General features: G+C 39.4%; 10 protein-coding genes, 1 long non-coding RNA gene and 1 pseudogene across 18 annotated transcripts; 5 read left to right on the top strand and 7 right to left on the bottom strand.

Annotated features, from left to right (window-relative positions):
* Nucleotides 1-9,367: 9,367 nt before the first annotated feature.
* On the bottom strand, nt 9,368-11,240 carry LOC115753838 (probable pectate lyase 5). Its single transcript, XM_030692661.2, has 4 exons — nt 11,019-11,240; nt 10,196-10,939; nt 9,958-10,096; nt 9,368-9,841 (listed from the first exon to the last, which is right to left on the bottom strand). Exons 1-4 carry the CDS (start codon nt 11,132-11,134, stop codon nt 9,620-9,622), a joined length of 1,221 nt encoding a protein of 406 aa, XP_030548521.1. The 5' UTR covers nt 11,135-11,240; the 3' UTR covers nt 9,368-9,619.
* A 24,191-nt stretch (nt 11,241-35,431) lies between these two features.
* LOC115753803 lies at nt 35,432-40,575 on the top strand. Of its 2 annotated transcripts, none has more exons than XM_048281921.1 (6): nt 35,432-35,788; nt 35,890-36,005; nt 36,459-37,273; nt 37,839-37,971; nt 39,816-40,144; nt 40,217-40,575. In XM_048281921.1, the coding sequence occupies exons 1-6, from the start codon at nt 35,473-35,475 to the stop codon at nt 40,338-40,340; spliced, it is 1,833 nt and encodes a 610-aa protein (XP_048137878.1). In that variant the 5' UTR covers nt 35,432-35,472; the 3' UTR covers nt 40,341-40,575. The 2 variants fall into 2 exon arrangements, with proteins under 2 accessions (XP_048137878.1, XP_030548478.1); XM_030692618.2 differs by having other exon boundaries at nt 35,434-35,788; nt 35,899-36,005.
* Nucleotides 40,576-44,029: 3,454 nt separating this feature from the next.
* Nucleotides 44,030-45,653, bottom strand: LOC115753804 (UDP-glycosyltransferase 91A1-like). The gene has a single exon (XM_030692619.2). The coding sequence runs from the start codon at nt 45,560-45,562 to the stop codon at nt 44,135-44,137; it is 1,428 nt and encodes a 475-aa protein (XP_030548479.1). The 5' UTR covers nt 45,563-45,653; the 3' UTR covers nt 44,030-44,134.
* An 18,632-nt stretch (nt 45,654-64,285) lies between these two features.
* LOC115753818 lies at nt 64,286-65,726 on the bottom strand (annotated as a pseudogene).
* A 3,001-nt stretch (nt 65,727-68,727) lies between these two features.
* Nucleotides 68,728-77,022, bottom strand: LOC115753813 (pentatricopeptide repeat-containing protein At5g65560). Of its 5 annotated transcripts, XM_030692630.2 has the most exons (6): nt 73,824-77,022; nt 73,657-73,734; nt 71,444-71,492; nt 70,673-70,806; nt 69,494-69,575; nt 68,728-69,343 (listed from the first exon to the last, which is right to left on the bottom strand). In XM_030692630.2, the coding sequence occupies exon 1, from the start codon at nt 76,817-76,819 to the stop codon at nt 74,060-74,062; it is 2,760 nt and encodes a 919-aa protein (XP_030548490.1). In that variant the 5' UTR covers nt 76,820-77,022; the 3' UTR covers nt 68,728-69,343; nt 69,494-69,575; nt 70,673-70,806; nt 71,444-71,492; nt 73,657-73,734; nt 73,824-74,059. The 5 variants fall into 5 exon arrangements, with proteins under 5 accessions (XP_030548490.1, XP_030548493.1, XP_048135584.1 ...); XM_030692633.2 differs by adding an exon at nt 72,305-72,433 and having other exon boundaries at nt 68,728-70,806; XM_048279627.1 differs by having other exon boundaries at nt 69,494-70,806.
* Nucleotides 77,023-78,045: 1,023 nt separating this feature from the next.
* LOC115753807 (pentatricopeptide repeat-containing protein At5g65570) lies at nt 78,046-80,693 on the top strand. Its single transcript, XM_030692623.2, has one exon. It carries the CDS (start codon nt 78,073-78,075, stop codon nt 80,284-80,286), a length of 2,214 nt encoding a protein of 737 aa, XP_030548483.1. The 5' UTR covers nt 78,046-78,072; the 3' UTR covers nt 80,287-80,693.
* A 95-nt stretch (nt 80,694-80,788) lies between these two features.
* Nucleotides 80,789-87,891, bottom strand: LOC115753808 (probable glycosyltransferase At5g03795). 3 transcript variants are annotated; one of them, XM_030692625.2, is made up of 6 exons: nt 87,223-87,891; nt 85,961-86,247; nt 85,001-85,233; nt 83,523-83,680; nt 82,421-82,526; nt 80,789-81,171 (listed from the first exon to the last, which is right to left on the bottom strand). In XM_030692625.2, the coding sequence occupies exons 1-5, from the start codon at nt 87,694-87,696 to the stop codon at nt 82,425-82,427; spliced, it is 1,254 nt and encodes a 417-aa protein (XP_030548485.1). In that variant the 5' UTR covers nt 87,697-87,891; the 3' UTR covers nt 80,789-81,171; nt 82,421-82,424. The 3 variants fall into 3 exon arrangements, with proteins under 3 accessions (XP_030548485.1, XP_030548486.1, XP_030548484.1); XM_030692626.2 differs by having other exon boundaries at nt 80,789-81,077; XM_030692624.2 differs by lacking the exon at nt 80,789-81,171 and having other exon boundaries at nt 82,263-82,526.
* Nucleotides 87,892-98,061: 10,170 nt separating this feature from the next.
* On the bottom strand, nt 98,062-102,082 carry LOC115753835. Its single transcript, XM_030692657.2, has 3 exons — nt 101,894-102,082; nt 98,909-99,240; nt 98,062-98,562 (listed from the first exon to the last, which is right to left on the bottom strand). The coding sequence occupies exons 2-3, from the start codon at nt 99,236-99,238 to the stop codon at nt 98,062-98,064; spliced, it is 831 nt and encodes a 276-aa protein (XP_030548517.1). The 5' UTR covers nt 99,239-99,240; nt 101,894-102,082.
* A 3,885-nt stretch (nt 102,083-105,967) lies between these two features.
* On the bottom strand, nt 105,968-108,705 carry LOC115753834 (uncharacterized tRNA/rRNA methyltransferase slr1673). Its single transcript, XM_030692656.2, has 4 exons — nt 108,312-108,705; nt 107,503-107,797; nt 106,897-106,947; nt 105,968-106,407 (listed from the first exon to the last, which is right to left on the bottom strand). Exons 1-4 carry the CDS (start codon nt 108,614-108,616, stop codon nt 105,994-105,996), a joined length of 1,065 nt encoding a protein of 354 aa, XP_030548516.1. The 5' UTR covers nt 108,617-108,705; the 3' UTR covers nt 105,968-105,993.
* Nucleotides 108,706-112,428: 3,723 nt separating this feature from the next.
* LOC125312851 lies at nt 112,429-112,878 on the top strand. Its single transcript, XR_007196897.1, has 2 exons — nt 112,429-112,507; nt 112,744-112,878. It is a non-coding gene; the product is annotated as an uncharacterized LOC125312851 (long non-coding RNA).
* A 13,006-nt stretch (nt 112,879-125,884) lies between these two features.
* LOC115753814 (MADS-box transcription factor 27-like) lies at nt 125,885-131,111 on the top strand. The gene is made up of 7 exons (XM_030692635.1): nt 125,885-126,130; nt 129,136-129,214; nt 129,624-129,685; nt 130,354-130,453; nt 130,551-130,592; nt 130,685-130,768; nt 130,852-131,111. Exons 1-7 carry the CDS (start codon nt 125,949-125,951, stop codon nt 130,948-130,950), a joined length of 648 nt encoding a protein of 215 aa, XP_030548495.1. The 5' UTR covers nt 125,885-125,948; the 3' UTR covers nt 130,951-131,111.
* Nucleotides 131,112-142,204: 11,093 nt separating this feature from the next.
* On the top strand, nt 142,205-144,157 carry LOC115753819 (L-type lectin-domain containing receptor kinase IX.1-like). Its single transcript, XM_030692641.1, has one exon. It carries the CDS (start codon nt 142,205-142,207, stop codon nt 144,155-144,157), a length of 1,953 nt encoding a protein of 650 aa, XP_030548501.1.
* The last annotated feature ends 22 nt before the right edge of the window (nt 144,158-144,179 follow it).

Raw genomic sequence — 144,179 nt, 5'->3', positions numbered from 1 at the left:
GATTGACACATAATAAATATATTTGCAAAAGTACACTTACTCGAAGTATGGCTCCACTTACGGACGGTTCAGCAAAATATATGTATGCGCCGCTCGCCATTCTTCGTCGGTTAAATTACGAAACTTACATGCGCCACTTGGTCTACCAAGATAATTGAAAATAGAGAACGATTTGCAATTGGGATCAATGGGCCCTTCATCATTTCTTCCTGCTTTCCGCCTCTTGCACCGCACGTGCGGCTCAAAATAATATGATGCAAATGTTGTCACTTCTTCCACAATATATGCATTACAAATTGAAGCTTCAACACATGCCTTGTTCTTCACTTTTTTCTTCAAATGATATAAAAACCTAGTTGCAATGGGAAAAAGTTTATCAGAACATAATAAGTGATAAAGTAATTTCAAATTTATTAAAAATATATTTTACCTCTCAAATGGATACATCCATCGAAATTGGACGGGACCTGCAACTTTGGCCTCATAAGGCAAGTGAACTAAGAGATGCTCCATTGAATCAAAGAACGATGGAGGAAATATTCTTTCTAAGTTGCAAAGAATGATTGGAATATCTCTCTCCAACTTCTCCATGTGTGATGCTTTTAACACTGTCGAGCAAATATCATGAAGAAAATTACTTAACTCCGTGATGGCGCCCCATACAAAATTTGGTAGAAGTTCCTTGAAAGCTATTGGAAGTAGTCTTTCCATAAATATGTGGCAATCATGGCTCTTCAAACCTGTTACCTTGCATTCATTCAAATCAACACATCTCTCGAGGTTCGAAGCGTATCCATCCGGAAATCGTATGGATTTCAACCATTGACAAACAACCCGTCTCTGCTCCCTGTTCAATGTGTAAACCGCTTTTGGTTTTGGTCCCCTGCTGCTTGCATCCACATCTAGTGCTGACCGATCACAAATAACTCTCATATCTTTTCTTGCATTCAAGTTGTCTTTCGTTTTTCCAGTGACATCCATCACGGTATTTATGACATTCTCGAAAACATTCTTCTCTATGTGCATGAGGTCAAGATTATGACGAACAACATGGGTCTTCCAATATGGTAGATCCCAAAATATACTGCGCTTAGTCCACTTATGTGTGCTTCCATACGCAATAGTTGTGCCATGGGGGTTTTCAACAACGGTTGGAAAGTCATGAACTCGCTCCCAAATTTGATCACCGGTCAACCTCAATGGTGGGGGTGTTCTTTCAATCTTATTCTTGATAAACTCTTTCTTATTCCTTCGAAATGTATGATTTATGGGCAAAAATTGTGCATGATGATCAAAATAGCTGGCCTTTTTACCGTGTTTTAATCTGAATGACTTTGATCTCTCCATACAAATCGGACATCCTAAAATACCAGCTGTACTCCATCCAGATAACATCCCATAAGCTGGAAAGTCATTTATCGTCCAAAGAAGTGCAGCCTTCATTACAAATGTTTGATCGGTAGAAACATCATACGTAAGAATACCTTCATCCCATAGCTGTCGTAACTCCGCAATCAATGGTTGCATATAAACATCTATCAACTTTTTCGGATTTTGCGGGCCAGGCACGATCAATGTCAAAAACATGTAAGGTGTCTTCATGCACATACCAGGTGGAAGATTGTACGGAGTTAAGATAACTGGCCAACATGAATAACTTTTTCCCGATTTTCCAAATGGGGCAAATCCATCGGCACAAAGACCTAACCTGATATTTCGAGGCTCCATCGCAAATTCGGGGTATGTTTTATCAAACTGTTTCCATGCCTCTGCATCCGAAGGATGACACATCAGACCCTCCTCTGTTTCATGATTTGCATGCCAAGTCATGTGTTCAAAGATGGCTTCGGACGCATAAAGCCTTTGCAATCTGGGGATTAAAGGCGGATAAAACAATTGCTTGTATGGTCTACGCTTCTTATTACGACCCTCCCTCCCGCTAATCTTGTACCTCTGTTGGCCACAAAATTTGCAAGATTCGACATTTTCATCGTTTCTCCAATATAACATACAACCCCTACTACATACATCAATCCTTACAACTGGAAGACCTAAGTTATCCACTAGCTTCTTCATGTCGTAAAAATCACTTGGCATGATGTTATCGCGAGGCATTGCTTCCCGCATTACGTCAACAAAAGAGTTGAAGCAATTCTCGGACACATTATGCTCTGCCTTGATGTTTAACAATCTTGCGATCCTTGATAACTTAGAGTGGTTATCACAACCTGCTCATAAAGGTTCATCTGCTGCTTTCAACACTTCCCAGAACTGATTAGATGTAAAAGTTTCGTTGGGCACATTCTCATCAAAACCTGTTACTCCCGCTTCTTCCAATTGTGATGCATAGTTAGTACCTATTTGTTCAAATGTAGGAGCAAAACTAGTACTCGCATGGTTCGATTCTGACACGAAATTTTGACCAGCTACATCAATCACCATCCTCCGATATGGGTTCAATTGGTTATAGTAGCTACATTCTTCCCTAACCGAGAATTGATCACTTCTTTGATATTCTTCATCGAGTATAAATGGTTCACCATGGCAAGTCCAATTATAATAGTTCGGAGTGAACCCAAATCTACAAAGATGTTCTCTAACTTTGTCACACACATGAAATTTACTATTACTGCACTTTTTACACGGACATCTTAACTTATTTCCATCCATGAACTCAAATTTACTACTAGCAAATTCCAAAAACTGTTCCAACCCAGTACAAAACTCATCACTCAATCCTCGTCGCCCAGGTAAATTCTTATTATACATCCAAGCCCTGTCTCTTTGCATTGTGTCTGTATAAATATTAAAAAATCTCATCAAATATTAAAAATATCACATCTACAATTTAATATTCTTAATTAAAACCATAAAATCGTGAAAATTAAAATTCTATCCGTGACGCAATAATTACTTCGAAGTTGGAAAAAAAATATACCATCCGAAGAAGACTTACCCAAGTATTTCACTGAAATATTTATAGTACAAGATGATCAATTTGATAAGAATTGCAATGTTCACTTGGATTGCTAGTCCTTGAAATGGACATGTACCTTAAAAAAAATTACATAAGATTCATGAAGCTTATGGCAATTGATAGAAGAAAATGGTGAAATAGGCGGATGTAATTTATTCTACTTAGCGACGAAAGTGGAATTTCGTCGCTAATTAGCGACGAAAAAAAATGCATTCGTCGCTAATTAGCGACGAAAAAAAATGCATTCGTCGCTAATTAGCGACGAAAGTCCTTTTTATAGTCGCTAATTAGCGACGAATGTATTTTTTTCGTCGCTAATTAGCGACGAAATTATAATTTTCATCGCTAATTAGCGACGAAATTATAATTTTCATCGCTAATTAGCGACGAATGTCTTGTTTTCGTCGCTAATTACACCGCATCCTCCCCAACCACCGACGAAATTCACCGCAACCCTATATGAACAATCCAACGGAATAATGGCACAAATATTGTCGCTAATTGTGCATTACTACAATTTTTACACGAGATAGCATAACTTATTTTGATTCACGAGCTCAACTTTACTTTCAAATTGAAAAAAAAAAGTTACATTGTCAATAAGACTTACCCAAGTATCTGATTGTATTTTTTGTAGGAGAAAGTGATCAATTTGATAAAAATTGCAAGGTTCACCTGGATTGCGAGACTTTCAAGTGGACATGTACCTGAAAAAAGGAAAATTAGTTAAGATTCATGTAGCTTATGGCAATTGGTAGAAGAAAATAGTGAAATAAAAACAAAATTAATTCTACGATTACCATAAGGCACAAATAAAAATAGAAGGGAGAGAAGACGGAACGCAAAACAGAAGGAAGAAGAGAGAAGAGAGTGGGCAAAAGAGGAGTGCAGAGAGAGAAGGTAATGTCGTATTAAAGGGTGAACTTTTACTCAGCCACGAATTTCGCGACGAAAATATGTGGTGCCGATGCAATTTGAAATTGGAGTACGAAAACTGTCGGTGGCTTTAGCGACGAAACCGGTCGTCCGTCGCACATTACCGACGAACAACAATTTTCATCGCTAATGTTAAAGAAGACAATTAGCGACGAAGTAACCCGTTCGTCGCTAATTTAGCAACGAATATATTATTCGTCGCTAAATTAGCGACGGAAACACTTCTTTGTCGCTAATTTAAATTTTTTTTATTAATAGTGCTAATTTTGCGACGCAAATAACACTTCGTCGCTAACATTTAAGAAAATATTTTGCGACGAAAACATATATTCGTCGCAAATTAGCGACCAAACGTAGAATTGCGTCGCTAATTGGCGACGAATAATATTTTCGTCGCAAAGTAATAGCGACGAATAATATTTTTGTCGCAAAATGATAACGACGAATAATATTTTCATGGCCGTTTTCGTTGCTAATATGCGACGACATTTTTTTGTGGCTATTTTCGTTGCAATTTAGCGACGAAATTGGTTTCGTGGCTAATTTCGTTGCAATTTACCGACGAAATTTTTTTCGTGGCTAATTTCGTTGCAAATTAGCGACGAACAATGTTTCGTGACTAATTTCGTCTCAAATTAGCGACGACTTTTTGTGTAGTCGCTAAATGTGTCGCTAATGAGCGACGACTGGTTGCGTCGCTAATTCGATCGCAAATAGCGACGAATATGTATTTTGTCGCTATATTCGTCGCAAATAGTTCGTGGCTAAATCCGTGTTTTTTTGTAGTGTTGGTTGTCAATGAGAGCTTGAAAACACCGAGAGTGTTTGAGTAACTCGAGCGTGGTTGTAATTTTCATTATATCGTTTGATCTCTAGTGGAATTGTATGCTACTCCCCCACGATATAGGTCCCACCGATCGAACAATGTAGAGTCCACATCTGATCTATTTCTTCATTTTTTTTTATTATTCGATCTCTACCACAATAATCAGTATCAAAGCTAGTTTTTTTAAGTTGAAGCGAATCAATGGTTGCGTAAGAAGGAAAAGTAACGATTGACAGATTTGATGTGAATAATTTTGGGTTTTGGAATATGCTGATTAAGCATTATCTATATTAGCAGAATTTGCAGCTACCTCTACCTGGGGATAAATCAAATTCAATAAAGGTGTTTGATTGAAATTTGTTGTATAGACATGCGTTAGGTGTTGTTCGATCGACGCTGTCTCGCAACATCGCATTTAACATCATGGAAGAGAAAACCACCGTGGGACCGACGATTGCCCTATTGAACATTTACGAGAAGCCCTATGTAATCCACAAGGTCTACTTGATACGACATTTATTCCACTTAAATAGGGGCGAAGTTATGTTGATTATTGAGCATATTAATGGATTCAATATGGTAGTTAGCCAACTGAGTTTAGTTGAGATTGACTTCATTAATGATTTACATGTTTGGATCCTACTAGTCTTATTACATGATAGTTGGGAAATTACTATTCCTATTGTTAGTAATTTATCTAGGTCAAAAAGCTTGACATTTGATGAGGTTCATAGTTTGATTTTAAGTGATGACATCTATAGGAGAGAATATGGTGAACCTATGTCTACTGCTTTAATAGGTGAAGATAAAGGATGATCTAATACTTGTATTAGTCGAAGTAGTGCAGATGTGAACAAACAAAGTCAATCTAGGACTAGTGGAGTTGTTTGTTGGAGTTGCGATAAGAGGAGTCATCTGTGAAGGGATTACCTTGAGCTGAAGAACGAGAATGGTAATAAAGAAACTAGAGCTGAGTCTATAAATGATGTTGTAGCTGTAGCGGACTGTAATTCGGATAGTGCTCATTATGTTTCGTATGTTACCAAGGATTTGCCGTTTGAAGGATGGGATTAAGTTGTTAATTTCGTGCTACATCAAACAAGAAGTGCTTTACTACTTATCAATGCACAAAAAATGGTAAAGTGTAGTTGGAAAACAATAGTGTGGATTTTGGTGATGTCAAAATCAAAATGCATGATTGTATCTTGATGACATTGACGAGGTGAGGCATGTTCCACAATAGAAGAAGAACTTGATTTCCTAAAGTATCCCACATGTGTTCATATACTTCAGAAGGTGGAGTTCTAAAAGTTGTTTGAGTTGTCTTGGTAATAATGAAAGAAATTAAGCACAGTAGCTTGTAAACTTCACAGTTAGACATCGACATATTTTCCCATAGAGATGTTGAATGCATTCGTTTGCGAGTATAAATTGTCGGACACATTGGTAATAGAAGCTTGAAGGTTTTAAGTGAAAGAAATTTGCTGTGTGATTATGTGGTTGAAGAAATGAATGTATACAAGTGTTGTGACTTGGACAAACAACGGGGAATGCAGTTCAATACAATTACCAGAGAAACCACAAAAATTGCAGAGTAATTCACTTAGATGTTTGCAGGTTGTCGCGATTTTCTTTGAGAAAGAGTGACATATTTATGCTAAAAGTTGTATATGACTACTTGAGAGGAATCTAGGTGTTTGTATGGTAGTACATGTTTGATGTTATTGTTAGGATTAGACAATTAAGCACTTTGATCGGAAAAGAGACTGCTAAAATGGTCAAGTATATACGGACTAACAATAGCATGGGGTTTTTCTCCGAGTTGTTAAATAAATTCTTCATGAACAAATGGATAGTAAGACATCACACTAATGCTAGTAAACCACAACAAGTTCCAACGTTAATGAACAAAAATTACTAGGAACACACATGAAATACTCTACAGTGTTGGTGTGGCTAGGAAATTCTTGACGGATGTGATTAGTATGTCGAGCTACTTGGTGAATAGATGGTCATACTGCGCTTAGATGTCAAAACTCTTGAGAAAGCTTGGTTGGGTCATGTTGTTGATCAATATCATTATTAAAATATTTGTTTGCTTGTGTTATGTTTGAGTGAGTGAGTGACAGTAAACTTGATGAAAGGGTAAGAAAGTGTATATATCTAGGCTATGCATAAGATGAGCGGGGCTATTGGTTTTGGTACTTGGAATTCAATTCACCTATTGCTAGCAAAAGTTGCATTTGACGAATCTTTAATATTTCTTGGTAAAAGTGTTATTGATAGTGTGTACATGGTCTTGAACAGTGTTCAACTTGAGATGAAGTTGCCTTCAGAAATTAGGTGAGGTAGTGGGTGCTAGCGTGATAATCGACACAGACGGTGCTTGTTGCGAGATGAATCCTATAGAGCCAACAATTGTTGTAGCTACTAAATTTGATAAGGTGCTAGTTCGATAACCCGATAGATATGGATGCAACGATGATTTTGTTTGATAATCCGACGAGACCAGGAGTGGCAGCACTGGGCGATGGAGGCGTCGCTGGTGTGGGGATCGTGGTTGGCTTGACAGCTATGCACAGTGGATGGTTGAATGTGCAAATGGACCCAGGGCAAAAATGGGAAAGAAGAAAAGGGGAAAGAAAAGGAAGAAACAACACCCGATCCGAGTCATCTAATTTACTTGTTACTAATGTTTTCAAAATAAGTTTAACTTTAGAGAACTCTAAGATGGTCAATCCATCTGTAAGTTTCGAAAAAAAAAAAATCCATCTATAAGTTAACACCCTTTCTCTTCTCAAGAGTGGAGTGGGGCAGGAAGGATCCTAGGGCCAGTGTGGAGAAAAGACAAGAACATCTTGAATTGTACAATAGCTGGTGTTCTTGTCTTTCAATAATGAAATGCATTGGGATCACGATAATTATTTAAAAAGTTCTATATTTATTGTATAACGGTCAATTTAGTCAATAGGTTTAAACAAAGGCCTCATCATCTAAATGGTTCCAAAAGTTCTTCTCTTTTTATTGTGTGTAAGGGACAATTGTCGTATACCTGAGCACTCATTTTCGCGGTACGAATTAGACATAGATCACTTATTTAGAACAGATACATAGCACAGACATCTTGAATTTGGATTGGGGGTAAAAGAAATTATCCAACTTTTTTTTTGGCGGAACCTCAATTTAAGTAAATAAAAGTACCAAAAAAATCATAAACTTATTACATTAATACCAATTTAGTCCTAAACCTTTTAATTGAATTAATTCAGTCCTAACGTGAAGAGGGCATTGCGCCCTCACCCAAAGCCGGTCAGGGCCGTGACTCTCTTGTCGGCCCATAGCAAAAAAAGAAAGAAAGAAAAGAGGAAAAAAGAAGAAGCAAAAAACCTATGATTTTTCAAAAAAATATAAAATTATTATTAAAAATATCTAAGCCAGTGCTAATGACTGGCGTCTAATTCAGCAATTTTCGCCTCTTGATCCATGTTATCTGATACAACCAACTCTGCACATTACCAAGAAAACCGACAGTCCATTTTCCTAGACAGAAAAGAAGATTTCCACTGTCTGCCGACGCTGCATTTGCTGTTTATGGATAAGACGAGTGGTGGTGGTAGGAGGTGGAATGGCGGCCATTCAATGGCTAAAATCTGTGCTTGTCGGAGACAAGAGGAGGTTGAATAAATGGAAGCAGAGAGAGCAAGCATTGCCCTCTGTCGTATGGAATGGACGAGCATGTTACTTCAATAATGGTACTCGCAAAAGATCCAAAGAAAAAACAAATTTGGTCTCGTTTGATCACATTATTCCATCACTGATCAGTCAAGGTACTCCATTGGCCTTTAACACCATCCTGTCCTGCCATCAATATGCTACAAAATCATCAGCTTTTCTCATGTTTTAAAACGAGGTAAAAGTCAGGAAAATTCAGAAAAAAAAAATGGGTTGGGAGAATTGTCCAAAAAATTTTAAATTTATTCTCTTTTTGTCAGTTCAATTCTAAATCTTTTTCACATTTTGCCAGTTGAGTCCATCCGATCAATTTTGGCTAGAATTCACCGGCGTGGGCTCCATTTATCCTACGCCTTCATGGCATTTCCAATTAAGTCCTTCTATTAATTACATTTTTTGAAAGTTTTAGAACTTGATTGCACTGTCGCGACAAGTTTTGGGACTTAATTGCACTTTTTAAAAGTTTTATGACTCGATTTCACTTTCGAACAAGTTTTAAGACTTGATTGTATTTTTTGAAAGATTTGACACTCAAAGACATTTTTGTGACAAGTTTTAAGGTTTTAAATGCACTTATTAAAAAAAAGCAAAAAAAAAAAATCAGAACAATAATAAGAAATTTTTTAAAAAATTATTGAAAATTATCCACGCCAGTCTTGACCGTGCTACATAAAACGGCTGGCGACCACATTAGCACTATCCGGCCAACATTGGCTGCATGGACTCGGTTCACAAAGAGTAAAAAGATTCAGGTTAAATGATAAAATTGAAAAGTTTAAGATTAAATTGATGAAATGCAATAGATTTCTCCCCTAAAATGTCCCGTCAACTTTCAAGTTTTAGAGATTGGCTGTGAGAGCCTTCTCAGTTGGGCACACTTCATGCCTCTTGTCATATGAAGAGGATTCAAATCTCTTTCTTATTGAAACGAGCCGGTCTGAGCGAGGAAATTGTTCGGGTCCGATAGGCTGATTTGATTGATTGGAATGCGCCCATTTGATCTACTAAACATTCTCCCACTAATGTTCACGATATGTTCAGTGTGTCTGGTGCATTTAGTCTTGAATATGCAACCTGAATTCCCTCCACATAAGAGAAAACATAGGTCCGGTCTAGAGTAATCACCGGTCCCTCTATGGATTGACTGATCAACAACGCTTTCCCTTCTTGCAGCCGAGCGCGCCCGCGCTCGCCGTGATGGGGCCCACCCGAGACGACGGCCTCGCGCCGAGGCTCGAGGCTCTCGCGTAGCTCGACGACGCGCCGGCTCCCGAGGGCGTGAAGAAAGCCCCGTTCATCATCAGATCCCCCTCGGACCTCCAGTTCCAGTGCTTCCACTCGCTCTGCGGCGCATCCTCGTGCTTAGTCACCTGAAAAGGAAGCCCAACTCGATAAGCTCTTAACCGCGTCGATTCACATGGAATTACAACCTTTTTAACTGTTAATGTTGTCCTTGAAAAGAAACGAGAAAGGGCAAACGTCTCACCTCCTTGTTAAAGACGTCGTTCGGAGCAACGAACCTGTTGCCCTGGCTATTGATTGTGGGTGCCGCACTGCCACCAATTGCGTACATTTCCCAGTGGGTATAATCATTGTTCACCACATGGAAATACCCATGTCTACATCTGCAAAAATTTACAAAAAAAAGAAAATATATATTAATAAAATGAATAAATTCGAGTTACTAATTCAGAAAAAAAATGATTAATAGATGAATAATTGACCTGGGCATCCTTTGGACAAGCCCCTCCCCAAAGTGGTTGAAAGCAATGGTCACTTGCATGTTCTTGTCGTGGGTGGAAGTGTCGCTGTGCCCTAAGAGCATCACCTTGTTGTGGTGAGTGAAGTAGTTGTTGGAGAGTGTGATGGCCGTGGATCCATGGATGGCGTCGATCAGCCCGTCGTGGCAATTGGAGAGGGAGCAGTGGTCCACCCAGATGTGGCTCCCTCCGAACACGGACACCCCGTCGCCGTCCGACACGGTCCTCCACCCGTAGTGATCGGGCGAGTCCCTCACGTACGCGTTCCCTCCCGGCTTGCAGTCGTGTATGTTGATGCCGTGGATGATGATGTTGGTCACGTACTGCATGGTGATGCATGGCCCGCCCGCGAGGTGCACGCTCGCGCCCCGGCCGTCAATGGTCTTGAACGAGTTCACGATCAGCTCTTCTTTTAGCCTTATCACCATGTCCCGGGCGAACACGATCCACAGGGGCTCGTCCTGGATCACAGCGTGCCTCAGCGTACCGGGCTTGGGGTCCATGGGGTCGTCGCCGCCTGGGTCCGTGACCATGTAGATCTTGCCGTCCCGGCCCCCGATGGCATGCTTGCCGAACCCGATGGCGCAGTCAGCAAGCCGCCGCCGGTTGTTCTCCCAGTCGGGGTCGCAACGCCAGCAGTCGTCGATCGGGTTGCCCGTCCCGCAGGAAAGGAAGCCGAGGTTCCGTCTCGATGCGTTGAGGATGCTCCTGTGGAATTAACATAAGAGAGCATATGGAGAACAAATCAAATTGCGATGACAAAGGTCAATTTTGGGGGAGTACTTACTCATTCACTTCTTGTACAACTAGCTCAGGATCCTGAACCGGGGATGGAGAAGAGAATGCACGAAGAGCCAGAACAGCGTGCATTAGGAGAAGTGGAAAGCATGGATGAATTGCCATAACTCCTATCGCCAGTCCTGGCTAGGGGGATGAGTGATGACTTGTTGCCAGGAATGCAAAGATGAGGTTTGATGGATTTATAAAAGGAAAGGAAACAAGGTATGCAAAAAGTGCTTTACTGGGGCATCGTGTTTGGGCTCCAAATTGTCGAATGATTTCTTAATTGAAGGCCCCAATACTCTCTCTCTCTCTCTCTCTCTCTCTATTTAATTACGATAGAGAATTATCCAAAAAGTCCTACACATATTGTGCGGAGGTCAATTCAGTTCTAAGCCTTTTAATTATGCTAATTTAGTCCCATATCTTTTGACGACTTGCCAATTTAGTTATAAAACTTTTCACAATTTGTCAATCTTGTCCTTTCGGTCAATTATTCAAATAATAGGTCTAGGACTAAATTCACAATACTTCAAACGGTTTACGAATGAATTGACATAATTGAAAGGTTTCGGGCCGAATTGACAGATCGTCGAAATTGTTTAGGACTAAACTGACACAATTGAAAAATTTGGGATTGAATTGATAGCCGTACGATAATTTAGGGCTTTTTAGACAATTATGCCCTCTAATCACCTAATTTTTTGGGAAAAGAACAAGGGTTTGTTTAGGGAAGACCAAGATGTACCAACCCTAGCAACAAGGGTGATGTAATAGGGAGAGCTTATAGTCATTAGGGCTGAAGGCGAAACATGTTTGTTCCATCCTAAGCACACCGTCCTCGCACGCTTAGCTTCCCACCGACAGTTTTCTAAACGATGCTCTGTGTTGCTTGCTTTCTCCATCATCCGCAGCAACATCATGCACGCATTCATTCTTGCCTCCCATTCCATGATATGAACGACTCGTCTTGTATTGGACCCTTGCGAGCACATGTTGGCACTTGAATAATTCTCAAGCTGGCACACACCAATGCCCTCGTTTGCTGCTAGTGAGACAGCAAACATCAACTACATCGACTATAGACAACCTATGCTACGATATAGTTACAATTGCTTGCATTTTGAGGTGGAAAAATTGTCCAAAAAGTTCTAAAACCCAATGCATCTTTGCCAATTCTATCCTACACTTTTTAATTTATGCCAATTGAATCCCAAAAAATTTCACGTTTTTGCCAATTGAGCCCATCCGACCAAATTCAGCCCGAAATCGTTATTGTGGATGCCGGCAATCCTATATGGTATGGCCGGCGCTAACTTGGAGAATTTTTTTACAGTACTTTAACACTTTTTGAACTTTTATATATATTTTATTAGTTTTTTCCATTTTTCTTTTGCATTTATTTTTCTTCTCTTTTTTTAATTGTAGCCAGTGATGAAAAAATTGAAGGAAAAATAAAAAAATTTAAAAAAACTAAAAAAATGCGATAAAAAAAAAATATTGTCGGGACTTGAAGCTGCGGAAAATTGAATATTCAGACCGTTTTCCCTATCTTCTCTGAAGTATGATTATGCTCTTTTAATTTTAACAAGAATATCCATCAAAAATTTTATTTTTATTGCTTTTATGAAGGTTAGGAAAATCATGTGTAAATAGAAAATATAAGAGAAAAAGCTCGAACATATTGGAAAGTCTGTACCATCCCATCAAGCTTCCGATGAGGCATGTCAGCTCATGTGACCCTTTGCTTCGTACTCTCCACTTAGGTCCAATTTCAGATTCCTTGTGTCGAATTGGATGAATCTTACGCCGTGAAATCTATTTTTTTTCCCTATCCCTCTAATTTTAACATTTCTATAAGCGACTAACTTTTTACGTATGCACTACCATTTACTCCGATCCGATTTGGTAATCAAAATCTTATTAGACGTGCAAGTTAAAACATATTTAAGCTCTTTATAGGTGATGCGAGGAAAATTTATTTACGTGAGATTTGAGTGAACTTATAATATCGATTATATTATCTAAATTGATATGATAGTAAACGGGAAATTTTTTTTTTTTAATCCTTGGCTGGTGGGTTTTCTTTAGGCTTTGGTGGTGAATTTCTCATGTTCCGAAGTCCTTTATTCTTGGCGGATGGCTTATGACTAGGTGGGGAACTTCATCTATCCAAAGTCTTTTGTCCTTGGCCGATGGTGTTCCTTTGGTGGTAAACTTCACCTGTCACGAACTTTATCCTTGGCTGGCGCCGTTTTTTTTATGCCTTAGTGGTGATCATTATCTGAAAAAAAAAAGAAAAAAGAAAAATCACAATCGTCACTTAAAATACATTCCCCATCACGCACACGCATCGCATCTTACATCTTTCAGTGAGAAAGCAACGATTTCGAAAATATATCCACGTTGATAAACCGAATTGGACTTTAAAGGCAGAACTCAAGATAAAACGGAGGTTTTGTGGGTGAAAAATGAGGCATATCCCTGGTATTTTCCCAACTAAAAATTTGTTTCTTCCTCCTCCTTTCTTGTGAAAACTGTTCTCCCCCCTTCCGCTAACGTAGCGACTTTCCGGTTCGAGCCAAAACCATGACAAGGACCGGTGTCGGTGGGTCAGTAGAGAGGGTCTTCGAAACTGGTTTTACTGTTAGAAACCGTTATCCTCAACGGACTTCCCATCCACGCATTATTCCTTGTGGGGGACTCTCCGACCGCATGGAGGATCAACACCAGCCTTCATCTTGCCAATGATACAGGCAGCTGTGTAGCCCAGCCCCAATCCATAACGGAGTTAAGTTAACGAGTGCCTCGGAACCTGCCGACACAACTGTCATTTGTTGTGTTGCTTCTCAAACGATTGCCAGCCGAATTTATGATGCTTTAGCAATAAAAGAGACACTACAAATCAATTCATTTAGCTTTAATGAGGTAAAATGTTCCGATTTTAAGTTAATTTGTAAACAAATTTGTCATATTCGAATACAAAATAGACATTATCACATTACTTTGTGATTAATCATATGAAAAGATCTCAGATATTTTTGCTATTAAGGGCGCACATGATAATGATTTTAGAGCAGAAATCCGTCCCGTAACGCAACTTTATTTTTCTACTTCTAGAGCATTTGTTTGCTCCAGAAGTAATTTTTGAACCACTTGCAGAAGTAAAAAAAAAAAAAAATTATTTACTTCTCTCGAAAAGAAAAAAAATTAATTTTTGATCGGAAGTTAATTTTTAGAGCACAAGTGTTGCCATGTGCGTCTTGACTTTTTTTCGAAGATGGAAATCAATCGATCAGTACAATAGATGTACGCACAGTTATGCATTTATGAGAAGCATGTGACTGGGCATTCGCATGGGACACTGCAATTATTAATGTCACTCTTTGTCAATGGGATAAGAAAACGCTAGCCCCAAAAAATTTGATGTTAGTGCGAAATTAGAGTTTTTTTCAAATTTCCATATTGCTGTTTTTATATTGGTTTTTCTATTGTATAATCTTAAATATTTATTTTGTACAATAGCTTGATGTTTGTTAATCCACTTGTCGACTTAGTATCCCTTATTAACAGATACCGTGCGAAGTAGATGTTCGTTATCGAGGATACATCGAGTCCAATATGGTAAAGCTTGTAATGATTCGAGCTGTCCTTATTCTTACCACAACTTTTCATTGGCGTACTCGACAAACTTAGATAATTGTCTAAAAATTCCTAAATCTATTGTGGAACGGTCAATTTCAGTCCTAAATCTTTTAGTTAAACCTGTTTAGTCATAAACCTTTTGATGATTTGTCTATTTAGTTATAAACCTATCAATTGTGTCTCTTAAGTCCTAAACCTTTTTAAAGATTTGTCAATTTAATTATAAACCTTTTATTTGGATAGTTAACTATAATGACCACATTGGCAAATTTTCAAAAAAGTTTAGGATGAAATTGGGAAATCATCAAAATGTTTAGGACTGTAAAATAATTCTAGGATCCTCAAGAGAGATGGAGAGAGAATCAAGAAAGACTACATCTTTACTCAATTGGCTTGATATTACACTTTATTAGAGAAGGGTATTCACACCCGAATAATATACATAGGAAAGGAAATAAGCCAATCTAACCAGGAAATTATCTATATTAGAAAATCATGAAATATCAAATAACATCCTTAATATCTAAAAATATCTCTAAGAATATTCTATCATAGAAAAATCTCTAATAGCCATAAATATACTTCAATACTCCCCTCAAGCTAGAGTATCCAGCTTGCATTTGATAAGTGCAACTTTCATCCAAAGTGCAAGCGCTGTGTAAGCCGGACCTTACACTAAACAAGAGATGTTAACACATCAAACCCAATTCAAGATAATGATAAGTGTGTAAGCCGGATCTTACATGACAACTTAAATGTAATTCACATCGTCACCGAATTTAACAAGCACTGAAGAAACACATAATCAGAAAGTTGATACATCTTCTTCATACAACATTGATAGAATCGTGTGGAAACCGAACTTGAATTGCGGCAAAACTAAATTGCATCACCCCACGGCGCCATCTTTGGCTGCTCAATAAAAGTGTGCTCGACTCCGATGCTCATAGCTATGTGAATACTTGATGACATCACCCACGGCGCTCATCTTGGTTGCTCGATGAAGGTGTGCTCGACTCCCGTGCTCATAGCTTCCTAGATATTTGACAACAACTTTGCTTGTCGATAATGCTCGCAATTAAAAGAGAGTATCACAATGAATAACGTCCATGGCAACATTGTTGAGTGTTGACAAAATCGGAAAGTTATTAAAAATAAGATGACTAAAGACGACATAAAGGAAGAAAAGGCTAGTGCTTAATTTGATCCCTTCTCTCTTGGTGATTCTGATACCCTAGTATTTATACTCAAACAATATGCATAGGAAAGGAAATAAGCCAATCTAACTAGGAAATTATCTATATTAGAAAATCACGAAATATCAAATAATATCCCTAATATCTAAAAATATTTCTAAGAATATTATCTCATAGGGAAATCTCTAATATCCATAAATATACTTCAATAAGGACTAAATTGGCACAATTAAAATATTATTACTAAATTGATAAATCGTCAAATGATTTAAGACTAAATCGGCACAATTGATAAAACGTTTAGGGCTGAATTGGCCTCCACACAATAAGTTTATGACTTTTTGGACAATTTTCCCAACTAACTTGATCTTAAATATCAAAAGTGGATCTCTACGTAGATATCTCGATCAAGAAATTCATATGCAACAACCTTTTGTGACGGTTCTCCCGGTTGCTCCTCGGCCTTGTGAAAGTCTTGGTTCGCTTGTTGGCATAGGTTTTGCTGTGCCATGGCATAGGATAATGTCAACTCTACTCCTACGGGTACCGTGGTGGAGCGGCAATGACGGGCAGGGATATGAAGCTTCTATGATAACTCTCGAGAGAGTCACAAATGCTGATTGTCCCTTCTCATTCTTTCACACACATATAAAAGAAGGATGCAATGGCTCATCTCTTGTCTAAATGGTGAAATTATTCGAATCGCTCTTCGAGGTTTTAAATATCAAATATGATTGTTGCATAGTAGAAAGACCGTACCATAATAGATGTTGATATGTTGATAATTTCGGGCTTGGGGGTGCTCAATTGGTAGAAAGACCATACCATAATGATCTTAATTAGTCCTTAAATATTCTCCAACTACTCTTTAGCACCTACCCTTTAATTATTAGTCTTGTGATTACAAATGTTCATATTATCGTACCTAAACAATAGTTATAATATATATACTTTTCATTTAGCCTAGGGTTCACGCGCGCATCGTTTACGCATGGATTTCAAATCCTCTCGACGGCGGACCACGCGGCATCGTTCACCCGCCATGGAAATGGAGATTCAGGCCAACTCTGGTGGCGGAAAGGGCTGATTTTTTGACACAACCTTCCTCTCCATCTCTTCTTTCATCCCTCAAAATTTGGTGAAGTTTGGTGGAGTATTCTGGGAGCTCTGGCTCCCGAAAGTTGCGGCTTCTCTAGTGATTCCGGATCCGGCATCCGGGTGGTTTAAGACAGTTTTCGGCCAGCTCCGATCGTGGAAAAGGATGTAACTCCAGCACAACAGTCCTCTTATCCTTCTTTATCTCCCCTCAAAGTATAGTGACCGGACGTGGAGTAATCTGACCGGTAGCGCCCCTGGAAGTTTTGATTTTCCGGTGTGGTCTTCACGGTCTTACTAGTGGTCCGAGGCGGTTTCCGGCCACTCCGGCCGGTGCCTTGACATAAGCTTCGGTCTTGTAAGTCGCCTACCTCCCCTTTACATCCTCTAGGAATGGTTTCTTCATTCGTTCAAGGAATAGACCCGTAGAGCGCATCCACGTACCAAGCTCTAGTTACGGTGCAGCACTCGTCCCTTGACTTGTACTTCTGTGGTGGCTCGAGATTGCTAAGGGGCCCTCGGTCACGCTTATAAAGCCACTTCCATTGCTATTTTGACTGGTGGGTGGAGTTTTTTGGTGGCTGGTAGCTCGGTAGTTGGGGTTTAATGGCTTCTACGGTGAGCCCAACTCCTCCTTTGCTTGACCCGCCTATTTGTATGGCTTCATTGGATGACGTGATTCCTTCCTCTATTCTTGCTTCCCAGCCTAGAGTAGATGTTCTTGGTTTGGATAGTGGACACAATGTTGGAAAATCTAATGGCATAGCTAAAGGCAAATCGATAGTGGTTGGGGTATCTGTTGCTGCTGGTATACAGGCCGTTGAATCTCGTTCGGGGCTTGATGCTAGACTCGTGTGTGGTGTCGCTAAGAGTGGAGATACCGAGCAAGTGGCTGCCAATGTGGCCATGGCTAAGAGGAATGTTGGCCTTATAATGGGGACCGAGCACAATGGACAATGAAGGATAGACCGAGACCCCCGAAGTAGTCGAAGTCGAGGTAGATCCCTTAGATGTACATCTCGACCTCACCAAGACCAGGGTAGTGCCTTAGTGGCTTAGAAGAGCTCAATAGTGGGCGGAACCTCCTGGTCTATGGCTGACATTGTCAAGGGCAAGGGTAGAACTACCGGTCGACCGAATGGCTAACCTGGATAGGGCGATCGCCAACATGGGCCAAGGTGGCCAAAGTGATGACCAAAGGATATAATCTTTTTTATGTTCCGCCGTTGATGGAGGATGGGGAACCTATAGTTGACATTACTCCGGACATTACCGCACATGAAAATCCTTTTCTACAGGAGTGCATAGTCGGATGCTTCCTCCGAAGGAAGGTTTACTTCAAACTAACGGAGGAAATTATCAAGAAGACTTGGGGTACTCATGTAGTTGATGTCTGGCTCCATGAAAGTGGCTTTTATTTCATCCATATTCTAGATGAAAATTTTAGAAGGAAAGTCCTTGAGCTGGGACCTATTTCCATCCTAAATAGTACTATGTTGCTTCAATCATGGAATCCTAAATTGAAACTTAAGAAGGGAATTTATGAAGCTCTCCCGATTTGGGTACGATTGAAGGATGTACCGCTCTCTCTTTGGTCCTCGTCGGGTATTAGTTGCATCGCTAGTATGATTGGGAAACCCCTCTATGTGGACTAACACACGGAACAAATGAAACGACTTTCCTTTACTAGAGTTTGTGTCGAGATTCAGGCTTCTCAGCCTCGTCCCGAAGTGATCAAGATGAGATGGGATGGAGAACTATCCGAGATAGGAGTGGAGTATGAATGGTAGCCCCTAGCTTGCTCTTTCTGCTTTGTCTTTGGCCATAAGCGGGGTTCACGCGGCCTTCCCTTGTGCGTTCCGGGAAGCATTGCTCCACAATGCTCTGGAACCTCGTCCCCAACAACAACTTGCAGAAGATTGACAACAAGTTAGGAGGAAGAATGAATAGCGGAAGAAAGCAACAGAACACCATGAAGCCACGCCTGTTCAGCCCCATTCTGTCCGAGGAATGCCCACCTCCGCCGTACATGTGGTTTTACGGGATCATCCTACACCTATAGGACCTCGTAACCCACCCTACAGCTCTCTACGTTGCTGCTCGCCCTTTGCATTCACAGCCCCTTGAACCTCTCCAAGCGGGTGTACAACAACTTTCTCTCTCGGATTGTTCTCTCGGGGCAATTTCTGTTTTGTCTCCGGGTTCAGAAAATGAGGGACACTCAGTGAGTAACATTGGCAGCGACACCGAGGATGACATTTCCTCCCCATCCCTTCCTATCACTAGATCACGAGCCACAGTTTGTGCTATCCCTAGTGGCCTAGAGCAGCCACAACTCCAGCAGAATGTTACGGCTCTAGAACCGATCATTAGGGAAGACAACAACCCCTCCTCTTCCAAGACGGGCAACCCAAAGCCCGGGAAGAAGAAGGGCCGGAAGAAATGATGGTAATCTCCTTCCACTCCTCTTTTGTACATATGTTTTTTGGTATTTGGAATATCAGGGGTCTAGTTGACCCCCTATGGTAAAAGGATATTCGATCTCTTATTCGTACAAATCATCTCTCTCTTATTGGTATCTTAGAGACGAAAGTCAAAGGCCCCCTCCTTTGATATGATCTCCGGTACTCTTTGTTCCGGTTAGCGATGGCTAGCCAATTATGACCACCGACCACTTAGGCAGATATGGATCGGTTGAGATCCCCATGTGATTGAACTACTTATGCTGTCAGTCTCTTCTAAGTTGATCCATACACAAGTGCGGTTGATTGATATGAAGAAAACTCGTATGCTTTCGATTGTCTACAGTGGCCATACTTTTAGTTCCGTGTAGAACCTTTGGACTGACCTTGTCCGCCTAAGTGCTTCTCAGGAACCGTGGTTGGTGGTCGGGGATTTCAACGCCATCAAAGACCACTCGGATAGATGGGGCAGCCCCAACACTTAGATACCGGCCTTTGATGAGTTTGATGAGTGCCTCGATCGGGCGGGGTTGGACGATTTAAGGTATGTGGGTCATAGATTCACTTGGTCTACATCCTTAGGTACTTTGCGTAAATAACGCAAAATTGATCGGGTGCTCGTCAATGAACACCGGAGTCACTCCCTCTCCTACTCGTAAGCTACATTCCACGCCTCGGGGATCTCTGATCATGCTCCTTTGGTGGTTAGGATTGCGGTTCCCCCCTTCTCATGGAAGCCATTCAAGTTCTATGACTATTGGACGACCCATCCCAACTTTAAAGACATCGTGAAGCAAGTTTGGGACACCCCAGTTTGAGGCACTCCTATATATGTGGTCTGCTGCAGACTTAAGCTCCTAAAAGCATGGCTCAAGCAAATGAACAGAAACACATTCTTGGATATCTCCCATCGGATTGAACAAGCCCGATTGGCCCTCACCTCGATTTAGGATGATCTTCAGCTTGATCCCATGAATCGGGAGTTGGTTGACAGTGAGATGGAACACATACGCATCTTCTCAACACTTCCGCTACGGCGGGAATCCTTCTACCGACGAAATTCAAGAATTAGATGGTTAAAGGAGAGCGACACGAATACTCGATATTTCCACCATTTTGTCAACAAAAGGCATCTCCAAAACCGAATCTTCTCTGTTATGGACTCATCCGGAGCGGCTATCACCGAACTTCTATAGATTCGGGATCACATTGTCAACCATTTTCGTGAATTGCTGAATGGGGATCCTCCGGCTTCTCGGCCATCTATTTTTGACATCCGGGGCTATCTGCACCGCACCCTTGATGATGATCAAATACTCTCTCTATCCCCAACCCATTGCAGATGAGGAAGTCCGCAACACCTTCTTCTCCCTTGCTAAAGGTAAGGCTCTTGGCCCCGACGGTTTCAATGTTGAGTTCTTTACCTTGTCTTGGGATATCGTTGGCCCTTGGGTTATCTTAGCTATCTAAGAGTTCTTTCAGACGGGGAGCCTCCTTAAGGAGATTAATGCAACCATACTTTCTTTGGTGCCGAAGACCCCTAATGACTCGGTTATGCAAGACTTCCGCCCGATTGCTTGTTGCAATACACTCTATAAATGCATCACCAAGATCCTCTCCAACCGGGTAATGACTCTCTTACCATCCATAATCTCACCCTCCCAAACAGCTTTTGTTAGGGGAAGGCGGATCAATGATAACATTATGCTTGCCCGGGAGTTGTTCACGGATTTTCATCATGAGCCCTAACTTCCCAAATGCACTGTAAAGGTTGATTTTTGCAAGGCTTATAATACGGTAGACTGGGGATTCCTTTGCATGGTTTTATAAGCCTTTCGGTTACGGGACTTCATGGTCAACCTGATTATGGAGTGTATTTCCACGCCCAAGTTCTTTATTGCCTTAAATGGGGAATTGCATGGTTTTTTCTCGAGCTCTAGAGGCATTCGTCGGGGTGACCCATGTCTCCATTCCTATTCACTTTGGTTATGGAAGTCCTTTCTGGCATCCTCCACGCCAAGACTTCTCTTCCGGGCTTCAACTACTTCTGGAGATGTAAGGCCACTCGACTCTCTCACCCGTTGTTTGCAGATAATGTGCTACTTTTTGCAAAAGGGAACCTTCAGGCTGTTAAGCTACTTAAGGAGGGGCTTCACCTTTTCTCTACCCGGTCGGGCCTTACACCGAATCCTCGGAAGAGTGACATCTTCTTCTCAAGAAGCTCTACTATGGTCAGAAACCGGATCCGCCAGTGCTTGAATTTCCGGGAAGGTACTCTCCCCTTCCGTTACCTTGGAGTTCCTATTATTTCTTCCCGTATCCACAAGGCTGATTGTGACTTCTTAGTAAGTGCGATTACTGCTAGAACTCGCTCTTGGTCTCAAAGATTCCTATCTTACACGGGACGGCTGCAGCTTATCAAATCTATATTACACTCTATACATGCGTACTAGGCTACAGTATTTACCCTACCTAGGTCGGTCTTGAACAAGATTGAGCTTATTCTTCAACAATTCCTTTGGAAAGGACATGACCTTGGCATTGGGGGTGCTAAGGTTGCCTGGTGTGACATATGTCTTCCTAAGGATGAGGGTGGATTAGGTATTCGTAGACCGGCGGATTGTAATAAGGCGATGACTCTAAAGCATATTTGGATTCTTTTCTCCGATAAGAAATCCCTTTGGTGCAAGTGGATTCACTCTACCTTTTTAAAGAACACCAAGTTCTGGGTGGCCACTAGACCCACCTTCCGCTCTTGGACTTGGAAGAAAATCTTAGAGCTACGGTCGGAGTTTCATATACATTTCGGGTGAAGGATTGGCAATGGACACTTGACGTCATTTTGGTTTGACAATTGGCATGAGAGATGCCTGCTTTACAAACTCTTCACTGCTCGAGACATCTACCACTCCAGGATTCCTTGTGGGATAATAGTTAGGGAGTTCTTCTTTTTTGATTGGCCCTCCTCTAGCATTCTCCATACACTTATGTCCTGGATGGAATCGGCACCCCACTTCGTGGAAGGAAAGGAAGACATAGTTACTTGGATTGGACACTCATCCGGGGACTTTTCTATTGTCTCGGCATGGGACACCATCAGGCTAGAAGGGAGTAAGGAGCAGTGGTACTCTTTTATATGGGATTTCACCTTTGTGCCGTGCCATGCCTTCCCTTTTTGGCTAGCTTTCCTCAACCAGCTCCCTACACAAGTCCTCCTATTACACTACCGTAGAATCCAGGATCGTTTTTGTGCCTTTTGTCATCGTCGACCGGATTCGGTGAATCACCTCTTCTTTGGTTGTGAGGTCACCGGCCACCTAGCTTCTACTTGGGCGTCCAAGTGCAATCTCACTTGGAGAAATCGTCCATGGAGGGATTTTATCTGTTGGGCACAAATTCATATTGACAAATGTTCTTTCTCTAGTTGAATTGCCGGGTACTCGCTTGGTGCTTTATGCCACATCCTTTGGATTGAAATGAACAATATTTTATTTCGTGGTAAGAACCTCTTCGTGCCCTCTATTGTCATGCATCTTACAAAGATGATTAAGGACAAAGCCTTGTCGCTTAGCCCTGTTTGGGACACTCCCCGCAAATGATTACTTCAAAGAAATTGGGGCCTCTCCCCCGCCATCTTTGAAGCACCCCATGGCCATGTGTAGCTGATGCCTTAGCTCGTTGATGCTGTCGTGGTTGATTTTTCTGCTGGCTTTGTTGTTGTCTGCTGCTTCTTTATTCGTGCTATGGTTGGTGATAACCGATTCATGGCCAATCTCCCGCTGCTATCCCGCTTCCACTGCTGCATTGGGTGTTGCTTTCTAGGCTGCTGCACTCGGGACGCCGAGGTTCCTCATTGGTCTACTTCCACTTCAAACACCGCGAGAATTGGTTGCTTTTTTGTCTCTGTTAGTTCTAGCTTGACGGTATTCTTTGCTCGTGCTGTTTGGTCCCTTACTCCCATTGAAAATGATCTACTTGTTGCTGCATTGCTACATAGTCATAGTGGGTCTCATCGCTGGTTTACCCGTCCTTCTTCTTACACTTGTTATTTGCAGCATCCTTTTTGCTACTGTGTAGGGAGAGTTTTATCTTTTTGGTCGCTCCACCCCTTCCCCGCTATTACCTTGGTTACTTAGCCTTGTTCTTTTAGTCGTTGTTTTGACCATTTTGTTAGGCTTCTCTTTAAGATTCGTTGCCTATTTTGTTGCTTGTAGAGATCTCTTTCCGCCGTTTTGGCCGGTGGCTGGGTGCACATAGCTCATTATTGTATCTTGCAACCGGTACACCATTGAACCATTTATGGCATACAAAAATGCCATCTTGGGTTCATGGTTTTTGTGTCCGGTTCTACTCTTGTCCCTAGTGCTTTGGAAAGTTAATACATACTTACTTTACCAAAAAAAAAAAAAAACAATGGTTATAATGCAATTATCCAATTATTAAATGGCAACTAGAATATTACAATGAAATAGTAATTAGATAATACTACATTCAATAGTAAAAACTAGAAATATTATGATCATCAACATAGTATTACAATCATAAATTATCTCATTATAATAATTGAAGAATTACATATTATTCTACTTAATAAACACAAGATTTTTATACTCTTAATAATCATTTTCTTTTGTTATTTGAGTATATAGATCACTACTGAGAATTAAAATATAATAATTATCTATAAATTGTAATATCCTTTCATTAATGTTTTCAAAAAGTAATAATAAGGGAAATCGGGTTTCGAATATCTATCGTCAACAGATATTATGAGAGTTCTAAATCCTAACTTATTCTCTATGATATAATGGTAAAGTCTAGAAATAACTATTTCATTATGCAAACCAAACTAAATCATAGTTATTTCAACTTTATACGTACTCTATTCTATTCCCATTAAAAAAACTATTCCAATCCCGCCTTATTCAAATTTTTCGCGATGCAAATGTACCATTGGAGTAAGAAATCACAACACCCTAAACTCACATGATCAAGGTACACGTTATTTTGAACGGGATGCTTTCAATACACAGTAAAAAACTTTCATATTAGAAGTCATGAAAGTAGTTGAAATTAAAAATTAGAGAAATTTTGTATATTTACATGGAAAGCCTATTTATAGGCTTTATTAGAGGGCTATTTAAGAAAATAACATAAAGACAATGTCAAATATAATCAATAAAGGATATGCAATATCAAAGGAGATATATGTATAATCTTGACGGATGTGCGGAATAAACAAAATATCTTAATATTGCTAACATCCCCCTCAAATGCAAGGTGAGTTGAATCAACTTGAGTTTGAAAATCAATTTGAACAATGCCCCGATACCATCAAAGGAAGCGAAAACAAACCTAAATCTAGAAGCAAGTATGCTAATCCCATATGGCCTATCTGCAGGCGACTCTAAGGGATCCGCCTTTTAGCTTCTAAATTCATTCTTGAAGCTCAACCCTTAACGTTTAAGATATTTCTGATCCACAGGTTCCACAAATGCATTCTCGGGGGAAGGATTCCAGGTGAATTTTACGACATCCGGTTGGTCGGTGTAATTGTGCAAGTGTGGGAAGAATGCATCAAAGTGGCAAGTGGAGAGCATACTTAACCAAATCGTATGACTAAATTAACAAAAAGAATCTGACTCTTGAAATGCTGCTTGAAAAGAAGAAGAGAGATTTAGTGTTTCATGGTTTGGAATCACACTGATATTTCTGCAGGCAAGCTTTGAACAAGCAAGCCCTGTCTGACATTTTATATGAGGGGGCCTTTTATAGGCGATGACAATACAAACACTTTGGATTCTCAATAATTGAGATCCGTTGACACAAGTGAGTGGTTGTAACCACGATAATAACAAACAACTCTGACAAACATTTTAACAACTACTGACGACTTTTGACAACTACGACAATAATTAACAACTATTTCAACCACTTTGACCATAGATGGTTAATTATTTCAACACACATTTTTAACAAGTTGAGGAGGTCGACACGACAAATTATCATGAGGGATAATAATTCGCATCATCGCTATATGAGCTGTCTGGGCCGTTTTTCCGTCACTTGAATGCTCTCAATAATTGAGCTTCTTCGTATTCGATATCGATCAGTCGGCTTCTGGGTCATGTGGAATACCGCTGGTGCTGGATGGGATGTCTCTCGAACTGGATGTGATATCTCGACCGGGTATGACCGGTTGTAGCAGGTCATATGGGTCTTGTGATAGTGGTCCATCCCATGGATCTTACGAATCTTGTAAATCCACATTCATAGAGGAATCTGGTTGGTTCCTTTGGAATTCTTCAAGAGCTTGAAAGGTGCTGGGATGTGTGCTGGGTCTATCCCATGAACAACTGGTTGAGTATGGCCGGACTTCTAGAGGAATGACTTTGTTTGATTAGCGCAAAATCCTTTGAAGTTCCTTATATTTATAAGGAAGTTCCGTGATTGTTCTTGGAAAAGTCCGATAAATCCGGGCTTTCCGCTCGGGGAGATCCGGTTTGAAAGTTGTAGTGCCAACTTGGGCTGCATCTGTTTGTCCGTCTCCTTAGGTCCCGTAAAAGACCAAGGGCTATGGAAAATTACCACCGTGTGTCTTTCCGGTTACGATCTTCCAACTCTGCGTTGCATCTTGAACAGATTGTTCCATGCTTGGAGTGGCTGGAACCATGTGAGGATGTCCATCAAGTATCTCCGATCATGAGTTTTGTAATCTCCAAAAAGGGCTTGGGATAAAACCTTAATGATTTTATCTGTTGAAAATTCGATAGCAACATGATACGGATTAAACATATACCAAAACATCTACTTGAGTTCTTTTGGAAATGTTTCATCCGGAGACCAACAAAGAGGTTGAATGAATGGATATTCATAATTCAATCCGGGTTTCAACATTAAACCACCATGACCTAGAAAAATGTGGTAATGATAATGCCAAAGTTGATGATGAAGGTTCGTAGAGAAATAATTCTACTGGATCGGAGAAGGGACATCGGGAGGGTATTGGTGTGAGGGCCATCGATGTTCTCTCATATTAACTGTACGAAAAGTACCGTCCGAGACCTGTTTTCGAATGTACATGTTAATAGAGAAAGTTGGTTCTTTGGGTATGGAGAAAAAGTCTGCAAGAATATTTTTCTTTCCCGAAATGTGTTTGGCATCGAAGGAGTATTTTGAAAACCATTCGGACCATCTCAAAAGTTGAGGGTGAGGAATTTGCTTTTGTTTGAACTTCAACATCCGAGGGAAGGAAGACATATCGATTTCCATAAGAAAATGGTGACCGATGAGATGGAATTCGAATTTTTTGAAGCCATTTTTGATTGCTAAGATTTCTTTGAAAGTGGAATGATAATGCATTTACATATTCATGAATCGACCACTTTTGTAAGCACAGATTTTTCGCTTACCATCAAGTTCTTCCATAAGGATTGCTGTCTAGTATTTGTCACTAGCGTCGGTTGCAAAATTCTTTTGCCTCGTGGACGGAATTTGCGAAGGAGGTAGATTCCGGAGGATGTCTTTGAGATATTTGACTGCCTTTGTCTGTTTTGGTCCTCACGATGGTGCCTTTTTCTTCAACTTTTTTGGAGAGGATGCAATACCTTTGAAACTTTTGGCAAAAAGTCTCTTAGGTAGTTTACAATTCCAAGGAAGGCTTGTACCTGATTGATCGTGAGATCACTGTTTGGGAATTTTTGCAAGTCTTCCGCAACATGGGGTCCCGAGTGATAAGTTCCTTCTTTGAGGTGCATGCCAAGAAATTCTATTTCCTTCCGGGCTATGATCATTTTTTTTCCCGTGAAAGCATGATGCCATATTTCTTGATAATCTTAGCGAACCGAGTGAGGAGCTTGCAATGGGCTTTTTCATCAACCGAATAAAGGAGGATATCATCGATGTAGATCTGGGCATTTAGTAATATGGGCTGAAAGATTCTGCACATGGCTTTTTGAAAAAGTGAGGGGGCCATTTAAAGTCCAAAAGGAAGGACTTTCCACTGGTAATGTTGGTTTGGAATGCAGAATCCAGTTTTTGGCCTATCTTCTAGTTGAATCAATTGTCGCCTCGTTTTTGAAAAAGATTCCGTACATGAAATTCCACCTCGTTTCTACGTCCAACGAGAAATTCTCTACTTCCTTTCTTGTGTTGTATATAGGACCTTCAAACTTGTCGCCTTTCGACCCAAAAAAAAAAAAAAAACTCTTGTTGCCCGAGTCGAATGGATCCGATGTATTGGACTCACCTACATATAATGACTACAAATTCGTAAAGCTGATGGAGACCGTCTTACATGCATGGATGATTAATGTAGGACCACATGCATCGTACACGAAAAAAAGAAAAATCCATTGTAAACAGACTTTACCTGTTGGACTAGATTTTTCATGCAACATACGCAATCTCTAAGGTGACGCTAAAGATTTTATCAAACATGCCAAGGTCATTGTCAACTCCCATTATTCTGACATCCACGTTTCAAGAATCATGCTAATACTAACTTCTTAAACATTGGAGTTTGATGATGTAATTACACTTCTAATTGACCCAATGGCTTGTGATAACATAGGTTGAATGGTCTGTTGATGTTGTCTTGAATTTCAAATGAAGTCAAGGAACGCTTGGAGATATGTCAAGATATTTCAAAAGATTTGGGGATAATCACCTAAGATTTATTAGTTAGTTTCTTAAACCGATAAGATCTTTAGGGATATCAATCTGATGATCTTTTTATTCAACATTGTACCCTGTATCTCTTTACGCTTAGAAACAAGAAATCGTCTCTCTCTCTCTCGTGGACGTAGGCAGATTTTCGCCGAACCACACAAACATCCGGATTCTCGATTATTCTTTTTGTTTTCCCCTTCATTTTCATCTTATCTAGTTAGAGAGCTTTTCCGCACAACAATTGATATAAGAGCACTCCATATTCTTCATTCATGTATTACAACTTTTGATTAGATGGCTGAAAAAGGTTCTATTGCTTGATTCGATATCAAACGATTCACCGGGAAGAATAATTTTACACTATGACGGGAAGGATGAAGGCTCTGTTGATTCAATAGGGTTTATCAAAGGTTTTTCTGGGAAGTTCGAACAAACCGGCCACCATCACCGATGATAACCGGGCTGACATGGAGGAGAGGGCATACGGTGCGATTCGATTGAACCTATCGGATGAGGCCCTTTACTATGTGGCAGAAATCGATTTACGAACAAGTTGTTCTTGAAGAAGAGATTGTATTCACTTCAGATGAGTGAAGAAAGAGATCTGTTGGAACATCTAAACGTGTTCAATCAAATGATCAATGAACTTACAAACTTAGAGGTAAAGTTCGAGAATGAAGACATAGCGCTTCTACTATTGGCGTCGTTGTCGGATTCATTTGACCACTTGGTGACTATGCTCCTTTATGACAAGGAAATCCTAGAGATCGAAGAGGTGATTCCCGCTTTAGTTTCAAATGATACACAAAAAGGACAAGTAGTTCAAAATCTTCGAGAGAGGAATTGTGATGACATAGGATCATCCCCGTACTTAATAACTCGTTCTAATTCATTTAACAAATGCTTTGTGTGATGGAAATTTCCTTACATATCTTGTGTTCGTGGATAAGGAGCAACCGGAACATCGGGATATGAACTTCTTCATTGGAGTCTAATAACCCTTTTTATGTATTAGATGACATCAATAAAAAAAAATTACATATTTCCCTCACGGAATCTCATCTGGTCGAGATTATGGGGAAAAGGACAAAGGGTCGACTCATAATCTCATGACCCACCAACTAGCATATTACCCAAGCTGAAACTACATGGTAGCTCACTCTTGTGCAGGCGACTATCCTTCTTGGAAATCCAGGAGTCCGTCAAAGTCCTGGATGGGTCCGACTAGCCCGTCATTGTCATTTAGAAACCAATCTGCAAATTGCATCATGACTTGTTCTACTCTGCCCACGTTAAGCCATAAAATAGACTTTATTCTAGTAAATACAAAATTAGAACCAACACACTCTAAGTCCCTTTCTTGAATGTTCATTCCAAGAACCATGCCGATACGCGAGACCGACCGAGCCATGCTTAATTCCCTAAAAAATAAAGGGATGAGCACACAACCTAGTAGGAAAAGCATTAGTTCCGAGATAGAGTAGAAGTTATACTACTTAATGTCGTAAACCACAAAGTTACCCCGTGATCAATTAATCAAATTCATCAAGCATGACATTACTTATAATATCAAGTACGCACTTCATATATTCCATAGGCTTTTCTTTTTCACTTTCGAGTCTTAATTCCCCGGACCTTTCATTTCTCATTGCAATCTTGTTTAACATCAATCATCACACTAGGTATTAGTCAATACATGCAATATGCATTTTTTTTCTTTTCACTTTCATGGGCATCCTTTTTCTTGAGATTATATCAAGACTTCCGGTGCCGGGCAATGTCGGCACTTTATGTGTTCGATAGCACATGAGTTCAATCACTTGATAATGATAAATGACGTCTACACCATTGCCTCAAGTAAACTTTTGGCAAATGATGGAACTTGCTTTTCCGTTGTCACAAGCAACGGCCACATGAAAAATACATCGTCTACCCCTAAGCCCCTACCCCGTAAGTTCTTAAGCTAACGGAGGTGCATTAATGTCTTTTAATGGCAATCACATACTTGTACATGCATGTTCTCTTCATTATCTTTGATTAGGATTATCATGCCATCCATGCATTCCGAGAAAATTTCTATACCGCAGGCAATAAATACTTACACACACAAGAATATCGTGATTTCTTAACCTATCTTTAGCAAGTTTTATACACACGTTCCGACATGCATTTCGTCTCATTAATAAAGAATAACCATGAATTTGCTTTAATCAAGCATTAAACTAACATCCTTATGTTAAAGCTAGTAATCCCCCTACCATTTTAATGTAGAAACCACCCGAGAACACACGAAGATGAGTGAGATTGTAGCCGAATAAGAGAGAACACTTGAGAAATTGGGAGATGGGCGTGAGAGCTAGAGGGCATGAGGGAGAAGGAGAGAGAGACATGAGAGCTAAAGAGAAACAAGAAAAGAAGGAGGGAATGGGCTATGGAAAATTGAAGAGAACTCACCCCTATTTATAGTGATTTTCTAGCTTGGTCCCCAAGTTTGCTAATGTGAAATGCATTTAATTCATTTTGACATTTTCCTAATTTCTTTTTCAAGTTTCATTAATGAGTTTACTTCTCATTGGTCCACCTGTTTAAGCTAGTCATCTTAGGTCTTAGAGTAGCCATTTATTCTCATTTGATTGGTCAACTTATTTAAGCTAGTTATCTTAGGTTTTAGAGTAGCAACTTATCCTTATTCGATTGGTCTACTTGTATAGTTAATATTGATCCTTTTCTCTATATTTAATGCTTGATAATGATATTGATCTTCTCCTAACATTTAATGCTTTTAAAATGACACTAATCTTGTCCTTATCTAATTGACTTTGCATGGACTTGAACATTAACTTATCAATTGACTTTTGCATTGAATTATATTTTAACCAATGACTTTTGACTACTAAGTATCGGGACGGAGACGAAACCTCGACAAAGCAATCAGGCGGCCGACGCCCGCCAAGTGGACGACCCATACCAAACCGCCCACCACTACGCCCGCTAGGCATATGCCCTAGTGCCGCCATGCTAGGTTTAGGGGGTCAACGATTCTCGCTTCGGCTCGTCTCGTCCCGTCCTTGCTCATTATTTAGACAATCTTGTAATGTTTTCTAAATTTCAATGGTTAGTCAATAATCTTTTTCATATATATGATCTATTAACCACTAAAATCGTGGATGTCACGGGGACTCTTTGGGAAGTTGAAAAGCAAGAAAGGAAGAGGAAGATCAATGGATCGAGGATCAAGCCATAGGGTTGATCAAAATCCAATGGAAGGTTTAAAGGAAGATGCTACAGGTGTAACGAGGAAGGGCATACCAAGAGATTCTATCCAAATCAGAACAAGGAAAAAAAAAAAAGAGCTTGGATGAAGCAAGTGTAGCCGATAGCATTGAGACCAATGATGGAGACATCTTATCCATATAGTTGGGGATGGACACCTTCGAAGGTTCATGGATCTTGGACTCCGGATGCACTTATCATATGTATCCTCATCGAGAAGCCTTCGGTGAGTACAAGGCATATGATGGTGGTTTAGTTCTCATGGGGAATGACACTTTGTGCAAGACTGCGGGAGTTGGAACAAGAAAAATCGGGATGTTTGATGGCATGATCAGAACCCTAGCGAATGTGCGTCACGTACCAGGTCTAAGGAAGAATCTGATTTCATTAGGAGCACTTGAAACTAATGGGTGCAGGTACTCGGCTCAAGGCGAAGTCTTGAAGTGATAAAGGAAGCTCTGGTTGTTCTACGGGAATAGAGGCATGGGAACCCATATCGACTTATAGGAACCACAGTGCAAGGTGGAGCATCTATGTCTATGGATGCTAGCATGAAGATAGATAACACCTATTTATGGTATATGCATCTTGGACATATGGGGGAAAGATGATTGATGGAGCTTCACAATAGGAATGCATTCCAAGATATGAAAACATGCAAATTAGATTTCCGCAAGGGTGTGCTTGAGTATGTGCACACAGATGTATGGAGTCATTCACCAAAAAAGTCAAAAGGCAGGAAGTAATACTTCATGACATTCATTAATGACTTCTCTTAGAAAGTTTGGATCTACTTTATGCAACACAAAAGTGAGGTCTTTGATAAGTTCAAAGAATGGAAAGCCTACGTTGATACTTCAATGGAGAAGAAGCTTAAGTGCTTGAGATTAGAAAATGGAGGAGAGTACAAATCGACATAGTTCATGGAGTTTTGTAAGAATGAAGGGATTAGATGTCACTTCACAGCTTTGAAAACGCTCCAACAAAATGGCATAGCGAAAATGATGAATCGGATATTATTAGAGAGAGCTTGGAGCATGAGGATTCATGTGCAATTGAGCAAGAAATTTTCGACGTAAGCCATCCGTATTGCATGTTATCTTGTGAATCGGTCTCTATCAACCGCAATTGAATGCAAAATTCCCAAATATGTATGAACTGGTAAAACTGTCAATTATTCTAATTTAAGAATATTCAGTTGTCCCGCTTTTGTACATGTGCAGAGTTCGAAATGCTTGAAGTTGGATCCAAAGTAAAAAACGATGTATATTTCTCGGTTACGAGAAAGGAGTAAAAGGCTACAAATTATGGGATCTAAGTAAGAAGAAAGTTTTGATACGTAGGGATGTTGTGTTTGATGAATCTGCAATGTTGAAGTCAAATTACGTGCCACACGCAACTATTGAAGAGGAAAGTGATAAATCCATCGTTAATGTGGAACTTGAAGCTAGAGAATCTGCAGAGAATAGCAAGTCATCCGACGAAGCTCTGGAAGTTAAATAAACGGTTGAAGTTCCTCGTACTATTGCGATAGGTCGAGGAAAGCGCATTCTCAAAGCACCAGAAAGGTACGGTTTTGAAGACATGGTTGCTTGAGATCTTATCGTAAGATCCAGTGATCCAAGCTCCTACCGTGAAGCTTTGAAAAGTGATCACAAAGAAAAGTGGATGACTGTTGTGATGAAGGAGATGGAGTTGTTACAAAAGAATAAGACGTGGAAACTTGTGAAGAAGCCTAAGGATCGAAAAGTCATTAACTGCAGATGGGTTCTTGGAAGAAAGGAAGCAACAACGGACAAAGAGCAAGAGAGATACAAAGCCCGACTTGTTGCTAAGGGCTATGCATAGAAGGAGGGGATCGATTACGATGAAATATTTGCCCTGGTTGGGAAACATACGTCAATTTGTGTTTTATTAGCTATGGTGGCCATGTATGACTTAGAGCTTGAGTAGCTAGATGTGAAGATGGCATTCCTTCATGGTGACTTGGAGGAGAAAATTTACATAGAGCAGCTTGAAGGCTTCAAGGTGGAAGGGAAAGAGAATCATGTTTGTTTACTAAAGAGATCACTTTACGGTTTGAAGCAATCTCCGAGGCAATGGAATAAAAGGTTTGATTCTTTTATGCATCGTATTGGCTACATGAGAGGTATGCATGATTCTTGTGTCTACTGCAGAGTTTTGGATGATAAGTTGCTTATTCATTTGTTGCTCTATGTTGATGATATGTGATTGCTGCAAGAAAAATGAGAGACATTATTTCACTAAAGTTTCAGTTAAGTAACGAGTTTGAAATGAAGGATATTAGTGCTGCAAAAAGGATCCTTGGCATGGAAATCTTTCGAGATAGATGTGCAAGTAAGCTTTGGGTAAATCAGAAGAAAGTGTGTTCAGAAGGTCTTGGAGCGGTTCAACATGGGAAAAGCTAAACCGGCTTGTACACCTTTAGCAAATCACTTCAGATTATCCGAGAAACAATGCGCTAGTTCACATGAGAAGGTTGTAAAGATGTTTCAAGTACCCTATGCCAGCGCAATAGGGAGCCTCATGTATGCTATGGTTTGTAGCATACTGGATTTGGCTTATGCGGTGAGTCTCTTCAGCCGATACATGAGCAATCCGGGTAAGGAGCATTGGGAAGTTGTTAAGTGGATCTTTTGTTATTTGGCTAGAACTACCAAAATGGTTTTGATGTTCAGTTCAAAGGGAGAATTGATTGATTTAACAGGTTATGTCAACTCGGACTTCGTTATTGATTTGGACAAGCGAATGTCCATCACAGGATACATTTTTGCTCTTGGAGGTGGAGCTATTTCGTGGAGGGCAATGCTTCGGTCTCATGTAGCATTGTCTACAACCGAAGTTGAGTATATAGCAGCAATTGAGGCTATGAAGGAGAGAGTATGGCTGACCGGTTTAGTCACCGAGTTGGGTTTAAAATACGAAAGTGCTACACTATATTGTGATATGCAAAGTTTAATATGTCTTGTGAAGAATCAAGTGTTTCATTCCAGAACGAAACACATTGAAGTTCGGTACCATAAGATTCGAGAATTTGTGGAGAATGGTAGCATTGCTTTGAAGAAAATCCATACTAAAGATAATCCCACGGATATGCTCACGAAGACGGTTTCTAAGAAGAAGTTCAAGTCCCGCAGGGACTTGATTTCTCTCACGCATCATTGAAGTTGATGGAGGCCGCATTGGTCTAGGTGCGGGCATACCTTTGCGAAGGTACGGTGGAGATTGAGATATATTTATTTTCTTGGTTCGAGTAGAGGCTTGTGGTTTATTCAAGCCAAAGGTGGAGATTTACCGATGTTGTCTTGAATTTCAAATGAAGTCAATGAAGGCTTGGAGATATGTCAAGATATTTCAAAAGATTTGAGGGATAATCATTAAAGATATATTAGTTAGTTTCTTAAATTGATAAGATCTTTAGGGATGTCAATCCGATGATATTTTTATTCAGCATTGTATGTTGTATCTCTTTATGCTCAGGAATAAGAAATCATCTATCTCCCGTGGACGTAGGCGGATTTTCGCCGCACCACGTAAACATCTATGTTGTTGATTATTCTTTTTTTTTTTCTTTCCTTTTCATCTCATCTAGTTAGAGAGCTCTTCTGCACAATATGATCTTCTCAATGAAGCCATCGCCACAGTTGTTCGAAAGTTTTGTTCGAGGGTTACTTATTGGGATAATGTCTTAGCGAGAACTAACTTGCGATATTATATTATTATTATTATTATTATTATTATTATTAACTTGGGATATTCGCCCGAGCATTTCCTTCCAATCGTCCACCATTATGATATTTTAACAGCGGAATTAGATCGTTGTAACGAGAAAGGGGAAAAAATGGGGATTGACGTACGATTTTACAGAGCAATAGCGTTGGGCCATTGGGCCTCCACAGAATAAATCGGGCCTGAGCCGTTTGGAGCCTATGGGCCTGGCTTGTGCCAGAGCACGAACCCAGGACCCGAGCCCATTGGGCAAGTCCGGGCGGCTGGGCTAGGAGCCGGTTCCTGCAACACGACGTCTTCCATTGTCCTCCGATTCCGATCCGACTCCTCTTCTTCCTCACTTTGAAGGGAGGGAAAAGGGGGGGAAAGGATGGCGCTCTTGGGGGACGACGGTCGCGGCTACGAGCTCGCGAGGAGGCTGGAGAGCTTGGGCGTGTGGCGGACATGGCTTGGCGACTCCGGCTACTTGAGCTTTGCCCCCTTCCTTTCCTCCCCTTCCTCCTGGGAGTCCTTCATGCGAGCCGACGACTCCAAGCCTAGGGCTCAGCTCCACCTCCAGCTCAGGGCTCGCGCCCTCCTGTTCGACAAGGCCAGCGTCTCCCTCTTCCTCCGTTCCCCTTCCCCCGTAGCCGCCGCGAAAGCCTCTTCTTCTTCCTCCGTCGCCGTCTCGAAGCTCAATCCCACTTGTGTGTCTCCGTGATTCTACTCCTCTCGATCGAAGTTCCTTTTTTTTTTTGTTGATTTGGACGTTCACCTTCTCCTTCTCTTCATTTTTGGCGAATTGGAAATGTCGTAGATTTGCAGTTGCACGGCGATGATTTGTACTTCCCGCTCGACAGTGCTTCGCAGGATGGCGCTCCTCAACGAGAAGGTCTTAATGCGCCCAGTTCGACGTCATCGAAGGTATCGTAGTCTAATCTCATCGATCATTTGGTTTAAGCAAAGATTTGATTTTGCTAGAGTTATCATCTTTGTGAATTTGGAGTATTCCGTTGTATTCCACTGAAGTTGAGTTGGATTGAAGTCCCCGCAGTGTGATAGGGTTGTGGGGTTGCTTGTCCATAGTTAATCCTCGAAAGGCGCGGAACACTTTGATAGTTTGATTCTATTACATTCCTTTAAATTCTTCTGCGAGGATTAATTACTTTTCCATATTCTAGAAGAATTGTTGGATTTGGCTTTGGCTGATTTACTCTTGGAAGGTGTATTCTGAGGCATAGTATTTCCTTTGTTTTCAACGTGAATGGTGCCATGAAAAGCTTGAGCATTGAGCAAGTTGCTTTGCATTGGTCCTTCTGTCGACATCTTTGGATTGGACCTTGGATAAACCATAAACTGCCACTTGCTGTATGACAGAGTATGCAGTCTCAATCTAAAGCAACTTTTGGTGCTGGCCCAAGATACAGTGATCCAGAAGTAGATGCTCCATCCCAGAGATCGAGGAAGGAAGACTTGCCAGAGACATGGTATGATCAGTTTATTGAGAAGCACAGAGCCAGTAAACCATATAGATTATCCAGTGGGGGTCTAGGATTAAACAAGCGCACACCTGAAGATATGTTTAGTTATCTCAAACTTTTGGAGAAATATAAGAGAAAGCGTGTTGTCTACAAGGATGATCAAGCTGGATTTTTAAATCCCACTCATCCTGTCAGCATAAATGCGGGTCCTGTTCAAGATGTTGGAATTGATGATGACACGTCTTTTCTACCAGAGGTGATGTTCGTGTGTAATTGTGTACCTGATAGTGCATTGCCAGTATCATATAGGTTAGAAGACAAGAGTAAAGTGGAGTTTCGCGGCGTTCTTGATTCATTGCCTCAAGTTGTAACCAGGAGCCCAGTTATGATCGAGAGACTTGGCATAAGGCCTGAGTACCTAAGCTCTGAGCAGGGAGGAAGTTTGTATCGAGGGAAAAATGGTTTTGAAGGCAGTGGGAAACATCTCGGTCAAGAACAAGCATTACTTGTTTCTCAGAAAGTCGTCGCACGCATGTTGACTAGTTTGGGTTTTGAAGGTGCCACAGAACTTCCAATGGAAGTGTTAGCTCAGTTACTGGGTTCTCATATCTGTAAGCTTGGCCAAAACTTGAAAGTCCTTGCAGATAGTTACAGGAAGCAATATTCGGCCATTGAACTGCTTAAAATGTTTCTTCAAGTATCTGGTTTCAGGTAAGCTGAAGATATCCTCAATAGAGCATAATGAAGTACGTAATTCTGAAGTCTTGCTTTTATTTTATTTATTTTTGGGTTCATCGCCTGCCGACCCCAACTAGTTTGGAATTAAGGTGATGTTGATGTTGTTGTTCTTATTTGTTCCACCATCTACTCTTTCGCCTCGTTTAAATTTCTGAAGAAGGTATTTTTTTTTTTCGTAAGTTAGAATTTTAATTTTTCTCTCTTTTAAGCCTAAATTTTGCTTAGTGAAGTCTCGAGCACTATGGCTGAAAATGATTCTCCTCCTTGTTTCATTTTTGTTGTCATGAATTAGAAACACTAGCATGGTTGAACCAGAACTTACTAGTTCAACTTTGTTGACTGTCATTAAGAATTCAGAACTTACTGGGTTGGCAAATGGAAAGCATGCTTGTGACAAGCTTTATTGAATTGCCAAAGAAATTCAATGTTAGTAGAAGTAATGGCCTTTAGGCAGTAATTGTGATTGGAGGATTTACGTTGGCCATAGTAGTTTTTCTTGTTATTCTATTTATGTTTAATTTTCTGACTTCCTTACCAGTAATTTGGGGACCTTAGCTGAGCTTGTCAAGGATGGTCCTAAGAACTTTTCTCAGCAAAGTCAGCAACAAGTACCAGAAATGCAGCCCTTTTTGCATTCACAGCAGCAGACCCCCCTTAGACTTCCACAGCAAGTATGTATTTTGATATTTTCTGTATGTATGGCTTGACAAATTCCTTTGGTCAATGCTAAGTACTTGTTGGGAAATTATATTTTCTGCTCTGCTATACCTGCAGCTGCCCATTGCACCTTCACATTTTAGAAATTACATTTTGCATCCTCAATTTAGAGGATACTACTTATGTCATTGGATTGATAAAATAATATACAATTCCCTTGAAATAAATTTCTCTTGGCATCTTTAATAACGAATTAGTGACACCCGACGTCGTACCCGACCGAAGAGTGATTGCGTGTCCATCTCCTCTGCCTAAAATAGCATGTCTGCCATTTTGGAGTTGCAACCTCAAGTATGAATGTTAGTAGATAAGGTGGTGTTATGTCCGGAGATGGTTTCCTCGACTCAATAAAATTGATTGAAAAGAAAATGCTACCTAGCGAGAGAATTTTTATAGCTGAAGGTATGGAAAAAAATTATAGTCAACCTTGAGAATTACCAAATGGATGATTAGAATGGTTCTGATATTGACTATAGGGTGTCCTCAGGAACTTAAGTGAATAACTATCTCGAAGAAGAGGTTCTCAGGGATCTCGAAAGATGAAAAGTATATAATTTTTGAGAATTTGGGTATTTTCAAACTTGTAGTCATATCCGTGGACTTTAATGATTTGGGATTCACTATGTGACGATTTCTTTTATGATGTGGCTTATTCTTAGGTTGCACGAGGAATGTTGCCACATATCCTTACATGCTGCTCTTACAGCTTTATTATATGTTGTTGCCAAATTGTGCGGATAGTTTCTTTCAAACGTACTTTAAATTGCTTGACAATTATTTCTTAAACAAAATTAATTAGTCAACGGGATTAATATGCCATATGTACCGCCACTGGTCATTCTACAAAACTTGGGTACTTGAAGGCAGTGATTGCAAAAAATTAAAAAAAAAAGATTTGCAAGAGCAGAAATTTCAATGAAGTATTAGGAAAACAAAAAAAGATGATTCAGAAACTAAATTACAGCAAGGCGTGCTCTTCATGCGCTTCCCATTTGAGTATTGAATCTCATCTTTCATTAGAGTTATAATGGCATTCTTGTGAATCGATCATTGACTAAGGTAATGTTTGGATTCTTTTGTTTCTTGGTTAACTTGTTTTTGGTTTATTTATAGCGGTTTTAAGTAATAATGATGTTTGGCTATGACAGCAAAAGAATACACGCCACAGAGCATTATACAAATTTTGACATTCACACTTACCAATTGACATTGATTTAGATCCTTCGAGGCGTTTTTTCAGCAATTGCCTTATTAGTTCATGATTGCAAGGAAGGACTTGATCCCTTTTTTAATTTTATATGTAGTTGTGTTGAACAAATTGACTTTGGGAGGCTGAAGAAAATGTGAGTATAGAACTATGTATACTAGACATATTGAATGAGATGTTTAACAAATGATGCATTAGATAACGCATTATTATCCGATGCAAATTGCTTAATGTCACATACCTAAATATTATGTTGAGGAAGCCTTAGACTCCTCAAATTCAAGTGGAATTGATATGTCTTTGATCATGTGCAATAGGATAAGTTAAGACTTCAATTTGGCAGTTATATGTTGCCTGCCCGCCAAATTTTAGAATTAGTCATAGGAAGTATTTTCCTGTCAGTAAAAGCAACGTCTTGTTGTATACTTTGAAAATAGTTGATTAATCTGGTTTTTGTTTTCATTATAACTTCTCAATATGGTTCTAAAAGGAGTTTGGCCAAATGATTATTGAAAAGCATTTATCATCTAATTCTTTTACTTAGTGAAGGATGACACAACATTGTAAGAATAATTTCAAATGAATCTGCAGATGCCAAGACAGATGAATCCACAGATGCAACAGATGATGAATTCCCACAATCTCTCATTTCAGCAATTGGAGTTTTTACGAAGACGGCAGGCTTCTAATGCTCGTCCCATGATGGACTTTGACAAGAGCAGGCCCATGGTCCAAGTGAAAATCGAAAACCCATCAGATCTACCAATTGATGGTAATGCATTCAGTGCTGTCAATATGAGACACCCACAGATGCAGCAGTTCCGACAGCAGCATATTGCGGCAATGTCCAATCTCCATCCTCAAAACAATAATCAGTTCAGACCAATGTCTACTCTTCAAATGCCCCAAATGCAGACTCAGTAAGGAAACTATTGTCTATTCCATGTTCATTGGGTCGTGCTCAAACTCTTAACTGTTTCATTTACCTGTAGGAATGTAGGTATGGTTAGAGCTCAACCTCTGAAGGTTGAAGGTTTCCAGGAGTTGATGGGTGGTGATTCTACTATGAAGCATGATTCAGATGAAAATAAGCTTACCTCTCCATCCAGTAAATAGATTTGCACATCAAGTTGCTTTCATACTGTTCTGTGCAATCGTTTGAGCCATTTGTTTAGGTAATAAATGAATCTTTTTTTTTTCTTTCACTAGATATGATGTATGTGCTTAAATATAGGTGTAGTAGATGTCCATGTGGTTGATGTTGGTAGTCATTCAATTGTTATCTGGTAGTCTCCTGGGTACAGAAGATATTGTTTATAGTATGCTGTTGGTTGTTAGTAACTTAGACAAATCGCTGCAAACGGAGATAAATTGATCCTGATGCATAACGGATTTAGGGTTGCTGATTGCAAGCATGATATCTCCATCAGACTGGGTGTTTTGGCTCTGCATCTCGTGCCGATATCTTATTATCAGGAATTTGTAAAAGAACAAAACAGGAAAAAGAAAAGGAACAGTTATCCAGATATCATGTGGACATCTTTTCTAGTGAAGTTTTCATCAGCTTATCAAGGAAATGGGATTTGTTCAAGGGTTAATACCACATAAAATCCCAAACTAATACGCTTATGACAAATTTATCCAAAATTATTTTTTTAACAATAAAAAACTTCAAATTGGTACATTTGTGACAATTTTATCTCAAATTAGTATCTCTTGACAAATTTATCTTCCGTTAGTTTTCATTAATTTTAATTGTTAAAGTGCTAAGTTGTATGACACATGGTAATTGACGGTTGTATCGTTTTAGGATTTTTATCCTCTTTTTGTCACATATGTATTATTTTGGAATTTTTCATGTTATTAATCCAACTTAAAGAAGGGCAAATTTGTTATAGGTATGCCAGTTTGGAGTTTTTCGTGGTCTAAAAAATTAGTTTAGAATAAATTTATTACAAGTATACCAATTTAGGATTTTTGGTGGTCAAAAAAATAGTTTGAGATAAATTTATCACAACCGTACAAGTTTGGGATTTTCCGTGGTCAAAAAATTAATTTGGGGTAAATTTGTCATAGGTATATTAGTTTGAGGGTTTTTCATGCTATTAAACCTTTGTTCAATCTCCATCTGCCTGGAGTCAAAATAATGCCTGCTTTGCATGTTTATGTTTTTATTCAGAAGTCCTGGTGTTGAGCTTTCGTTGATTCTTTTGCTTTCCCCATTATTGTGTGTAAACACACTGAATTGGGTTCATCTCTAAATTTGGGTAAATTTCACTAGTCTTGTTCTTCACGAGGATAATGCATCTATTGTTATTAGGGTCAATACCATGAAAAATCCTAAACTGGTATACATGTGACAAATTTATCCTAAACTAATTTTTTTTACCACGAAAAACTCAAAACCGGTACACCCGTGACAAATTTATCTCAAACTATTTTTTTAACCACTAAAAATTCTAAACTGGTATATCCGTGATAAATTTACCCTAAACTAATTCTTTTGACCAAGAAATATTCCAAACTGGTATACTCGTGACAAATTTACCTTCCGTTAAATTGATTTAATATCACGAAAAATCTCAAATTGATAAACATGTAACAAAAAGATGGTCAAAACTCCATACTGGTATACCCGTCAACCGTCACGTGTTACCAAATCAGCAATTTGATAGTTAAATTTAACGAAAATTAACGGAGGGTAAATTTATTACATGTGTACCAGTTTAGGGTAAATTTGTTACTGGTGTACCAGTTTAAGGTTTTTTGTGGTAAAAAAAAATAATTTGAGATAAATTTGTCACAAATATATCGGTTTGAGATTTTTTATGGTATGGACCCTTGTTATTACTTAAGATTGGTTCTTTCCTTCTTGGCGTGGAAAGAATGTAGCAGAGGAGGGGCAACAAAATCAATTGGTATTTCCTGTTATGTACTTCTCATGAGTTCCACATATTTCATCATGGTATGTCGTGCTTGCGCAATTAGTTTTGTCATGGAAAAACTCCCTCATTTTGGTAATGTCTACTAAAGTCCGTTGGAAAAGTCTCATTCGCGGTATAAACATGATTCTTGATGCATTTTAATTAAGCTTGCTACGTGTGCGGCTTGAATTAAGTTGTTCCAGAACATATAGCAACCCAACCTTGGATCAACTGATCTGGCCACATGATAGGCCCTGGATGTCGTGTTGTGGTCGACCCATTTCGTTGCTCTGGCTGACCAAACTTCGTACAAGGAAATCAAGACGAGAGCGCTGCTATGTTTGTTAGTGTCGTATTTCTGCAGGACGTGTGCATATTGTTGGTCACTTCCGCACTTCAGTTTAGTCATTGTGTTTTATTTTTTTTGGCTGCTTGACAGACGCCATGCATGAGCATGCTACAATGTTTACATCACTGAACGGAGAAAGAATAATGTAGAACAGATTTGTATGTGTTCCATGAATTCACAGAGCAGATTTTGTTTTATTTGAAGTCTCATGCTGGTAGATCAAACATTGTTCACAAAATTTCATTGTTCTAAATTTGGTTGTTGCCGTCCTCAGGTTTTCATTAATGAATCAGAGTAGATGAAAACATGTCAGCCCATTGAAAATATTACTTCCTGAGAAAAGGAATTCATGACTTGACACCTCAATGAAGAGAGTCCCTCTTTTTCAACAGTACTGTCTTCGCGTGTGATTCTTCATTAGTGTACTGAAATGAAGACATTTTATTATTAATATCTTGGAACACACGTTAACAAGACAGCCGCAGACAAATTTGGCGAGTGCTAAAGCTATTGAAAATTCGACAACCTGTGCTTTATAGCCTTGTACAGTTAAATCATCACAGTTGAGGAAAACCCATTAGCCTATTGAAACGTTATTAACAAAACGTAGGTCCTTGAGGTTTTGGGTGTCATCCAGTGCTAAGGTAAGTTGAGGACGTCAATTTAACTTCTAAACGAAGAGAACCCTTGATGAAGGATCGTTTCGAGATGATTAAGCCTTTTTCAACACTAAATGCAAACTTACTTGAAGGTTAAACCCATCAATGTTGACAGAATTTTAAGGTTGACTTTGTTTAGATGTTTCAAAGGGATTTTGTGCTTCAATATGGTCAGATAATACATGATTGGAAAGCCCTATGAGCATACATGCCTTCAAATGTATCGGGTTTCATGCTATTTGAAGTCTTCTAAAGAATCATGTCCCAGATACTCAAATACTGGACCAGAATAATGTGTCTTATTCCTAGAGTCAAGTATAGTCGAGAGTCAATTTTCTGAGTTATGTTTAGTCGGAGGATTAACAGCCTTGTCTTGGAGGATTAAATCATAGGAGTTTTGGTATGTCTGTACTTGAAGGTTTGTTCCAAGTTGAGTCTGTAAGGTGTCCTCGTGGTTAAGTGAGTGTTCTAGTAATATATTGGAATAGAACTTTTCGATTACACTATAACCTTAACTCTATGCCTCTTTAGTGAACTCCTTTTTAAAAGTGTTAGGTTATATGCATTGTATCTCGAGATGGTCAATCTCAATAGATGGTGACATTTCTGTTGTTGTGTTTGTGTGGACTTTCAAATTTCCGACTCCTCCGGTATCCAAAGTCTTCATTAGAAGAAGGTATTTCTTGTAGTGAGAAAATCACGTGGTATTGATACGTGGAGAAGCATGTCAATTAGAAGTGAGAGATTTCAAAATTTAAAGATGTAGCTTTTTGGAGTGCATAACACGCGATTATTGATAAATTATTATTCGTCCAATGATCGATTGATATACAGAAATTATTTTCTCTCAACGTAATGAAAGAACACATCTAGTTTCACGTCCAAAGCAAACCACCTTTGTCTTGCCACACACCGAATAACTTAGCAGAAGAACTAGACATGCCTAACAACACTTAAGCCACGTCATAACTTCTTGCCTTAGATTGTAGTCCCCTTCGATTTTAGGTGTTTCACAGGCCTATGTTCCTTCAAATAGTTCAGAAGGTCGTTGGTGTAACGTTCTTGGATGCCTTGGTCCCCAACAATAGGCCTCATCCCCTTGGATTTCTCTCGGTAAACCCTACCTTCCTCTTCCACCATCACCAGCCTCAGCGACTCGGCCACGGACTGCCTCGTGACCGACCCGTCGGACTCGTTTCTTGGTATCGGATACCCGATTTGTCTCTCCTCCAAGATCCTTGCGTTCAGTCCTTGATCTGCCACGAATGTGAAAAGTATCAGGGCTCTCCCGAAGCTTAGCGCCTCCACCGCTGAGTTCCACCCGCCATGAGTCAAGAACCCGCCTACCGAGTCGTGCGCGAGTATCTTCAGTTGAGGCACCCAGCTGTCCCAAACCACGCCGCGCCCTTTGACTCGCTCTTCAAAACCGTCCGGCAACATGATTGACTCTGTGTCGGCCGAGCCGAGGCGAGTCTTGAGTACCCAGAAGAATGGTAGCCCCGAAAGCTCCAGCCCTTGGGCAATTTCGGTCAGTTCGGTTTGGCTCGGTTTGGACTCGCTCCCAAATGCCACATACACTACGCTACCTTTCTTCTGTGCATCGAGCCATTCCTTGATCGACCGCCAAGTGTCGGTTTCGCCTCGCGCCTCAGGATCGCCTGGGGCAAGTTGCCCTACGGGGAAAACTGGTTTGGTGTGGATATCCTTGAGGAGGCTCAGCCATTCGGGTTCGACCTCATAACTGCTTCTAAGTGCTATCACGTCACAACATTCTTGGCATGCCCCCATGCGATACAAGTCTGTGACGCCTGACGCATTGCCCGTGACCACATCGAAAATCCTCTTGATCTCAAAGAGGCGGAAAGCGACCTTTGTCGGGAACGGAACCCACTTGGGGCTCCTGGTGAAGTCTTCCGGGGTTTTCCGGTAGTCTGCCCCCTTTGAAGCCCATGTTGGCCCAACGAAGCCCAAGCCGGCACCGATCATGATAGTGAAGAGGACGCTCCCTATGCCGAGCCTAGCAGCGATTGGTCCGGCCCAATACGGAGCGAAATCGTACATGATCCAATCGGGATCCGAGGACTCGAGGAACCGGGCCACGGGTTCTTGGAGCATGTCGAAAGCCTTCTTGAGGTACTGGATCTTGTCGTAAGGCAGGTCGCTGGTGGCTTCGGCACCCTCCGGCAAGTGTTCGACGGGCGGTAAGGGGAGCTTCACCAAGCTGATGAGTGGGGCGAGTTCTGGAGGGGGTTTTGGGAGGCGATCTATGTTTCTCGGGGCCGACAGGAACGATATCCGGTGACCCTTTGCGGCCATCAACTTGGCTAGCTCCATGTATGGCGTCATGTGGCCAAAGGCCAGCCAGGGAAGCATCGCTATGTGGAGATTGTCATGTGTATCGGCCATTGGTGCTTGACAACAAAATCTGGGAGTGCATAAGACCGTAAAGTTACAGAAATAAATAGAGCAGGGGTCGAGAAAGTTTCATCACCTATGACATCCGGGCTCTTTTTTTTTGGTTAGATCTTCTTACGGATAAACATTATCTTAGAATCCCATGCAGCCAGTGTTCGCCAAATGGTCTGGTCCCCTCAACCACTGTTCAAAGAGAACTCTCTTCACCAATTAAGAATTCATCTTTACTACTTGGATTAATATCACAAGAAATCTCAAACTGAAACAAATGTGACAAGTTTATCACAAACTAATTTTCCACCCACCAAAAATCTCAAATTAGTACACATGTGATAAATTTACCCTCTGTTGGTTCTATTAAACTTTATCGTCAAATTCCCGAGTTGGATGACACGGAATAGTTTGTGATTGTACCAATTTGAAATTCTTACCCTCCGCAGTTTGATGTTTTTCGTGGTATTAATCCAATTTAACAAAAAATAATGGATTAAAAATTTGTGTATACCAGTTTTAGAGTTTTTTTTGTGATGAAAAAATTAAATCGAAATAAAATTTGTCATATATGTAACAGCGTAGGATTTTTCGTAATATTAACCCTGTCTTGTAGCAATAATCTTGTATTCATCCTGCCATAAAATTCCAAGATGTGATTGGTTGTTGATCTGTCGTCTGTCCATGAAAAGATTCATGCAGAAGATTGACTGTTAGTTGACCTGCTTTTTTTTTTTTATGCGCGGGGTATATTGAGGGGCAGCCTGCAAGGCGTATGGATCACCTGCCTTAGGCAGGTGACATACCCCCATCGCCACCCTCCATAATACTTTCCCCATTTTTTATCCCTCATATAAAAAGGGGATGGAGGGTGGGGATCCAATATATCGCCTGCCATTAAGGCAGGGGATCCCGATCATGTCTACCGCATCGATTATCTTGACAAGCTCGCTCCGTTTTATGCGAATCTAGCACTAATAGAAAGTTAGATTTAATGAGATTCGCCTGAGAATTCATATTGTTCGATAAAAATTTACGAAAGTCAGTGCATGGAAGAATGGTGATGGATGCCTACTATATTTTTTTCCGCATCCGTGGATTATTCTTAGTTATGACGAGCCCTTTATATGTAGAGTTATAAATGGACATCATGATTCACGAGTGAGGTTTGTAACGCGAGTTTTATGTCTGATGGACCAAGTAAGTTCATAGGATAATCAATACCATCTATAGAGAGCTCTCTACCTATTCATTATTCATTTGATAGCAACCAGACATAAACAAAGGGTAGCTCAGAAACTTGAGGATACAAGCTTTGCTGATTTCCACACATTCATGAAAATTAACAGAAGGAAAAGACAAGAACGTAAAGCAAGACGTGGATCCATGTCTTTCTTTATTCTTGGAGATCAGCAATACACGCCCCCATAAGAAGTAAGCGTGAACCATGCATCCACCGTATCTTTCTACGTCTTTCTGTTTTTGGGAGTTTCTAATAGGTCCAAAGCAAAAGGAAGAGGATGCGTGAAAGTTTTCCAAAAGTTTTGAGTTTATTGCATTTTTACAGTTCCGCCACAATCTTTTTTAATTGTGCCAATTCAGTTATAATCCTTTTCATGTTTTACCAATTGAGTCTATCTGGCCAGTTTTAATTATAATTGAGAAGTGATCATTAATCTGCTTCTATAGCTAGTTCTAATAACATTTGCTACAGACAAGACACCTCACAAAGGCAGCTATTGATAGTCTTGTGATAGTAGAGAATTTCTTTAACAGAACAGATTGCAAAATTTCAAGAAACTCCCACATTTCTAAGGACACATTTTGTCACTTCATAGAAACACTATAGTTTGAATCCGATCCGAATATCGTTCACCCACTTGGATCAAGTAAAAATCCATCACCCGCTTGGATCGGGAAAAAAAAAACATTAGAGACTCGGAAAATTCAATCTTATACAGGTAAGAAATCAAGCCTGAATTGATCTTCTGTGTCGGAGGCGAACTTGGAATGACTTAGCGTAGATCAGAACATAAGATGCCACTCTTTTAGCAGCCTCAAGACAATTAACTCATGTATGTTCTACAGCGAAACTTAGTGTCATGAGAGACTATGACTGAGATTGAGTTAGGTGTAGATATAAACCAATTAAAGCTCAAGATAGTGAAGCCGCACTCATTCATTATGAGTCTGTTAGTTTCTGGTACTAGTATTACTTCTTTTGGTTGATTTCTTGGGCATACATGAACCAGCATCCAAGCCCACTTATAGGCTTCGGTTAGATTTTCCTTCTTGTTTTTATCCTTGGCCACAATCTTCAACTACCAACCATTAATCTAGAAGCTTGTAGATTCTAGGGTTTTCCAGGAAAAATGGATCAGAACTTCAACAAAGTGAAAGTGCGTCATAGTCTTAACACTTAATTTATCAAACTACCATGGGAGTTAGCTAATTCAACAGTCATTCATGATAAACCTGTTAGTCATCGCACGGTCCTCTTATCAAGAAACCTTGAGGAACCTAGGAGCTTAATCTTTATATAGCCACAAAGTCACCATTTGTTCTAGCTTAAGAAAAGTACTTTTTACCGAGGATCTATTTGTTTCACGGAAAATGAATGAGTCGGAGAACATTTCCTTAGAAATAATAGCTTGTATAGCTTAAAATAATTAGTCAATGAATTTTTTTCCTTATCAACAACAAGTTATATCTAACATTTTCGTGAACGATAAAAATGTGTTCGTTTATTCATTTTTGTAGGTGATAATGAGCGATGGTTCTTAGGAATTTTTTTTTTCCAAATTACGCATTTTTCGCGAAACAAACGGAGCATTTCATGTACGTTTTTTGTGTCCATGTCAATAATAATGAGGTGTAGTACTTGCTAGTTCGACTAATGCATCTATTTCTCAATGAAAACTTTAGCTTCATCATCGTTGTCAGCAAATCTAGTGCATGAACACATGAAGGAAAAATATGCAGCTATGTGGAAAAGAGGAAGTGACAACCCAATCCAAGAGCGATGTATATAATCTGCGACCAACAAGTTATTAAGGAATGGCGAATTAATTAAGAAAATGTGAAAGCAGAACATCTTGCAACCCCAGATAATGTATAAACTTAAAGCTGAAGTTGTTATAAGTTCAAGCTCAAGAGCGGTTAAGAAAAAAAACGAAAGAAAGCTATGCTGTTGGTATCCTCGTACTCTTGTTCATACAGAACTTCACCAACACGACTCAGCGAATCATAAATTTGGAGAATCATTTGCAGAAAGAACGATTCCGCATTCATCCTAATAGGACATAAAGAACACCAACATAATTTTGTAGCAAAAAGTCCTAAACCTATTGTTTGCTGGACAATTTAGTTTTAAACTTTTTAATTGTGCCAATATAGTCCTACATCTTTTGGTAACTTGCCAATTTAGTCCTAAACCTTTCAATAGTACTAATTCAATCCTAAATCTTCTAATGATTTGCCAATTTAGTCCCCAACATTTTAACAATTTTCTAATTTAGTCCTTCTAGCCAATTTTGGCTATAATTACTGACGGGTCTAATCAGCACCACTTGTCCTACGTGGCATATTGCTCATGTTGACTATTTTTGCATTGTTTTAATTATATGAGTTTCTTTGTTCTTCTATTTTCTTTTATTTTTATTTTTTCGCTCCACGATAGGGAACGTTGGCCTCGGGCGAGAGTCGCCCTTGCCTAGCCTAGCGAGGGTCACCCTCTCTTAGGCGGGAGAGGGCCCCTCGTGTGATTTGGCTTGCCAGCCTAGGCACAGGCGTCCGTTGCCCAAGGCCATCGACCTTTGCTAGCTCTCTTAAGCGACATACTCGGAGGTGAACTACCAAGGAAAAACTAATGGAGTACTAAGCATGGTGCTTAGCACAGGCTCATCCAAGCTCTACCAATCATGACTTGATACTCCAATCATGCATTTAAACTTATTTGCCGACATTTTCCGAAGGTGAACCACCAATGTTTGCAGCTTAATCTGGTTGACTACTTGGGAATACATGGGAAAAAGTACCGAAAAAGTTCCAAACCTATAGCATTGGTACTAATTCAGTCCTCAACCTTTCAATTGGATCAATTTAATTCTAATCCTTTTTTGCATTGATACCAATCCAATCCATCCAGCCAATTTTGATCAGTGGAAGTCGACGATGCTACATAGGACGGCCGACGCTAATATGGATATTTTTTAATAATTTTTTTTTTCTGAAACTTGGAGATTGGTAGGCGAGAGTCGCAAGAAACCCTCGTCGCCCACTGGATGAGGGTCAGCCAACCCTCGACAACCATCCTATGTGGCATTGTCAACGTTCATGTTAGCGATTTTCAGTTAAAATTAACCTAAATATGTTTCTTCAATTATATTGTTTTCTTTGTCTTATATGTTCAATGCCCCGTGATTACTAACGGCGGATGTGGGTGAGATGACGATGCTGGATCTAAGGCCTGTAAAACAAGCAAACCGATGGAGGCGTGAAGTGGGGGATGATGCATGCAGTGCTTCTTCTCCTTCTCCCCGGTGGTCAACCTTACATCTCTTCATTTGCTGGGGGGGAGACTTGAGTTGAAGCGTGGAGAGAAGATAGAACTTGGGCATGGCTGCGCGAGGCACTTGCGATCGTGAAACCCCATCGTTTTGTTCCGTGTCGCGTAGGCCACTTTAGGAACACTAGACCAGTTGCCAAAAGCGAGTGAAACCATGAGGTAGAGACTCGAGACAACTAGAACTCCTTCCTCCCCTAGTACTTCGGGAGGGACTCGTATGGGTCCGTGGAAGCACGATGTTCTCTCACCCGTGTTCGACCAACCGCACGAATCCCCCAGTTTCTATCTTTGAGGCCTACCCCAGATGTGTGCGAAGTTCAAAATCGGTATGTGTCCGAACGGCGAGAACTGCAATTTCGTGTATGGCGTTGAAGATATGTGTCCAGCTCCGCCCAGTCACAAGACCTTGTCGGCATCCGAGACCAGGATAATAAATCCTCCAGGAATTGGGAGGATGACAAGAAAGTTATGCATAGGATGAAGCTATGCAAGAAGTTCTATAGTTGGGAGAAGTATCCTTATGGGGATAGATGCAACTCTCTTCATGAGGACCCGACTAAGTTCAGAGATGATTTGGGGAGATAACAGGTGAAAGTCTTTTTTCAGTGAGAGAAGTCACTTTGCTCATGGACTAGCAGGTATATGATCTTGATTAGATTTGTTTACATCTTTAACCTTCAGAAGTTCCATCTGTTTTGTCCAACTTCACTGATGCAGGGCGTACAAAGTACATGAATAGTGAATTGATTTATCTTAGATGTTGCATCAACAGATAATATTTTTTAAGTTATGCAATATTTGTTTTAGGGCATTGGTGATTACCTGTATTCAGGGGACCCATTTTGTAATTGGGCAATGACTCGACAGGATTGATACTCTTCAAAAGCATAGAAAGTAAAAAAAAACAAACGAAGTGGTGAACCATAATGTGGGACAAACTGACAGTTATGGGAAGTGATCATGTTTACATTTCTTCGATACTGTGGTGCCTAAAGTAGAGAGTAAAGTGCGTTCCACAGTGTAGCACTCTTGCTTTATGGCTTTTAGCATTTTTTGACTTTTGTTTTGCATAATTCAATCTCGGGGGTCGAACCAAATTATCACAGGTTTGCTGGCTTGAAGAACCTCTCTTCGAGTTATGTCGGTTTCTCGGCTTAGGATTTGTGTCCTTTAGTCGTGTCTGAAGCTTGAGAAATTGGATCTTATTAGTCCAGTCACTGCAATGTCAGAGGCACAGGACACAGTTGAGGTCAATAGCGTTACATTGAAGCGCTTTTACATTGAGACTGAGAAGTATTTAATTTCCATGTTTAAAATGAAAATTTGGGTGGAGTAGATACTATTTTGAAAATTAGAGTTAAAAACATAGTGGAGATTACTCTTTGAGACAAAGTGACTACCTTAAAAAATAGTTAAATAAATTTAAATATTTTCAAAAAATAAGTACTCCATTTGATACTAACATGAAATTAAATTATAACACTGGTAAAGTAGCAGCGCAATTTGAGTATGCAAGTGCTATAAGGCCTTTAATGTATACAATGCATTGTACTAGACTTGATATTGCTTTTTCAATGTGTAACTTGAGTAGATACACTAGTAGTCCAAGTATAGAACATTGGAATGTTGTCACCAGAATTTTTGGTTATCAAAAGAGAATTAAAAATTTGGGATTGTTCTATAATAATTATCCGGCTGTATTACACCAATGCTAGTTGGATTACAAGTGTGGAGGAATAAACATTTCACTTTTGGATGGATCTTCAGATTAGGTGGATGTGTTGTTTCTTGGGCAAGCAAGAAATAATCATGCATAACTCACTCAACCTTGGAATGTGAATTCATTGCTTTAGAAATTTGTTGTTGGATATCAAATTATGGCCTAATCCTATGCCTCTTATTTTTGTTCATTGTGACAGTCAGGCTACTTTAGCAAGAGCTTATAGTAGCACTTATAATGGAAATTCTAGACATATCGCTTTAAGACATGAGTATGTGAAACAATTGATTTAGGATGGTACCATAACAATTGTTTACGTAAGATCAAGCAAGAATTTGGCCGATCCCTTAACAAAGGCTCTACTAAGAGAAGTGATAAAGATGACCTCAAAAGAAATGGAGCTAAAATCCTTTGCTTCAAATTGCCAGCATTAGTAACCTGACGTAATACTAGCATATCATTAGCTATAAAGTTTAATTGGTAAAAACAAGTTGTTGAAAGTGATTGTTTGATAATGACATTAGCTCGAACATGAGAAGTCAATATCGTATATTACGTTTTAGAGGCTGAATTATATTCTTAATGATGTATAACACATAAATGTAATGTGTTTAGTAGCAACAGAAACACATGGTAAATACTTGACCTATATGAGCTTAGAAGTAGTGCCACTTTTTATAAAAATTAGGGTTGCTTTCTAGAGGGCTCATGAAACAGGTACAAGCACAATGCCATAATAGTATTGAGTAAATATGAACTTCTCCGTGAAACAAGAGATTCATATATGTGCGATATATCCGGTTTTATTATATAAAGTAGCAAATTTAAAGCCAACAGCTATTTCTCACTTTTATAGAATTTTGAGATGCTTGTACTAAATGAAGGTTTAACTTGAAAGAGACCTTCATGTATGTATATTAATCTCATGGATTGTGGCTGCATTTCTTGGGAAACTTTATTTTGTAATTTTATTTTACAGATAAAGTGGAGGATTGTTGGTAGTTTCTTTGTAAAAAAAAAAAAATTGGTGTCTTCTCTCACTTTGTGATTACTTTTTTAGCAGTTGTTTCGGGAGATGCAACTCTTAAAGGTCATGTCTGTTCAGAAATGAAAAGTTATGTACTTCTCAAAATAATGTGTATGTTCACAAAGATTTTCACTATTAGATATTCACGTTTTTGTCAATATTTACATTTTCTTCTTTTATTTATTTATTTATTTATTTATTGCTTCTTTCCAAACAAGAAATACAACCATTGTTCTTCAATTTTTTCCATTGAGTGATCCTGGAGAAATATGAGAATAGCTATCTGCTATTCTCACCGATACTTTGTTGTATCCTAGAGGATATTTGCCGAAAACCATTATCAACATTGCGGGACAAATAAATCCTTAAAAAGAGTGCTATCACGTCTCAAAGTTTGATTATGTTGTTTATCCCATTTGGCCATATTTTCCAACAGATGTCTCACTTGTTTGAGAGAGGCGTGCGAATGTTAGCCGAGAAAGAGTAATTTGTTCTACATTTGTTTGTGTTCCCCGAAATCATAGAGGGTATTTTGTTTTAATTGAACTGGTATTGTTCTAATTTTTGGTTGTTTAGCATCCTCGATGTCAGCATTAATGAATTATATTAGATACTCGATACTGGCCTATAATAATGTATTTTGTTCCTAGAGTCAAGAGTCGATATTCTTCTTCATGTTTAGTCCGAGGATTAACAGTCTTGTCTTGAACAATTAAATTCAGTAGTTTTGAAATTTTTCTGTACTTGAATGGTTGTTCCAAGTTGAGTCTATAAGGCGTCCTCACGGGGTAAGTGAGTGTTTTAGTGATATATTGGAATAGAATTCTTAGATTAGACTATAACCTTAAGCCTATGCCTCTTGAGTGAACTCCTTTTTAAAAGTGCTACGTAATATGCATTATATTTTGAGGTGGTCAATCTCAATAGCTGGTGATCATTTTCGTTATCATGATTGTGTTGACTTTCAAATTTTTGACTCCTCCGATATCCAAAGTCCTCATTAGAAGAAGGAATTTCTTGTGGTGAGAAGATCATATGGCATTGATATGTGGAGAAGCAAGTCAATCAGAAGTGAGATATTTCAAAATTTCAAGGCATAGCTTTTTGGAATGCATAACACACGGTTATTGATAAATTATTCTTCATCCATTGAGCGATCAATATACATAAATTACTTTCTCTCAAGGTAATGAAATAAGACATCCAGTTTCACATCCAAAGCAAAACACCTTTTTCTTGCCAAATGTTGTAACAAATGCGAAAAGCAAACACAGAACACAAGGATTTACGTGGTTCGATCAAGGTGATCTACGTTCACGGGCGAGGCAAAACAAGATTCCACTATAATCAAAGAGAGTACAGATTACGGAAGTCGATCTTATCGACCGAACAAAAGCACACGGCTTACGAGTCTCTCATATAAGGAAAATCCTCGAAACCAAACAAAAAAACCCTAGCCCCAAGATAAATAGAGCCCAACTCTCCGTGTTCCGATTTGTTCAATCTAGTCCACTTCATTAATTAATGGCCCATGTCATCGCTTAACGGTTTGAACAAATGGAAGGACTAGATCGAACATTTACTAGTAATTCGGGGACTAGATTGAACAAATCGGAAGTCCAGGGACGAAATTGAACATTTAGTCAAAGTTTAGGGACTATTTGTGTCAATTTTTTTTTTTACACAACGTGAATTATTCTTAGTTATGACGATTCCTTTATATATATAGAGTCATACATGGACATCATGAATCACGCGTGAGTGAGGTGTGTAACAAGAGTTTTGGGTCGATGAACCAACTAAGTTCATAAGATAATCATTATCATCTATTGAGAGCTCTCTACCTATTGATTGTCCATTTGAGAGCAACTAGACATAAGAAAAGGGCTTCCGCTCCGTCACTCCCCTGCAACCATCCCCACTGCCATTGAAGCGACACCATGAACAGTTTCACTCACTCCCAATTACTCCTTCAACACTCGTCGACCCTCCACGTCCCTTCGATATTCTTGAGCCCTTCTTCTCTGGCGAGGCCTCTCGAAGCTCCGATGAGACAAGGCCGATGGATTTAGGTGGAGCGAGTGCCAGCGAGCCAACGAGAAGGGGAGGAGGACGTGTAGGGAAGTGAGAGTGATCGCGCGCGAGTGGTGTTATCGGTGGATCCGTGGGCTCCGACCGTCGATTCGGACAACATCATGTTTTAGCTATTCAGGTTTTCCGTACCTCGGTTCTCGTATTTCGATCATGTTGAGGCCTCTACCGGCGATGATTCGGATCTTAGGTTTTGGAGGGTGCGCCCGAAGGTTGAAGAGCTTGGGTTTGGTATCGTTTGAACACTAGATTGATAATACAAAACCGACTACCGTGATATTGCTCATGATTTGGTAATGGAAGAAATTGGCTATTTTCTCGATCGATTTTAACATTTTCACCTTTTGCATACCAATTATACCATATCCCCCGAGGACCAAAATTCGGTACCAAAAAAGCAACAAGACATACAACAATTAGAAAGAAAGAGAGTTAGAAGTGGAGATGAAGACTCAATTTGGCACCCGAAGTTGAAACCCCGTGGCAAAAGTGGCATTGATGAACGAGAAGGAACAGAATGAACAAAGGGGCTTTGACCATCCTAGCGCTAAGGAGTAGAAGCAGATCATTTCTGATTTGAATCCTCGATTCTTCTCTCTAGTTGGTTGTGTTATCTACGAGTTTGAATTCATGTTGGAAAGAGAGAAATGGTGATCATGTTGTTCCTAAAGCTGGTTGTTTTTTTTTTTTTTTCGTGGGAGTTCGAATTCAAGCTATGTTGTAGGAAAGAAGTTTGTTTTTTACTGAAGCGGATGAGTTCAAGAAGGGGCATTGAGCTGTGCGTAGTTGGCGATAGAGGGTGTAATTAAGCAAGTTTAGCCAAGTCATGTTTGCTTTTGCTATAGCTACATTGCAGCGTGTAGTTGGCAGTAGAGGGTGCAATCAAGCAAGTTTAGCCAAGTCATGTTTGATTGTTGCTACAGTTGCGTAAGGCTGCAAAGGGAAAGAAAACATAATAGTGGAGCCTAACATATGTACAAATAGTGCTGAATAATATCCTGGGAATGAATTGTTAGTTTGTTTTTGTGCATTGTTTGATCCAATTGTATGCAACCATGGACCTCAATTGTCTTGGAATAGAAAGCAATTCAGTGTTATTATGTGCTTTCTGGAGCATCGAAAACAAAATCAGCCACACTGGAAGTTTTCCTTTCTCTGTATTGAAACCTTAGTATATCAAACACTCCCTCGGTATCAAACTATTCTTGTTGGACCACCATCCGTTTAAACCTTTATTGACACACATTTTACTAAAGTAGCAATGGAACGCAACAAAATTTTACCAACGAGTTTTGTGCAAGCCATCTTAAACACTTCAACACCAACAAATTAGTCGAAAATAATGTCAACTGCTTTTCTTTTCAAATGTTGAATGTACTAAAAAAACAAAAAGCTCTTGCCAGGATGCTTGTACTCTTAACAGCATCATTGCGCAGAATGCTTATGCTCTTAACAAAATTTGTGCTCTTAACATCATCATTTCCCCATCTTAAACACTTCCAAAACTACAAAGAAATGAACTCCATCTCTTATCTTAATTTCAGGAGTACAATATCAACAAAAAGTGCTAGAACTAATCCTATTTCCAACTCTTCAAACATCTACTTCTGGTCAATTTTCGTTTTTCTTGGAGATCCTGTTGATCCAACACTTCCAATATCGTTCAAATGCTCCACGGCTTGTTTCCGTTCGTCTTGCTTCTTTTTCATAATATTTTCCTTTTGCCGCTAGACAAAATAAAATCATCAATCAGTCAAATGTCAAATGTCAAATCTTTACATAACAAAAAGTTTACTACCATAAAGCTATACCTCTAGTCTCATTGCGGTGATAATTTTGCGAGATGCTCTCTCCACCTTCTTAGCGTTAACCACATCATGGTTGGTATTTTTTCGTAGAGAAATGGCTTGACTACCTCCCAGTCCAGACTATAAGAACAACAATAAACAATACTCAAGTTGAAATGTCACTTATAATTATTCTACTACATAGTCCGATGTTAAGAGTACCTTTTGACCAATGTTATGATGGATCTCTATGACAAGTGGGTTCGCTTCTCTCTGTTCGACTTTCTCTTCATCATGTTCATTAAGAAAATGAAGTAAAAAATATTGACACAGGAGACCAAAGACACTGAATAAATAAACCTTACATTTTCCTTTTGTTTCGATGGACAATTTCTTGAGTTATGACCTCTCTTGAAGCACAAATGGCATGTTATTTTTGTGCCTTTTCTTGACACTTTGAATCCATTTTTAGATTCTCCTTCCTCTCTTATCCTTTTGTGTTTAGACCTACCAGCATAACCCAAGGAGTTGGTGCCACCAAAGATTCTCTATCACTGGAAGGCCAAAGGTTATCACCATTCATTGCTTCCAAGTAGTGACTATATGTCTTTAAATAGATATCCTTCTTGTACCAGTGAGCGACAAAAGTTTCTATCTCCTCCCCTTTGAATAGAATAACACAAATTGCATGAGGGCATGGAATCCCACTCAAGTCCCACGCCCTGCAAGAACATGAGTTGTTTTGTATGTCCACTACAAATTTATCGCTCCTATGGTGCACTTCAAATCCATCTTTTCCATTCCAAAGCACATGACAAAAGGCACTTTCTTTTTTATTGCCTTCTATTTTCTCTAATATCCTTGGCGAGATGTCTCTTTTCCATCTTTGACATGCATATCTTTTCTCACGCGTTCTTGTCACCATCTTCTCTCTAATATCCTCAAGCATAGATATGATAGACATATGTCCGGCTTCAAGTATCGATCCATTAAATGCTTCTGACAAGTTATTGTCCACAATATCCGACTTGTATATTGTTTTAAAGTAATCCTTGCACCAATATTTTGGAGCAATCCTCATCAAGTTAGCCTTTCTAGTCTTGCTCATCTTACTCAATTCCTCGAGCTGCTTTTCAAATTGTGGGACCGTAGTTGACTTGGCACACATCCAGAATTGCTTGCAACAGTCGTTTCCCCCATTCTTCTTGCGCCAGTTTGCATAGATATGTTTTGCACATCGTTGGTGCTCAACCGATGACATCTCTACCTCCAGTACTTGCACAAGCCCCTACAACATAATACATGATATCATCATTTATACAATGCGATACCAACACAGCACACATGAAAAAATACAAAATGAAGGAGTGGTATAACATTACCTTTTGCTGATCTGAGATCACCGTGTATCCCACACTGTCCTTTGTGCCAAGATCACACTTCAAAATCTTTACAAACCAGCCCCATGAATCCTTATTCTCGACCTCAACAACGGCCCATCCGATGGGGTACATTTGATTATTTGCATCCCTACCAACAACAGTTAATAACTTACCCTTCAACATTCCTTTTAAGAAACACACATCCAACCCTATCAAAGGTCCGCAACCTTCAAGGAATCCCTTTCTCACAGCATCAAAGCAAACATAAAATTGTTGAAAGATGGGTCTTGAATTTGATGAATCCTAAATCCACGTAAATGCTCTGCAAAGAAATCTTGATTCTTACTTTTAAGAGAGATTGTGGGGCTTCCCCCTCCTTCTCCTCCTTCTTATCTTGTTGTAAGGTTTTTGGGACCAACTGCAGATTGAGAGAGTCAATCGTTTGAAACAGAGAAGAAAAATATTTGGCCTTTATTTTCCCTTTTTAGTTGGTTACCCCAGTTTAAGTTCTCTTAATGATAATTTTCACGTGGATTTTTTCTCTGAATTTGAAATAAATATCTTATGTGGATATTCCACATGTCTTTTTTTTTTTTTTAACTTAAAGGATCAAAAGCCACATCAGCAAATGCTGCTAACTTTAACTAATGGAAGGATGAAGTTGAACATTGTTTAATAGTTTAGGGACTAGATCAAACATTTACCAAGAATTCGGGGACTAGATTGAACAAATCGAAAGTCCAGGGACAAAATTGAACATTGAGTGAAAGTTCGGGGACTATTTGTGTTATTTTCTCTTAATTAACTAAACATTGCTAATTATCTGCTTTGAATGAATGCATGTTTTAATGCTTGAACACATAAATTTGGCACTCCAATATGACGATGGATGGTGATGTCTATGGAGATGGCGGCCCATTGGGGCTTGACAACGGTGATCAACCGATGTCCAATCCGGTCCTATTTGTTGTACACCCGATCATGTCTCGGGTTTGATATTTGGGTTGTAACTTATATCGATTGGCCTGTATGTTTACCTTCCAATCAGTAGATAGCTGTTTTAATTATTTGAGTGTTTATATACAGCTCTGCATTTTGATAAATTGCTTGTTCCTTGCTTTTCTAGAGTTAGGTTATTAATTAAGCTAGCAATTGCGTGAAAATGACAGAAAAACATTATGCATGATCATCTAGCATTGGTTAGATACCTTTGGGCTTTAAATAACCTGCAGAATGTGTGGTCACATTAGGAAATATCAACTGGTTAGATACTAAAAGGACGCTAATTAGCTAATTAGCATAAACAAGTCCCCGAACCTAAATACTCTAGTTGCGTAGAAATCGAAATAACACCCCCACGTCTCGATTATTTTCTAGCCGACCCCAAGAGGCTAGTGGAGACTTCTAGTAATGATTTAAGCTGCTAATCATGAAAAAGAAATCTAGCGTCATGCGAGGTAGGACTTGGGAGAGCCTACGCCTAGGCCGATAGGTAGTATCTCTAAACCCTCAAGAGGGGCAAAAGTTAGGCCATGACAAGTCTATCCAGCTAATTTTAGCTGGAAATCAATGACATGGACTCCGACTGTGCTACATGGCGTAACCGACATTGACATGGATAATTTTAAATAATGTTTTAACATTTCCTCGAAGTTTATATATTTAGTTCTTTTTTTTTATTTTTTTTTTCCTTTTTTCCACTTCCAGTCTCAAGCTAGGGCCGCCCTCATTAGCTTTGGGTGAGGGGTACTTGGGCTTGGGTTGGCAAGGGCCACCCTTGCCCACAACCCGCAATGGCTGCCCTCGTCCGAAATGGTGAGAGTGGCCCTCGCCAACTTAGATCCCAATGTCCCTTGCCCGAAGTTAGAGGGAAAAAAGGAAAAAAAGAAACAAAAAGAAAAGAACAAAAAAATAGAAAAAGTAAGGAAAGAAAAAAGAAGAAAAAAAAAAGAGGAAAAACAGAGAACCAAAAAAAATTCAACAAAATGTTAAAATATTATTAAAAATTATTCACGTTAGCGCTAGATATGCCACATAGGATGGCTAGCATCTATGTTAGCGATTTCCGACAAAAATAGGCCAGGTGTACTCAATTGATAAAATATAAAAACGTTCAAAACTCAATTGACATAATTAAAAAATGTAAAACTGAATTGGCAAAGCACAATAGATTTAGAACTTTTCAGGCAACTTTCCCAAGGATGCTTACTCCACACCGACCATCATGACAAGGTTAAGCTAGACTAGTTAAGCCAGTTAAATAAAGAAGTGGTCATTAATATGCTTTTGTAGCCAGTCCTAATGGCATTTGCTATAGACAAGATACCTCACAAAAGCAGCTCTTGATAGTAGTGTGAAAGTAGAATTTTCTTAACAGAACAAATTGTAAATTTCAAGAGACTCCCAAATTTCTAAAGACACATTTTGTCACTTCTACATAAACACGATAGATCGAATCCGATCCGAACATCACTCACCCACTTGGATCAAGAAACAATCCATCACCCGCCCGGATTGCAAAAAAGGAAAAAAGAAAAGGTTGGAGACTCGGAAAATTCAATCTTATACAGGCATGAATCAGGCATGAATTGATCCACTGCAATCAGAGCCTATGCATGTATTCTGGACAGATCAGCTAGACTGTGATTGAGATTGAGTTAGCTGTAGATATAAGCCAATTAACGCACAAGGTAGTAAAGCTGCATTCATTCGTTACAAATCTGTTAGTTTCTGGTGCTAGTATTACGTTTCTTGGTTGGTTTCTTGGGCATACATGAACGAGCATCCAAGCCTACTTATAGGCTTCGGTAAGATTTTTCTTCTTGGTTTTATCCTTGGCTAGTCTTCAACCACCACCCATTAGTCTAGAAGCTTGTAGAGTCTAGGGTATTCCAGGAAATATGGATCAAAACTTCAACAAAGCCAAAGTGCATCATAGTCTAACACTTATAGGGAGTTAGTTAATTCAACAGTCATTCATGATAAACCTGTTAGTCATCGGACATTCCTCTTATCAATAAACCTTAAGGAACCTAGGAGCTTAATCTTGATATATCAACGAAGTTACCATTTGTCCTACCTTAAGAAAATTACTTTTTTTACTTAGGCTTCGTTCTCTTTCGTGGAAAATGATGTGTTTTTGAAAAATATTTTTGAAAAAATTATTTTTTAGAAAAATGATAATATTTTCTAGTGTTCGACTGAAATCTGAAAATGATTTGAGAAATATTTTTCGCTGTTCGGTTTGGAAAATCGGACTTGATTTTCCTTCATGCACTCCTTTTTATAAATATTATTCCCATTTTTATTTTTTATTTTTTAAAATTCTAATTTTTATTTTTTTCTCTCTTAAATTTGTTTTCATTTTCCCCTCTTCTACCGGTTGCTGACAAGCAAGCTCGAGCCTAGCCACAGACTAGTGAGGCTTGAGTTCGTCGAACGAGGCCTCGCCCGAGGTTGGCGACCGACCGAAGAAGAAGAGAAAAGAAAATAATTTAAAAGAGAAAAAATAATATAAAAATTGTATCCATAAAAAATAAAAAAATGAAAAGAAAATGAAAAAATAATTAAAAGAAAAGCAAATGTGAAAGAGATGAGGAAGGAAAGATGAAGGAAAATATTTTTGAAAATATTTTCCAAACTTTTGAATATGTTTTTTTTTTCATGAAACAAAAACTTTTTTCATTGACTCATTTATTTTCCATGAATCAAACGTTGGAAGATTCAAAAAATATTTTCCTAGAAGTTATTTCCGCGAAAAGAACCGAGCCTTAGGCTCTGTTTGTTTCACGGAGGAAAATGAATGTTTTGAAGAATATTTTCTTAGAAATAATCGCTTGTATCGCTTAAAATAATTAGTTAATAGATATGTTTTCATTATTAATAATGATTTATGTTTAAATATTTTCGTCAACAATAAAAATATTTTTCATTGATTCATTCTCGTAATCAATATATGCGATCGTTTTTAAGAAAATATTTTCTAAATCATTCATTTTAGAAAATTCAGGTCCTTTTTCTGTGTCCATGTTGATAATAATGAGGTGTAGTACTTGCTAATTCGACTAATGCATCTATTTCTCCATGAAAAATTTAGCTTCACCGTCGTTGTAAGCAAATCCAGTGAAGAAACACATGAAGGAAAAATGTGTAGTCATGTGGCAAACAGGGAGTGACAACATAATCCAAGAGTTATGTATACAATCTGCGATTGAAAGTTATTAAGGAATTGCAGATTGACTAAGAAAATGTGAAAGCAGCAGTACATCTTGCAACCCCAGATAATATATAAAACCTAAAACTGAAGTTGTAAAAAGTGGAAGCTCAAGAAAAATTGAAATATTTCGACCAAAAAAAAAAAAAAGAAAAGAAAGGTTGAAATACAAAAGAAAGCGACGCTTGATTGTGTTTGGCAGTGGAGGCCGAGGACTCGGAGATTTTCAAAATTTTGCTGGCTGCTCCGTTGGAATTTGATCCATCAAGGATTCAGGGCATGTCCCCTGCTTATGCCACGGTTCCGGATATGTGATTATCGTGTCTTGGAAAGCACTGATCCAAGTCCTAGGATAAAAAAAAACTCGGGCTATGTCTGCATGAGAAAACATTTTACCATGAGTCATGTTGGTCACGGTTCTCATCGCCTTTAATCTACACAATCCTTCCACCCCCTTCCCCTCCCTCCTGGGCCTCCCCTCTCCCAAGAGCCCCGCTGGTCGCTCCGACCTCAAATCTGCCTCTGGCACGCCGTCTCCCTCCCGAGCCCCGCCGGTCACAGCAACGTCTGAGTCTAGTCCTCTCCTCCTCTCTTTGTGGTGCATCCTTCTCCTCTCTTTCCTCGGAGGATCCCTTAGCTTGCGATTTTGTGCTGGATCTCTTGCTTCGTTGCTGATTCTGTTGGAGCTCATTGAGTCTTGAGCTGTTTCTACTATAGTGTTTATGCATTGACGTTTCTTAAGCCTCGAATGCTTCTATTTGTCATTCCGTAGCACAAGCTGTTTTTGCTAAAGTGTTTCTCTTGATATTTGCTCCGATCTGGCAATATCGAGAGGGAAATATTGTAGCTATTTTGTTTTCGAAGATTAGATGAACTGGTGGGCGCTTTTGAGCGATTTTTTTTTTTTTTTTGGGTTAAATGGCGTGTTCGATCAAATTCTTGTCTTGCTTTTTAGCTGCATGTGTTGCTTTTGGTGTTTTGGTTATGGTTAGGTGTTGTTCTAGTTCGGACTAGAGCGATTTCAAGAGATAGTTCTTTGAAAGTATGAATCAATTTGTTCAGCTATTTTGCTTCATGCAAAACTTCCTAGCCCTATTGTTTTGTTATGTAGATCTATTCAAGCTCTCTTTTTTGCAAAAGGTCTGAATTCAGTTATCTTGAGCTGTTGATCGGCCTAGATGATTTTAAAGTTGAAAGGTCTGATTTATTATGAAAGAGAGGCTACTTCACAAGTAGATCTATTTTCAAAGCAGTGCAGGGAAGAATTTGCCAATTTCAGCTCAAGATCCTCATTTGAGAACGCTAAAAGGTGCACCAAATACTCGCTAGATTGCAAGACGGCGGCCCTTGCTACCCCAAGCACGGACATCCCTTGCCCGAGGCCAACGACCTGCGCCAGCTATCTGACGCGACCATCCCGGCAGTGAATTACCCTGGAAAGCTAATGGAGTACTAAGCATGGTGTTTAGCAGGGGCTCTCTCAAACCCTGGCAATTGTAACTTGATACTCGATTCAATCATGCATCCAAGCCTATCTATTGACCTTTTTGAAGGTGAACCACCAATGCTTGTAGCTTAATCTGGTTTACTTCTTGTGAATACATGAACGAGCATCCAAGCCTATTTAAAAGCTCCGGTTCGATTTTCGTTCTTGTTTGTATCCTTGGCCACAGTGTCTGTTCCTCGAAAAGTAATTCTGCTGCTCAAGAAACAATTTGGCAAAGAATATCCAAAGTCCGAATTAGAAGAAAGTATTGTGTGTAGAAGCCACGTCACATGACATTTTGAAGAAAAGTCAATCAGAAGTGAGATATTTCAGCAATATTCTCCTTAAAATTCTCTTACGAAAGAACACATTTAGTTTCACATACGAGGCAAACATTGAATAACAAAGCAGAAGCACAAGATATGCACGCCTAAAAATGCTTAAACCACGTCATACCTTCTTGGCTAACGTGGAAATCCCACCTGATTTTCGGTGCTTCACAGGCCTGTTTTCCTTTAAATAGTTCAAAAGGTCGTTTATATAACGTTCTTGGAGATCCTTGTCCCCAAAAGATAGGCCTCATCTCCTTCGCTTTCTCTCGGTAAACCCTACCCTCCTCTTCCACCATCACCAGCCTCAGTGACTTGGCCACAGACTGCCTCGTGACCGACCTGTCGGACTCGGTTCTTGGTATCGAATACCCGACCTGTCTCTCTTCCAAGAGCCTCGCGTTTGGTCCTTGACCCGCCCAGAATGAGAAAAGTATCAAGGCTCTCCCGAAGCTTAGTGCCTCCACCACTGAACTCCACCCGACATGAGTCAAGAACCCGCCCACCGAGTCATGCGCGAGTATCTTGAGCTGAGGCACCCAGCTCTCGCAAACCATGCCACGCCCTTCAACTCCCTCCTTAAAACCGTCTGGCAACACAATCGACTCCGTGTTGGGTATGTTGAGCTGAGGCTTGAGCACCCAGAAGCGCGGTAACCCCGAAAGCTCTAGCCTTAGGGCGATCTCGGTCAGTTCGGTTTGGCTTGGCCCGGCCTTGCTCCCGAATGCCACGTACACCACAGTACCTTTCTTTTGTACATCGAGCCATTCCTTGATTGACCGCCGCATATCGGTTTCGCCTCGCATCTCGGGATCGCTCAGGGGATGTAGTCCAACAGGGAAGACTGGTTTGCCATGGATATCCTTGAGGACACTTAGCCATTCCAGTTCGAGCTCATAGCTGCTTCTAAGAGTTATTATGTCACAGCTTTCCTGGCCTGCCCCGAAATGGTAAGTGTCCGAGACGCCCGAGGAATTGCTGGTCACCCCACTAAAGATCTTGTTGCTCTCAAAGTGGCGGAATGCGACCTTAGTAGGGAAAGGAACCCACTTGGGGCGACAGGTGAAATCTCTGGAGTTTTCCGGTAGTCATCCCCTTTAAAGACTCTGATGGCCCAAGGAAACTCAAGCAGGCAGCATTGAAAATAACGAAGAAAACGCTCCTTATGCCCAGTCTAGAAGCGATTTGGCCAGCCCAATACGGAGCGAAATTGTATATGATCCAATCGGGATCCGAAGATTCAAGGAGTCGGGCCACGGGCTCTTGGAGCATGTCGTAAGCCTTCTTGAGGTACGGGACCCTGTCGTAAGGCAGGTCGCCGGTGGCTTCGGCGCTCTCCGGCAAGTGTTCGACGGCTGGTAAGGGAGCTTCACGAAGCTAATGAGAGGAGCGAGGTGCGGAGGGGGCTTCGGGAGGCGATCTATGTTTCTCGGGGACGACAGGAACGATAGCCAGTGGCCCTTCCCGGCCATCCACTTGGCTAACTCCATGTACGGCATAATGTGGCCATAGGCCAACCACGGAAGCATCACTATGTGGAGATTATCATGTGTATCGGCCATTGTCTGTAGAGGGGCTGGACACGTTCGGACACGCGGTCAACAGAACGGACACGCGAAGGTGGCGAAGAGAGGACGCCAACAGAGAGGTGAAGATGCAAACAGACTCGACAGCAGAGATAGTGAGAAGAGATCCAAAATAAGGGTTGGGGCTTTCTCATTTTGACTCTTTTGCCCCTACAAAAATTATAATTGGCAGGTGGTTGGTAGTAAGATCGATTCCTGTGCTCTGGATTTGATAGATGAGGATTGTTTTTTTTTTCTTTTTCAAATCATTTTAGGGCTCTTTTTATTTATTTATTTATTTGTAGAATTATATCATGTATATATAAAAAATATATATTTAATATATAACGTGTCTCAGCCTGTTGAAATTCTTCATTTTTTGAGAAATCACGTGTCGGTGTGTCGTGCTGTTTCATGTCCCTTGTCCCTTGTCGTGTCGGTGCTACATAGTATAAGACTATAGAAGTCGTATAAATAGGGCACCAGTCATGCAAACTTTTCTCGTAATCGCTAGTCCGGTTGCACTCGTCACAAGACTTAACCCAACACCTTACGACACGAGTTAACGACAACCGAATTATTCTTTAAGGTTTTCGTCAATCTGAGTTTGTCTTCGTGTCGATAGAAGTTGGTGAAATTATTTTAGCATTTGCGAGATGATTCGCTGAGGCTTTTGGTCTTTTGTTTTTTGGTTTGGTCGAATGATTCGTGGAGGTTGGAAGGTCCTTTTTTGCCTATGTCTTCTTATGGAGAACATCATATGTAATCTGTTGTTTCGCCCGTCCATTGAAATAGTGCTTTACAACGATTGAGTTGGCGTTCCGTTTGTTAAAAAAAACGAAAAAAAAAAAAAAACATGGTTGACATCATAATTTTTGTGGTGATTAGTAAATTCCAAACCATGTTGGTAAACTTGTTTAGTTGATATTTAGTTAACGCAAAATGTTAGCAACTTACGAGCGTCAACTCCAAGAGTAGACCATCAGCTCTTTTCGTAATTTATAACTCAGTTAAAAAAAAAAAATTAGAGGTGAAAATAGTAAATTACCAGTGAACTCAGTAACTTATCAACGTAGATCCAATTTTAAGATAGTAAGTCACCAGTAGAGTAAGGAATGTACGAACTTCAAATTAAATGTAAATAATATGTTTATGTCGAAATTACCTCTCAAAATGAAAAATCACAAGTTTGTAAATAACCCACGGATACAGAAACTTGTCGTTTTCTTAAAAGGTAAAAACAAGCAAAGATAGTAACTCACCACTGAAAAAAGTAACTAGCCGACTTAGGTCCATTTTATTATAATAAGTTGCCAATAATTTAAGAAATTTACAAACTCCAACTTATCTTAGAAGATGAGTAAATTGATACTAAATTTGAAGGTTTATGACTAAATTGATTAAATTTGAAAGTTTAGAATTGATTTAGCCGTCATGCAATAAGTATAACACTTTTTAAATAAATATCCCGGTGCAAGGATCATAAGAATGCCTTCGATGAGAATATCCGGTCCAAAGCACAAGATCTAGACTTTAACCTAACCGAGGTAAATATATTGATAGACCAGCACTTGTTGGAGCGGGGCAAGCTGGCATACCCGGCATTAGACTTCGGTTTGGCGCTCGAGAAGAAATGAACTAGAAAAATGTCGAGAGAGAGCCAAATTTTTCTCTCAAACCCCTTATATAGTCACAGCACAAGACGTCCAATGGGTTTTTGGCTTGGTTTGTAAACTCATTTCCGCTTGGATCACTCCCAAATCAGTCTAGATCAAGCCAGCCTCTCTTCCTCACGTTCCCCTTCCTTGATTGCAGCTGGAGATGGCGAAATGTCAGCTGAGAATAGCCAGGTTCTCCGGAGACAAGTCGCGGCAGTCGGCATTTGGCAGGCCTTTTGTTTTCATGTTCCAACTAGTTTAGTCATCTTAATCAACTCCAATCAAACCCAAAGCACTCCGGCAACTGCAGCTCTCCTTCACGTTTTGTCTTCACATTTCCAGCTGAAGATCAGCAGACATTGTCCTTGGTTTCTTCTTGTTCCCGCTGGCTCCGGCTGGAGATTTTGGACCGGTTTGGTCCTCCAATTTGGTTCGAATCTAACTCAAGTTTTCTAGTTCAATTAGAACTAGATAGTGACCGGCCTAGGGAGCTTGATAGTGTTAGAAACGTGGGATTAAATGAGTGTTTAGGGGGTGCACATCGGCGGGAAAGGAAAGGCAAGAAAAGATTAGAGTCTGACTGCGAATTCGATTGGCTCGGGACCTCCGATGCACTCGTCGATTTGAATTCTTCGCCGTTGGGTCCAAAACGCTTAAATTACAATGCCTCTTGCTACTAAATGCAGAGAAATGCCATAAGAACTGTGAATGCAATGCTCATGAGTGATCAATATTTGGTTTAGGGATCAAATTATGTTGTTGACGCGAGTTCGATTACTGAACCTTTTTGAATAAATGATCTTTTACGCGAAAACTTTTGTGTCAATACTTATTGAATGAACGAAAAAATGATGTGTAGACTTTTTTCTTTTATCAACTTTTCCTCTAGTAGCCGCAAAACAAAAGGAAAACGTTGCTGATTTCACATCGCACCAGTATGACAAGGTTACACCAGATTAGTTGAGCCAGTTGAATTGAGAACTGGTCATTAATCTACTTCTTTAGCCAGTCCTCCTAATGGCATTTTCCATAGACAATATGCCTTTACTCTCATTTTCTGCTGGAATTTAAATTTTTCCCACAAAGGTGGGTAGTGTCGATGAAATTGCGTGAAAGTAGAATTTCTTCGATAGAAAGAGACGGCAAGATTCAACAAACTCTCAGATATACTAAAGATACATTTTTGTCACTTCCGTAGAAAACAATTACTCGAACCATCAATGTTTTGCGCTGGATTTGCTGTGCTCAATCAAATAAATCGTCCCAGTCTGAAAAGTCTTATGCTAGCCACACATTACAGATCGAATCTCACTTGAACACCAGTCACCCACTTGAATCAAGAAATAATTCATCACCCGTTCGGACTGAAAAAAACATTTGAGACTTAGCACATACAATCTTATGCAGGTATTAATCAGGCCTAAATTTATCTACTCCAACCAGAGGCAGTACATGTTTCCGAGGCGAACTTGGATCAACTTCCATGTGTCCAATGCCATTCTCTCAACAGCCTCCAGACAACTCGTGTATATTGGACGAATCAATTCAACAGCCAACCCAGTGTCATGAGAGACTCTGACTGAGATTGAATTGGGTGTAAATATAAAACAACTCAAGCTCAACACAGTAAAGCTGCATTCGTTCACTATAAGTCAAAGCACATCATAGTATAACACTCATCAAACTACAGCGGGATTTGGATAATGCAACCGCCAAACATAATACATCTGAAAACTCATCACACATCCTCTTCTCAATAAACGTTGAGGAACATCAGAGATTATATGAACTAAGGTTCCATTTGTTTTAGCTCAAGAAAACTACTTTTTACTTAATCTAAAGCTGGAAATTCATGTTGTTTTGCTGTCCATGTAGATAACATTGAGGTGTAGTACTTGCTAGTTCGATTGATGCATCTATTTGTCTGTGAAAACTTCAGCTCGTAATCCACAAAATCTAACACACAAAACACAAAGGAAAAATGTGCAGTTTTGTCCCAAACAGGAAGCAACAACATGATCCAAGAGCCATATACATAATCTACGAACTGACAAGTTGTTAATCACTTGTAGATTGATTTAAAGGGGAAACAAAATAGAAGTATACGAGATCGGTGGATGGTACAAAGTGACTGTAGCTTGGTACTTTCCTTTCCCCACATCCTTTGATGATGCAGCATACTGTAAACCTATCATAAATTTTAAATTTTGATCAAAAATCAAATTGCACTTCGTCATAATCAAGGAAAACAACCATATTTTCTGGTCCTATATTAAACGGGATTCTGCAAATGATTCAACAATATGTTACGAGAAACCACTCAAAACTGACTTCATCTTTTTAACTCGGATAAACTTGGCAGCAGAGAAGCCTTTAAAGTTCTATTAAGAGTCAATGCCAAATCTGAACTTGGCATATTCTAACCCAGCTACTTAAGAAATCTAAGAAATTGGGAATTTCATTTTACGCAATATTTGAGTTTAAAAATAAAGGCGAAAAAACAGGAGCACAAAAGCAAATTGGGGATTCTAAAAAGCTCGATTCAACAGATAGGAAGCGCTAAGTTCAAGAGACAGGATATCCAATCCAAAGTTTACAGCCCTCAATTACAGTGACACACATAAATACAGTCAAAAGTGAGGCCCTATCCAACCCCTAATCAATAATTTACCCAATCAAGAGCCCTTGACAGTGTAGGTGCTTACTTCAGATACCCTCATTTTGATCGTACAGTCCATCACTCCATTGAATGCTCAGACACAGTAGGGAAGGAAATACTAGTGTAGACCAACATCTATCAAGATGCCATCTTTGTGCATAACAATCTATTAGGCACTATGAGATCGATATTAGTCAAAAAGACATGCCTCTAATGGAAAGCCCGAATTATCCATTTTATTCATCATCTTCTCTTATAAATGTTAGCTATACTAGTCATGATCACAAACTAGTTGAGAAAGAACTCCATTCAGTTAATTTATCAACAATAATACTAGAAGACTAGTTTAGCTCAAATATATATCACCACAATATGCACCAGTCACTTAAATTATTACACTTAATGATGCAACAGATATCATTCACATTAACCATGCATAGAACCAACAGTAATCATAACTAATATCACTCATAGTGAATACTATAACTCAGTCAGGACTGCAACATCTTCATATGCATGCATGCTTGTGCGAGTGCGTGCATGCTTAAAGATAATTTAAGATATGAGAAAGTCGGCATTCAACAATTACAGAAGAAAATGAACCCACTTTTGTAAAAGCACTCAACTGGGTAAGAATTGGTTGCATCCAGCACATCGAACGAGATTTCCATCAAAATTTCAGAAGCCAGACACACGATCACTCATAGCTGCAATTTTCCAGTCAAACAGCCAATTATGACAAACAGACAGATGAATAACTCTGCAACAAAAGTTCATGCTACACATTAACTGTCTATGAAAAGGTTGGCAAGAACAGACAGTACTTGCCCATTAAGATCATGATTTGAAATAAAAAGGATCCAAATTTCAAGAAGCAATGCCAATACCGAGTATGAGAATACCATTTCCAAGTGGTAATTGACGGAGTGCCACACAAAACCTTTCTAGTTTCGAGACAAGCAGATTTGAGAGCAAGAACCCCCTTTTAAGGTTTTTGTTTTTTGTACTTTTTCTTTTTGGGATGGATAGCTGCATGGAATCAGATCCTGAGTGTTGATACTTTACACTCTGAAGATTGTAATATTGGTATCCATGTGAAAGAAAGATCGAGTTGTTATTCACCTTCTTACTTATTAAGCAAAGAGCAAAAGGCCCCAGATTAGTGCCAATATCAGTAAGAGATTTGTTACCATTTTAAAATACCATCTTTCAAAATTACTTTGGGGCAACATTCCCAAACAAATACATGACATTCCAGATTTAGGCAAAAATTGGAATGTCTTCTTCCTCCACTTCAGCAACTAATTAGCGGGTGATCAGACCAACTCTTCCATTAAAAACATAAGTACCTATTAGTTCAGCAGCTCAAATCACAAGATCCAGAATTATACACTTACGGAGAACATAACTGCCACAGATTGATTCAACAAACAAAGCGTTAAGGACCTGGAACCAACAGGACATAAGACAAAGTCAGTCCAGTAAGACACATTTGGAACAGTAGATTTTCCAGAGCGCGCCGCGCCCCCCCAAAAAAAAAAAAAAAAAAACCCACACTCATCCATCCTTTCAGATAAATCACGTTCATTTCATTCTTCCACACTTGCCTATGAAACTCTGATCCTTGAGAATCAGCGATACTTCAAAAACCAAGCATGCTCAGCACAAAATTAAAAGTTTCAGCAACAAAGTCTAATCCAGATGTATAGGTAGATATGCCCCGCAGGCATCAGGGTTATACTAAAACCCGTTGTTGTTTTTGGCCATAATAGAAAATATCAGCTGCATTGCCTATCGGATGTTCATTAAAAATTTTACGAAGACATCAAATCAGATGTTCATTCACCAATATTTGCCTTATCGGACTATGACACAATAAATTCTCATGCATGGCTTATCAACTTGCTACAATTTTATGGAGATTGGGAGATATCGGAGCACAACATATGGTCATTAAGAGTGACCTCACAAGAAGCAGCCCATTTCGACATCATCACTGACCAACAAGCATCAGCAGTTGTGACTTTCGTCCATTCTAATGCTGCCAAATGACGACCGTTGAAGTATCCCACAACTCTTGCCGATGTGTTCTACATGAGCCTTGTGCATATGTGCTCTCCCTCCACCTAATAGCTTAAACTTTTTGGTTAAATTTCCTTACACAGTATCAAATCAACCGCTCATTCGGTTTTCTTTCATGTCTCTGCATCTTGTTTGTGAATCACCATGGTGGTTTATGTCGATGACATCATCAGTACCTAAGAAGATATAGATGGTATAGATTGACTGAAAAGCCATCTTCACATTTCCAAACCAAGAATTCGGGCAGTTGCAGTACTTCCTAGGTGTTGTGGTAAGCATTCTCTGAACAAGGTCTTTATATTTGCCTGCGAGATTACACAATGGATATTCTCCAGGAGACAGGCACGTTAGGGTGTGAACCAGTTGCTCCCATAAATCCTAATGTGAAACTAGTACCAGATCACGGTGAATTTATCCATAACCCTGGACAATTTCGCAGATTGGTTTGAATTATCTTACTATTACCCGCCCTGGTATTGCTTTTGCAATAAATGGTTAGTCAATTTCTTAACTTGCTACAACAAGTCGTTGGAACACAATAATTCAGATTCATTGATATATTAAAGGTGCTCCAGGAAAAGGATTGTTATACTATGATTATGGACATTGTCGTATCTTTGCTTACATAGGTGCAAAGTGGCAGGCTCTCCCTCATATAGATGATCTACATCATGATATTGAGTCTTTATTGGAAGGATTCTTATCTCCTGGAAGAGTAAAAAGCAGATACTTGTGGCCACATCTCATGCAGCAGTTGAGTGGTAGAGTGCTGTAGGAACACGTAAGCTAATGCGGCAAAAATTTCTTGTTAAGGAAGCAGGATTTGGGTAGACAGAATCCATGTGGTTAATTTGTAACAATTACACTGCATTAAATATTGCTTGAAATCCCATGTTTATAGAGAGAATTGAACACATTGAGGTTGACTGCCCTTTTACTAGGGAGAAGTTACTGGTGGAGAAATTGCAACAAGTTTTGTGAAATGTAACGATCAGCTTGCTGATCTATTGCCAAGCCTCTCTCAGATCCTCAATTCAAATATATGGTAACAAGCTTGGACCATAAGACATATATGCTCCAATTTAAGGGGGAGCCCTTGTAATTGTCAACATAATGTTAAACCGAGTTTATAGTGCATACGAAAAAAAAAAAAAAGGGGAGCACAAAAACCCAAGTCTTTTGGTCTCAACTTATGTCCTCTAGCCTTAACATGGTTGCACATAGCAGAGCTAGGTTTCACCCTAGTTTATTTATGCATGCGTGCTTCATCAATTCCACGTGCCATTCTCAATTAGATTTGCACGTGAAATGAGATAATAAAGTGTCTCACGTCACTTATCTACAAGATTCAGATAAGTCTTATATGCACATAATCTCTCTCTACCTATTAACTTCAATGTATAAAGTGGATTTTCTAACAACAAGAAGACAAATCTATAAGTATGCTCAAACAAATCATCCATGTCAGAAAGAAGTGCAATAAATGTTATATGAATGAATGAAAACCAAAAGAAAAAATTTCACCCACCATAAACTATTGGACGTGCTTCCCAAGAATTGGTTTCCATATTGGCTGACTTTGACATACTTCTATTTGTCAATCATTCTACCAGGAGAAATTGTCATTTTAAACATATTAGAATGCAGAAATCAGGAAAAACTTAGGTAGATCAGTAAAAAATTTAACATATTTACCTTCCGATAGTTATCCTGTTGCAGAGGGCAGCAATTGTGCAACAGTTTCCAATTATTCTTTCTTCCCCGGAAGCAATTGTACTCCTTCCAGCTGCATTTTAACATATGTTCAGTGTCGTCCACGATATGCAGTCATTTTTTCCAGTTCTTTAAATGATAGATGAGCAAGTAATCCACATTGTTTCCGGTGACAGCAATGCCGGTAGCCTCCAGTCAAAACAATATTTTATTTCAATTCACATCCCATCAAGTCCCTCAATCAACAATGTATAAGTTTGATGGTGCAGTTGGCAGCCTTTCCTCTCCATGACCTGCAGCAAATCTGAGCATCTCTTAACAAAACCCTTCTTAAGTAGCCCATCAACTAGAAGCTTCCAGGCTAATTCATCATGATTGTACCCGCAAACTAATAGACTACGAAAAAAATGTTCAGCCTCTTCATCCTCCTCCTGATCGTATAGGCCACATATAAGCAGCTTAGAAGACTCCAGAAGGGGTAAATGGCCCTGCTCGATCATAGCCTCTGTCATCTTCTTTGCTTCTCTGTATTCTCCCTTCTTACAACAACAGCAAACAAGAGCATTGTAAGTTTTTTCATCAGGATTCATGCCTCTATCTCTCATATGATCGACTATTCGAACCGCTACTTTAAGGCGGCCCACTTTGCAAAGTCCTATAATGATCTTGGCATAAGTGTTGACATTAGGAGCACAACCATGCTCGAGCATTTTGTCGAAAAACTTCAAAACAGTTCCAAAATCCACAATCCTCCACACATCTGCTTTATCGACTGCTGAGATATTTGATGTCAAAATATCCCTTCTGACCGCAAGGTTTTCCCCTTTCACCTGATTTCCATCTAAAAAATGCTGAAGCAAATGACCATAGGTATGGTGAGAAGGCACACAACCAGAATCAAACATGCGTTTCAGAACATCAAAAGATAGATGAAGTAATCCCAAATGCCCATATGCATCAATTAAATATGTGTAAGGAACTGAGTCGGGCTCAATTTTCTCTCTTCTCATCTTAGAAATCAAATTTTCTGCTTCATATAGTCTGCATTGCGAGCAGTATGCATAGATAAACGACGTGTAAGTAAAGAGATCAGGCTGATATCCCAACGAGACCATCTGGTCCAAAAGCTCATCAGCATGATCGAAGTCTCCTTCAGCAAGCATCAGCTTAATCAGAATTGTATAAGTATACACCGTCGGCTTCAAGTCCCGATTGAGCATTATTTTCACCATCATCAATGCTTCTTGTGTTCTCTTTTCTTTGCATAATCCATCTATCAAAGCATTGTAAGTGAATGAATTTGGCTTGCAATCCTCCAAGAGCATCCTATCAAGCAATCCACAGGCATCCTCAAGTTTTCCAGATGCACAACAGCCATCAATTAACGATGTATATATCACTTCATTTGCTTTGATACCTTTCTCATGCAATGAATCCAGTAAAGCAAAAGCTTCTTTAATCCTCAACCTCTTACAAAGAGTATCCATAATAAAGCTATAACTCCAAACATCAGGAGCTAAACCACTCTCTTCCATCATTTTCAGTAGCCTATGAGCATTATCCAGCTCCCCTAGTCTACATTGACCATGAATTAAAGAATTATATGTGACAATAGACGGAGGGAGGTTGCGCTCAGCCATCTTATTAAACAATGCCATAGCCTGGTGCACATTCTTATTCTTACAAAAGTAGTCTATCAATTCATTGTATGTACGAGTATCTGGACTACATTTTTTTGACTCCATCAAACCTAAAATATCAAATGCAGCATCTATTCTTCCTTCCTTACAATATCCGTTAATTAAAGCATTGTAAGTGACAACACCTGGAACTAGGCCCTTATCGGACAATTCATCCAACAATTTCCGGGCTTCACTGATCTTATTGTTCTTACAGAAACCATCAATGATGACAGTATAGGTATGAAGATTAGGCTCACAACCTCTCTCAGGCATCTCCGTAAACAAATCCATTGCTTCTGATATTCTACCCAAATCACATAAACTACATATAAGAACTGTATATGTTCGAACAGAAGCGCTGCAATTATCTTGCCCCATCTGAGAAAATAACTTCAGAGCCTCATCCACCCGCCTAGCTTCACAGAGACCGTGTATAAGGATGGTGTATGAAACCTCATTTCTTGCACAACCCTTTTGTGGCATTTGCACAAAGATCTTATAGGCGCCATTCACATCCTTCTTCCTACAGTGACCCAATATCAGGGAGGTATATGTATATGTATCCGGGCTCAAACCCACCTCCAAAATCTTTCTCACGTAAAACTCTGCCTCAACCAGATTCCCTAACTTACAGTACGCATTAACCATTGTATTGAAAGTATAGATGTTTGGTAGAACCTTCAGGTCTAACATCTCTATGTACACATTTTTCATTTCGTCGATCATCAAGAACTTCGCTAATGCCATCAGCAGAGTATTATAGCATCTCACGGTAAGCTTAAATCTCAAATCACCTTCCCCGTTCATCCGGGATAAAAACTCCAATACGAACCGCACGTCATCCACTGAACCACAGCATTTTATCATGGCGATCCGCAGCTTCTCAGCAACAGGAAAAAACTTGTTAGGAATCAGAATGGCCAGCAAAGCCGAATAAGACTGGACGTTGTGGCTGAACCCACGTCTCTGCGAAATCAAATTGAAGAACCCAAGCGCCGTCCGAGGGTCGAGATTAGAAGCGAGGACGGAGGAAACATGAGACGGGGTTATCGAGGGGATCAGCCTCTTGAGCCGAGGGTTCCTCTGCCAATTCGGGGACGTGAGGATCGAGAGAAGCTGAGACGAAACATCCGACGGCTCGGGCTCGGCGGCGGCGGCGAAAGCAGCGGGAGAGGCGATGGAAGAGAGAGCTTTAGCGAGAGAAACGGGCGCGAAGGCGGTGGGATCACAGGGACTGAAAATGGCCGACGTCATTCTCGTGGCGGAGCATCGGGCGGCGGCGGCGACTCCGCTCATTGAAGGGAAGGTCTAGGGTTTTGCGATGGCAGTGGCACGCATATGGAGATCAGGGGGTTGGATCGAGAGCGAGTTCGACGCGTTGCAGAGAGGCCAGCGGCGCTGTGTCCGGAGTTCCACGACTGAGTTTCGACGGGGAAAAGCGGGTGTCCGTCGCGAACTGCTGCCGGAAATGGAGGACCCCGACCCGTTGTGCTTTCGGATCTAACCGTCTACTGTGAGCTGGACCAGTATCAAATCACTCCTTGATTAACGTACCTCGCATCCATCAGATTTACAAGATTAATGATCAAAATGAACTTGATCCCCATAAGCTCCCATAGCCGATCAAATTGAGTAGGACCAAATCGATTCTATCTAAAACGGAAGTCTCATCGACACTCTTTGATAAGAGATCGACTGCTCTTGAGCTCGGGACCTCCCCATAAAGATTTGAACTCGGGATCTCCCGCTCCGATATCATGAAAGATTTTATAGGACCACAACCAACCGCTCTAAAAGTTTAAGTTGATAGAAGAACGCGTAATTTAATATTTATATATTCCAACACGCTCCACGCAACCCAACGACACACGAGTCTAGCATCTCGACACGTCATTTCGACAATCACGAATCAATTTTAAGTATTTTCAATAAATTAGGAGTCAAAATATGAATTTATTAAAAACATATATATTTAAGTCATATATCCAACCACCCCAAAATTAATATACACAATCAATCCAAAAAAAAATCTAATCGTGAATCTCTAATGGAAGAAGAAAAAGAAAAAAATTCATTGATGATATTTTTCTATATGCAAAATAATTTATCATGCATTTAATATACAATATATTGAAATCTTCTATTTTTTTTTTTTAAATCGCTTGTCAGCGTGTTATGTCGTGTCGGGTCGTATGTCGTGTTGACGTTACATAACCGACCCAAAGCTCGATTTAAGCCCATATCATTCATACCGTAAAACTCATATAATATATTTCATCCAGATACATATACTCTTATGAGGATCCAGATGATTATGTATTTTCTAATTTCGTGTCAATTCACGTGCGTAACTTTTATGTCCATAATCTGGCTAATCAAGTTTAAAATTTTTAAACGCGTTACTCAACCTCCTAAAATGAAATTCCAAATTCATCTCGAACCGTCGGATTTTCACGATTGGGATTTCAACTTGTTCCGAAGTCCAACGCTTTATTATCGTGGCCGTAAAATTTTATACATCATGTATATTGGACGACAGGAAGAAGAAAATGCCCAGGAGCCTCCACCTCTGCAGACCAAGCACTTGTCCTTTCGTTTCCAATCTGGTCTCTCGTTCGGATGCCACCCTACCCTGGTCGAACCGCCAACTCCGCCCGAATCCTTCTTCCCTTCACTGGGTGGCTCGTTCGATCGATGCTTCCCCTCTTTGCGGCCCAAGCCAGGCGAGGACTCCACAGTCCTACTCCTCTCTCTTGGGTCGATGTGCGGAGACGAGATGCTTGTTAGACGTTCGGAGAGTTCAGACCCATTTGATAAAAACCGCTCTCTGCCCCACCCTTTTGGGTCACAAGCTAGTGGACGCCTACCTGAAGTGCAGCAGCGTGAGCGATGCTCGCGGCGTGTTCGACGAAATGCCCGAAAGGCACGTGGTCACCTGGAATTCCATGATCGCTTCTTATATCAAGCGGAGAAGAAGTGAAGAAGCGGTGGAGCTTTATGAGAGGATGATGAGTGAGGGAGTCTTTCCCGATGAGTACACGTTCTCGAGCGTCTTCAAGGCATTTTCGGACCTTGGGCGGGTGGCCGGTGGTCAGAGAGCTCACGGGCTCGCCGTGGTGTTGGGGTTGGAGGTTTCCAATGTGTTTGTTGGTAGTGCTCTCGTTGATATGTATGCGAAGTTTGGTAGAATGAGAGATGCGCAGTTGGTGGCAGACCGAGTAACAGACCAAGATGTGGTTTTGCTTACGGCATTGATTGTTGGTTACGTGCAACATGGCGAGGAGTTCAAGGCTCAAGCGGTTTTCTCGGATATGGTCAGGAAGGGGATCAAGCCTAATGAATTCACTCTTGCAAGCACTTTGATTGGTTGCGCAAACTCAGCAGATTTAAAATCTGGTAAATCGATTCATGCATGTATAGTCAAAGCTGGCTTTGACTATGCAATCGCTTCACAAACTTCACTCTTGACAATGTACTCGAAATGCGGAATAATTGATGACTCCTTCAAGGTGTTCAATTATTTGGCCAACCCAAACCTCGTGACATGGACATCTCTCATTGTAGGTCTGGTGCAAAATGGTAGGGAAGAGATCGCTCTTTTGAAATTTCGGGAAATGCTGCAAAATTCAGTAAATCCTAACTCTTTCACATTATCAAGTGTTCTTCGAGCGTGTTCTAGCCTAGCCATGCTGGAAACAGGAAAACAAATCCATGCAGTTCTCACAAAATATGGATTAGTTAGAAATGGTTATGCTGGAGTAGCACTTATTGACTTGTATGGAAAATGTGGAATGGCAGAAATGGCAAGGTCGGTCTTTGATCGGTTGATAGATATAGACGTGGTGTCTATGAACTCCATGATATATGGCTATGCTGTAAATGGTATGGGACAGGAAGCACTTGAATTGTATAATAGGATGAAAGATTTGGAGCTTGAGCAAAATCAGGTGACATTTGTGGCTGTTCTTTTGGCATGCAGCAATGCAGGGTTGGTTGAAGAGGGTTGGCAGATCTTTTCATACTTACGAGACAGTCGTGAAACAGAATTGAGAAGAGATCATTATGCATGCATGGTCGATTTACTGGGGAGATCAGGAAGACTTGAAGAGGCTGAAATGTTGGTGACACAAATGAATAATCCAGATCTTGTTATGTGGAGGACACTGTTAAGTGCATGTAGGGTTCATGGAGATGTAAAAACGGCAGAGAGAGCCATGAAAAAAGTGCTTGAACTAGCACCAGGAGATGAAGGAACGCATGTGCTGTTGTCAAATCTATATGCCGCGACTTGCAATTGGAGTCAGCTTATCGAGATGAAAAGCACGATGAGGGATATGAAACTGAAGAAGAACCCCGCGGTGAGTTGGGTTGAAGTCGATAGAGAAGTTCATACTTTCATGGCTGGTGATTTATCTCACTTGGGATCGAAAGAGATACTTAACACGCTGGAAGAACTGATTGAGAAAGTTAGAAATCTTGGTTATATCCCGGACACTAGATATGTGTTGCAGGATTTGGATGAAGAGAAAAAGGAGACATCATTGTATTACCACAGCGAGAAACTGGCATTAGCTTTTGCTTTATCAAGGACTAAAAATAAGACTAACAGTGTCAGGATTCTTAAGAATCTTCGAGTTTGTGGGGATTGTCACTCTTGGATGAAATATGTCTCTGTCGCTGTTGGAAGAGAAATTGTTGCAAGAGATGCAAAGAGATATCATCATATTAAGGATGGTCTGTGTTCTTGCAGAGACTATTGGTGAATCAGTTTTTGGTTCTTGATAATAACATCTCCGCCAGCATTTAAGTGACTGATAAAAGAAGGGGTGCAGTTCTATGATCTTTATATCAGGGACAATTTGGATAAGGAATTATTGTAGTTTTTATATGAAAGCTCTGGAAAATTTATGTTGGAAATAGGAGCCTTGACCTTGACGTGAGAAGAAAAATGGAGAACAAGTTACTCGGCCATAGTTCCGCGACAGAGAAAAGGTATCTTAAAATTAAGATGCCGGCAATTTTGTTGTCTAAAGGTCTTGAATAAAGCATCAGCAGAGTAGTGTATAAATGTATGATTGGAAGCTCCATTCTTTGTCATCAAAATTGATCTCATATGTTCATACAACACATTACGCAAATTTTGCTTGGTATATTTATAGTGATTTGGCTACTTCAGCGACACATTCTTAATTTCTTCGTAACAAGCTTGAGCGTGCTCTAGAATGGGAAGAGAGAATGACAAGATTATCAGTGTCTTGAACCAGAAAAGAACACTCTTCATTCTAGAGGGGTTATCTTCCAGGAAAGATCAATGATGAACCAATTTTTTAACGCCAACATTGCTGTTCCTATTTTTCTGCTGCTTTAGCCCTTGATCAATGACTCGTTACTGAAAGCGGTCGTATAGAAACTTCTTAGTACATATTGGATGGAAAACCAGAGATGTTTGAGTCCCTGTGATGTTGTCTCATCCGAGCTGCCAAGGCATTTCGCAGTGTCCGTGGCTTTGCGAACTTCTTCGGCATCAGGAGACAAACGTCTTGATTGGCTTTACCTGTTGAACCAGATGGCTCTTATAGCGTACCCTAAAGATGCTATAATTTGCAGATTTAGGCCACTAGGAAATGTTGTTTCCACTTGGCCATAGGCTGTAAACCATCAAATGATTGCTTTAGATGATGACATAAGAGAGGTTTTAGGCATAGGTAAAAGAAAAGCCCTTCATAAGATCTTCTGGCCAAGTTTCTCGTTTTTGGTACAGACTTCTGGCCAAGGTTCAAGGTGCGGGATCATGTTTCTCTGTCATGATGACAGGAAAGATACCAAAATTTTGTATTTTTAAGGATGATTGTGGAAATTGAACTTATTTTGACCGTTCGCCAACTGAGACTTCACGTTTTATTTCGGTATTGAAAAGTCGAAACTTTAAAAATACTTCCATCAGATCTCAAGCTCGCCCTCGGTGGAATTAAGGTGTTGGAAATCCGACGTGGCTCCAAAGTGAAATGTTTCAGTCACATACAATTTCCGACGCCTGAATTCTACCTGATGCCTATGACATACTCAAGACCTGATTGTGGCCTTTTTAAACATATATGGTCTCAATTTAAGACATAACAATTTGACCATCTCAATTATCTTAAACGAGTCAATCAAGTTGCAAAATGGAATAAAATATATCGATTCTCAGCTAAATACCAAATTAGTACAACTCAACGCTACCCAATTATATGAATCTTCCCAGATATAAAGTGAGAAACTTTAGAAATAACCAATTTATGCCTTCATTTGAGAATATTTCAAAGAGAATGGTAGAAAACGTAAGATACTTAATTAACATAGCAAATGGAAGTAAAGATGTAGCAAACCGTGAGAGAGAGAGAGAGAGAGAGAGAGAGAGAGAGAGAGAGAGAGAGAGAGATTAGTGTATTACTAAATCAAGATGGCAATTGTTATTATACCCATTAACTTGTATGTAATAATGGCCACAAAGTGTATTTCCCAGTACACTATTAATTTTTCACAACTGAATAACTAAAAAGTGCATCACCCAAGCCAGCAAAAGGACTAGAATAGAAAGTAGAGGACAGATGAGGGCAGATATCAGGATCAAATTTCTTCAAGCATCTAAAAGAATGTACCTCCAGACAAATCAATGACAATTAACAAGTATTCTGCAATTAATTTTCCCTTTCTATGAACTTGAAAAGTGAAAAACAGTTGGACTAGATCAAGGCAATACTATAACGAACCAAAGAATTTTCAATTACCCAGTATTTGTCCAGTGATTGCTCCATCGGAGCCACGGAAGGTGACAATCATAAGGTCAAAATTTACACGTTTTGTAGTCAAACATCCGTCATACTATGGACAAAAGGCAGTCAAAACAACCATTACCATTTCAGTATTTGATGACATGGTGACGCAACCAGAGCTCATACATGACCATGTGGAAAGCATCGTATCTTATTGGTGGTGAATTCCACTGGAAGTGCTTCTGGACCTAGAAGAACAGGCCATAGAATCTTGGCATCAGCGACAGTAATCAATTGAAGGACCAAAGTCTACCAAATTTTTGATGAAGAGGTAAATGATTTGTTTCGGAAGATGCAAGACAGCAAGTAATGCAGTGAGTGCACGACCATCAACAAATTGCAACAAACTGCATCTTTCAAAGGAATTAAAAGCTCTGGTGCTTGCATTTGTTTGGAAGCTTAGCCAAGCTTTACTCTGACATGTGGAGATAAAGGCTATTATTCACTAAAAGAGATGTTAAGACGCCCTCAGATTACCAAACTAACCCCAAATATCAATCAGCAAGCAAAAATTGGCTCGTTTTTCCTGCTTTTATTAGACAACCTGATACCTTGTCCATACAACATCGAGTCCAATTAATTATATTAACTGCATATTCTTATGTACCCTTCCGGATCCTCGAATGGTATAACTTTGATTTTGCACCAGATGCAAATAACTCATAATTTGTGTCCACTTCATCAATGAGTCCAAACAATAACACCACCTGAAACATATACTATCTTTTTCCAAAATCACTTTTCGTCTCTAAAATAATCAAGTAAAGGCTCTGATTTCAGTAAAGATGACAGAAAGTGGCGGTATACATCTTTAAGCTATGATAGGGCATCAGAGAAGTTGAGCACACTCACTAACACCTCTTTCTCCTACTCATCCATATCTATTCACAGTATAATCTCAGACCAAAGGATTCATCTAGATTTTTAAGAATCAAGTACAAAGATATCTCATGTTAAAGAAAGGTAGTTTTTGGGTGGACCACATGTACAGGTTGAGCCTACAAGCAATTATGTGGCCCATCTCCCTGAAGTTCTCAGATAGGATACACCTTAATATGCTTAGCAAATAGTAAATCTTCAGAAACCCCAGTATTTACAGCATTAAATTAGACAATACTGACTATTACATCACCCGATAGACAACACATTAACAGCATGCTCTGACTGTGCATAAAAAGTCATACCTTTACTAAATTCTCGTGCAGTTGCAGAAACTCAGCATCAGATATATCCTTCAGCACTTGCTTAAGATTATACACTTCACTCTCCTTGAGTATGATCGAAAATTTTCTCCAGTCAAGAATGTCATTGAACGGCAGATCATAGTAATCAGATAAAATGACTGCAAATGAAGCATAAAGATAAATCAAGAAATTGCAAGAATTTCATTTCACTCAATTTCCCTCAAAATTAAAACATCGGTCACACAATTATTGCGCTTTTATATCCATACAAAGTCTCATTTTCTTGTGAAATAATGTGCTGCCAATATAGATATCGAAGTTAGGTTGATAAATGATCCAGTAACAATCCCACAGCATATGTGCTATGAACCCAAAAGGAGTAATTAGGTGGAGTAACTCTCTACTTAAGCATCAGTTCTCAGCTTCTCTTCCACTATATATGAGACTTATAGGTGCTACAGATACACCACCTCATTGCCGCCATCCTCAGCTCACTAACAAATGCATCATGTGACATCACAAAGTAAAAAGTTGATTGTGATTGAAGTTTTTCATTATCAAGTTTAGTGAAGATTGACCTTTGCCTCAACCAACAACTCAGAGAAGAATTCCTCTCTTGGTTGAATGAGTTGCCATATCTATAAGTTTTGAGTTCCAAATAAGACACAAACGATTTTCCCCTTGCTAATTTTGAAATAGAATATCATGCTTCTCCTTTCTATCTCAACTGGTAGGAGGATTTAGCAGTTTAAAAGTACATTCTCTCCCATGAACGGACATTGTTCAGTTAAGTCATATTTTAGAAATTGTCAGCTATTGAACTGTGTGATACAGTTCTCTTTTTATGGGCTATATGCTTAAGAAACTCGATGTGTGATTCCGTACAGTGCTTAAAGGAACTATTTTGTTTTGTGTTATTGCTTGCTACAGATTCCTTCTAAATTTCAATCCATGATATGGAACTCATCACCCTTGATGATATGACAGAAATGTTGATATCTTAAAGAATACAGGTGTGCCAGTGAAGTCTGTATAGCTGTAGAGAATGCAAGCTTGTAAGAAGCACATGAACAAGAAAAATGGGGTAAACATAAACAATTAAATTTGTTACATGAAATTATCAAATTTACCTATTAATTATTAAAATCCACTCCAATACTCTACAGGAAAGATAGTTTTTATCATGGTTTTGCGCACAGATTTTTGATCAACTAAACACATGGAGTGCATTCAAGAGAGTTACTTAACCATTCTCGATTAATGGATCCAAAAATTACTGGAATGACACTAGAATCTCTTGATCAAGAGAGTATCATTCTAGTGTCTTCCAGAGAGTTACTTGATCATTCTAGTGTCATTCTAGAATCCAAAAATTACTAGATCTGGAGTGCCTTCAAGAGAGTTACTTGACCACTCCACAGAAAACAATAAGCTAAGATGAAGAACACAGCATCAAAAGCTATGAAAATGACACTCACCAGGAATACATCCATAATGGATGGCATCGGCTATTCGGGCACTGTTTACCTGGGAACCACCAGGACATATGCAGAACTTAGTCCTGTAAAATCTCTTTTGATAGACCAGATGTCCAGTTGCCCTACTTATTCTGTTATTTGAAATATCAAGTTCAGTATCATTCTCCCAGACACGTGCCAGTATAACTCTAATTTTGGAGTTGCGATGACCAGCCCAGAAACCAAGTCTTGTCCTGCAAAGAACGTTCTCTTTTCACAACGACAGCTTTTGCTCACATTATCACAAAGTTTTAGCAGGCTGAAATAAAGGCAGTCATATGAAATGCAGGATACTGTTAACTTGCCTAAAACAAAATCTCAACCAGACACCTATAGGCCCTATATAATGGGATACAATGAGAAAGAAAAAAGGTCTGAAGGACAAAATAATTATAGAAGACCTCACAACCAGACAAGAAGAATTCGCTACAGTAAATCTAGCCAAATTAAGTGATTTACAAAATAATGTTGGGTTTAAAAGTCCACCAAAAGGAAAAAGCTTCTGACATCTATGGAAAGTACAAGTTCATAGATTTCCTAAATGTAATCCCAGAACCTGCAGGAGGCAAATGTTTCCAAGCTATTGAGATAGAGTAAGATTGCGATAACTGAGATGGTGGTTATTTCATCTTGATAGACCACAGACATTGTTCTAGCAACGAGGCCTCTCTTGTTGATTTGAAAGTACATGGGGCTATCCCGCCAAAAACAAAGTACAGGGGACCACTCCAAAATGACAAAAGTTATAGCACAATTTACCCTTGGTGAAACTAGACAAGCTAAAAGATGAATGGATGATAACAAACGAACCAAACCAAATATGCAATTTATATTGCCACAAATCACAAAATTCAAGAAATAGCAACTAGTGTCACGTAGACAAATATGCACCATAATTCTCTCTTCTATGCACTATTTTACCTATTCTCCACATCATTTCCGCCGGCTGGAAGAGCAAATGGTTGTAATACTTGGGGAAGCGCAACGTCCTTGTGTGGAATGAACCCAACATCATAGCTTGGAGAGCAAACCACCCTAATTGAATTCTTTACAAGAAGAGGAACTCCTTCCGTCGCTCTCACACCAACATCATGGCAAGTCACAAAGAAGTGATCTGCTCCCAGGGTTCTATTCCAGTATGGATGCTTTGCAATAAGACTATCCACATAGTTCTGGACTATTATGGTCATATTCTCATAGGATGTTCCCTGCATACGGTCATAAAAGATACAACACCCAAGAGAAAACTCCATCAACCAGAATAAGATTGAAGTATCAGTATGTCAGAAGCATAAGCTTTATAATTAAGAAACGTCTAATCAAAAGCTAGATGGAAAATCTACATAATGCAAAGAAACATTTGGAATAAACCTTGCCAATATAGGAATAGGAAATGGCAAGGCTTGAAAATAACCTATAAAACAATTGAATGCTTGCAAGAAGTTTCAAGTCACACCATGCATATTATTTGCTAAAACATCAGCTAGATAAAGAAATCCAGTGTTCCAGCATGAGGACCGAAACCATGAGATTACTGCCAGATGTTCATGAATGAAAGGAAATTTCAGCAAAATCTTTCCATAAACTGAGAACAGAACATCCACAACCTCCAAAGTCCAGAGTCGGCACTCTCAACACTACTCTGAACTGCACGGATAAGATCAAACTAAATGTAACCGACTCCAAGCAGTTTAAGTTACAATGTGATATGAGCTTTCTAACTTCGGAAAACATGGCAAAGCATCACCCAGATGCATGCCTTAGGTGAAGAGTTCACAACAGAGATAACCCAAACTCCACGCCACAGATACAACGTCTGATACCAGATTGTTCACTCAACAATCGACTTTAAATAAAGGTTGGCATTTGTAGGGTGCCAACAGATATTCTTGAAGAGGTATCAATAGGCAGAATGTAGTGCATGCTGGTAGATGTCGTGACTAATCACATCAGGCTCTGTATTGACAGAAAGTATCTGAATACAAGTAAATCTACTTCCCTACTTAGTGGCAGAACCCGAACCCCATCTAAACTTTGAACTTCTGAAAACCAAAAGCTAAGACAGAACAGTTGTTCACTAAGTTTTGCAGAATCACTTTTCATTGCTAACCTTCTGACAGAACAATCCGGTCAAAATGAAACGAATCCCAATAAAGAAAGAAGCAAAACGGATGGAATCATACCTTCCCTCGCATCTTGTGGCACGAAATCGGGATGAAAAACAAGTGTGCTCGGTCCGGATCGTCCGTCCTGAACCTACCCTCCCTAATGTTCTGGAAGAAATAGCCCTCGCTCGCGTACTTGCCAGTGAGCTTCCTCGGCGTTTGGTAAAACGTGTTGGGATCGCCGTCCGGGTATATAAACACCTTGAAGTCCCTCTCCATCGCCGCATAGTTCAGCCGGAAAACGTCGGGCAAGTGGTAGATATCGGACAAATCCCCGTCGCCCACGCCCAAACCGTCGCTCCACAGCTTCTGAGAGCCCAAGGACGGGCTCAACTTCACGGGGGTCGCGGTGGAGTGGAGGGACTTGAGGGAGACGAGGGTGAAGGACATGAGGGTCAGGAGGGCGAGGGCGAGGAGAGATCCTCGGATGGTGAACAGAGACGAGGGCGAAGGCGATTGCGGCGGCTGCAGCTGCTTCCCCGCCGCCGACATCGCCGGTCGGAGCTTTCGGGGATCGATCGGTAATGGGGAGGCTTGTGACGCTCCTTGCAGCAGCGGTTCTCTTTACTGCTAACCGTGGAGTGAAACTGAGAGAACGGAAAGCGATCCGGAGAAGGTTCTCTCTACTTTTAAGCAAGGGGTGGGCATGATTTCCACGAATTGAAGAATCGAACCCATGGAAACCGATTCGGTAAATAGATTTTAGGGTATCACGGTAGATTTCAGGTTTTAGGAATTGAGAAACTGATTTTGATGAGTAGTTTTTAGATTTCATAGTGTAACTTTTCGTGTTTTTCTTATTTTTTATCTTCGCGCGATTCTGCATTATTTCATGGTGCCCGATGATAAGTGTATAATGTATGGTGTCCGATGATAAATATATAATGTAAAACCATCAATCAGAGCTTTCATTTGAGTGATATCCATAACCGATTCGTGATCTTGAATTGAAGCGGCGGATGATGGTCATTAGGAGCGCCAACAATAACCCCTCTCTTCATGGGAATAATTTCTAGCCATAAATAGATTTCTCTATTTTTTGTTTCAGTGGACGAGTTAGTGAGCACAAAGATGCGTTTTATTACAACACAAAAATTCTATTCCCAGAGTAGAAATTCGTTTGATTACTACGTAAAATTTCTTTGGTGACCGGCAGACGGCGATCGGCTAACGGGGTCCCAGAACCGGTGGGCGACGGTCGAGGATAGGCGATCGAAGGACGGCTATAGGGACTAGCGACGAAAAGAGGTTTTATTGCTGTCTCTATTCCGAAATTAGAAAAGTAGAAAATTTGTAGTCCTTAGTTCTATTCTAGATCTATTTCTGAGCTAAAAATTTGTTCCAAAAATGGAAAAATGAAATTGCATTACCAAATAGATTTATGTTCTAAACCTATTTCAAACATACAAATAAAAAAAAATGAGAAGTATACAAAATAGTTATCATTCGTGCCCTAGAGATAATGATTAACTAAGATCATTCAATTAAAATACCAGTGAAACTTGGGCGGACCATGGAACTCCCGTGACCGGGTAGGTTATAGATTCAAAGTATGCAGTATATGTTCTAGGTTTCAAAAATTGGATAACCGATTCTAATCGGTATGTTCTAGGAACTATTCACCGCTACTTTTTAGGTATGGGACGCTATCTGATTGATTTTCGAGTGGGTCAAATTACGGTTGAGTCTATTCTTGGTGTAGATTTGGGATTGAAACCCATATTCCGATCGATTTAGTTCAAGAATAGGATTCAATTCTACTCAAGAATCTGTCCACATTTTGCTTTTGTGTAAGAAATTAAATGTTTGTACTAAAACATAAAATGGGCACATTGATTCTCTATAGGTATGAAGTTATTATCTAATTTAGAATCGGTTCAAGTAAAACCAGTAATTAAACCGATAATTCCGGTCTTGGAATTCATAATAGAACTTTTTTCGTGGGCTTACTCCTCATACGTTCCCACCCCGACTCCCCCTAAAAGTGGATATTCGAACACTCCATCTCCCCCTTCACAAGTGGAAAGAGTGGCCACTGAGACAATCCCCAGGTGGTTGATGACCACCCCAACTCCTCTCGAAGATGGGGGATTCGAACACCCCACCTCCCTTTTCATAAGTGGAAAGAGTGGCCATTGGGGCAATCCCCTAGTGATTGATAGCCACCCCAACTCTCCTTAATGGTGGGGATTCGAACACCCCGCCTCTCCCTTCACTAGTGTCCTAAACCCCAATCCCCCTCGGAGGTAGAGATTCGAAGACCCCACCTCTCCCTTCACAAGCAAAAAGAGTGGCCACCGGAGCAATCCACTAATGGTTGATGGCCACCCCAACTCCTCTCGAAGCAACTCTCCCTAAAGGTGAGGATTCGAACACCCCACCTCCCCCTTCACAAGTGGAAAGAGTGGTCACTAGGGCCCCAATGATTGATTGCCATTCTAACTCCCACAATGGTGGGGATTCAAACATCCCACTTCTCCCTTCACAAATAAAAAAAGTGACCATTGGGACAATCCCCTAGTGGTTGATAGTGAGCAGTTGTTCCTGGAACAACTTTTGGAACGAAAACATTTTTTTTCTATTTCCGTTTCTGGCAACGATTTCCGGAAACAGAAACACGTTTAATAACTACAAAAAAAAAATATGTTCCCGACACAAGAAAAAAAGAACAGAAACGCGTTTGATAATCGCATTAAGTTTTTGTTCCCGGGACAAAAAAAGAACAGAAACTCTTTTGGTAACTCGTAAAAAAATTTGTTCCTAATGTTTTCATTTAATTAAGGGGACTAAATATATATTAAAATGAATATGTCTTTATCTTTTTAACTTACTAAATCAAATTATATCTCATTTGTTCAATTTACTAAATCAAATTAGACCAATATATGTACAAGTAATTTATGCATGATTTATCAAATTACAATACGAACGAGATCAGCTATAAAAAAAAATACTGAAAGAGAAGACGAATTGAAATTAAACAATGAGAACATCAATTTTTTTTTCCATAAATAGGAAAAATTACAATTATGAGCCATACATAAATGTTCCCAAGTAGTTAAAAATATGATTATATAATTGAAAAATACAAATTCATGGAATTCCAAGCATATTGTAGTCACTTGCCATTTCATTTGCAACACTTTTCCTAAGCATGTTTATCTCACTTGTCCGCACATCGGATATATCATCAGCAACCTCTTCTTCTGTAGACCCATATGCATAGTCGGGATCACCATAATTGGAAAAATTTCTATACATCCTATTTTGGTCTCAAATATAATTGTGAAAAGCACAACATGCAATTACAATGAAGGCTTGCTTTTTTGTTCCGCCAAAAAAAAAAAAAAAAAAAAAAAAAAAAAAGGCTTGCTTTCAAATTGGAAAGAAAGGCATGTGTTGCAATATAAAGAACCGTTTCTTCAGTACCCCAAATGCTCTCTCAATTACGTTCCGAAGTGAAGAGTGCTTATGGTTGAACATTTTTCTTGTTGTTGTAGCTCGTCTTTCTCTACCTTTATAATCATTCAAATGATACCGTTCACCTTTAAACGACATGAAAATCCTAGAGCTAACTCATTCAAATGAACATATTATCTTAATATGAAACTCATTGAAACATGTTCCAACCGGAGCTAACCGTCCAGTAGACACAATACTTGATTCCCGTTCCATTGTACCTATACCATCACACAAATACAATGACATTAATGTATGTACTTGGAAAAAGAACACAAATTTCACACAATCCACAATAGTCATAGCAAATACGGACATAACAGTCTCAATATTAATATCCTTAAAACCAAACAACAACCGACAAAATGAGTCATAAAATGAAATGAAACCGAACATCACATAATCCACAATACAATTCCCAACATCTACTAAAGATTTTGGAGAAGTACATTCCTCCTTTCGGAGGTGCTTGTGATGAAAGCCTCTCTCCATTCAACACTAACACATGCTTTGTCCACTCCTATGGCGTAAAGACCATCGTCCAACTCAGATATGGCAAGTAGGATATTAACCATAGCAGCTACGGAATATGAGTTCACAAGTGGTCGTGAGGTGACCGAGGAGGACTTGATCATATCTTTAATGGCTTTGCAGATCCTAGTTAAATTGTACTAGCTACTTTTTCTTCTTCTCTTGGTATTCGGAGTTTTATCTAAGTAGTGCTTATCATGAACTGAAGTACTAGAATTGCTAGGTGTAAAACCTTCCTCATCAAGATGGTGATTACCAAAATCCTATAGAAAATCATTACCATCATCTTCAAAATTGTTCTCATCATCCGACAGTGTCAAATTTTAGCCACTTCCTATTGCTTGCTCCCATTGGCATGTGTATCACCAAATACAATGCACAAGTCGCGATAAAGAGGAAACACATCTTTCTTAAACTTCGCTCACTCACTATTATCCTACAATTTTCGCAATAAATAGCGTACATTAGTAACATAATCAAATCTTTTAAAACTTACAAGTACAGTGGTCTAAAAAAGACAAAATGATACATTCACGTAAAGTTCCCATATGCTTGGATCATTGATGGTCACTCTTTTATTGACATTATCTCAATCAAATCTAGATTGTAAAAGAAGCTTCTTGAAACTACCATATTGTATATTAAATTTTTCGTCCTTGGGTATGTTGAACTCTCATCTTGTCGCTGAATACAATCCTTATGTTTTTCCACCCCGCTTTATTAAAAGTACAAGAGGTGAGATTTCCTTTTTTTTTACCTCTTGTACCATCAAACTCACAAACAAGTTGGTAAAAGTCTCGATCCATTTTGCCATGGATGTCTCTTTTTGGGATGTCATCTTGTTGTTGACTAATACATCATCATATTAACAATACAGTCACAAGCTCAATCAACAAAAGTGACATATTACGGGCATGAACAAATAATGAATTTATGCTCATATGAGCACCAAAACACTTTGAATGCAACATTACAAGACCTTCAAACAAACAGAGATGCTTTCTCGCAACTCATTCCACATATACATAAGATCAAAATATCAAGTACATTCTTTTCATTGGAGTCTCCAAATCCCAGTCAATTCATATCCCACCCACATTTACTTAAACCAAACAGATTCCAGATTTTCTTGAATTCCAACCGCTCTTAGTCTCTCATTACTATAACGCCCCTGACCCGACCCCAACAGTATCCAACGGAGGATTTCATGCCACATGGGGCCGGAGTCGGTCTCGCCTATAAGGCCTAGGCATCGGTGGGTAAGGTTTTATGACATCCCAAGCACGTCGACCTCATTTTGGCCCACATTTTTTTAATTTTTTTTATTTCACATAAGTCATTCATGATATTTACTTTTACTTAAGTGAGTATATTCACAATAACACATAAACATTCATATCATATCATTAACATAGTCTCTATGTCATTTATATCGCTCTATAAATTTTATGCTTCTATGTACATCATATTTGTTTACGGTAAAAGTGCAAGGGTACGCCTAGCTCCTCTAGGGGCGTGTACTCTTCCAAAAGCTTGCCTTTCATAGTACATATATCTTTATCCAAAAAGTAGCCTTTCCTCCAAATTTCCTCAAGCACTTCTAGGCCATCCATCTTCATTGAAGCCCGATGGACCATCAAACTCCCTTAATGGCCCTATGAGCTCACTTCCATCAAGCTAGTACCACGCCACAAATCGGCGAGGGACCTAATAACCGACTCCCTCCTCCACAAATAAGGTAGTAAGGTAATGATGATAAGTAGTTCCTTCCTCGACATCTATAACATTGGTATGTATAATTTCAATGGACATGACCAGGCTAAAATGAGTCGGAGGATTAGTCAACATACCTATAAATCCGAAAGGTAAAGGGGGTGAGAACAACTTCTCGCTAAGTGAAAATCTAAATCCACAATGGGAAGTTAGCTAATAGTCAAACTTAAGAATCAAGCAATAAATAAATAAATAAATATAGATCATTCAAGGCCATATCCAAATCATTCAGTCATGTAACTCTTTTGTAGGTAAGCATGCAATTTTCCATCATTTCATGTACGTCCCATGCTTCTCATGGGGCCACCCGTTCTTTTCTCGAATGAGGCATCTTGGCGTGCACATTGAATATACCAAGGCATCCCGTAGGACAACCTGAACATGACTCGATTATGTACTTTCGTCGTTCTATTCGATTTGTCCCATACCAAATCTCATAGTCAAGATGCACACAATTGCCCATGAACGAGGCATATCATATCATTTCATATCATATCATTGGTCTAAGGTTCTAGAGGTGGCTCCCACAAAACTCCCGTCATCGTGTAGCACTTAGTCCTTGACCATCGTATGAAAAGAGCATGCAAACCAAAATTCATTCATGGAAGATACATAAGTTGACATAGCCTTCACCCTAGCATAAGTTTAGAAATTCACTTACATATCTTGTTGGCAAGAACTTATAAATGAGATGGCAGTTGATGACGATGGGCAATAGCCAAACTACATGTGCACTTCTTTGTAGAGGGTGGTCGGTTACTATAATGAAGTTGGTGAGGAGAATTGACAAGAGTAGAGTGAGATTGAGGGTGGCCGAATGTAAGGGAGAGGGAGAGAGTGAGAGTGGGCGAAAATGGTGAGGGACCAAATGGGGTCCCTTTCCTATTTATAGCCTTAATTTTTTTTTAATTATTTATGATTTATTTTAATTCTTGACTTATCCTCCAAGTAGCACCTTTACATGTGTCACTTTCTTACTTTATTCCTTTTTCACATAATCTTTATAGTTTACAAAGCTAATATTAGGCAACATTTCATTGGTTCATGTGGCCCAATTATTTTATGACATTTATCTAGTCTATGAAGCAATAATGTACACTTGTTTATCAAAGAACCTAGCTCTATCTTCATGTGCCACACACCAAATGAGGTGGCCATTCTAGAATATTCTATTTTATTCATTTATTATTTTTATGTGCATTTTCTAGATTTTTACTTAGGGTTTTAATTCACTATAATGGAAAGTCGGCTATTTAAATTGGCCTTTATATTGGTGCCATTGGCGCTGACCTATACTAAGGTCGGTGGTCATTGGTTGCCTCTAGTAATTAATTAAATAATTTACAGAGCCATTTTTTTAATTATTTCTATTTTCAGAATTGCTGAATTATTTAAATTATAGCTAGTGGCAATTCGGGCATCCTATTAACATGCTAGAACATTTTATAGCTTTCCAGAATATTATTTTTTTATTTAACAAAAATCTACCTTGAAAATTATGTATTGACTTTTCAAAAAAATATTTTTAGGAATACGTGCTTGATCTTATCATCTAGGGATTCATGTTTGTTTTTATCATCTAGGGATTCGTGTTTTGCTTGGAAATCCATGCTTTGACTTGGTCAAAATAATTATTATATTCTAGAAAAATCTTCATCAAAATTCGTGTTTGACTTTTCAAAGCTTTGACCAAGTCAAAGATTATAAAAAATCTTCCTTAAAAGATGAGCTTTGACTTTTCAAACTTTTCACTCAAAGATTTCCTATATCTTTTTCAAAGTTCGTGCTCGGGAGGTGTCATGAAGCTACGGTGCCATGTGTCGTCTAAGGATTGGTCTTTTCAATTCTTTTGAGATTAGCAAGTATTTATTATGTTGAGAGTCGGATCGAGCTTCCGATTGATTGTCTACGGCCATCTCTCAATCAAACCCCGCCAAAGGCATATCCAGGCCGCCATCAAGCATGGCCGAGATTCCATTAGACATGGCCGAATGTGCTGTGTGGCACGGCCAAGCATGTCGCATAACGTGCCCTGTTATCACTAGGAACAATCATTTTTATCTTAGGGTCGGTTTAGGGTCGGAATCACCCATTCCCGAACCGAACGTCCAATCAAAATACAACCGATGATGATCAATCCACGGCTCGTAATCCGACATGTCATATTGCAAAACCGAGGGTGATCGGTCCGTGGCCGGCACTTGTCTGGAAACGAGGTTCTTAGGATATATTACCATAGTCGAATTCAGGATCGATTTATTTGTGTATCGGAAATACTTGCCATTGGACAATACCAAGTTATGATCGCCCGTAGCAATTATTCATCCGAACACTAGGATCGGTCATGACTCGCTTGTAGGCAATGTCTCCCGTGATTGGTGAGCTAACTCTATTCCCGGTGCTCGTGACTCCAATCGTAGCTCACCCATCTCGACGCTTAAATAGGCCCTAAAATTTAGGATGTCACAATTACCAAGTAATGGCTGTCTCCTATGCTATAGCGCACTCGATTCATTACATTCGCTCAACATTCTAGCTAATTAAATCGCTTGGTCATCATATAGCGAGCTAATCAAAAGTCAAAATGAAGAGTTCGAGAATCACCATAAACATAAAGAGTTCTTAGGACATTAGAAGCATGTCCTGCGAGACCGGATTTCACCTCAGAATAGAGACCTCCAACCGAACACCAACAATGCAACACCGGCAGCGTCTATAAGGAAATGCGGTGTGAGGAATCAAACAAAGAGTGAAAAGGTTGTGCATATTGTTTCAACTCCACAAGAAGCCCCATGTTCATCAACTTCCGGACAACGATTGAATACGCAAGAACTAACTTAAACATCAAAAGAAATCAATAAGAAATAGAGTTGTAATAATTCGGAGGGAAAACCTCGTTGAGCTGTTGGTTCCTCGGGCAAGATGGCTTGGAACACTGCGGTCTTCTCTTCTAGATACTGATCAAATGAAGCCAGCACACACTCAACCAAAAATCACCCAAAAAGCAATAACCTTGGTAGCCCGAGAGAAAGAGAGAGAGAGAGAGAGAGAGATGGCGGGGTGGGGCTCCAACTCGAGCGGCGAGAGCGAGGCCGACTCGTGCCATCACCGCCCGAGATCGAAGTTTGGTCGGCAATGGCACGAGTCAGCCTCGCGCTCGTCTCGTGAGGCCGAACCCCGCCCAAATCTAAGCGGGCTCAAGATGCCGTGTTGTTGAGAAGATGAAGAAGAGGAGGATGAACCGACGGAGACTTACCGGAGGAGCGGCAACTTTAGCTAGTAGAGGAACAGGCGTCGGTGTCGAGGAGTAGAGGGAGGAGTTCCTTGTGCGTCTTCAAAAGAGAGTGTGAGGGAGGAGCTGATGTGCGTCTTCAAAAGTGTTCCTATAGTGTTATAAAGTTTTTTAAAAAAGTGTTCCAAAAGCATTTCTAAAAAGTGTTCCGGGAATACGAAAGCAAATATTTTTTGTTTCTTATTTTCGCTCCATTTTTTTTTTATTTCTAAAAAGTGTTCCGGGAATACTTTGGAAACATTTTTTTACCATACGCGCTTCTATTTCCAAAGTATTTCCGGAACACTTTGGAAACAGAAACACTTTTTCTAAAACGTTACCATACGCACTCTTAGTGATTGATGGCCCAAAGTTGGATACATAAGATATTTATGACATCTCTCCAAATTTTTGAACATTTTCTTTCTTAAATTTATGCAAAAACTAATTCCTTTATTAGGGAGAAAAAAATATCCTCGTTTATTTCTTTTTGGGCACAAACTTTGAGATCTTTTGAGACTTTGCATTGAAGTATTTCATCAAATTTGCACGGATGATGTGCTAGATATTTTAGAGCTCGAACTCGCGGAAACCTAGCCTGCTTCGAGACGCTCGACTACTTACGTGTACGAATTGAACTAAGGGTGTGTTTGTTTCAAGAAAAATGTTTTCCGGGAATCCGTTTTCCGGAAAGCGATTTCTCGAAAATCATTTTCTCGGAAAACGGTTTGTTTTCCTTTGTTTGGTAATATGTTACCGAAAATGTTTTCCGGTGTTTGGTTCTCATTTGGAAAACGATTTCAATGTCATGAATCTCAAGTAAAAAATATGATTTTATTAGCACAAAAGGTTTATACTTTTTATATCATATTATATTATTTATTAATTTTAATTAATTATTTTATTTCCTTTTCTTTTTGTCTTTTTCTTCTTTCTCCGCTAGTCACCTGGTCTCGGTGATGACTAGCGACCGGCCACATGAGATCAAGCTCGCCGGCCTCGTGCAACCGGCTACAATAGTGGCTCTCTCGGTTCCAAATTAATTTATTGAGTCGATGTTACCTAACATGAACGGATCGGAAAGAAACGAAATGAAATGCGACCGACCTTGAATTTCACCAGCAGATTGGCCTCGCGATCATTGCGGTAGATGGTGCGGTAAGTCGGGGCCTGAGGCTGGATGCGGCCGAGCCGGACCGTCGGCGACGACGGCGTGCGGTCGTCGCTGCCGATGTGCGAGTGGCGGCCAAATCTGGATTTCGACGACTTCACCCTCTCCCATCCGTTCATCTTCCTCGTCCCTCAACGAATCGCTCAATCCACGAAGCTCCAGCGAATCAAAAGCTCTTCCCCCCCAAACACAAAACTCGCGACGATGAAATAGAGGAACGCAATGAGCATATACCCCCCCACGCACAAGGAAAACCAAAAAATTAACTATCCAAAGCCAAAGCTGAACTCTCTCTCTCTCTCTCCCCTATTCCGATTTGACTTGATTCATCTTCTGCGTTTTCCTTTTTTTCACCAAATAATCAAAGGTGAAGTGATGCTGATGAGATTATGCTGAAAAGGTGAAGTGCCTAAACTACGGAACAGAAAGACGTACTTGTTTATTGTGCAAACATCCAATTAGCTCCAGCAAGACAGGATGGTTTGGAAGGATGTGAATTTTAACTTTACATACTCAATGCCACACAAAACCTCAATGACAATATTCAAGGGATAGAAATGGATAGCTACTACAACAACTAATCAAAGAACAAGTCTATAGTTCGGATAGTATCCGATAGTATGAAGAGCAAACATCCAAAGTCCGACACTTGTTAATTTCCATTTCCTCTTTTATCTATGAAATCTTCGAGCCATAACTTCTTTAGCTTGGCACTCTTGACAATGAATGCTTTTGCAACTCTCTCATTGTCCACCAAATAATCAAAGGCATATACAAGGGTGGCTTCATCAAAACCTTCAACCTCCATCACTTCTTTGTAGAGCTCAGCAACATCCAACTGATTTTTACTCATCTTTTTTAATGCAGAAGCAACCTCTCCAATTTGCTCTGAGAGCATTGCAAATTTATCATCCTTATTAGGAGCACGACTTCGCTTTCTATTAACTCTTGATGGATCTTCTATTCCTTTTGTAATATTATCACTACTATCATCTAAATCAATTGAGTAGTCCACATCCACGGTAGGAGGCAAGTCGATGTCACCAAATTGTTTTGCAAAGCTTCCCGTGGCCATGTCTTTTCCAGCCACTAGAGCGAGTTCATTGTACATTTCGATTTTCTTGTTCAAGTACTTCTCATGGGTAGGATGTGCCTGCAAAAAAAATCATAAAAACACAAGTATATAAACAAGTAGATTAAGCCAGTTATGATTACAAAGAAGACATACAATCTGCTCATCATCTACCAATTTCTCGCTTTTGTATATGTAAAGAGCATGTGATGCATAAGCAAACAAAAAACTATAGCAGCCTCCAATTCTTGCATATCTCAACATGCTGCAAAAGAAACCTCATGGTTCAATGAATTTCTAGCAGCCTAATATGACAAATAGACATGTAAAGATATAATAAAAACCAATATCATAGGTACATGCATCCCTTTCCATGAGTAACAATGCTTAGAGTATAAGTTACATTGAAATCTGAAAAGCATATTACCATTATTTCTTCATCATAAACTTCCTTCCGAAGAACCGTGATCATCTTCAAGTTATGGTCCCATTGAAATCCACTCTTAATCCGCAATTTTTGGATGGTGGCCCAATTGTTTTTAATAGTTCTAAGATGATTGTCTACATGGTCGGGCTCACATTCAGTCCCAAATCTATCATTTATAGCTTGAGCAACTCGAGCAAACGAAGATGGTTTAAAGGTGGCTGAAGGTTTGTTCCCCTTTGAAGCTTCATCGGCTAGTATCTCTAAAAACATACGCTCCATTGGAACCGACCACCTAAAATGCTTGGCCTTCCCTTCTATAGTCTTGCCCATTGCTACATTATCGAATATATCCAACACAAGAAATTGAGAAAAACAAAGGATAACACAAAAATAAATGTCATTTTACTAATGAGAAAAGGGAAACATCATGATGATTTAGAGTAGCAAATCAAGTTCACGTTACAAAAACTCCTTTAATCACAAAGTAGTAATCTATATTTCACATCACATTAAAAGCAGCATACAACTTCTAAGAAAAGTGCTAAACATTCATTCTATGCCTACTATAGTCATCCCACATTACACATGCGATATCATCTCTTTTTGCTGCCCACTCTCTGTTTTCCTCCCTCTCCTCTCTTTGTGTTTGTTGATGCCTTCTTTCTTGACTTTGAGATTCAACCTCTACATTAGGTTCTTGCATAAAAGGATCATTTGGGTCAACTCCCATAATGAAGTTATGTAGAATGCAACATGCTAAGACCACATCAACTTGAGTATCAAAGGACCAATAGGGTTCCGCATCCAATACACGAAAACGCCTTTTAAGAACACCGAATGCCCTTTCTACCGCAGACCGTAAAGATGAATGACGATGGTTGAACAACTCTTTCTCATTCTCGGGTGAGCGGTCACTAAACTCCTTTATGTGATATCGAACTCCACGGTATGGTGAAATAATTCCCGGTTGGATGCCATATCCGGCATCAGCAAGGTAGTATTTACCTACCAATTTTATGTAAAGTTTTAACAAAATGTTTCAAGAAAGTAGGGTAAACATTTCATATAAACACATGGAATATTCTATACCTTCAGGAATTTTCATTCCTCCAGGCCTTGAAAGTGCATTTGTTAGAATACGAGAGTCATGTGTCGTGCCTTCCCAACCAGCTAACACATAAACGAACTTTAAATCAAAAGTAACAGCTGCAAGAACATTTTGCATTGTTTTGTCTTTTCGACCACGAAATTTTCCTTGAATTTCCGGGGGAACCGATGCACGGACATGAGTACCATCAAGAGCTCCAACACAATCCTAATGTATTTAAGTAAATTAGTTAATGTAAAAACATATTTTCAGAATGAAGTTCATGATATTGGTCATATCACATACCTTAAAGTAGGGATAAAATCTTCTATTCTTGGATATTGTCGGGGGTGTAGTGCCATCCGGTGGTCTTATAACATGCTTGTGTAGTTTTAGAATTGCTTGTAAGACAATTCTAAAGTATCGGTGAATGGTCTCTATAGACCTATTCAGCCTTGACCCTATTACTCTGAACCTCACATTATGCCCTAAAATATGGCAAAAGACTAGCAATTGCTCTTTGATTGGCACATTTACTGTTTCGTGTAACAAATTATTTGACACAAGAACTCTACACAATTCACGTAAAACTTGTGGTCTCATATGTATTTGACTAACACAATTAGTATCTCCAGAATGAAAAATGCGATTCATGAATAACTCTCTCTCAAAATCTCTTTCGACCCGTGGAACTCTAGGTATTTGACTACTTGAAGATTCATCCTCCATGACTAACAAACCAACCGCCATTACCGACATTGATGCACCCATTATTGCTCCATTAACATCATTGTTTTCCATCTACAATCAATAATAAGAATTTTCGCTTCTTAATCTCAAAGCCGGTCAAGACATATGTTTTATCTCAAAGATAAACCCAACAACGAACATTCAAATGAAATAATATATATATATATATATATATATATATATATATATATATCATCAAAAAGTGAAAACAAGTGCAGCTTAACTTGTCATTTTAGCAAGCATCAGACTTTTCAAGATTTAAGACTCGGTTCCGCTGAGTTTACTAAAGGAACTCTAAATGCATATGAACTCATAAGCGGACCCAAACCATCCCAAAGTTGGGTTTCGAAGTTCTTTGATAAAGATGGAACATTACCCTTGAAGGAGTAATCAAAGAGAGCAAAGGTATGCAGAATCTCCATTCTTGCAACTACTACTTGCAAATTCCAATCACCAGAAGATAAGTTCAAATTACACAAATAAACAGAACATTGTTAACAAGTCCTGCACACGCACCTTCTTTTATTTGTTCTAGGCAGCAAAAACCTATAATAAACTATAATTGATGGTTTTCTTTCCATCTTGACATTTTAACAAACACCTTGCATTCTTTTAACAATATGGATCACATAGTTCAAGGAAACAAATAATGATAACAACGTCTATCTCCTAGGTGAACCAAAACATGAGATGCATAATCATGAACCTTCTCTATCAAATTCTACACAATAAATTGTAAAAAGTTCTTTCAATCAAATTCTACGCAACGAGAAGCCAAATAATATTCCAAAGGATGCCAAAGAAAGTGCCAATGCTACAAAAGCCCTGTGCAATTGAAATCATAAAACGACAATGATAAAATTGAAATACTCATCAAACAATGAAGCACCAACCGAATCTCACTCATATTGTTTCATCGAAGCACATGCCGTTGAAAATTTCAAACAGATCAGCAAAAAATTGAGCAAAAAGGTCAATCGTTAGATATATTACCTTATAGCTCTCGTGGTAGGGTAGAATCTCCAATCAAGCTTGATAACTCTAGGATCTACGAAAATTTTAAAACCGATTTCTAAGATTTCGCTTGAAGAAGAAGAACGGAAACGAGAATCTCAGAGGTTTTTTTCAAATCAGAGAGGGGAGAGAACCCGGAGCTTTGTTGAGCGTTGTTGAAGAAGAGCCAGCTTCAATGACGAGCTTCAATGGCGAAGATGAAGAGCGTCGGTGAAGAAGAGCCGGACCTTCAACGACGAAGAAGGTGAGCGTCGGTGAAGAAGAAGTGAATAAAGGAAACTGGAGGAATGAAAGAGCGTCGTACCTCTGCAGAGAGCGAGAGAGTGAGATTTGGGAAAGTGTTTTCACCTTTTTATTTTGGGGAATTCACTTTCCTAATCTGCTGAATAAAGTTTTCGTTGACCGAAAAGTGCTTTCCATTGACCAGATTATTTTTTGCGAACCAAACAGACGAAAATCCGGAAAACACTTTCCAGGAAAAGGTTTTCCCAGAAACAAACACACCCTAAGCTTCACTTTGGAATTCGATAGCCGGTCTTCGAGAAAACTTCCCCAACAAATCAAGACAAGCCGGCGAGGGATGCGCGCAACCTCTCATCACCGAATGCAAAGCCCTGTTGGGCCAATGTCAAGATGTTCAAACCGAAATACCGAACCAAACCGCTAACCGAACCGAACCGAACCGAACCGAAAATTTTGCACATTTCGGGCCAAGGTTCAAATAGTCCATTTGTCTAATCAAGTAGTACCAGAAACGATCGTCAAAGCCCGCTCGAGGAAGGCCCTTCCTTGTGAATTGGCCTTTTTAATCCTCCTCAACAGTCAACACTTTTACGGAACCTCTTATTTTCGGAGGCCCATTCACCTCGTGATCCGGTTATATTCTAAAGGAATGAAAGTGCGGGTTTTCAAACAAAAAAAAAAAATGTATGTTCACCGGAGGTTCTAAAACTTGCAAAAGGTACAATCGAGTACTCGAGCTTGTCAAATTGATGAAAAAACGAGTCATTTCGTTAATTCCATCCAACTTGATTAATGGAAAATGTTGACATGCCTTTTTTTTAATATTTTCTCTGTTATACGTGGCGATGATGTGGCTAAAACGACATCGTTTTGATTTAAATATGATTATGTAATTCCTATTTAAATTAATTTAAAAAAAGCTTAAATTGGAAAAACAAAACGAAGAAAACAAACCTTGAAGGAGAACCACCGCCCTCGCCACCGTCGGAAATGGTCGACGATGGTGGGGAAGTGGTCGGCGGGGGTCGGTTGGCCCTCGTCCAGATTTGGGCGAGGGTCGTGGCTCCCACCCAAATCACATGAGGGTTGCCGACCCTCGCCCGGTTCTGGCCGCAGGTTGCCGGGCAAACTTCCATAACAACATCGTTATCGTCACTGACCCCTACTCGACCACCTGCTATCACTGGCGTCGACTCCAACAAGCTCTTTTCGGGTTCTTGGTTTTTTGTCGTTCAAGAGATCGCTCTTTTCGTTCAAGCCTTCGTTACCATGCCTGGAGCTCTCTTTTATTTCGAAAGCTTCGACGTTCACCGACTAGGGGAAGCACTGGGCTTTTCACGGAGGGAGTGGCGGTAGAGATTTCAGAGAAATTTTTGGGTAGAAGAGAAAACGGCGGAAGATCTTTAGTTTTTAATTGTCGAACTAACTCCATCTTCGCCCGCGGTCACCATTTCACTATTGATGATGAGCCCCTATTTCGTCATTCACAGTCTCGGAAGCTCAAGTCATCATTCAAAGTTTTTTTGGTATTTATCACCCAAATCTGGACGAAGGCTAGCCCGCCCTTGCTTGCAGCCGGCCAGGCTCGTCAACCCCTAGCCGGGGCTCGGCAACTGGTGACCCTCGCCGACCTTTTCCCCACCATCACCAGCCCTTTCTGGCGGTGGTGGTGAGGCGGCCCTCGCGTTCTGCTTCTACTTTTGTGTTTTTTTTTATAAATTAATTTAAATAAAAGTTATATTAAAAATCAGATTTGGATCGAAACTACATTATTTTAGTCACCCCATTATCGTATAGGAGAGAGAAAATATTAAAAAAAGCCACGTCAGCATTCGTCGTTAGCCAAATTGGACGGAATTAACGTAAGAAATAGTAATCGTTTTTACAAATCGAATGGATTTGGGCCTTGCATGTATGCATGAGGATGAATTTTTAAGCTTACTTGGGTTAGCCACACAGTTTCAAGTGACTGTACGGTACCATCGAACGATACAAGAGTCCTTATACTTTGTTTGCTTTAGTTGGGGAAAAATTCGGCGAGTTATATTTAGCAGACCCGAGTAAGAGATTTTGTTTTTGTTTTTGTTTTTGCTATTTGATCGCTAATCGAGTTACATGTATTTAAGATATTCATACCTAACTATTCTTTTCACAAGGTACTAATTGCGAAAATAGGCGATTACGATAAGAGCGGCCAAGATGCAAGGGAAAAACTTTTTTAACATTTGCCTACCGAAAAGGCTACTTGTCATCATTTACTTTAAAAAACTGCATGCTTGCTTTGAAATAAGCTTGTACCATTTGGGAAGGGATTTTGATTAAAAATGAAGAACCTACAAAAACCATATGCCTAAAGTTCGAAAGTTGTTAACATTTCTAAACTCGAGTAACTTCTTTGCAAGACCGAGAAGTGGCAACGAACAAAAATCGTCCGTCGGATAGATCTCTACATACAAGCACCGGTTCATGATGTCTAACTATCACAATCTATGTAGCATCGACGCTCTCCGGAGACCTCCGTGCCGTGTTCAACACTCTCTGACACTCTAGGACACTCTCGAACACTCTCTGATATGCAACCGGCACGTGGTCAGCACTCCGGATATGCCGGTGACACACAAGTCCAGTATTTCAACGCACCGTTTTGACATGCGCAGTGTCAATTTTGAGTATTTTCAATAAATGAAAGGTCAAAATATAAATTTATCAAAATATATTTACTAAACTTATGTACCCAATCACCCTAAAATTATTATACACAACCCCCCCAAAAAAAAAAAAGGCAATAATCATGAATCCCTAATAGAAAAAGAAGAAGCTCATCTGTGATATTTTTATATGCACGTGATAATATACAATATGTTTTCATGTATCGAAATTCTCTATTTTTTTAGAATCACATGTCGGCGTGTCGTGTCCCGTGGCGTGTCACGTGGCATGTTTGTGCTACATAGATCACAATTAGGGATGTTAATTGGTCGGTTGGGCTGGTTTTTGCACGAAACCCAACCGGAAGCAAATGGCTTGAGGAAGAACTTCGGCCGAACCAAACACTAACCGTCATTACCTGACTCGAGATGAAATGTTCGCGTTGGTTCGGTCTGGACATTCCGGTTGCTTCGGTCCAGAGATTCTGGTCTTCAATGCATTGTAACCCAGGTCCTCAACACCCCATTTTGGCTAAAAAAACTCCGCAAAATTCCATGGTGAGGATTGCAATGGTGATCGACCACTCCAAGCTGATTCACTCACAGCCTACACATTGTCGTCATTCCACTCGTCGATCTCCTCCTCCATAACAGAACGTCAGTGTCGATCTCTTCAATCACCTAGAGATCAATCACCATGATTCAAAGCCCGGGGATCCAGTGGAATGAAAGTGGAATTGGCGAGCTCTGCGGCTTGCTCCTAAGTTGCACGGGTCAAGTCCCTCGAGGCCGAAGCTGACCCACTCATGACGATCAAGTCCTCATCGACGCTGTCAGTGCACTCATCGATCTCCTCCAATACTGCCGGCCTCGATCTTGACGGTTTGATGAACAAGGGAATACCGAGATCCCATGAAGCAATGCTGGGTTGAGTTTCTTTTTATTGGTATGTGGCTTAATGGAGATTTATTGTTGATCTGGAGGTAGCTGCTGGTTTCAGTCTTTCTTCTGCTTCTTTACTCCTACTTCCGGGGTTATGATCACCGGATCAGTTCGGGTCCTTAGGTGAAACCCGAAACAGACATGTTTGATGTTTTCTTGTTTCTGATACATAAATAGTGAACAAAACTTTATCTATATCCGACCCAAACAGTGAAACATGGCTCGAGTCAGGTTTTCAAGCCCTCCGAGCTTTTTTGAGTCCTAATAGAAGCCATTGTAACAATATACTCCATGCACAGCATTGCGTGCGCGCGCACATGCGTGTATACATATATTATGCTTCTCGCACTTGCCATCATAATGATTCGCTATATATTGGCAATTTCAAGTATCCATTTCCATTAGGAAAATGTAGAACGAGTAACCCAAACTTGAGGTTGGAGCATATACAAAAAAATTCCACCAGCAACCGAAACATTCAGAGACTCGAACTTTCCTGCCATCGGGATACTAACTAACTCGCACAGAGACTCAGATTCCTCAGAGAGGCCTCTTCCTTCGCTACCCAAAACCAACAATACAGGCACATTGGCTAATGAATCAACAAAACTCGGAGACAAATTCGACACCAGTTTTTGTCCCGCCTTGCTCTCGGGGTGACCAGCCAGTAACTTCATCTGAAATTCATTCCGAAGAGCTTCGAGATTGCTCCACCTTCCTAATACCATAGAGAGCTGGAATGAGGCTCCGCGGCTCGCTCGAAGGGCCTTATCATTGAAAGGGTCACAACAGCCAGGAAGCAGAAAAACGCCATCCTGTTGCATAAGCCACATATTGCTTCAGAAATCACCCAAATGACTGACTTAGAAGTATGAGAATTTTCTCACATGGCACTTAGCAAATCAACACTCTGTAGGAACTAGCGTAAGGAAATTTCTTGCACTTTCCAAACGTCCTAATGGATTCACATAGCAGAGGCCAAACCTACATTTGTAACAGAAACTATATAGCAGAACCTACATTTTGTAAACGTGACTTGCCAGCTTTTGGTAGTCAAATGAACATCAATCTAATAAACCAGTTTTTTTTTTTTTTTTTGTCAGAATCTTATAAACCAGTTATTAACTCAAGAAAGGTGGCCTTCTGGGTACCAAAATCTCTCTGTGGCAGTTCACTGTGCACAAGAAACGTATTGAACTGCTCTTATGTCATTGCAATCGCATGCATATGAAACATTGGAAGAGCAAGAGGAGGAAAGAGCCATTAAAGAAACATATTCCAAACCATGCTGTTGTTTTCATTACCCAATTAAATGCAGCAGCTGATCTTAGTAATGTTCCAAGGTTGCCTGGGTCCTGCAGCAAACACTTGATAGAAGTTAGGTCATGCCAATTATCTTGAAATTTAAACAGTGAACTCAGACTGCATAATCAATTTCACACGACTATCAACAAAAAGTTGAGAGGTTCATCTTTGAATGAGGCATGTTACGCACATACAAACAAAACTTGTCACATTTTTTCTTCCTAAATAGGAGTTATATCCATATCGAAAAGCAAAAAACCATAGCTAGGAGAATTGACATTCAACATCCGCAATATTCATTTTAAACACTATGCCGTTGTAGGAAAGTAAAGAGGAAATGTTTTGAATAAGTTCCCGGAAAAATGGATGGAACAAAAAAGAATAAGATGAATTGCCATGTGACCAGAGACGTTAAGTATCTTCAAATGATTGATAGACCTCCACACAGAGCTTAACAAACTACAAACACTTGCTCTTTTATTACATTGGGAAGAAACAAATAAGGAGAAGCAACACCCAACATGCCATTATGTGAATAACTGAACTAGTTCATAAGCACTTATATTCCTCTGAACTATAAAAGAAAGAAATTTAAAAAAGTTCACCTGGATCCCATCAAGGACGAGAATTCGATAAGGAGAGGCAAACCATCTCCGACAATCTCTGTCATCGGCCTCATGATTGACATTGTAGAAAGTGGAGGGCATTCTCATCAGAGCAACTGCTTCAATTGATTCAGCCGATTCGACCCCAGAAAGTTTTTCCATAATCAATGAACTTACACGCACCAGACGGACTGAATGTTCTTCCAGATCATCAGGAATCTGAGCTTTATCAAGAAGTAGTAAGCAATCAATTATAGCAGTTTTGTTCTTCAACGACTGAAAATTACAGATCTCCCTGCACAAGAATAATGTGCCAAAAGTATAAACACTTTGCGATGCATTCTCAATCCGCAGTTCCTCTATCATAAAGCGAGACAACTGCTCTTTTACTGACCGGAGCTACTAGGTTCCAATATGTTGCAGAAGAAAGAAAGACATGCCGAAGCAGAAAGATCACATAATTAAAGAAATTGGCTCACTAATTTGACTAATGCAACAAGTCCTTCAGTATCAAACTTTACTAATGCATTTTTTCAAACAGCGTACTTCATCCATTTGGCAAATTTCTGCAACTCCCAAGTGAATTGGATTTTCCGAGCTCAAATACATCGGCATTTCAGTAACCTGTTCGACGAAATTCCCAAGAAGAGCCGGGGACGGCGAAATTCATTGGGAACCCTGATATGTCATCCTATGCTCCTAAATGTGACAAAATCAGTACGGAGCCGTACTGCCTCCCGCTCTAGCTACTACAAAATGATGGAACGATTTGAAGAGCGAAGAAGAACCATCAAAATTCAAGATTTAACCTTATCGGGGTTGTGCCCACGACAAGAGCCGAACTGTGGGAGTGGCGATAGGAGGAGCTCTGGCGGAGCTTGACGCAGTGCTTCACGAACGGGTTCGACGTGCTCGTGAGGAGCTCGACATTATTGGGCACCAAAGATTTCGTCGCCGTAGGAGTTCTCGTCTGTTTGACAGGACCTCGCACGGTCTTTCGGAAATGGGTGGTATCCCGACGTGTTGGTGGTGGTTTGGCTCCTGAAATTGGAATCGGGTCGACGGGAAGACGAAGACACGGAGTATGGAAGGTGTGAAAGCAACTCATGTCCATTCTTTTCGGCTTGTGTGCTTTGCCTCCCTCGTTGCAACTGCAACGAGATTGAAGATTGGCGGTGGGGTTCCGGATCGTGCCCGACTGACGTTCGGGCTCTTTCGGATCCTTTCCGGCTGCCACTGGCTATCTGAATCAGAATATGTCTTTTTTTTTTTTTGGTAAATAAAAGCAAAGTGAATATGTCTGTATAAGATTTAATATAAAATTTATTTTTTTTCTATATATTATCTATTGTTTGGTTGGATGTGAGTAATAAAACCGCATATTATCATATCCTATCATTATTTTATATTAAGGTCATATCGAGGAAAATGAACATGAAAATGTTCAAAGGGAGATAGTATGATTCTCTGCTAAAGAAATCACAAATGCACTGACAGAGATGACTCGCATCAAATAATTCATAATTATTGTACGATCTAAATCTTAAATAGAAAATGAGCTCATTGCAGCATTCTAGAGCCCTAGGTTTGACCATATTAAAACATCAACGAGGTAAACTAGCCACTATATGCCAAATCTAATAAAAGAGAGGAAATAGGATAACTCAACTTTCGAATTCCGTAAATTGTAATACTCTGAAACTCTCAACACTTACGCAAAACTTCAACATATATTATAGAATTTCAAAAAGGAGGTTCGACTTTTTTTTGTTACTTTCGTGGACTTTTGACGTGAATTAGCGAGTTACGGAGAAGAAGAAACTTTGACACTCTTGTCGTTTTGGTGTAGCTTTGACGTGATCAAAGAAATATAGAAGAGTGATGAAGCTTCAACATGAATTAAAGATACGAAGGAGAAGGAGACGAAGAGAATTATCCATTTCAAGTTTGCACTTGTTCATTTATAATCGGGGTTCTTCTACTTCATTTTTATTTTCTTATCTTTTACTTATTTTTTCTCTCTTTTTTATTCACTTCAATCATTTATTGATAAAAATCAGTAAAAGGACACATAAGTGTCAATATTTGTGTACGACACTTATTTTGGTGTCAATATTTTTTTTAGAATCACTTAAGTGTCAAATCGGAGAAAAAACGATCACTTTAGTGCCTGTGGATGCTCATCGGAGTTGGCACTCGAATAATCCTTCTTAAAATAAATATTGGCATCAAAATGAGAGTCGTACACAAATATTGGCACTTATGCTGTGACTTAAAATTAGAAAAATCCATGTTAATGGATTATCAAATTAATTATTTAACTAATCTAACTCGGATTCTCTTAAGTCCATACCAAATCGCAACTTATGGTTCAAAATAATTAACATACAAAGATTTTAAATTGGAGTCGCCACTAATCATTTTGTGATAGGTAGATTAGAAACCTCAAATAAATTAGCGGGAGAACTAAATTACTTTTACGAACCAAAGACTTAATTACGCTAGATTATTCAAGGCCCTTTTGATATCATTTTTATTTCATGAAAAATCATTTGAGAACAAAATTAATTGATTTTAACCTAAATCACTAATAAAGGTTATCAAGTGGTTGCATAATCAATTAATTGAACATCTATAAATCAATATAATCAAAGGAGCATGTGCCACGCAAAATGGTTCTTTTTTTTTTAATTTTTCGATTTTTATATGAATGCATGAAAGACTATACTTTATGCGATGCATGAAATTATTCTAGGATTCAACGGCATGGATTAAATGTAAGACTAATCTAAACATGCGCATGAAAATAACTTCGTGTTAGAATCAATTAAATTAACCTAAGCACACATAATATGAAAAGTCAGTGAATGCAAATATTTTAGATCATGCGATAGATATATTTAAAAAAAAAACAATCAAGCAATTCAAATCAAATTAAGAAAGTGAATATGCCAATCAATTCAATCAAGAAAGTGGATATATCAATCAAGTTTTGAAAAAATTTCGTGAATATTTGAATCCAATCTTTAATTTGTAATAATACAATTAACGATTGAGCTAAAATTCTTGCCTAATTGAGCATTCCATTAATAATCCTCAAGATGGACTTTCTCGTCATATGGCAAATTGCAGATTAGGAAAAATTATTTTGAAAAGATATCCAAGTGAATATGAGAAACTTCAACGTAAGAACTTTACCTTGTATGCAGAATTTTCTTTCCGAATTCGAACCGATTTAAGATCGAACTCAATCTTGGACTAAGGAACAACCGGTGCTAGGACTCGTGCGAGTGAACGCCGATGCTCGGTGGTCAACTAGCTGTGGCCGATCGGAATAGAAGGACTGAGCGAAAGAAGTGTCCACACAGGCTTGGACTATCACTAGAAATGCTGACCACGCCAATATGGGCTGATGAAGTTGACCTGGTCTGGAAAACTTGTGGAAGAACAGTAAGTACAGTAAATACTAAACAGAAGAGCAAATGGTGACTTCAGCTCGTTAGATCAACAATAGTAACCCCTTCGTAGATGATGCAGAGGTGATCGCCGGGTGTCTTCAAGGGTGACTCAACCGCTTCGCTGTTGACGGGTAGCATGTATTGAAGTAATAAATCAAAAGGCAAAAAATCATAATGGTCACAATGCATAATCTTTTACAAATCATGAAGATCATGAAGATAGCACATCAAGCAAACTACCCGCGAGTTGAACATTTGGAGATCTTCTTCTGATTTGCTATTTATTTATCATGTAGATCAAGTCGTTATCTTTTTCTGATTTGTTATTGTGTAAATCATATCCTTATCTTTTATTTCCACTATAGTTATTGGTGACAATATCCCTATTTATACTGTACAATGTATTAATGAAAAATAAGCTTCAGCGACTCAATCTCTTGTTTTCTTCATGGTATCAGAGCCACGCAAGGCACACCGATCTTTTCTTCTTGAAAAAAAAAAAAAAAAAACTCGATACGATCATGTCGAGATTTCCATTTCCTTCAAACATCAATGTGGCAAATTTTGTCACGTTGAAGCTCAATGAAAACAACTTTTTACTTTGGAAGACACAAGTATTGTCTCCGATTGAAAGTCGGGACCTACTTGGTTTCCTTACGGGAGAGATAGAGGCACCACCGCGCACTCGGGCATCAGAAAATGGAACTGAAGTCAATAATCCAAACTATGCATCATGGGTGCATAGTGATCGTCTTGTGAAGTCTTGGATCGTGGGTACACTCTTGGAAGATGTTCTCGGACATGCCGTTGGTCTCCAAACAGCATCAGAAGTGTGGAGAGCTCTCACCGATCATTTCAAGCAAAGCTTGATGACTCGTGAACTTGACCTTCTTGGACAACTCCAACACATCGGGAAAGAAAATAAGCCTTTACCTGTTTATCTTCGCGAATTTAAATCCATTTACGATCAATTGCATTTCATTGGTAAACCCGTGTCAGATGCTAATAAAGTCTTCAGATTACTCGAAGGACTTGAACATAGTTATGAGTCGTTTAAAACAACTATGTTCAGGCCTCCTCTTCTATCTTATGCTGAAGTGGTTGCACAACTTCAAAGTTATGAGTTACGAAACAAGCGCACTCAAATCATGCTCCCGAATAGTTCAATGTCGTTTATCTCGTAGCAATGCAACGGTGGCTACAAAAATAGCCCTAGAGGAAGGGGTAGGGGACCCACATTTAATTCTAGGGGTTGTGGCTTTTCTCAAACGACCAGAATGGTCGGCATTTTTCAGGAAAATATTATGCTTCTCAGCAATCCAAAGCCCTTGGTATTTCGCCAAAGTCAAACTTTGGAGTGTCAGATCTCATATGTCAAATTTGTAAGAAGAAGGGGCATGATGCATTAAATTGCTGGTATCGTTTCGACAACAGTTATTAGAGTGGTGATATCCCTCATGGCCTGGCAGCTCTTCATATCTCAAACTCCAAAGACGAAGAATGGCATCCGGACATAGTTGCTAATACTCACATGACAGATAATCCAGGTAATCTTGTGAATGTAGTCCTTTACCATGGTCATGATAATGTGATAGTTGAAAATGGTGCATCAATGCCAATTACTCATGTTGGGACTGGTCAATTTGGCAATGAGACTGGTTAGTTCTCACTTAATAATATTCTGGTTGTTTCGAAAATTAAGAAAAATTTATTATCTGTCTCTCAATTGACGAGAGATTATCCTTGCTATTTTGAGTTTGATGCCTTTGGTTTTTCTATCAAGGACTCCATGACACACCGGGTACTACCGACGGGAACTAATCATCAAGGATTATATACCAATAAGGATCCGCAACCCATGACATTCTTTTCTTAGAGAAAGAAAGTTGCCGATAAACTCACTTGGCATCGACGATTGGGCCATCCAAATAGTCATATTTTACAGCTTTTGCGATCTAATGATTTTATTTCAATAAATAAATCAACTGGTACTTTATGTACAAGTTGTCAGATTAGTAAAAGTTCAAGATTGCCATTTTCTTTATCTAATTCTTGATTGACTCATGCATTGGAGAAAATACATTGTGATATTTGGGAACCAAGCCCAATTTCTTCTATGCAAAATTTTCGATATTACGTGGTATTTATTGATGATTTCTCCCGATATTGTTGGCTGCATCCATTGACGCGAAAGTCGAATTTCCTTGGGATTTTCCTATCTTTTCAGAAATCGGTCGAGAATCGCCTTGACAGGAAAATTAAAGTTTTCCAATCCGATGGAGGAGGCGAATTCACAAGCAATAATTTTCTTACACATCTTCGTGAATGCGAAATACAACACCAACTTTCTTGTCCAAGTACACCCGAGCAAAATGGTATTGTTGAGAGAAAACATCGACACATTGTTGAACTGGGGCTTGCTACATTATTTGAGGTATCTATACCGCTTAATTATTCGGTAGAAGCATTTACAACAACCAATTATTTGATAAATTGGCTTCCTTCAACTGCTCTGGACAATCGAAATTCATACTCATATCTTATTCAAGAAGGATCCTAATTATTCATTACTCCGAGTGTTTGGCTCTCGATGTTATCCATACTTACGCAACTATGCGATGAACAAATTTGACAAGCACTCTTTACCGTGCGTATTTTTGGGATACAGCGAAAAGCATAAAGGATATCGCTACCTTCATCAATCTACCGGTCGCATTTATATATCTCAACATGTTATTTTTTATGAGCATTACTTTCCTTTTGCCTCTTCTTCTTAGGCTCTTACTATGACCGAGGGGGAGATATTGCAATGGAGTTCAACTCTAAGTCCACCACAGACAAAAGCCTTTGGTGATCATTCGACTATGCCCCTATCCAACCTAGATGTTGGTGAAAATGGTTGCTCATCAACAAATCTTGACTCTCTTAGTAAACGTGCACGTCTATTTTCCGACATAGAACCAAACTCAAATAGTTCATCAAATCATGTGCGACAAATGGCGGAGAACGACTCTGTCGTTTAGACTCAACTCGAAGCTTCCACATCTTCGGTGCATCCGATGGTTACACGTTCAAAGGTCGGGATCTCGAAGCCAAACTCAAGGTATGCCAATATAGCAATGTCATCTATCCCTCCCGAGCCATGTACTGTCCATTTAGCCTTAAAACACCCTGGTTGGACAGCCGCTATGCTTGAGGAGTTGGATGCTCTTAGAATTAACAAAACATGGGAACTTATTCCTAGTCATCCCTCAATGAATGTGGTTGGATGTATATGGGTGTACAAGGCAAAGCTACATACAAATGGTTCCCTTGATCGATTGAAAGCCCGACTTGTTGCAAAAGGCCTTCATTAAGAGGAGGGTATTGATTTCATGGAAACCTTTAGTCCGGTAGTCAAACAAGATACTATTCGCCTTGTCTTGTCTGTTGCTATTGTTCGTAGTTGGGAAATTCGCCAATTAGATGTCAAGAATGCCTTTCTACACGGCGACCTCGATGTTCCTATCTATATGAAACAACCACCGAGCTTTCGAGATTCAATTCATCCTAACCATGTCTGCTTACTCAAGCGTGCACTTTACGGCCTCAAACAAGCTCCTAGGGCATGGTTCGACAAGTTTAGTGATTTTCTTATGGAGTATGGATTTTTCTGCAGTAGTACCGATCCATCATTATTTGCCTATCATCATGATGGTCATATTATTATTCTATTACTCTACGTGGATGATATAATTATCACTGGTGATTCCTTGATATTACTAAACTGTCTTGTGCGGGCACTTGGTCAAGTATTTTCCATGAAAGACCTTGGGTCTCTTCATTATTTTTTGGGCATTGAGGTCAATCGATCCACCGATGGACTCTTTCTCTCACAACAAAAATATACCTTGGATCTTTTGAATTGGACATCAATGGCGCAATGTAAACCGATTGCTATTCCGATAGCTGTCAATCAGCCACTACTCAAAAATGGTGATAAGCCCTATGCTGATCCATCCCATTTTCGAAGCATTGTCGGTGCTCTTCAATTTCTTACTCTCACCCGTTCGGATCTCTCACTTGCGGTTAACATGGTATGCCAACATATGCATGCTCCAACTATTGCTCACTATCAGATGTTAAAACGTATCTTGCAATATATACACGGTACTTTGCACCTCGAACTTCGCATTTTATCTCATAGTTTTCTCCATTTATTTGGCTTTGCCGATGCAGACCGGGCTGGGTGCAAACTCACCCGATGTTCTACCATATGTTATTGTACTTTTCTCGGCTCGAACTATATTTCATGGTGTGCCAAGAAACAAGTTACTGTTGCCCGCTCCACAGCTGAAGCTGAATATTGGGCTCTCGCTTCATCAGCCGCCAAACTCACTTGGATTTCATAAATACTGCGTGACATTGGGATCTACCAACATCAACCTTCATTACTTTTCTCCGACAACATGTCAGCATTACATCTCACAACTAATCTAGTCTTTCATGCTCGGACAAAGCATATTGAGATCGATTACCATTTTGTGCGGGAAAAGGTTGCTTTTACTCGATATGTTCCGTCTTCCTTGCAGGTTGCTGATATTTTCATCAAACCATTGACTCGAGACAAGTTTTTCGATTTATGAACCAAATTCGGTCTCTGGTCCTCCCCATTGCCCGGTTTGAAGGGGAATATTGAATTAATAAATCAAAAGGCAAAAAATCAGAATGGTCATAATGCATAATCTTTTACAAATCATGAAGATCATGAAGATAGCACATCAAGCAAACTATCCACGAGTTGAACATTTGGAGATCTTCTTCTGATTTGCTATTTATTTATCGTGTAGATCAAGTCATTATCTTTTTCTGATTTGTTATTGTGTAAATCATACCCTTATCTTTTATTTCCATCATAGTTATAGGTGACAATATCCCTATTTATACTGTACAATGTATTAATGAAAAATAAGCTTCAGCGACTCAATTTCTTGTTTTCTTCAGCATGCATGCCGTCGGGATTGCGTGGCTGACCTTATCAGAAACCAGCAAGAAGTGACGAGGCTACGCGGCTTGGACAGTAGACCAGCCGCTTTGCCGGATCAAGGCTGGAGGCTCCTTGAGCAGCTGCTAGCGCGCGATGGTGGTGCCTTGTGGTGGCCGATCGATGGGATACTCATCAAACTATCAAGTAGCCGTTGATGAGGAGTGAAAAACCGCGAGGGGGTAATATTCGCATGTACCTTTTGTTGATCTGTAGAGGAGAGAAAAAAAGATTAGCTCCTCTTTTGTGGCTGACCTCCCCTGTGCGTGTCCTTGAACAGCCTGCAAGGTCTTCTTTTCCATCGCTAGGACATCCTCTTTTACTTCAGTGTGCCCGGGTTGTGGAGTGATCAGTGACGCAGAGATTAAGCAAGCTTTTTCCTCTCTTTTCCTCTTTCTTCTCACTTCTCTCGTGCCCTCTCACTCGTCTCACTACCTTCTCTCGAAAATCTGCCGTACGTGTAAAATATGTGGCCCTCCAGAAAAACGTGAATCCTCCTCCTATTTATAAGAGAACATTAGGGTTTTAATTTCTTAATTTCAATTACTGAAGTTGGGCTTATTTTAATTGCAAATTTCGACCATATATTCATTCTTGTGGGCTTTCCGAATTTTGCTTTCCTCACAGACTCAGTCTAGATAATTAAGCTCAGAATCTTGAATTAAGTCAATCCACCGCCGGTCCGGATTAAATGCAAAATGCTTGTGAATGTTAAAATTAAATTACCCTACATGAAAACTATATGAAAATGAATTAAATATTTTTGATAAAGACTAAAGTCAATCTCTAATTTTTTATGCAAATTTATGATAAAAATAAAGGATCAAACTTTAGGTGTCAACAACTTGAGGTGTAATTTTGCCCATATTAGTCAAATCTCCGGTAATATACTTGGGTGCCTGAATTTTTGCATTATGTACATGTTCGTTATTATTGAGATTTCGGTTCCGGAAGAATGGAGGTGGTGTTTTGATGTGACGTCCCCCGAGACCCCTCACCTGCTCACTAATCGTGCTCTGCTTTAATCTTATATTATATATAATAGAAGGCGTATGCGAAGACTATACTATAAAATAAAGCCATACAAAATATAAGTGCATGAAAAAATATGATAGGCACGACGTCTAAGGGTATGACCTTAATAGGGTTATCTAACCTATAAGAGTCATGCAGTAAGATTATTCAATAAATTGATAAAATAGTGAAAAACACTAAGAGTGTTTGAGTTACTCGAGTGTGATTGTAATCTTCATTGTATCGCTTGATTTGTAGTGGAATTCGTTGTTGCTTTCCCCGTAGACATAAGTCTTTACGACTAAACCATGTAAATCCGATGTCCTTTTTATTTACTTGTTCTGTTTATTTTATTGTTCGATTGCTTGCTTCCGCACAGCAGAATAAATGACATAGCTATGATGGCATAGTAAAAATGACGTGGCAACAATGACATTGCAATGATGATGTGGTGATAATGATGTGAAAATCATGGCGTGGGAACCGTGACATGGCAATGATGTAACTCCATTTTTTTTTAATGATTTTCTCGTAAAGTTAAAATAGGAAACTACTCAACACATGCGATTACCTAATTTAAATTAGAAAATTATTTAGATTAAATCGGTCTAAATTTGGTAATTTTCTATTTAACGACGTGGTTCTTAAGTGAATGCAATCTATCTAAAATGCGCTGCAATTTTTTCTTTTTCCAAATAGGGAATTTAATTAAATTAGCAACATGCAATGTAAGCCCATCTAATTCAAATATTCACGTCAACCTATATTAGGAAACAAACGCAATCAAGAATCTGGTCTTAATTCGTAAATATCGAAATATTGATTACATGCACGACCCAAACGAGAAATTTCTTAATCGGGATATACCTAAAAATTCACTCCAAACGCGAGGTTAGAATCATTTATTCTAAGATTATGTGACTAATCATATTAGAATTAGGAATATCTCAAGAAGCTACCTAAATTGGAAGATGTGTCCAACGGTGGCCGGAGGCGATGCGGGTACAAGGCAACTGGGGAGGCTATGGTTGTGACCAGCAGCAGAGGAGTTCGCGGCGGCGATAAGGTGACGCAAGGTGTTGTCGGTCATGGGATGGCGGCTCGGGTAAAGAGGGACGCCGATGAGGAACGATCACGTGAGAGACGCCGTTGAATGAAGAAACCCGCCGGTTGTTTACCTGAACCGCCCGAGGTTTTCGTAAAAGCCATTCAGAAGGAGCGAACTTCACGCGATTGAGAGCTCTTGCAAAATACCTCAGTGTTGAACCATCTATGAATAACACAAATTCTGCCACTTATCTCATAAAGCTTCAAAAACATATTCTCATCCTTCGTCGTTGTTGTCGTTTCTTCCTTTGACTGGGCCAATAAATCCATGCTCTACCGCCCAAGGCTTCTCAATTGTGATTTTTTATTCCTTTTCTCCACTGAACAGAAATCTCTCACGCCGTGCTCCAGCGTGACGCAAGGCCCACGTAATGGACGACGTCTGACTTGGTGAGAGAGTAGTCCTATTTCAAGGGGAGAAGAACACTAGGATTGCCACAAGCTGTGTAAGGTGCTTACTTTAGTACCAAAAGTTTTCCTCAAATCACTTAAGTGTCAATTTTTTAAAAAATGATTACTTAAGTATCAATTCTAATATGCTTGACTAGAAATCCGATGTGGCATTTCCCATTAATATTTGAAGCTCATGTGGCTTGCCGTAGGTCCAATCAAGAATAAAAATAGATAAAGTTGAAAAAACATAATAAAAATAAAAATAAAATCTTAGTTAGATTAAAAAAATAAAAAAGCTAAAAATTCCAAAAAATTACAATTTTAGAAAAAAAATATTATTTTTTTTAAATTAAAAAATGAAAATTACATTTAAGAATTTTCTAAAAATAATTTTTTAAATAAAAATATTATTTAAATTAAATTTAAATCTAGGTTTAAAAATGTAATATGAAAAAGCTAAAAAATTTTAGGAAAAATGGAGTGGGGAAGAACCAGGCGGTGAGAATTTTTTCTTAAATTTGAAATATTTTTTAAATTTTTTGAATTTTTAAATATTTCTTTAACTTTTTTAGTTTCCCCTTTTTAATTTTTTTAATTTTTATTTTAAATAAAATTTTATACTTAATTTTAAATTTAATTTTAAAAAATTGTATTTTAAAAAAATTCATTTTTGGCAAAATTGTAATTTTAATTTATTTTAATTTTTCTTAAAGTTGAGAAGTCCATGTGGAAGTCTACATGGACTTAATACTTGTAAAATGCCATTTTTATTAAAAATTTAATTGTAAATGCTACGTATTAATTTTGGTTGGAGTATCACGCCGAAGGCACTTAAGTGATCGTTTGGCACTTAAGTGATCCAACGGAAACTTTTAGTACTAAAGTGAGAGCCGTACACAATTTTTATTCCGATGGTATTCTTCTCCCAATTCCAAGAGAGTACTCTAATCCCAACAATTTTTATTTAAGAACTTGATCACATAGTCGCCGTCATCAATTAAATGGTCCAAGGATCTTATTGTGGCGTCAATCTTAAATTATGTTCCGAGTTTGAGCCCATTTATAGAAACTCGATCTAATTGGATGATGTAGATCAGCTTGTTAAACCATATATGTTAGATTATATCCCAGCACCCTTATTCTATTTGGTTTAGAAGTCTTCGCCGGCCCCATTGTTTTGTGGTGACACAAGACATACGAGAGTTTGTTTCTTTGGTCAATTCCAGCCAAAATTAATACATAACATTTATAATTAAAATTTTAAAATAATATGGACATCATTTTAAAAAAATTAAGTCCACGTGAACTTCTCCACTTAATTTTTTTTTAAATAAACTAATATGAGATTTAAAAAATTGCCAAAAAATAATCTTTTTAAATAAAAATTTAATTATATTTAAATAGAAGCCTAAATTAAAAACATTTAAAATTTTTAAAAGAGGTGGACAAATTAAAAAAATGGAAAAAAAATACAGCAGAAGTGTCAATATTTGTGTACGGCGCTCATTTTAGTGCCAATATTTTTTTTTGGATCACTTAAGTGCCTTTTTTTTTTAAAACGATTATTTCAAGTGCCAACTCTGGTGAGCATCACCGGAAAGCATACGTGGCGTCTATGTGGCTCGCTGGAGCATCCCAGTTAGCAAAAAAATAATAATAAAAAACTCACATAGTATTAAAAACAGTAAAAATGAACTAAGAAGCTGAAAATAAGCTAAAAATTTTAAAAAAATTAACGTTGTAGTGATGAAGGCTCACAACCCTTGCCGTTGCTACCCACCATCACAAGCGGTGGTTGGCCTTGCCCACCCACGGTGAGGCCTCTACGAGCCACGGTTGGCCCCTGGCGAGGCCTCGGCGGGGGTCGCCGGGGATTGGTGACCTTTCCGGGCACTCCCCCACCTATCGTCGGCCACCGCCGGCAATGATGAGTGGCAGAGGCAAGGGCCGATAGCTCTTGCTGCTCCAAATACAAGCTTTTTTTTAATTTTTTTTTAAAGTTAATTTTCTATTTACTTTTAATTTTTTTGAAAAATTAACTCAATTTCTAGATTAAAAATCCACGTGGATTGAATTTCAAAAGAAAAATTACCATGTGGATGCCATGTGGACGAAATTTTTTAAAAAATTCCAAATAATATTAAGAAATTAATAAAAAAAATATCACATGTACTGTTTGACCGAAATATGCACTTAAGTAATCGTTTTTGGCCGTAATTGACACTTAAGTGATCGTTTTTCTCCGATTTAGCACTCGAAGTGATCCAAAAAAAGATATTGACACTAAAGTGAGTGCCGTACGCAAATATTGGCACTCCCGCTATATTTTTGTCTAAAAAAATTAAAAGAATCAAAGAATTAAAAATTTAAAAATTTAAAAAGGGGGAATTTAAATAAAATTTTAAAAAAAGATAAAAAAAAATGTAAAAGAAATTTATCACCGCCTTGTTCTTCCCCCTCCCTTTTCCTAATTTTTTTGGTCCTTTTCTTTTAAATTTTTAGGCCTAGTAACATTTGTATTTTAGAAAAAAAAAATTCGCAATTTTTTAAATATTGTTCTTATTTTTTTTTTTAACTTAAGGGACCTCTAGTACACGCGTCTTTTTTTGGTTGTTGGAATTTTTGTCTATTTTACTTTTAAAACTAATTAAGTATTTATTTATTTATTTTTAATTATGTTTTGGTATATGTTTTTTCACTATTGACTGGACCTCCGTGAGCCACGCGAGCTTCAAATATTAATAAAAGGATGCCATGTTGGATTTCCGGCAAAGCATATTGGACTTGACAGTTAAACGATCGTTTTTCAAAAATTTGAATACTTAAATGTTTCGAGGAAAACTTTTGGCACCATAATGAACACCGTAGACAACTTTTGGCACTCCTAATGTTCTACTCTTTTTTTTTTGCCCCTTTACTTCCTGTTTGATAAGTCGGAGAGGCGGCCCATCATCACTTGCCCCGAAAGTGCTATCGATCCCTTCTTCTCCTCGGATGGAGAGAGGCACATCAGTGGCCACAACGCATCGCGTGCTTCTCTCGTTATTTTAATAACGCCATGTTTGGCATCACCAATTAGAAGTGCACTCCTTTCGCACAGCCTGGTGACTCAGCAACGCGACATTCATGCATCGTTGGGATTATAAACCCGAGGTGGAAGAACATCCCACGAGATTACCTTTTTCCTTGGTCTCTGACTTCCTATGATTTGCTGATGATTGACACCTGTCTGAGCTCGCCCCTAGAGGCATTAGAAATTCCACTATCACAATATCTTTCTTCTTGAACTTTGGAGTCTCGCCATGGCCCCGTTAGGGTTTTCTCAAAAGGAGAATCTTATCGGTCTAAGGGATCATCGCCACATGGGTCTGCCCAATAGGAATTGTCCATTTTGGAGACAGCAATGACTGCTTCGTTATCATGTCTGCAATAAGATATTAAGGGAATACAGAGCGGTATCTCTCGTGCATCATGTCGATGGGGATGTGCCCAAACAAAGGCGTTTGATCTGGCAATGTTGGCTTGTGATCTGGAGAAGTGGCCCAAAAAAAAAAAAAATGAAATGCCACGTCATCCGGTGTACGGGAAACCAGCCATTGGCGGGTTTTGCTGAGAGCGTGCGAAGCTCTTTCTCGATTGGTGAATCCCACTTTCGCGACCATCACGTGCGTGTCAGTCCACTTGGGCGCTGACATGTGTTTCTTGCTTATATCGCTTTTTGAGCATTTTGGAGAACTCGACGCATGACGATGAATTTCAAAACCCTACGGACTTGAGCTTTTAGTTCATTGAGGTGCGAGAGACTTTCGATTGAGAAAATACTTGGTCCATAGAGACGTACGGGTTATTTTATAGACACCTAGGTACTCGGATTTTTAAGTGCGCACCTCCAAATTATTAAAAGAAATGATTGTAGATATAATCAAAAGTACAATTACCGTAACATAACGTAACGTAAAATAGAAATATGACTTAAATATAGGTTTCGACTCTTTTATTGGACACCCGGCGAGCGTGTGTCAATCGACATAAACCAATAGAGAGCCTCGACTTATTGATCGGAATAGGCGATCAATGTTTTCGCCGGAACAATACCATTGGAATAAGGGAGAGAGAAATCTGGCTCTTAGCTACTCAATAATATACACTTTTTCATTGAAATCTCAAAAGTTCTATTTGGTTAAGAATCGTACCAAATGAAAACCAATAATGAAAATGAGCATCGAAGCACGTTTCCAGTATATATATATTTTTTATTACGATCTGGACTTATTTTACAAAATGGGTCGATCACATGAATAATGTGACCACCATTAAGTCATAAAACCTTTTATTCCAGCAAATTTTTTGAGTACCATCGATTGTCCTATAACTTCAACTAACAGTACATATCTATAAGAGATTTATTTTGACACGGTCACTCTGTTAAGTGTAAGTCATTCATTTAACTTGCATAATAACAACTAAAAGCAGGTGTTGGTCGATATGCATATGGATTCCTGGCAACAAAATAAGTGATTTTCCTAATCTAATCACTTAGCTACGTACAAGGAAATATCATTGCTACTAGCTATGAGATGATGGTCTGGTCATGTGATGTAATTCTTCGACCGCCATACTTTTGTTTCATTGACAATTCTCGTCCAAACCCATCTTACGGACGCGGATGCACGTCACTTAGAATAGTAAAGTAACAAGAAGATTGTCCGGATCGTGCGTCGAAGGATGAGCTTTGTGGGTTCTTTGATAGCTTCAAGTTCCAATCCGACAACCTCTTAAAAAGCGATGAAGAGATAACGTGTGTGGTGACATCCCCTCCTGTTAAGTTTCGACACCTGGCATGAATTGAACCTACTTGTGCCGAAATTGGCAAGTTTCCCTACTTGTACACCTTTTCCTCATTGCATTCTCAATCTTAAATTGTATATCGAAAAGTACACTCCAACAGCTTAAATTGATAGATGAAAACACTTTAAAAGCTTAAATTAATAGATGAAGGGAGACACATGAATATAAAGAGTATATAAGATCTGTTATAAGGTGCGGATTACAAGTGGCACGTAGAAATTGACTAATGGGGGGTGGGCCGACATATGAATCCGATACCATGTTAGAAAGTCCAATCCAAAAGCTTAAACTAATAGTTGAAAGGAGACCACATGAATATAAAAAGTATATAAGACTCGTTGTAAGGCGATGTGGGACAAATTCAATATTGTGAATGTATGATTGCAATTTATACCTTTCTTTTAAAAAATATCCATGTCCTCTTTCAACCCAAATGCCTAAAACCCTAATTTCCAAACTGTAATCCATACCTTGCCTTAGCTCAGCAACACCGCAGCATGACCGGCAATTGTCACAATTTTCTTATCACTCGCCACCACCATGAAGGGTATCTCTCGCAGCAATAGGTCGCCCATGGCATCCAAACCTTGGATCGTGGCCATGGACGCCACAGATGACTCTCATTGAGGTCATCATAGTGACGATGATTGTAATTCGAGATCACCGACAATTTTGATGTCCATTTAAGGTTGGACATTCTCGGAGGGATTATCCCGGTAATATTATCAACGATTCGAAGGTGATAGAGGCTGCACTGCCACGTGAATATGGCATTGAGGGGACGAGATTTGGGGTCAAAAAACCGTAGATGACTTAGAGGTTTGGGTTTTTTGGTGGTTTTCTTTTCACATAGGGGCAATATTGTCATTTGACATATACAACTTTGAATTCAAGCCCTAAAGAGTAGTGATTAGCTGGAGAATGTCACCTGCAATATTTAGAAGAAAAAGAGATCACATTGTGCATACGTGTCTTGTAAAGATAATAATTTGACAAGAAAAGGGGATCCAAATGTATCCTTTAATATGGGTGGAATGATGAGATAGTTTTTCAAAAGTACAGTGTTTGAAACTTCCTCCTCCTTTCATCAGCTTCCGAGATTCATGTGAAACTTTATCCATCTATATGATTGTTATCTCACTAAAACATAAATTCTCTCTACTTCACCACCATATCTAAGCCACACCATCATCACCGCCATTGTCTCCAACTGCTCGATCCAATGGCGGCCCCGTCAACCGTCAACCCCCCCTCCCTTCTCTCTCTCTCTCTCTCTCTCAAACAAGCAACACCATCTTAGCTGCCCGAACGCCACCCCTCAATTGTGCAGCATCCAGACCCTTCAAGCTCCCTTGGTAGAGGCATCAAGTTCCCCACTGTTGTCGCCATCGCCCGACTCGTCACTTCCCAAATCTAGGCAGATCTAGAATCATCACCGTAGGAGCTCCGTTTTCACAATGCCTGCCAAGATGCAATGGAGAGATCGAGAGAGATATAACAACAACGGCCGGTAGACAACAGTTGTAAGCCGATCAGAGCCGGTGGAGTAGAAAGATGTTGTGAAGAGATGAAGAGAGGGAGCGGGGGATGGCGATAGATGGAAAAAATATAGTATTGACTCAACAGGATGATAACCATTGGATCCATTGGCCTCATAACGGGGCTCACATGATCAAATGGATATTGTCGTGTTAATCTAAATAGACTGAGCTTATATAAGAATTTCCAATTATACATAGTGCTAGGGATTATCGGGATGTGCGGTTTTCAAAATAGAGTCAACATGTGGATGATACTATAATATTAGGAGAAATAGAGTTGATATAGCTAGAGTAAAGAAATTTTACACGAGCAGTTTTATCCTTCTTTGATTTGAGGAGTATAATTGCTCAATCTCACAATAAATTGGATAGGATTTTGCAGTCTTTTCTTTTGCAGTACCTCGATGTGACATGAGCGTGAAAGTGATTCAAGAATCAGTTTTCTTTTTAAAAGGGCTAAAATAATTTATTTTGGCTTTTTGACCCCATATTGTAGGGTGGATCTCGACCCAAAAAATTAGACATTCCCTGCCCTCAGATAGTGCTTTGTCGTGCTAGGTCACTAACATATCCTTTGTCTTTATTTGACTCCAAGAATCGATTGGATCAAAATGACTTTCCTATCAAACCCCTTTCTGTTTGTATGAATTTCTGACCGTAGAATTTTCATACCCAATTTTTCATTTTTGATTATGAAATCATAGGGCAAGCATGCCTTTGGTACTATTCTTATTTCACATGATCCAGGAACTTCTATGGGTAAATTTCCACCAAGAAATGAAGAAAAACATAGTTCTTTTGAAAATCGAGAGACGCACACTTGCCAAAAGATTTCCTCCAATTTTTTTAACAGAGTGAATCTTCACATAACGGGTACAGTGCCTAAAGGTAAAGACTTTAAATAATCAATGCTAAGGCGGTTGTTCAGCAAAAGTTCTCTTCGGCTCCAGTGACTAAAAGCTTTGTCCATCGTCTTCGTCATAGTTAAGCTACTCTCTCTCTCTCTCTACAAAAGCACCATTAGTCCACCACCCAAAAACCCTAGAACTCTGAAGAGTGCAAATGGGCAGAGGAAAGATTGTGATCCGAAGGATCGACAACACGACGAGCAGGCAAGTGACCTTCTCGAAGCGAAGGAAGGGCTTGATCAAGAAGGCCAAGGAGCTCGCTATTCTCTGTGATGCCCAAGTTGGGCTCGTCATCTTCTCCAGCACCGGAAAGCTGCATGAGTATTCTAGCACCAGGTCAGCCCCAACTCTGGTTCACGTTTGCATTTTCTTACGACTCCCGTTTTGCCACAGAGAGAGAGAGAGAGAGAGAGAGAGAGAGAGAGAGAGAGAGAGCCACACACACACACACAGAGGACTATCGATTTTGTGGGCCAGATTTTCTTTGTCTCAAAGCTATTGCAGTTGTGGTCACTGAATCCATATACTTCCCGTTTAGATCCTGCCGTATTTGTTTCTTTCTTATTGCAGTTTCTTTTCTGGATCTCGGCCTTCAAATTGATCTTTTGCATTCTCTTTTTGTACAACGTGGGTAACGATGATTTTTCATAGAATCTTCGAGTGAATAGGGGAAGTGTGAAGATTTTTAGACCAGTCGTACTATTTAAAGAATCTCAATTCAGAAAATTTAACCAAAAAAAATATATAAATGTCAATTATATTATCTTTAACATATCATACTCGATGCAGTGATTACGGTAAAACGAGGATAAAATTATACAGAAAGGATCAAACAAAGCTGTAGATTGTCAAATAAAAGACAGGATGTAACCACAAACAAGACCCCTTATGTGCTTTTTTTATGAGACAGATTAAAACATGTTGTCATTGTGGTCTGCTATTTCACTTGCTTATAACTCCCTTCTTTCCATGCACGCTATCATTTTCTGGACCTCTGTTATGAACTATTGATAGGGAAGTTTAAGTGCTGTCCTTAACATGCAATTTGGGGTATGATAAGCATCATCATGTTTCATTACATTTGAAGTGTTCTTACATGTGAATATGAGGATACTTGATAGGTTATTAATGTCGCATTACCTCGTCACAACGAAGGAAAGACTCTTTCTTGGTCAACAAAATATTGATATCACAAACGCTTAAAGGATCTATTGAGAAATGCCGACGCATATGTTTAAATTACTGGACGGAGGATGGTTTGTGTGGATAGTATTAGCCATTAGCAAATTGCAGGTGATACAAGATACTATGATTGTTTGAAGTTATCCATGCTGTTTATCTGAGTACAATATCCTAGGGAAGCATAGCCATTTTGTTTTCCAACCTCAGAAAGTTGTCGAAATTATTTGACCACTCTTTCTAGAAACTATTTTTCTCTTTCCCTAGGTTTGGATCAGTGGTTAAAGAACGAAATTGGTTGTGTGAATTAGACGCATGATACATGTTTGATTCCCTGTGCCACCTAGCTTGTATAAACAACTTTATCTTTAAGATTAGTGGGAAAATGCATGTATTCGAAATTTAGCTACCTAAAGTGTGTTTTTTCGTCATAAAGAGCAAAATTAGACCACCCTGGTTTTCCTGACTCAACCATTGGTGATTCCAACTTAAAAGCAATCGTGCCTATCAGATTGACAGTCCCATTTAATTTATTACATTGTATGCAACAATCGCATCCTTATTTTTAGCTTGGACACATTAAGACATACGTAGGACTAGTCTTAGAGAAATGTAGGCAAATTTTTAAATGTCCTAGCCATGACTTTAACTCAATAATTAATAGGAAAACTATCCACGCGGTTTATATAAATTCTGCCGTTTCTAGAAACACCAACAAGTCCATGTCATATTGATTGTACGAAGTTCTCAATGTACTGAGAGGTTATTACTATCGAGTGCCTATCTCTACTCTTGAATATTAAGTGGCTTAATGAAAGTTACTTCTGTTATTACTAGTAAAGCCATCAACAGTAGTTATAAGTACTCAAATCCACATGTCCAATATGTCATAGCCAGCATCATTTATAGCTTTTCGGAATGGAAATAAATTGTATTTAAAATGTCATCAATAAATGATAGGAGGATTGATATTGTTATAGAAAACAATATATTATAGGTACTAAATCTAAACATTCCAAAAGGTATAGGAAGTGAAATGTAATTTCCAATAAGGATATGGACAAGTAGGACTCACTTGTCGGGTGGCCGGTGCTGATTGAACAATTTCTAGCAAATTTTCAAAGAAAAATCGCCTATAGGACTCAAGGTGTCACTGGATAATAGAACAAGGGTTGGGACTATAACCAAGCAAAGTATAAGAACCAAACGTGAATTTTCACAATGTTATAGGGAGCAAAAGTGTAATTTTCCCCTATTTGTTATTTAGTATCGAACTACTGAAATTAAAAAAAGGAGTCAATTGATTGTTACATACACAACAACCAATTTTAAGTTAATAAATTGCTAACAACATTGAATGAAAACCCCAGCGTATCAAGCGGTAAGAACATGGAATATCAGCAACACATTCTTCCTCGAGACTTTTTAACCTTCTTCCATAAACCAGTTTCTTCTGCTTAGCGCAGTTTTATCAACACAAACTCCTCATCTAAATTGGCTTTACATTCTGTAAAGCTCAAGCATGAGCTACCTTCATGACCTTGCCCTGATTTGGCTCTGATCCCTTATGTGCAGCCGACTTTGGGATTGCGATTTTGTGGTCCCGTCATAAGTTTTATTTCTCTCGTAGTAGTGTTAAGGTTGGTTAATGATAATACTAGAAGTTATCACTACATTATGTGGGAAAAAAAATCGAATTTAGTGGATAAGTGAAATCACAATATTGCAAGGGTCTTTCCTTTTGTAAACCAAATTCAGTAAGCCTAACTAATTTAGGCAGCATCACTAGTTATTCCACGCTAAAAATATAGATTTATTAGCGCATGCACAACTACTTAGCGATCATGTTGCAAAATTCTATTAGTTATACTTATTCACTTTTATCATTCTGAGGGTAAGATGAAAACACTTTTATAAGGACGACAGTGTCCATAATTTTCCATCGCGGCGAGGATTGAGGAAGTGTTAGGATGATATCAGCTCTCGTCAAAAAGTGAGACAAAAGAATGGGTTAAACAAAGAAAAAAAGTGGGTGGTTTCTCAGTAAATAGATATTGTAGTTGCAAGGGTAAATTTGAAAAAGAAAATGCGAGAGAAATGACTTTTTTGACTTAAGTGTTTTTTACGAAATGTAGTTTTTTCATGGTTATGTTTTGCACTAGCATGAAGTCAATTTTCGAAAGATATCAGACAACGAAAGAAGAACATCAGCAGCCTCTCAATCCGTTAACCGATGTCAAGGTATTACACTCTGCTCTTCAATCCCATCGAAGGTTTCTGTACTAGTCAAAAGTAATCTGTAGAACTGGTCTTGTTCTTGACCTAAATGTTGGTTTTTTTTTTTTCCTTCACTAACATGCTTTGTCCTCCGTTTATGTGACATCTCAAAAACATGGTGTGAATACTAGACAAGATATGAATAAAACGCTTGGCATTGTTGTATAATCCATCGATTTAGAATAAGAATTATATAAATTGCACGATGGCAAGATACTCCTTCATTGTACCTAAAGTTCTTACAAAGTAAGCATGACTTACTGTTTAGAGTTTGAGGGTAAGTAAGGTTGAAAATAGCAAGCAAAATAAAGGAGCATGCTAAACTTGAATGGAGAGCAACTGTGACCCTCTCTCTTGCTCTTCCTCTTTGCAGTTTTGGCAAAGGGAGATGGCAGTATTAAAGCAAGAATTGAAGAATCTACGTGAAACCCACGGGTAACAATTTTCTCCTAATTAGTCATGCACGTTGTAAAGTTGTGCCGACGTAAATGAGTCACGAACAGAGCAGATAATATCATGCTGGGGACTGGTTTAGGTGGAGCCGCCTATAATGGCAAAGAGATTGCTGGAGAGAGCTTCTTCCCAAGTGATCTTTATCACGCTTGATGTTGGTCAGTTTGTAATGGCAGGTTGGCACAATTAACAGATGAATGGTGTTGATGCCATTTGTGAAAAGCTTGTTCACCGCTAGTATTTCCAAGATAAATCCCCATTTGATTAATAAACTGAATTTCAGAAAGAAAAAGACTTTGTAGGCCCCATCAGTTTTAGAACCATATATAACTTTTTCCCAATTTAAATGAGAAACCTAGATATAATGCATGAGCTTAGTCGGCTATTTCACATATATGAAAGGCATCTTTCAATTAGCAATTGCATACATCCATAAAATCTTATCAATATGTTTATATGACAGTTTTTTATCTAGTGCAATATTAGCAGCATGTTTTGAGCCATAAAAAAATAAATTTAAAAATTATTGTCGAGTCCACTCTTTCAAGAATTTGTGGTACACAACATGCTGTTATTCTCACCCTCAGCAAAAATTGTTCTGCTAGTAAAATTTAAAATCTTAACAAATGTTGTACATTGTGTTGAGTTAGGAAGCTGATGGGGGAGCAACTCAGCGGACTAAATGTGAAGGACCTACAAAACTTGGAAAACCAGTTGGAGATGAGTTTGCGAGGTGTCCGAGTTAAGAAGGTTAGAAAATGCAATTTGACTACATGGCTATTAACCCTAAAATTCCATGGTCAACCTTTTATGCTAACAAAGAACTTTTGAACATCTGAAATTGCAGGAACAGATTTTGAATGACGAAATACGAGAATTGAGTCGAAAGGTACTTTTGAGATCGAACCCATTTAGCTGTTGAAGCGATCTGCGAATTCTGGAGATTAAGCATAAAAACTCGTTTGTAACTTGTAAGTGCAGGGAAGTATGATTCACCAAGAAAACGTGGAACTATATAGGAAGGTGAACCTTGTTCGCCAGGAGAACATGGAGTTACTAAAAAAGGTAAGGGTGTTCACCATAGTAATTTTTCTCATTTTGGAAAAACTTGTGGTGTATATAGTTCGAAAACTAAAGTGCTATGACAGGTTTATGGGACGACGGACGTGAATTTGTCAAGTGAAAATGGGTTTTATCCGTATGAACTTCGCACAACAGAAGATCCGCACGTGGCCATTCATCTGTAGCACGTTGACCCGAGAGATTATATGTAAGCAATATCGGAGTAATTAACGAGTTGCGGTAACATGTATTATGAGTCGTCCATGCAGTTGTTTCCAGGATGATGTCGTTCCTTTTTGTTTTCACTTTTGTTTTTCCTTAGAAAGCTTTGGCACTGAATGGCAATGAGAAGCTTTTGCTATAAAGAATGACAGAGTGGTGCGTCAAGCAATCAATATGATACTTTGTCGGGTGCTCCAAAAGCAAATTTATCACAATAAGAGTGACAAATCTTAGAACTGCAAATGATTTATATGATTCTGTGTGACCGATCAAAGAAAAAATTTGCAGGAATTTATGTGTAAGATAAAACTTTTTGCAATTTTTTGAATGACCTGAAAAAGTTGATGAGCTTTTACTTGAGGGTTAAAAACAACCATCGTTAAATTTTCCATCCATATAGGTTGACATAGCACTTGAAGTGGCTCAGCTCCGACATGTACGATGCACATGTTGGCAAAGTGAAACGGGGTCATTTCTAATTACTCAAAGGCAACGTCATTCTCGAGTCTTCCGAATTGAGGACTCATCTAATTTGACGACAAAAGAGGGAAAGAACATGCATCCGAAATTAAAAGAGTTAGGGTTAATGCACATGCTATGGCCATACACTCAATGAAAGGACTACATTGAGCAAACTTTTAAAAGTTTAGAAACTACATTAAACATCGAAAAAATTTCAAGGATCACCCATGTCATTACTCGAGTTTTTTTATTAGTTACTAGGAGGGATAGAAGAATGAGGGTGAGGTTGTTAGCAGTGTCTTAGAAGGATCTATATTAATTTTGTTGAGGTAAAATTTTCAATCTAATTTCTTGAGGGCTTCAATTAGGAAGGGCAACGTTTTTTTTTTTTATAATTAGATGTGTTCTTGGAAAGATTTGAGAAAAGGTGTATTAAGGACAATATTGAAAATTATAAATTAAAAACGTATAAATAATAAATTTTGATGTATTGATAGCAAAATTAGAAATTGAAATGTTCAAGTTAAATTTATCTAGAGTAATATTGAAATTTTTGAATTTCTAGAAATAGGTCCATTGTTTTTATAGGCAGTATAGATTTGAGCAATTTAATTGAATAGTTTCTCTAAACTTACCAACTACATACAGTTTGCATAATCTCTAAAAAAAATTGGGTATACCAAGGAGTTTCTCTAAACTTACCAACTACATACAGTTTACGTTGAAATGTTCAAGGAGTTAAGTCTAAACTTCCTAATTGATCAGTGAAAAGATTTCAATTGACTAGGAAAGACCTATATGGAGCTTATAAACTTGGGTATACCAAGGAGTTTAAGTCTACATCGTACTTGAAGTGTCTTAAGTAGAACAAGAGTATTGCATGGATATCGCCAGCGTACTGCATAGATATGACAATACTGCATTGTTATAGGTAGAATACTACGTGAATATCAGTCGTGTACTTCTTGGAGATAATCAGAGTACTAAAGGCTGAATATAAGTAGAAGCTTGAGTAGATGGATGTAAGCAGAACACATATACTACCTCCGACGACAATCTTGTCACGATCTTCGAGATTACTATTTTGAGATAATTTATGTCATACCTTAATAACTAGTGATATGGTATGGGTTCCTTATATAGGAGATTTTGATTCGCTATCAATCTTAAAAATTATCTACGTGCTACATCCAATTACGTGTGACATCTTTGAATGACTAATAATCATCTCGAAGGAAAGAAACTTACCATAATTGAAGTACTCCAATTTTGGAAACAATATTTAATTGTATAGGCAATAAAAAAAGCGAGGATTCTGATTGATCGATCTCAATGGCGACTCTAATCTTCTCAACAATTGTTTGACGGCTAGTTTTAAGATTGATCATCTTGAAGATTATCAGTTTGGATGCTGAAGAGTATAACAAAAGATCAAGGTGCTAATGAGAAAGAGATATCAAGAGTCCATAATTCCAAATTTCAAGATAGCTTTACATACTTTCATTTGTCTTATATGAGTTTTAACACTGTAATCTTTTGAAAAGTGTTAGCAGAGTAATAGTTTTGCTTAGGTGGGAGATAGTGAGATTTATCAATTTTGCTATAAACAGCACTAGCTTCGAGAAGAAGTGCTTGGATATAAGTGACACTTACGACTATAACTTCTCAACGATTGACTGGTGCAATCTACCCAGGAGGCTATTAGTCTAGGAGAGTTGACTTAGGTTTATACCAAGCCGAACCATTATAAGTTTTGTATTCACTACTCTATCTCTTTGCTCATACCCATTCCCTATTTGATAGAAGCACTACATCAGACCGTCCGATATAACCAAAACCTGCTTATATCAATACTATGTTTGCCCGGTCATGATTTTATATAACTTGACACCTTTAATTTCATAATATTTTGTCAAGTTCCTTGAAATCACCTATTCATCCCCCTAGGTAATATTGTTAGCCAACATCAATATGTTGGCATGGAAATGGATTGGAAAATTTGGAAGAAAAACTTCTTCGCCTTCGGCTCAAGCTTACCATCACTCGCATGAGTATACACAGGGTATCCAAATATTCAGAATCTGAAGTAATCAACGGGTTTCCCCGACCACACTTACTCGAGATTCTTCTACTTTATAGCAAATGATGGAGATCGATTAACCAGGTAATATGCCATATTAACTACTTTTGCCCAAAATTCATTGCCTATTCCACCATGCAAAAGCATTCTATCGTGGTGTCTCGAGTATTGTGCGGTGTCTCACAATCTCTTTTCTCTTGCGGGACTCAGTATAATCTTTACCACAAACTCCATGTAGTTATCGGTTCTTAAGCACTTGATTTTTTTTATCTTATTGCTTATCAATCAATGTCTTAAACTTCTTGAACCAATCAAAAACATCAGATTTGTGCTTAGAAAGTATATTCATACTTTCATCGAATATTCATCGATAATGTAAGCATATGTTAGCCACTACTTTCCGAAGGAACCGAAGATGGGCCCTAGATAATTTGAATGAATTTATTTAATCGGATGCTTGGTAGAATGAGTAGTTGTAATAAACTTAATCCAGCATTGCTTCCTAAAGATACAATGCTTTACACAACTCCAACTTCCCTATCTTCTAACCCTTTAACAACCTCCTCTTACTCATTATCATCATACCTACCTCACTCACGTGTGCCAACCGCGTATTCCATAACCGAGTGTCAGAATCTAACTTGCATAATGAAACTACAATAGCTCTTGTCACGGTCTCTCCAAGTAGATGATAGAGAGTATTGACTTTCTTCCCTTTGAGCACTCTACCCTCGGCAGTAAATTTACACTGGATGTTATTGTCCCTAGAGAAATAAATTTTTTCTTGTGCTCCTATACATGCCTCACATCTATCGGTGTGGGCACCACCTCATCATGGATCCATATATGAACTGTCCCTATTCCCACAAATTTGCATGCTACGTTATTCCCCATAAAAACTCTACATCTACATGTAGTCTAATAAGTAGTAAACCGGTACTTATGAGGCATCATATGATAAGAACACCCTGAATCAAGCACCCATTCGTCTCTCGACAAACTAGAAGTTACACACAAGACAACCTCCGAATCACTAGTGCTCTTGTCAGCAATGTTTGCTACTTTACTTATGGCATTGATTCTATCACCTGTGTTTCTCTATTTTGGACAATCTCTTCTAATATGCCCCTCCTCATGACACTTAAAGCACTTCACGCGTCTTTTAGACTTTCTATGGAATGACTTTGACCTACTTTGACCTTTGCTGTTTTTGGACCCTCTATGTTTGTCTTTACCTTGAATTACTAGTCCTTACGCTATATCCTACGCCAAAATGTCATTTCGCAACTTTATCTACAACTCCGTAGAGAACAAGATGGATTTTATCTCTTCCGAATTGATCATAGTATACTCCCGCAACATTAAATTCGTAAAGTACTCCCATTACTCAAGTAAAGAAGCTAACATATGTCATGATATGTCCTTCATCATCAAGAACCTTATCGACATTCTTTAAATCCATCATGATTTTATTAAACTCATCTAGGTAGGATCCGTTAGACGTATCTTTAGTATATCTAAACTAAAACATCATCTTCAATATAAACAACAATAAGTTCAAGAGGATTATAATCTTCACTTTTTCCATTAATTCTACCTTATCATCGTGTTTCATTGAAATCAACAACTGATCTTTGTCCTCAAATGCCTTGCCCCAACATTGAGTTGTCAATAGCGTACGCATCTTAACATTCCACAACCCTAAGTTGTTCCTCCCATTAAATTTTTTAATTTCTACTTTCGATCCAAACATAATTGAAACAATATAATTTTTAGATAATAATCAAACAAGCAAAATCTCGAAATCAAAATCTAGAAAATTTGATCCTCAAGTTCTCAGACCAATTGTTGTAATATAGACGCGGAAACACTAACAAATCTTACAAATAAGTCGATTGGAAATCACTAGAAAAATAAATGAGGAATAATAATGATACTAGATATTTATATGGTTTAGTCCGAGTATCGGTGACTACATCTATAGGGAGAACCAACAACAAGTAATTCACTATGATTAGATAATCGGAGTTACAATCGCTTAAACACTCGAGTGTTTTCCTATGATGTCCCAGGGCGTTACTTTACTAACGAACTCTGTTTTAATCTAATATTATCCATGTTAGAGAGTGCATGCGGAAGCTTAAACAATAAAATAAGCAAGCGGTCAAACAAAATACATACAAGTGCATGCAAAATAGATGGCAGGCACGATGTCTAAAGGGTATGGCCTTTCATAAGATTTTTCTAACTAGTACCACATACCGAAACACAAAAATACTAATTTTACATAATAGATAATCATTTAATTATATATTTCTTTACTCAAACAACCACCTAAGTACATTGGGAGGACTTGAAATCTAAACATCTACTCAAGAGTACTACCACTAATGGCATGCTTCGTCACTGCCACCATCATCCGAAGCTGCTGCTACCTAGATATCCGAAAAGAGGGCGACAAATAAAGCGTGAGCCAAAGTCTAGCAAATAAAATATCTAACTGAATGACTAAACTATCCATTTATCACCCATCCAAGCATGATTCGACACCAATGACAAATCACCAACCATAAGCATGTCCGTGACTCGACGATGACTCCACACATCGTGTAATAAGAACCTCACATGCATGAGCATGCACATAAATCGTTGTTTAGTTTCCACTTCCAATTCATAACCATTTTCCATGGGACACATGCCATAGTCACTTGAGGGACACATGCCTCAATTTCGTCTCAAAAGGACACAGGCCTCCATTTTGAGAGATAAACATCTTAGCTTTTCATCTATAGGACCCGGCCATGAGTAACTTGAGGGACATAGGCCCCCATTTCCACTTACTTCGAGTTTTCGAGGGACATAGGCCTCAAGTATTTCAACTGGACATAGGTCATGGACTTCTCGATTTTCCTCTAGCTCCCACAAGGTATTATCTAGGCACAAGCGGATATCAAATCGCCCTCATTGGGACATAGGCCGACGGGTTCCTCGGTTCATTCCATCAGATTCATATGCAAACCAACCATAAATCACACAATCTTATACAATTGCAAACGACTCGAGACTCATCGGATAGGACAACCGATCAAACATGCTCGATTGCCCACTCTCTTGGGCTAGAAACACAATGCGTGCTCTGCTACTTAGATGCATTGCAAATCGACACCTTAACTTAGTCAACCAAAGCCCAATACATTACTTTCATAGCCGAAAGCAACCCACAAGCCATAACACCTCGCACACAACTCAAGCTACATGGTTGAAACCCACAAGGAAGGTGACCCCAAAATCATGTCATTTCAGAGTCGGGCAAGACGATGAGCCCTTAGATGTGGCTTACCCAAGACATATAAACACTAATTCAAGCAACAGATTCATCATACAAGGCGGTTTTCCCATTCATGAGAGCCAACTTCACTCTGACATACCCACATATAAAATTTGTGTTTTGCGCCAATTGAGCAATCAACAGATAGGCTAATGGTAGGTTAGAAATCTACTTGTCTATGGTCCTAACCCCAAGAAGTGGAACTCCAATCGATGTGAGAACAAGCTCCGGTCATTTCTTCCTTCCTTAGTCCACATCCAAATACCCATAAGCCATTCAACTTCAACTAGTGTTGTTTCGACGACAATTCAAATGATCAGCTCCTATACTCGTGTTACCCAAGACCCGGAAAAACCACCTCCAAGAACGAATCATTTGTGCGAAGGCTATTTCCCCTCAATTCAAGCTGATCTTCCCTTTATCATATGCATTTTCAAAGTCAAATATTTGCACCAGAACAAACATCAATTGAGCTGGCTAGTGGTAGGGTTAGATGAACACTTCTCTTAAGATCACATTCAAAGAAAACGAGGGTCGATTGGCCATCAAAACGAGCTTAGGCTCCTTCCTTCTTGCTTGGAGTTGTGCAGTGCGGAAGGGAAGAGAGAGGGCAGCTGTTCATAGGCGACGGAGGGGCTATTGGTTGGGGCTTGAGGGCTCGAGCAGTGGCGGCGTCGGAGCTGCTAGTTGGTGGTGTCGGTGAGAGGAGTGCGCAGTTGAGGAGGAGCCTAAAGAGGGGAAGAGTTAGGGGAGTTTGAGGGGTGTTTGAGGGGTGTCCCTTCTCTTGGGTGCACAAAATGAATGAGAGAGAATATGAAGGCCCTTTTATAGCGAGGGACGGGAAGTGATGCGATGGAAGAGTGGGTCGGTCGATGGAGCTATGGGCCGAGCTGGTGGGCTTCCGGGACCGATTTCGCACGGGCCCGATCGCGACGATCCGAAACTAAACATCAATCGTCCACTGGTTTATCACTTGAATATCCATCGCACGAAAGATTCAAATCCCAAATCATGACCACCAATAATCCAAGTCCAAATTAACTATTTCGCTCGTTAATCTCATCAACCAAAATAGGTCTTCATATTTCCACATCTAGATTACACTCAAACCGAAAATTCGTACAAATAAAATAACTTAATTGGATGTAAAATTAACATAAACCCAAAAATGTTTACAAATAAAATAACTCAATTGGTTGTAAAATTCATGTACACAAATTATCTTATTTTTGTACGCTTGTGCAGGAAAGTAAACCAAACTTTTTATTTTTATTTTCACTTTCTTATTCTTTTTCTTCTTGACCCACACATAATAGATAAGAAACCAACCCCTTCTTTTGTACGGTCAAGGGAACCCCCCTCCACCATGAACTTCTATTCTTGGTATTCTCTCATATTTCCGAAGTGACCATCCTCGATTAATAAATCTTTGTCAAATCTTTATAAATATCCAACCGGACTAGAATCCATAAACAGTAAAACTCCAATCATAATTTAAAGAATTCCTACTATGCGAGCATTTGTGAAAAAGACAATGTCGCAAGAGTGCACTAGACATGGTGGGATATGTAGACACCAACTAGATTGGAGCCAACTTCCTTGGCAACAGAGAGTATTAAGTGGGTGAGAGTGACGTAATCCTGAATAAACCATGCTTCATATTCGGGAATTGAATCCTGCAAAGTTGAGATCTTTTTTTAACTGTGATGCAGTTGCTTTTAGTGGGGCTAAGATAATATCGTCCATCTAGTTTGACTGGAATGTTAGAAAGATCGAATGGCAGGGTAAGACTAGAGGAAGATGAAGAGTTTGGGGATTGCCATCGGTGTATAAGAAGTGCTCGATAAACCCTAGAAAGAAGAACTTGGAGTAGGCTTGATAATATGAAAGAATAGACACTAATTTGAGTTATCTCACCGTATTAAAAGTGAAAAGAGCCAATACATTGATTTATAGATGTTGGGGCTAAACAAAAAATGATATAAATTAGACTAACTCAAATATTGACATGACGATGTAAAGACAATGAGCACAATAATATCAAGTTTGTACTTTCTATTTATATCTTTTTTCTGTTTATAAAGTCATAATCAGTTTTTCTTTTTTCGAACGAGGAAAAATGATTTCATTCTCATTTTTGTGTGTTTGGCCAAATGCCAAAAAGTGCAATCATTTTCCTTGAAAATGATCTCTTGAAAACCAATTTTATGACATCTTGAAAATATGTTTGTTTCGTGAAAATAAAGTTCTATCGTTTGGTAATGTACCTGAAAAGGCGATGTAAGCAATTTGGATATCAAGTTTGCAATTTTTGTAAAGGCACCTGCTGCATAGTAAGAGTTATACATGTTTTAGGCGAATTTTTAGTTAGATTCCTTAAAACCATGTAGCTTTAGAAGAGCTAGCACCCAGACCTCAGTTAGCTTGGTTTAGTATAGTGGCTCCTCAATTGCAAAACGCTTTCCTCTTGGATATTTGGAGAGTCATTTTCCAATTTTATACTGTGGTAGTTTCCTTAGATTGCAAATGGTTTCAATTTAGCCATTTATTTTCCATGTACTAAATAGTAAAAATAAACTTAAAACAGTTTTCCCGGAAAAAAAAAAACTTTAGACATTCTCCAAAAAAGATACTTTTGGGAAAAAAAAAAACATATCCAGTGTAACTCTTAATTATTGGTGGAAAAGTTTCATGATTTTTTATTGTAATTATTGGGCTCGATTCCCGTGGTCCAAGCAATCGAAAGGAATATTCATGTGTCATCAATTAATAGGAAGACCATTTTGAGTTGGGTAGTTGTAAATCACCTTCCCGAGCCATTTTCTATTGTTATGGGATTTAGAGCAGTAAAATCTTATTGAAAAAATTCTTCATCAATTGCAATTTCATATTCCATTATGTGCAGCAAAAAAGTAATAATGCTTTGCTTTGAAACTGGAAGAGTAAAAATCATAATGATGAATTTCCTTATATCTTAACCATACATTTATCAAGTCTTCCTATCACTATAAACTACACTAAAGTGCTTATCACTTATTTCAAAGGGAAGGCATAGTCGTCCACACATGTGAGAATGAAAACTTAGTAAGAGGAGCTTCAAGCTCTTTATGAAGAAGTAAATACGGCTACTCGGTAAATACATACTGTTCGTATTGAATTCTGCAATCCATTAATTGAACTTGAGCACCGATGTTGCACGTACAATCCCCGATATCCAATTCCAAGCCCGATGCAGGCATGTGGTGCAATCGGGATGAGAAATCGCCCCAGTGCATGCCTCATGGCCATAACAATTGTTATTATCGACTGTGGACTGACAATACTTATTGTAACCCGAATCTGTAGTAGAATCAAATAAACAATTGAGAACGTGCTCGACATTAGTATCGTAGGCAACCCATGACAATTATGTTGCTCCGTTACATAATCTGGTTAAAATAGTTGTGCCAGAATTACTACTCGCAACATGAGAAGTGAAAAACAATGGCTGCAATCCTTTGAAAATTGGCCATTTTGCTGAATCTTCATTTTGCTTCTATAGCTAATCGGTTTTGCTATAGAAAAGGGTTGTTCTTGAAATTATCTCCACACCTTGCAGCCATTATTCTACATTTTCTGTTGTTTTATGCTTTTGATTCTAAGTACTAGCACTTCGAACGTCGTCTATATGACAAATTCTACCCTAAACTTTACTGATGTTCAACTCCTTATGCTGAACTTGTTGTGGATCATTCGGCTGGGAAATTTAATGTATTTCGAGAAAAGAATGTTCACGTTTCTTGTATTTTCAGTTGCACTAAAAAACAGAAACAAAGACCAGACAAATGTTACCTTCTTGAGAACTTAGAGGGAGAAAGATGTCCTGAAACATCTATGGCTGTCCATTGAAAGCCTTCACCGGATGTTCATTCTCTGATAACATTGCCATTTCCCCAAGCTTGACGAGCACTACTTCAGGCTAAACTAGAAGAAAGTTTCGTAATTCTGTGTTTTAAGATAAAAAGAGAAAAGTGATGAGAGGGGACTGAAAAGCGAGGTATATATGGGACATTAGACGACACAACAAAAGGTGGTGATGCCGTTGAATCATGGAAAATTTGGAATTTTTTTTTTCCGAAATATGATTTCTTGTATTGCTTACAAAAATAAATAAACGAAATATATTTTTTATTAAATAATTGTTTCAAGTGATTTAACTGATTATTTTAAAAAGATATTTTGCAAATGATTTATTTTCCGTAAAACAAAAGAGCCTTAACGACCAAACTGAATCCGACAATGCACTTCACCATCTCTTTCCCTTTTTGATCAGTCAACCTTTGCACCAGAATTGTCTCTTTTTGGACTTGTGTCTGATTTGCTTGGCAGCCAAAAAGAGAGAAACATCGCCTATAGCATCCAATTGAAATTGAAATTCGAATCTTTATAAATTTCAAGAAAAAGTAAGACATTCCGCATAACCACAAAAAAAAAAAAAGTACTCGAATTTAGAAATACTAAAATGTTTTAGGAAAAATTTGTACAAAATCAAAATAGGAGAATTTTTTTTCCAATATCAAAGATAAAAATTAATTCATAAGATATTGACGTATACGATTAATAGTTGAAATTTGATATCTCGAAAAATTAATTGATTTAGTGTAGTACAGTGAAGCTAGAGATAGTTACGGTTATGTCTAAAGATTTCTCTCATTCGATGTGGGGTTTGGACTGTTACATCCTCCATTGAGTTAAGTTGTGCTGAACATTGGATTTTAGCATCCGATGCCCAACTTCGACGGATTTCGTGAAGTCGAGAGACTCGAGACATCAACTCAAAACAAATTATAGTTTCGTGAACATGTTTAGTCTAGTCCTCATTAAATAATAGAAGACTTTGATGCCACAATGTTCACGTATAGCCCCAATCCTGCATCCGGAATATTAGACCCAATCATATCATGCGAGCATGTTTTTCTTTTGAAAATCTCCCAAGCCCCCACCTCGCTTGAGCCGTTGACCGATTGAATTGATTTGTTTCAGACGAGGAAAGGTACGAAGTACCCTGTTGGAGCTCATCTTGGGCAGGACAAATCCAACTCTGTCCTCGTTGGCTACATCGTATTTAATACCATGATGTCGTTATTTTTGCCGTTGTGACGGGGATGATGCTTCAGTCTGAGCAATATCGTCTGTTCTATACATTATCTGTTCCGGCTGTTTCTTCCAATGAAGCTTCGAAAAGTCAACGAATGGTTGGGGCCTAAACTTGAGCATCAAGGTCTGGCTCAGTTCAGACCATGAACAACATAATATAATCGTGACTGTATGGCTTAAAACTCAATTTTCACATTCGCTCTCTCTCTCCATGGCTCTCAATTCGGGACGGAAGCGCTCGTTGCGCCATTTCCTTCTCTTTTTGTCCTTCTATGTGCCGCTTCGATCGGGCTATTCTCTTTCCTTCAACATACATCGGTTCGACCCGCAGGCCACGGACATGGTCTATGAAGGCGATGCGAAGCCCAACGTCGGGACAATCGACTTCACTAGCTCCACTTACTCGTGCCATGTCGGCAGAGCATTTTACGCCCAGAAGTTGAGGCTCTGGGACTCCGCCTCCAGGAGGCTCACTGACTTCTCCACTCGCTTCTCCTTCACCATCGATACGTGGAACCAGACGTCGTATGGGGCCGGCTTGGCCTTCTTCCTTGCCCCGGTCGGCTTCCAAATCCCGGTCAATTCGGTTGGTGGCTTCTTAGGCCTGTTTAACACCACGAACAGCGACTACTCATCGAACCAAATCATCGCGGTCGAGTTTGACACCTTCGCCAATCCCGAATGGGACCCTTCGTATGAGCATGTCGGGATCAACAAAAACTCGATCGCCTCAGCCGTGACTACCCCTTGGAACGTCAGCTTCCACAGCGGCCACACCGCCGACACGTGGATTGTGTACAACTCCACGACCAAGAACTTGAGCGTTTCTTGGAGCTACCAGACTACACCGAACCCGCACGAAAGCACAAGTGTTTCGTATCTGATTGATCTCACCACTGTCTTGCCCGAGGAGGTGATGATCGGTTTCTCAGCTGCGACTGGCTATTACATTGAAAGTCACCAAGTTGAATCTTGGTCCTTCAGTTCAAACCTTGAAGTCAATACAAAGCAAGGAAATACAAAAAGGATCAAGTTAGTTGTTGGCTTAGCAGTTCCACTGGGAGTCCTACTCTGCGGCACGGTGGCAATATCCGCAATCCTCTGGAGGAGGAAGAGGAGGAGCGAGGGACCGGAGATGGCAAACTTGACGTCCATAAATGACGAGCTTGAGAGAGGCGCAGGGCCACGGAGGTTTACATACGCCGACCTCGTTTCCGCCACCAACAACTTCGCTGAGGAGAGAAAGCTGGGCCAGGGTGGGTTTGGGGCAGTGTACAGGGGATATCTGGTTGGCCTGGACGCAGCAGTGGCGGTGAAGCGGATATCGAGAGGTTCCAAACAGGGGAAGAGGGAGTTCATCACCGAGGTGAAGGTGATCACCAGCTTGAGACACAGAAATTTGGTGCAACTGATAGGTTGGTGCCACGAGGGGAATGAGTTCCTCCTCGTCTACGAGTTCATGCCGAACGGTAGTCTTGACAGGCACCTCTTCGGCAAGAAGAGCCCGATAAGTTGGGCTGCCCGGTATAAGATTTCGGTCGGGCTCGCCTCAGCGCTGCTCTATCTCCATGAGGAGTGGGAGCAGTGCGTGGTGCATCGGGACATCAAGTCGAGCAACGTGATGCTAGACTCGGGGTTCAACGTCAAGCTTGGAGACTTTGGGCTGGCCCGCCTCATGGACCACGAGCTAGGGCCGCAGACGACCGGGCTAGCTGGCACGTTCGGGTACCTGGCCCCGGAGTATGTGAGCACAGGGCGAGCAAGCAAGGAGTCCGATGTGTATAGCTTCGGGGTGGTCGCACTCGAGATTGCTACGGGACGGAGGTCCGTTGATCCGATAGAGCCAACGCCAGAGATGAGTTTGGTGGAGTGGGTGTGGGATCTCTATGGGAAAGGCCGGGTTGTTGTGGCTGTAGACGAGAGACTCCAAGCGGATTTTGATGGGAAACAAGTGGAGTGCTTGTTGCTCGTGGGCTTGTGGTGTGCTCATCCCGATCGGGGCTTGAGGCCTTCCATACGGCAAGCGCTTCAGGTCCTCAATTTCGAGGCTACGGTGCCAGTGCTCTCTAATAAGATGCCGATCGCAGTGTACCATGCCCAGTTGTCGCCGTCCGTCAGCTCCGGCGAGCCTTTCATCACCAATAGTTTCGAAGAAGGTCGTTGATCGTGGTGAATAAGAACTATGC

The sequence above is a fragment of the Rhodamnia argentea genome, chromosome 1 (assembly GCF_020921035.1).
Source record: "Rhodamnia argentea isolate NSW1041297 chromosome 1, ASM2092103v1, whole genome shotgun sequence".
Taxonomy (NCBI): domain Eukaryota; kingdom Viridiplantae; phylum Streptophyta; class Magnoliopsida; order Myrtales; family Myrtaceae; genus Rhodamnia; species Rhodamnia argentea.
This window is presented reverse-complemented; position numbering and strand designations above follow the sequence as displayed.

Coding starts and splice junctions, on each gene's coding strand:
- LOC115753838 (XM_030692661.2), bottom strand. CDS start 11,134: ATGGCAATTCATCCATGCTTTCCACTTCTCCTAATGCACGCTGTTCTG. Junction 10,097..10,195: donor CTTGTCCAAAGGATGCCCAG/GTCAATTATTCA, acceptor AAATTTTTGCAG/ATGTAGACATGGGTATTTCC. Junction 9,842..9,957: donor ACGACGTCTTTAACAAGGAG/GTGAGACGTTTG, acceptor CTTCCTTTTCAG/GTGACTAAGCACGAGGATGC.
- LOC115753803 (XM_048281921.1), top strand. CDS start 35,473: ATGGCGCTCTTGGGGGACGACGGTCGCGGCTACGAGCTCGCGAGGAGG. Junction 36,006..36,458: donor CCAGTTCGACGTCATCGAAG/GTATCGTAGTCT, acceptor GCTGTATGACAG/AGTATGCAGTCTCAATCTAA. Junction 37,274..37,838: donor CTTCAAGTATCTGGTTTCAG/GTAAGCTGAAGA, acceptor CTTCCTTACCAG/TAATTTGGGGACCTTAGCTG.
- LOC115753804 (XM_030692619.2), bottom strand. CDS start 45,562: ATGGCCGATACACATGACAATCTCCACATAGCGATGCTTCCCTGGCTG.
- LOC115753813 (XM_030692633.2), bottom strand. CDS start 76,819: ATGAGCGGAGTCGCCGCCGCCGCCCGATGCTCCGCCACGAGAATGACG.
- LOC115753807 (XM_030692623.2), top strand. CDS start 78,073: ATGCCCAGGAGCCTCCACCTCTGCAGACCAAGCACTTGTCCTTTCGTT.
- LOC115753808 (XM_030692625.2), bottom strand. CDS start 87,696: ATGTCGGCGGCGGGGAAGCAGCTGCAGCCGCCGCAATCGCCTTCGCCC. Junction 85,234..85,960: donor GGAAATGATGTGGAGAATAG/GTAAAATAGTGC, acceptor CGTTCTTTGCAG/GACAAGACTTGGTTTCTGGG. Junction 83,681..85,000: donor CCATTATGGATGTATTCCTG/GTGAGTGTCATT, acceptor CTTCATTTGCAG/TCATTTTATCTGATTACTAT.
- LOC115753835 (XM_030692657.2), bottom strand. CDS start 99,238: ATGGGCAAGACTATAGAAGGGAAGGCCAAGCATTTTAGGTGGTCGGTT. Junction 98,563..98,908: donor TTTATGATGAAGAAATAATG/GTAATATGCTTT, acceptor TTTTTTTTGCAG/GCACATCCTACCCATGAGAA.
- LOC115753834 (XM_030692656.2), bottom strand. CDS start 108,616: ATGGACATGAGTTGCTTTCACACCTTCCATACTCCGTGTCTTCGTCTT. Junction 106,948..107,502: donor TCGTCCTTGATGGGATCCAG/GTGAACTTTTTT, acceptor TGTTTGCTGCAG/GACCCAGGCAACCTTGGAAC. Junction 106,408..106,896: donor CAGCTGCTGCATTTAATTGG/GTAATGAAAACA, acceptor CTTATGCAACAG/GATGGCGTTTTTCTGCTTCC.
- LOC115753814 (XM_030692635.1), top strand. CDS start 125,949: ATGGGCAGAGGAAAGATTGTGATCCGAAGGATCGACAACACGACGAGC. Junction 126,131..129,135: donor CATGAGTATTCTAGCACCAG/GTCAGCCCCAAC, acceptor GTTTTGCACTAG/CATGAAGTCAATTTTCGAAA. Junction 130,593..130,684: donor TACGAGAATTGAGTCGAAAG/GTACTTTTGAGA, acceptor TTGTAAGTGCAG/GGAAGTATGATTCACCAAGA.
- LOC115753819 (XM_030692641.1), top strand. CDS start 142,205: ATGGCTCTCAATTCGGGACGGAAGCGCTCGTTGCGCCATTTCCTTCTC.